At 37.8% G+C, this 144,179-nt stretch overlaps 2 protein-coding genes across 2 annotated transcripts in view; one reads left to right on the plus strand and one right to left on the minus strand.

Annotated features, from left to right (window-relative positions):
* The first annotated feature begins 640 nt into the window (after positions 1 to 640).
* Positions 641 to 85,693, plus strand: LOC129238687 (uncharacterized). The gene is made up of 9 exons (XM_054873804.1): positions 641 to 706; positions 11,973 to 12,063; positions 60,413 to 60,515; positions 71,621 to 71,774; positions 71,842 to 71,969; positions 73,628 to 73,775; positions 73,934 to 74,056; positions 84,134 to 84,470; positions 84,510 to 85,693. Exons 3-9 carry the CDS (start codon positions 60,441 to 60,443, stop codon positions 85,477 to 85,479), a joined length of 1,935 nt encoding a protein of 644 aa, XP_054729779.1. The 5' UTR covers positions 641 to 706; positions 11,973 to 12,063; positions 60,413 to 60,440; the 3' UTR covers positions 85,480 to 85,693.
* An 11,247-nt stretch (positions 85,694 to 96,940) lies between these two features.
* LOC129239537 (uncharacterized) overlaps positions 96,941 to 144,179 on the minus strand; it is a 49,668-nt gene continuing 2,429 nt past the window's right edge. Inside the window, exons 2-4 of the mRNA XM_054875091.1 lie at positions 124,599 to 124,747; positions 99,914 to 100,088; positions 96,941 to 99,842 (exon numbers count right to left, since the gene is read on the minus strand). Of these exons, the coding sequence (XP_054731066.1) occupies positions 98,299 to 99,842; positions 99,914 to 100,088; positions 124,599 to 124,649 (1,770 nt within the window). The 5' untranslated portion in view covers positions 124,650 to 124,747 and the 3' untranslated portion in view covers positions 96,941 to 98,298. The remainder of the gene's footprint in view (positions 99,843 to 99,913; positions 100,089 to 124,598; positions 124,748 to 144,179) is intronic.

Genomic DNA, 144,179 nt, shown 5'->3' on the forward strand with positions numbered 1-144,179 from the left:
TGTCACTCGTTGCGTGCACACGTGTTATCGGCTGCGTTTCGCCTGTTGCCGTTATTGCCACAACTGTGCCACACTGAACTACATGAGTCTGCCAAACCTCAGCAGACCAAAGACTCAAGTGCTAAGTCAGTGTTTTGGAATAATACCAAACATAAAAGAAAGGAAAAAATAAAAAAGTGTTGAAAAGCAAGTAATGTTGAACGAATAGACCGGCTATCCGACCAACCATTCAGACAAACCAAACCAACCGAAACAGTCAAAGAGCCAAGAACAACAAAGGCGCTCCACTTCTCTGGCTAAAACAACTAAAGACTGCTCGTTGGCGCATAACTGTTTTTGGTGTGTGTCTGGTGTTGTTGTGTAGACTGATACAGAAACAGCGCAAAAAAATATTTATAAAGAAGAATTGTGAAAAAGTAAATAAAAGTTGAAAAAAGGAGAAAAACGGTATAGGAGTATCGAGGTGGTAATAAAAGGCGGTGAAAAATAAAAGAAAACGCTTAAAAACAAAACAATAACCACATAAAAAGAAACCAAGCCTAGCAAGTGAGTTTATTACCAAAAAACCCCCCCAAAAAAAAAAATTAAAATAAAAACAAAATAAAGATTTGCTGTCTAAGCTAACGCCATCAGCTACCAAATCGCTATCACCATCGCAGCCAAGCCAGCTTATTTGTTGCTGTACGCCGGCAAGTGTGTTAATAAGGTGCGAATTACTGCCGCTCAGTACACCTGAGTTTTTAATGATTCTGTTTTTTATGGCTAGTAAATTTGGGGATCACGCTAAGTAGACTAAATCAAACATATAAAATATAACAGATTTCATATAAAACTCCATTGGCTATTTCAGTATGCTAAGAAAATATTTTTAGAAATATACTTAGAACGAAAAATTTTCTAAATGTAAAAATGTAAGAGTAACAATAAAACAATAACAATAACATTTTTAGCAATAACTGCTCAACACGAAGTTCATCTTGGCCGCATTGGCAGAGTAGAGGCGATGAATACAAAAAACAGCAAAACAAGAAAAAAAAAAACACAATGAAAAGAAAGCAGCACACTCAGTGCATGTGCATGTACTCGTATGTGTATGAGAGTGTGTGTTTATGGGTCCGAGCTACACGTTGACCGATATTTGGCGGTTATACTTTGTGCACATCAATGGAGAGTTTAATGATCGATAATTGCGAATAAGTTACATTTGGCTAGATAAATATTTAAATGCATACACATACATACATATACATATACACATACATATGTATAAGAATATAACTAGGCACATAATTGTTTTTAGCGCAATGGGGGAGCCCATAGGCATAGTTTTCTAATAGCCGGATAAAATGAAAAAATAAAAATAAAAAAAATTGCTTAAATCGTTTAAAGAAGCACGGCTCATGCAGAGAAATATAATTGGAGTATCAGTAAAATGAGAAAAAATAATCTTTACTCTTAGAAGTAAAACAAAAAAAACTTGAAGACTGTGCTTGGATTGCTGATGGTTGTTTAATTGGATTAAATATTTAGAGAAGTGTACAAATTTGGGCACAACAAGACTGTTTGAAAGGTCGAAATTTCCAATAGGTGCGCATATAACTTTTGCAAAGCCCATTTGGCAAGGTTTTGATGTTTCCTTGGATCAAAAGCCTTCACTTCGTAAATTGATTTGACTTTGAAACGGTAGACGCTAATACGAAACGTGTATCGAAAATGCAGCGAAAGATGCCAATGTTCGTCAATAGCGTGCAGCCGTGTTTTTTTTTTATTTTTTTATTTATTGTTCATTGAAGTAGGTAAGAATTTTTTCAATTTTCTTATAGAACTATCTGGCGTGGGGTTGGGATCAATTCTACGTGTCACAAGAGCCACAAAATGGTTCAACGAAGGAAAGTAAATGGGCTCCCTATGCGACACAGTGATATCACAATGGAGCTGTAAGGTCTAAGTGAGTTGGTCGTGCAGTCCGCCTACCACCATAAACTAACCTTATTTAATTGAAGCATATACGGCTCCGTTATTTTTGATGCTTTTTCTACTGCCATGACAATCTTACAAACACACAAAACTTTATGAGGGACCCTATCAAGGTCCTTCGAAGGTGCCTACTTGAAAACTAGCCTTAAAGCTATGCATAAAGAAACAAATGGCAAGGTTAGACACCATAGACTAGAGTTCCACTAACAAAACCGTGTTGAAATTCGAAATTGTTAATTTCGTAACAAACAAAAAAATAAATAAATAAAAAATATTAATAAATGGGTTGTAAACTTTTGATAGGTGTTTGGCCGACAGTTTTAAACCGACTCCGAACGGCAATTGTTTTTTATGGGAGATTTTTTTTGGCAGAAATACAAAACACTCGTAAGTTTGTCATTGTCTGCTGAGGGGCGACTACTATTAGAAAAAATGTTTTCTCTCATTTTACTGCTTCATGCATGAATGGCATAAATAGTTAATAGATCTATAATTTGTGATGTCACTCTTATTCCCATAGACCATCAGCATCGGTTATGGAGATGGCTTCCGAGCTGCTTTTGGCTAAAGAACAAAGAGGAATCTGAATAGTTTTAATAACTTATATCTGTGTTTGAATCGTCTGGTGGTACCGAAACAAAATTTCGGTAGCAAATTTTCACTATTTTCCAAACATTGCTTATTCGTGAAAAAATATATAAAGAAAACTTTATTGGCCTTTTATTCAACATTGTCAAATATTAAAAACAAAATTATATATAAAATTGTGAGCCAGATTAAGTATACCACGGAGGTGTGAATGCTTTATTAGATTTGTTGACAGATTTTTGATTTTCAGCATAGTTTGAGAAAATGATTTTCATGTCCAAGTTTGAGAAAATGTATGAAACATATTTTTTAATAAATATATGTGGTTTCTTAATTAAATTAAAATTATTTACCAATAATATAAGCGTTTGACGCGATTTTTTGATCTGGCTTCTGGTTAGTACTAACGGGCCATTGTCTCACTCCATATGACGCAGCTAGCGCATTTCTTTTGCTACTGCCCTGCTCTAAGCAGAACTGGTTACAACTGTCTGGGAATGGTATACTTTTGATATCTGAAAAATATTGCTGGCAAAAAACTTGAAAGACATGTATGAAAACTAGCCAAGACATATATCACGAAATATGTTTAACATTACTCCAACAACACGGGTAACACTACGGACCCTTGTGGTGTATGCGAGATCTATTCAGATTAGCCAAATATTCCTAGCCTAACCTTCTGGTCACTTATTGAGAGAAATATATCTTTTCTGGATGAAAGTTTGCTTTTGTTTCTCTCTTAACTTCACAGTCTGTGGTGGACCATAGCTTCATCAACAATCCTCCTCAAATTCAGTCACTCTCTTGCCTCATGTCTCCAATTACGAACGTTCATCGCTTTTAAGTCTGCTCCTACGTCATCAGGACATCTCTTTCTTGGTCGGCCTCTCTTTCTTCCTCCAATTGGACGCAAAGTAAACACCCTTTTTTGGGTTCTTCCAAATGCGATACGTGTCATTTTCAAGCCGAATAGGACCGTATATTTTTCTCATTATGGATATTTCAAATCGCAATAGCTGGTTTATATCATTAGCTTTAAGTGTCCAGATTTCAGCATCATAGAAACGAGATAATTTTTTTTAATTTTGGTGAAAATTTACTATTTTTTTACAATTTTTTTTTTTTTATTATTATAACTTAAAATCTGAAAATATTTTCCTCATCTTTTGAGTCTTTTCAATTTTTCCAATTTAGACAAAAATTACTATTTTTTTATAATGCTATTAATTTTTATTTTATTATTTTTTATTTTTTTATTTATTTCTAACTTAAAATCTGAAAATATTTTGCTGATCCTTTGAGTCTTTTCAATTCGAAAATAATGATTACTAATGGCTTACATAATAAATGAGAAATATATTATAATAATAAAAAATAGCATTCAAAAGTGAACATCCGTAGTGATTTTCTTATTGTACTTTTGTACTCGTACGAACTTTCTCGTATTAAACCCTTTAGCGACGTAAAACAGTTAGAAGAAAACTCTAAAAGCTAAGCATAGATAATTTGGTGCTTTCAATATTTAGCGTCAGAATTTATGCATTAAAAGAGAAAATCCAAAAAAGAATTTTTTTGTCGACCTGCGTATTAATTGCTTCCCTAAATTTCACATAGGTTTTTTAACTAAGTAATATTTAATAATATCTGTATTCATTTCCCCAAATATTACAGTAAAAAAACGTTCACACAGCTGTTACTAGTTGCAATACTCTCTAATAAGTTGCACTGTGAAATGTAGTTTGTTTAAGGTTTCTTAAATTTATTAAAAGGCCTCTAAACGATGTAAAGGGGTTTCCAATAAGAGCTGTTATTTTGATATTCAAAGAAAAATGCTATTTTTGAATATAAGTGATCGGTTGTTTATTTCATTATAAAGAGGAAGGCATGCCGATAATAGAAAAGGTAAATGACCACCACGTCCACGCTTACAGGACAATATCCTTTTCATGAAATTTTCCATAACCGAATTGCAAAGTGGCTGCCTTATGTCCTCGATAGCCTCACGAGTTCCTTCTTTGAGGTCTTGAATCGACCCTGGGCTGTTGGCGTAGACCTTCCCTTTCACGTAGCCCTAAAGAAAAAAGTCCCAAGATGTTAAATCACAAGATCTCGGTGGCCAATTGTGATCACCTCTTGGAGAGATAACACGGTCCGGAAACTTTTCCCGTAAAAGATCAATGGGGTCGTTGCTTGTGTGGCAGGTAGCGCCGTCTTGTCTCATAAAAACTCGTTAATCATCTCTCGATACCGATAGATAACACCTATTATTGTAAAACCCTTTAGTATTTAATATTAGCTAAAAGTCGGCTGACTACTTCGGTTTTCCAAAATGCTTAAAGATGTAATGTAATTTGTTTTAACCAATCCTTAATTGGGGCCTTCCCCTCAACTACTTATTTGCGCATTGAGGAATTACCCGTATGTGGAAAGTAATATTGGCTGTCCCTTACTAAGAGGAATATTTGTATCGAAACGTCGACTCCTTTTAATCTTTCTGGAGTATGTAAAACAAAAAACACAAATTTACTATATCACCTAGAAGGTGGCGCAAAATTAATCATCCAATTGTTTTTGAATAGTTTTTTTACTAAATAATAAAATGGCTTTTATTTTGACCTCTACGTACTTCATTATGGGCGTGTTTGTATAGTGCAAGTGTCAAAAACACATGATTGACGTACGATGCCATTTGCAAAAATTATAAATCTTTCGATAGGGTGATTAATTTTGTGCCAACTTGCACATGATTTAAATTGTTTCAATGGTCTTCAAATATTTAGTTTCGTGTCTTTATTTTTGCGCTCAAGGCCGGTTTTACAATAAATAAAATAAATTAAATTATTTGTATTTTGTATTTACCGATATTTTGACCTCAATTTGAAGTCACATTCGAGTGCTCTTAAGCTTACAAAATAAAAATACTAAAACTAGATTTATGTATATCCGCTATCAATTTTATTATCAATCTCCTTTGCTAGGTACTTCGCTGAGCCTCGGTGAATTTCATAGTACAAGAATTTGTTAATTTTTTTTTTTTTGCTGCGGAGTAATCGAAAGTATGCTCGTATATGTGAAGGAGAAAGTTGATTATTTTTTTGCTGAACGAATTTAGTATACCCTAAATTTTATTTTAAGCCGCGTTCAAAGGTTCAATACAGTTATTATGATACAGTTATTTGTACAGTGCATTAAAAAACCTGCAGAGCTCAGAGCTTTGTTGGCCTCGACTACAGGAAATGCATTACTGCCGCAAAGTCAAATGTCATAGCCTCTATTCTACTCGACTGCTTCTTAAATATTCCGTAAATTTACAAAAGATGAATAAAATAGGAAAAACACTAGTGAAGTGCGCAATTAATTGCAAATAAAAGTTAGTATTGAACTCATTTAGTTGCGGCGTTGCCATGGTAACTTGCAAAAGTCATGATGCCAGTTAATTTGCACTTAATTAAAAATTGGACTCCTGACAAAAAATATGTACAGTGAAGGATTTAAGTCTACATACAGCAGCATGCTTTCTTATTTGCCAGAAAGTATAAAATAAGTCTATTTATGAATAAATATGGATTGCGAAAAAAACTACATCAACAATGTTTTTCAATTATTGTATACCTTCTGCGAAATAAGAAAACATGCTGCTGTATGTAGAGTTAAGACCTGCACTGTATATGATGCTTTTATTAAAGAAATGACTCGAAACATTTTCGTTACTCAATTTATGTTTGTGCAAGTGTGCGTAAAATTAATGATTCAATTTTGTTTTCGAATAACTTTTCTACTACCCCCCATTGTCCGGGTTTGGCAGCTAGATGACTGAGATCACTGGGCCGTGTGACCTGAAAATATCGAAGGAGAGCCGCCCCGAAAATAGGATAAGCCTAGGCAAAAGAAGAAGATGACCATTGAACTGTGGATGGTTTGGAAGCTATGAACCCAAAATGGGTAAAAGGCAGAAAAATGCTATTTTTCCAGTTCTGAGGCACCAGGAAAACTCAATTGGAATTTTGTTTGTTGCGATAAATACCTTCAGAAACTGAAGTCAAAACGGATTTTCAACATTTTATGTGGTGCACAGTACTACTAACGAATTATGAATTCCCAAATTAACAAAGATAAACACTAAACTGTATATGTATGCTCAAATGTGCATTTAAACTTTTAATTTTCTCTAAAGACAAATAAAGGGTGGCCCAATAACCAGTATATTTTTAACACAACACACTTACTAAAAAGCACAAAAACCTAAATCTCAATCGGCAACCTAATCTCAATGGGAATACGATTGACTTCAGTCGATGCCCTTTGCAGGCATAGAAAAAAAATGTTTTCTCCAGGCAGGCAATAGGAATCTTTGATTGAACTGCCAATATGCCACTAAAGGATGTCGAAAGAGATGAAACCGTAGCTGAGTAACTGACATCGCCAAAACGGCTCATAGCTGAACTTTGTGTAGAAAGTATCAAATATTTAGTTAGTTGTACGAAATATGCCCCATCTCTCTGAACCTAAAGATCTTCCTAGCTCATATTTTCATTTTTGGATTTTCTGTCCACATAGAATTGCAGTAGCATGGCTTTGTAGCGCTCACTCTTGATCGAAACGGCTGCATTTTGGTTAATAGAAAAAAAATGATTACCAACGCTGCCAATATTCGAGCATTATCACTCTCTACCAATGCATTGACTGCTCGCTAATCACATACGCGGCTTCTGACCCTCTCGGTGTGGACATTTTAGGTACTACCATAACCGTTGAAATGGAAACGAGCCATATTCAAAAATGCTTCAGAATGAGCGCTAAGTCTAGGCAACACAGCGCAGCAGGCAATTCCGTAATAAATTTGCAATAATTCCCAACGCACAATTCATTTCATTCCCAGATTTTTGATACTAATTGACAGTCACTTTTTAGTGGGAAAAAGCTGCCAATGTCAAAATAACATACGACTCAACAATATACTTGAATTTGGATTACCCTGTTATACTGAAGTAAACTGTTAGCACTTGGTTGGATGACAATTTTATGCTTTCTAATTTCTAGCACCACAATTAGCAGTAAGTAACAACAAAAGCAGAAATAAAATAATGACAAGCCGAGAAGGCGAGAAAATCAAAGAAATTTTGGTGAATGTTTCTGTTTTGTTGTTGTTGTTGTTGTTGTGGTTTATCTGTTATGGTTGCGAGCATTCTAAAAATTTACAAAAATTTGGAAAGAGACGCTGATGAAAAACAAATTTGAAAATAAAAAGGGCTACTTAATGCCTTTAAATATACCCTATGATCAGAAAGTACCACGGATGTTTAAGTAAAACAAATAGAGTTAAATTTCAGGCAAATTTATTTTATCTCCCGCTTGAGATATGACCCGCCTGAAGCAACACACATGTGCCAACGTTTAGCCCAGTTCTCCATGCACTCTTGGTAGGCCGACGAAGGGATGGCCTTCAGCTCCTGCGTCGTCTCTCTTTAATCTATCGACTGAAATCTCCTACCACGAAGTGGTAACTTCAACTTGGGAAGCAAAAAGAAGTCACACGGGGCCGTATCGGGTGAATACGGTGATTGCACGATGGTATTTACTTGGTGTTTGGTCAAATAATCCAGCACAATTTCGGCTCGGTGCGATAGCGCGCTATCATCATGCAAGATCTGAAACGATCTGATGGCGCTAAAAATGACAGATGTGTGTCTTACAGTCTTACCAACATAAGAAAAAAATATGGACCGGTTCCCACTTGCGCGGTTCGTTTAAATTAAACATTCCCGGTACTTTTTGATCATAGATCATGATGTTTTGAAGTATTAAAAATACAGCAGCTTTGGAAATTCCAGAATTACATTTAAAATACCATAAAATTGTTTGACTTTTTTATGCCACACATAAAAATAGGTGGTTAAATAAAAGCTTTGTATTTTTTGAGATAAAATAGTATTATTCCTATTATAAATAGAAAATTTTCCTATTACATATTTTTAACCAAAGTCCTCCAATAAGTTTTCAGTTCGATAAAAGAAAACACAATTTTATAGATTTGAATGTATTTGATGGATTTAAATGAATTTGATGAATGATTTGAAATACGCTTAATTAGTCAGTCTCCCATAGTCTCCCTGAAGATCAATACACTTGTTCCAATAAGATTCCAATTTATAAATTCCATCCCTGAAGTGAGAATCGGGAAGGGCTGTAAAATACGCTTGCATAGCTTCCTTGACCTCATAATTTGCTGAAAAACGCTTTCGATGTATGAATTTTTTTAAGTTTAGAAACAGATGGAAGTCGCTACGGGCCAAATCTGGTTAATGCGGTGGATGCTCCAACAATTTGAATTTTAATTCATGGATTTTAGCCATTGTCAAAATGCTCTTCAGGCACGGTGCAATGTCCTGATGAAAAATAATGTTTTTCTTTTTTTTTTTTTTTTTCTTTTTTCTTTAGCAAAGTGGATTTTGTTTTTGTTTTTCTTTTTCACGAATTTTTTCATCCAGCTGGTCTAAATAATATTTATAATTTATTACGTTACCAGTTTGCAAAATGTTGCTGATGGCTGATAAAGGCGCATTCGAATGTGTTTTTATTCCATTGTTAGTGATTACGGCAGCTTTCTGAAAAACAATATAGGTATATATATATATACCTATATATAATTGGCGCGTACACCCTTTTTGAGTGTTTGGCCGAGCTCCTCCTCCTATTTGTGGTGTGCGTCTTGATGTTGTTCCACAAATGGAGGGCCTACAGTTTCAAGCCGACTTCGAACGGCAGATATTTTTATCAGGAGCTTTTCATGACAGAAATACACTTGGAGGTTGCTCATTGTCTGCCGAGGGGCAACCGCTATTAGAAAAAACGTTTTCGTTCTCTCTGAATACAGAATAGTCGTCACGCACCAACCCATCCGGCTACGGCGCTCTCCAATATCTAATACTTCAGTCAAAATATTGCTCTCGTTGACCAATAAGATGCCTAAGGGCTTTTACTCAAACTCTTTCAGTCACTCGACGATTTTCTACAACCATATCCTGTAGTTTTTCTACGATTTCTGTTGCATTTTTTGGACGTCCTTGACGTGGATCCTCTTCAAGGCTTGTACGGCCACGTTTATTTCAGCAACCCATCTTTCTATTGTTCTAATAGAAGGCGAAAGGTCCTTTACACTTACAACATTCGTTCATAAATTTCCGTTGCTTTTAAACTTCCAGAAATAAAAATTCAATCACTGTACGATACTTGATTTTTCTACTTACTTGAAAATACTGTGACACAACGATATTAAATGGCTTGTAAACAAAGAATCAATAGACAGATTGAAATGAAACTTCGCATACGTTCATATGAAGAGTGCACCAATATAACAAAAACAAAATTTAGGCTAGTAGCAACGTCCTCTCTTATCGAACCGCAAAACTTTTTGAACAACCTAGTATATAGTATCATATATGTATAATATATTAATGCGCTCTGATATAAATATCATAGGGAGGCTTTCACTGTCTATTGAGAAGGGAGTCGAAATTTATGAAAATAAGCGAAGTTGTGCTGAATTATTTTTTCGTTGGTGAATTGGAATTGGAATTAATTTATGGTCACTACTTTTCACTAAACGCTTGTCTTAATTGTTACTTGAGATAATGAATTAAAATAAATATTAATTTTTCACTCTAATCAAAACAATATACAAATAGCCTGTCTTTTCTACAATATAAAGCTTTATATTCACTTCCTCAGCTCCACGCTATCAAAATCATTGTTGCATTTCTGGAAATTATTATTTTTTGCAGTGCTAGCCACCTGCTACAAAGCCAATAAATTTCTCCCATGTTTTACAATACAATTTTTTTCTTTTCCATTTTTCGCTTTTACCGTTCTTTGTGTCTTTCACATTGTCTGTTAGTCTGTTGGTCTGTTGGGTCTGTTGTCGATCGTGTCTGATTGTGTCTTGTGTTGTTCTGGTTTGGCTTTGCGCAAAGCTGCTAAATTACCAACTCATGAGCTGTTATGATTTTTTCCCAACCTTTCTAACTTTGTTATATTTATTAACATTGCTGTTATTTTCGCTGCTTATTGTTGCGAGTATTTGTATTTGTTGTTGTTTATATGAATGTACACACACACGTCCATGGTTATTATATTTTTTACAAATATTGTTTTTATCTTAGCAACATTTAAGTGATGAGACATGTGAGAACAAATTTACGTATGTGTGTGTGTATATGTACATAAATATATTTATAGAAATATCCACGTAGAATGTATGTGTGCATGTGAACACTTGCCATATTTTCTTTACCGCAACGCTGTCATTTTTTTGCTTCTTAACATCGATTTTTTTCTCTCACTTTTTCTCAGTGCGCAAATTTCGAATTTTACCCGCTTGACTTGCTGCGCATGCGCGCACGTTCGCTTGTTGTTTTTTCGTATGTCCGTATGTACGTATGTACGTATGTAAATACACACATCTACACTTATGTACATGTATCCGAAGCATGTGTGTCAATGTGTATTTGTGGCACGTCTCTGTTGTGCATTTTCTTATTACTATTTGAAAATTTTGCTGAAAGAAGCTCAAACGCCACTTGCGCTTCATTTTTTCTCTAGTCTTTTCTAGCTTTTATTCTTATTGTTTCTTCTATGCACATGCATGTATGTGAGTATATGTGCGTGTGTATGTATGCATGTATTTACTGTTGTTGCATTTTCTCCCATCCATCAGTTCGGTAATGCATAGAGGTTTTAGTGCAAAGCCATATTTATATGCTAGATATTGTTTGTGGTGTTTTTGTATCTAAATAGAAGTATGAGCGTCTGTGGTGGTTTTTAACATTCTACTCCAGTCGCAGCGACGTCTACTTGACGGCTTCTCTTGCGGCCGCTATTCATGCCATTGATCCACTGATCCATATTTCTCGGTTGCAGACGCAAGCGCGCAGGCACTAATTAATAATACATATTATGGCCGTATTTGCTATTTGTCTTGTTTTTATCGGTCTGCTAGTTGCATGCTGCCAGCCAAGCCATGGCTAAGCTAAGCCAAGCCAAGCGCAAAGAAATGAGGTAAACACGTAGCCCGTTTGGTGCGCGGATAGTCAAGCTGCGCCGAATTTCCTCTTTATTATACACTCATATAAAAGCACATATACCCATATGTACATAGATACATACAAATATAAATATATGGCATTTAGCAGTTTATTTCTTCCCCCACTTTCTTATTCAATTCTCTTCGTTTGCGTGGGAGTCTTCATTTTTGGGTACATCTCCATTCGGTGGCACAAATCAAAGCGCATTTTGCACAAGTTGATTAAATAATTGAATTATTATTTTTTATTATTTATTTATATGATTCTTATTATTATTTATTTATATTATTTATTTATATGATTTTTTGATTTTTTTTTTTGTAGCAACTCCTAAACTAAAACACTTTGCCTAAAAGGAATACTTGGACAGTTGCTGATAAGCGATTTGGATTAATTTGATTCGCGTGTTTTTGGGGTGAGTGCATTTGTTTCTTGCTATTAACATTTTTTTATTTCCAAAAAATTATTCGATCTGAACAGACTTATTTGTCGTTAAATGGCACTAATTTTTAGAAATTAATTTGAAATGATTTCGAGTGATGGAACTCTTTATTTTGACCTTTACGCGCTCCATTGCTTGTCTGTTTTCTTGTAGTTCACAAGTTTCCCGTTTGCAAAGAGTACAAATTTACCGATAGGGTGATTAATTTTGTGCCATCTCGTTTGGTGGAAAAATAAATACATTATTTCGTAGTGTCCGGTCATGTATGCACCGTTTTGTTCTATAATTTGTTGCCATATTAAAGGATTTTTTCAATCTTCTCTTAATACAAATTTCTTATCACTCAGGAAATTTTGCAATGAGAGAAAAAACTGGTAATCGCTTGGTACCAGGTCCGGACTATATGGAGGTTGCATTAAAACTTCCCTGCCAAGCTCCTGGAGTTTTTTGGTGAGTCTCGACAGACGTGTATGGCCTTGTGTTGTTCTGATGGAACACTACACCTCAATACGGAAGTAGCACATAATGAATGATTCCTTTCAAGCCCCATCAAATAGTCCCATTGAGCTGCTTCATCACGCTTTGACTACGATCGTTTTCGCACAATATTGTCGTATGTGACCCATTTATCATCCCTAGTCACTATCTGTTAAAGAAATGGGTCGATTTCATTTCACTTGGCCAAGGCTTCGCAGATGGAAATTCGGTCGGTGTGGCACCTTTTGCCGGTGTGCGAGCTTTTTTATGAATCCAGCTTTGCGCAAATGGTTTAAAATTGTTTTATCGTCGATCTTTTGCTTCTAGGCGATACTGCGACTACTAACATGCTGGAAAACTTCGATTATTTCTGTGATTTTATCAACATTTTCGACATTATCGTCATTTTCTTTAACATCAAAAGTGCCTGAACGGAATCGACGAAACCAAAATTACACGTAATTGGCTGTTGCAGTATCAGCACCATAAACACGATTTACAATTTCAGCGGCCTGGCTTACATTTTCGCATTTTCGCATTTATCAAAGAAAAACTGTGAAATGTTCTGAAATTTCTCTTTGTGAACTTCCATTGTTAACACCCTGTAACTCACAACTGTAACTTATTAGTGTAAAATGCCACCTTGACAGCGACCATAAATTTTAAATTGTTTAATTAATACTTTACGAGATATCCATCACTACGGCCATCTACCGAGAAAATAATGGATTTCTTTAAAACAAAAAAAAAACATCAAGAAATATCTTTAAAATGTTAAAAAGAACCGGAGCTGTTTCACTTTAAAAGGCTCTATACCAAATTTTTCAAAATTAATTAAATCCCAAAATAATAAAAAAAAGTTTTTTAATTTTTTTAGTTTACTTCTTATTATAGTTGAGCCCACAAATAAATCAACCAATTTTCAGAAACCTTTATGACAATGTCCAAAATACTTAGATCACTTGACATGAAATCACTCAAATGTAAATAAAGTCTCACATTGCTAAATCCAATGTCACTTTTGTGTAAAACTGCAGGTCGCTAAAAATTTTAACAGAAAAATATTACTGTTGCAAGCAGTTAATCCGCGAAGGAAGCATGAGTTCTCATATCCAAAAATGATTGAAAATCTCTTTCTTTAGGCTAAAAATGATTTCCGATGTGAAGAAGAAAAGCCCATACATATAAATTCCAATATACTAATACTAATGCACCAGTGTGCAAGTAAGTCAAGTAAGCCAAGTGAATGCCTTTCAGATAACCATAACTGCGCGCGGTAAATTAACGAACTAAAGCCGACACCATAAAATCGCCATACATCTGGTAGCTTTTATGCTTTAAGTAATGAAAATGTCTTTTACGAGCAATGAAAATCAAACTTAAGAGTTATTAGCGAAAATTGACGCAAGTGAAGTGGTGCTCAAGTTTACGCTTTTGATTAGTTAGAGAGAATAGGAAGCGTAATTTCACAGCCACTAAAGCACAAAGTGGTTGCGAAAAAAATAGGGAACGCAATGAAACGACAACTTTTTTTGTTTCTTTACCGATTAATAAGTGACCACGACACCGACACGTGCAGGTGTAAAATAACGAATAAGAATAGTATGAAATTAAGAAGAAATTCGTTTGGCGGGTGATCGCGACGAAATGCGAAATGTTGTGTATCAATGAATTGTGCGCAGAAATAAAAAGAAAAATTGAAAAAGTGCTAAATTGAATTGAAAACTCGAATGCGAATTGATTGGCACACAATAGTTCTCGAAGAAAGCGTTAAGACGATCTAAAATAAAAAATTAAATACAAAAGAAAAAAATAACAAGCAGCGCAACAAAACAAAACTATGTTCAATATGCGGAAAGAGAAAACGAAAAGGTCGTTTGGGGTTTGATTGATTTGTGGTCTGCAAAAATTTCACACACCTAAATGCGTGCAGGTAGATTTTTACAGCTTAATGCGGCTTTTTGTTTTTTCTGTTCTTTGTTTTTTGTTTCTATTTTTTCCACCTCTTGCTGCTCGAGGAGTCACGCACGCGCATCAACGAAACTCTTGACTTTCAGCCAAAGTAATGTGGTGTTGATGGACAAGTGCTTATGTATGTATGTGTGTACGTATGTGCGCTTATAAACGATAATTTATGGAGATGTTGTATGCATTACTGTGTAGGATTGATTCGATGTGGCTGCTTAAAGAGTTTACTGGGTCACAAAAAACATGTTTTTTTATTATTTTTATAATTTGGTTTTTATTACACCGAGCACTTACTGAAAGAGTTTGTTTGATGACTGATTGAATGATGCTAAAAAAATTGATAAAAAAAATTGAATAAAAAAATTAAAAATAAAACTTATTTGCAGATTTTATCGGTATGAAAAAAGTGCGGAAAGTCATAAATTAAGTAAAAATACCATTAAATGCATTTTGAAATTTAGGGGAAAATAGTCAAGCGTTAAGGGGACAGATACCTGTAAACGGTCACATTTTGCCTGATTTTCATTAAAATTATTTAAAATGAAGAAGTAAATATATTTTTTTCAAAATTGGCATACAGTTTATTCATATTTAAAATAATATATATTAACATTTTTTTTTATTTTAATCATTTAAAATGGCGGATGTACACTCAGTTTTTCCAGGAAGGGGCTTCTTAATCGGCAGCAATTGTAGCATCGGCGTCAGTGACCTGAATACAAAAAACCAAAAATTTGTTTCTTTATTAATGTCATAATTTCTATATGAAATAAAAAAAATGGAAAAAAATTCGCGGAATAAAATGTTTAAAAAAAATGTATTTTGGGGCGAATTTTCCTACTATTTTTGCTTCGGAAAAATTTTCGAAATCTTGTAAATTCACATAGAAAGTAATGTCATAAAATAGATGTGTGCAAAATTTCAGGGAGATCCATCCAATTCAAAAAATATAGTTTTGAGAAAAACGCGTCTACAGTTTGAATACATGAAAATTCCTCTCCCAGTGCTCGAACGCAAAGAATAGAGTCGTCACGGTTGGCGATCTATAATATAAGAAATACTTCAATTTACGTTCTAAAATTTTTTTCACATAAATTTTGTTTTCGAAATTTTACAGGTATCTGCCCCCTTACATTCGACAGCACGTAAGGGAGGTGCCTACATGCCGCGAAGTCTAAATACTGTATATCCCCGCAGAACTAATACGTCTAAGCGAGATGACGTTGCTCAGCGCTGACTGAGAGAATACAGAATTGGGAAGGACGGACCTCCCCTCCCGTTTGATATCAAACAAGGTTTCAGACAGGGTGACTCTCTGTCGTGTGACTTATTTAACATGGGACTGGAAAAGATCGTACGAGCCGTACAACTTAATCACTCAGGCAAATCCGCTGTCATCAAACAAACAGTCAGCGCACTCGCGTATCGGCACCCATATCACTGTTGACAGTTATGATTTCGCGGTTGTTGAGAGGCTTCGTTTATCTAGGAACCAACATTAACCACGATAGCAAAAATCGCTAAGCAATTTTAACGCCAATCAAGAAGAAGAAGAAGTTAAATAGGTCATATTATCTGGGCGTTGTAGGGTGTCTCAGAGCGCAAATGCCAGAAAAGGCATGAAAGAGGCCAGATTTGTTGAAGAAGAAAATCTTGGTGTTACACCTATGATGGGCCGTCTTGAAATTTAAGGCATTCTTCGTGATTAATTGTTCACGGCAGGTCTATGGGTGGCATAACCAGGCTAACCTAACCTAACCTAACCCATATAAAACTTTTTCACATGTCTTATTGATAATTAAATAAAACTATTCCAATCGCAAAACAATTTTTTTTTCAACACTATTAATTTATGCACTAAAGGGTTAAAATTCAAGAGTTATCCACTAGGTACCTATTTTAGTGGCTACGCAAAATTACACTTTACGAAAATAACCGAATATGTGCAACCAATAACGCAACTTAACGTAACGAGTCTATTAAATTCATAACAATTCATTGGTGCCATTTGTAAATACACCGTATTTATTTTATTGACCATATGTGTAGCTTTTGCCGTTCCAATTTCGAGTAATATGCCATCTCAAGTGAATTGTGATGATTTGAAATAAATGTCGTTTTGTTAACTGATTTCTCTTATCAAATTGATAGACTATAAAGCTTTTAGCAATGATTTACGGATGTGAAAAAAAAACATAAAGTTAACTTTTTATGAAATTATGAAACAAAAAAGAGATAGTGAATTTATATGAATTATACTATGTATGATATATTAGGCTTGCATTTTTTCTTTTAACTTTTTTTCCCAAACTTCCACCAAAAAACAAGCATAAAGAAATTTTGCAGCTACATACGATTATATGCATATATTTTCTCAATTCAGACGTTTAGGCAGTTATTTCAATCATAATAGTCATTGCCATTGTCAGATTAAGTTCATATAAATGAATTTCGATTTCTTTACTTCAAATTGAAAAGAAAATCCTATAACGGTGTTGACAAGTAAAAGTAACGCTCTTTCACGCTGCTCATTCAATTTTGGTAGGTATTTCAATAATTTATGGCAGCTTAAGTGCGGCCAAAGGTGAAATTTATATACATATATAAACAAACATTTACACGCACTCTTTGGGTTGAGCTTGTGAATACGTGTGTTTGTATATCAGTCGATAAAATTAATGAATGGAGTTTATATCAGCAAGAAAACAGCAGTGCAGCGAAGCAGCTGAACTGTGAGGGGGAAAAAATTGTTAGTAAACCCAATCAAGTCCATTTAAAAAGCTGCCGCTGCTGCTGAGGAAAATATGAATTCTACTGGCACACTATTATTTGTGTACAGCTTTGTTAGTGTATTTCAAGTATGAGCAAATCAATGCCATGGTGCTAAGAATAAGAAGACGTAAATATTTAATAACTACCATTTAATCTAAATTGAGGCCAAACTAATTTAAAACAGCTTAATTTTGCTCCACTGAAATACGATCTTTATAGAAAAAGTATTAATGAGAGCAAATTACTTAATTTCAACTTAAATACAGTCTTCTTCATTTCCCGATTGCTATTAGTACTCAGGTTATATTTTGATGTAATCTTTGAGCTCTTTTTTGTTTCAAATAACAAACGAAAATGGAATGCAGAAAGCGTGTGAAAAACATCAAAATGAATCTTTAAAATGAAAGCAAAAGTGTTTCAATAAAAGAATTTCAATAAATTTAGTGCCTTTTACATTCAAATGAATGGAGGGAATTCACCAGATGAACTGAGCTTGGTGGGTAACAGGTTTGCCCATTTTGCACTGACACTAAATATCACTATCACTAATTTTTTGGTGAAAATAAGGGTTTCAGTGCCAACAAATATTCAGTTGTTTAGTGTTTTAAATATCCGCTTATTGCATTCATTATAGAGTGCATTATGCCCAACCCTGGCGGGAAATTAATTATGAAGTTATTTACCCTTTTCAATCACTTTTCTTTACAAAGACTTATGCGCTACTCAGATATTTTTTAAAGTTTATTTAAATAGATATATATTCGTGGCGTCTACACTTTTTGTCCTCCTAATTGTGATGTGTGTCTCGATATTTTTCCCCAAACGGACCTACAGTTTTATGCCACCTTCGAACGGCAAATGGTTTTTTTTCTTAAGCAGCTTTTTCATGTCAGAAATACCCTCGTAGGCTTGCCATTGCCCGTAGAGATGTTTTCCTTTTTTTTAACCTATTATGTGGTATTTCGCTTGCTGCCCACGCCCCACGGTTTTTTTGTCTAACATATTTTTTGTGATCAGTTTTATTAACCCAGAGTAATTAATCTTTTAGGAACAATCGTATTATATTTTAAGACATTCGCCAAAATATTTCTAAAAATTTTCGTGAGCTGATCCGATTTACAAAAAAAAAAAAATTCGAACATGAATGGGTTAAGTACTGAAAAGAATGAGAAAATACATACCTTTTCAATGTCTTGTAAGTCTTAAAATATCAATATTTCGTTGCATTATTCAAATTCAAACTAAAAACTCCAAAATTGTATCAAAAATCTGATGAAGTTATTTTTGGGAAAAAATATTTCTAAAATCTAATTTTATTTATGAAAAAACCTAATTTTATTTATGAAAAACCAGTTCACGTAGGTTTTCATTTTTATTTAATTTTTTTACTTTATTTTACATTTTTATTTTTTATTTTTTTATTTTTTTGGATAAATACGATTGCATCTGTACGACTTAATCTTGTATAGCACATTAACATACATTAAACTGCAAAATTAAAAATCTACTTCTTTATGGAAATAGTTAGTTTTAAAATATATGGCGGGAAATTTTTCAAAAACTTAAAATTTTATGAATTAGTTATTTAAATTACGTTAAAGAGGTTGATATGTTTCTAAAAAAAAAATTTTTATCACATGCCAGTTTTGTCATTAAAAAAAAAAAATAAATAATTGGCGCGTACACTTCTGTTAGGTGTTTGGCCGAGCTCCTCCTCCTGTTTGTGGTATACGTCTTGATGTTGTTCCACAAATGGAGGGACCTACAGTTTCAAGCCGACTCCGAATGGCAGATATTTTTATCAGGGGCTTTTCATGACAGAAATACACTCGGCCGCTATTAGAAAAATGTTTTTATTAATTTTGCTTTCACCGAGATTCGAACCAACGACCTCTCTGTGCATTACGAATGGTAATCACGCACCAACCCATTCGGCTACGGCGGCCGCAGTCAGTTTTGTCATTAGGGACCGTAAAAATCCCGAAGTATTAAGTGTCAAGAAAATCGGATAAGCCTTTGTATGTTTTTCTGCACTGACTTATTTAAATTTTTCCTACGACAGTTAAAACTAAAATTTGAAATTTGAAAAAGGCGAGCCAGGAGCACTGACACATCTGGTAACACCTAAAACACTCAGACTAAAAAGCCCATTATATTCAAACCTCTTAAAACTAAAGGGGTAGATGGCCAAGGAGAAAAGGAGAGAAGTGACAGAGAGAAAGAGATGGGATGGAATAGAAACACAATCAGAGATAGCTAGTCCTGTGAGAATTTTCCAGATTCTTTGGCCAATCTGAAAATACTCCTCAGTTTAAGAGAACGAATTTATTTCATTTTAAATTTTACTTTATTTTAAATTTTCATTCTCACGACATCGGAACCCGAAATTCGTAGCCTTGCTCTAGCAAAGGCAGAACACTCACAGAGAAATTGCTCAGTGCTATCCGCCTCCTATAAGCCAGACAGCCAAATCGGGTGCTCAATGACTACAATGACTGCATTGGTTGTGTCCTGTAATAAAGCCGACCATCAACCGAATGTCTTTTCTACCAAGTTTTAGAAAAAAGTTCGACAGTTTTCTGTTTCGGCTTTTCATAATACACTTTGTAGACTAGGCCATCAAGTTCTGCAGACTGCACCATCAATCTTTATACAAATTGCATATTCAATCGCTGATCCAATTCATGATTCCTGTAGAAAAGAAACCGATTATTAGTTGTGTTTCCTGTGGGGTAACCGCTGATCTACAGTTGGCCAATTCATGGGCAATGTCGTTCCATTGAACACCGCGGTGTCCTGCAACCCATATAAGTAGAAGCGTATTCCACTTTGCAACAGAATTTCGCTTCTTGTAACGTCTTTAAACAATCTTTTAAGTTTGCTTTGCGCTCTCCATAGTCTTTAGTGCAGGCTGGCTGTCTTTAAAGACTCCCAGCCAGTTGCTTTTCCTCCCATAGCGTAATGATACTCATTACTATCACCCTTTATAAAGTTACAAAAACTTTGAAAGTGAATTATGGAAAACTAAGGAAGGTAGCACTCTGCGATTTTATTCTGCTATTTATTTCATTATCAGTTTTCCATCCGAATTGCTAAGCAAATCTATACCATCTGAGTGTATTTCTGCCATAAAAATGCTCATATTAAAAAACCACCTTACATACGAATATTCTTTAAAAAAAAATTCAAATATATTTATTTATTTTACACACTAAATATCGGCTTATTGTTTTCGAAACTTTCGTGTGAAAAATTTCTTATTATATACCTTCACAAACACTAACGAAGAGTCTCTACCGCCAAACCAGGCAAATGTCGCGAAAAAGTAACTCTAAAGAATTTCAAATATTTGCAAGCAAATGGCAGAAAAACGTACACATAAAACAACAACAGGAGGAATATTGAAAAAACAAATGCAAAACAAGCTTTTACTTAAAACTGACCGGTTCGTGCTAGCGCAGCAGGAGCGCAACAAATATTTGACTAAAATGCAAATAAAAACAAAAGACTTTAGCAGCGAACTTGCGACGGAAGTTATGCATAGAAACATGTATACATGCCTACATAAGTAGATATATATTTACAGTGAAATAACTGTATACGTTGCAGTGCTGCAATACGAGCGATGTTGGGTAGTAAACGGAGACGAAAAAAATTAAATAACAGCGAAATAGTGAAAGAACCAAAAATAAAAATTCGTATATAATAACGGGGAGGCGGAAAGAAACTGTTGAAATCCATGCACTTAAATGTATATATATGTGTATGTATATATGTATTTTAACCAGTCGCTGCATTGACCATGACCACTCGCATATATACGTACGTACTTATAAATAGGTATGCGTACGTGTGTGCCTACCTTGAGCAGTCTGTGCAGTTCGGCCAGTTCCAAGCTGGCCACTCGCACGCATCTCAAGTGTTAGTTTTTCGCGACATTCCACGCTTCCTGCAACATAGCTATGTACATACGTCTGCCACTTTGTTATCTGCGTCGCCGTTGTCGTACATTTTTTGCACAATATTTATTTTTTAATTGTTTTTCTGCGTTTCATTTCCTTTTTTTTTGGCTACATATTTTATTGCACTTTGTTTCATTCTTGTCTGCCTCCATGCTAGTAGTTTTATTTTGTCTTTTTCGTATACTATTTTGTTTGTGAGTGAGTGTGCGTGTGTGTATGTTTTGTGCTGCGGCTTGTCTGACAACTTGTCAGAACGCGCCACACAGCAGCCAGCAAGCAAACAGGATGCTTTCATTGCTTTTCATGGCTGGCGCGCGCGGATTTGTACTTTGTTATCCGCAAAGCGCAACGGCTAGCAATTCGGCATCGAATAGCGCGAAATAGTATTTGTTCGCTTTGTTGTTTTCTGTTACCTTATTTGCTGTCTTGACAACATGAAAATCCTGCTGCCGCGTCGTAAATATTTAACGCATTTAATGGCTCATTTAGCCAAAGCAACGCCATGCCATACCAAGTTAGTTGGTGCTTAAGTCCAGCCCAACTAAGTGCGGTTGTGTTGTCTGCTGGCCAGTTGACGCATTTTGGTCTCAATTCATTTAGCTTGGCCTCCTATTTGCGTTAATCATTTTATAATTCCAGAAATTCAGCAAATTAACTGTTCACTAATACCATAACTAATTTATGGAGCGACTTGCAAACGGTCAACTACTCAGACACACAGTCACATAGCCACACCAGTACTCTAGCAAGTGCAATTGCATTTGCTGCTATGCCATTGCTGCTTACTTGGCTGTTATTGCAGCTTAAATCTGGTTCAGGTGCCATTTAATCGTTTTGAGCGTATTTAGTGCGCAACACGCCACGTACGGCTGTCTACGTCTGCGTCTGTGTCTACGTCGTTTTCTGTGTTCTTAATTCAGCAGCGCTCGTGTCGTTCAAAGCGCATAATTTCTGTGTGTTCATATATGCGTGTGTGTGTGTGTATGTATGTATGGGTATATAAACAGTTCGAATGCCAATTTATGCTGGTAATTATAAGCGCGTTGCGCGTATCTCATTGGAGTTGATGAGTTGCGGAAAATGCAGCACGCCGCAACAAATACTCTGTAAATGGACACTGTAGATGGTGATTCGAAGAATGCCGTTTGTTGCATGTCGCCGCCATCAGAACTAGTCCGCTCTTCGGGATTTTCATCCTAATTACATTTATGGCAGCTGCACCACTTCCTATTGGCTTTTTCTGCCTATTTTCACGCGCTTGTTAATATTCGGTTCTTCATAACGTTTATTAGTTGCACTTGTACTGTATTCGTAGACTTTTTTTCTTTTTTCATAAAATTGATATTCTGAACTTGCAGCTGCAATGGCCACCAATTATTTCGATGGTGCCTTGCTTCGTTAGATCAATCTAGTTTAGGCCGATTTCAAAATAGGAGGCCCATTGAGCCCCGAATAGGCCCATTCAAAATTCATTTATATTCCCAGATCAATTTTCTTTTTTTTTGGTTTTTTTTTTTGTTAAACACGCAACACTGATTCCACTCACTTTTTTTTCTAAATCACAGGGTGGGGCATATTAGAAAAAAATATAAATTTCCTACAAGAGTGAATAAATTTTCATTACAATTATCATTATAGGAATACTAACGTTTAATGGTAAAGTTTGTCCGTATGCTCGGTATGGAGAATCTATAATTCAATAAAATATTTACATAGGCAAAAACGTAAGATTGAAAAATCCTCGCGTATGTGCCAACTTATCTAATGAAGCGCCGCACCGTGGCGCAATTGAACGATTTTGCCGGACCACATTCAATGCCTAAGTTTGTGATAGTTCAACATGGTTTAAGTGAAGAGACCTAAAAAATGCCAACATTTTATCTTTCATCTTTCGTTTTGAAAATTTATTTACGTGCAGAAGTGGGTAAAATGAAATTTTGTATTCGAAATAGCCACCAGGTTAAAAAACGCGTTACTGGAAATCCTTTTTCAACTTTGTGGAGGTATATTTGAATACAACGAAGACGCAATTGTGATAAATTTTGATACTACTCCATCAACGTATGCGTTTAAGGTTAAATCTTTATTGCGCAAGCAATAAAAGAAGGTTTTTCTAAAAACGGTCACCGCTCGGCAAGTAATAGCAAGCCTTCGAGTGTATTTCTGCCATGGAAAAGTTCCTCACAAAAACCATCTGCCATTTGGAGCCAAAATAAAACTGTAGGTTCATCCAATTGTTGAACAACTTTAAGACGCACACCATGAATAGGAGGAGCAGCTCGGCCAAATACTCAACAAAGAGTGTAAGTGAAAATTATATACGCATCAGGAGAGACCAACCTGATGCTCTTAGAAGGATTTTTTTTGGCTCTCGTTAAATGTACCCGAGTTCACTTTTAATTTGTGTGCTATTATAAAGTTACGAATTCGTTACGTTTTCATCAAAATATAATGTCTGCTAACCAAAAAACCACAAATTCAGAAATTTTCTTGAAGACATGAAGAAGGAAGAACTTCCACTTGACTTTAATTGCTTCTGAATTTTGTTTGATTTGATAGCTGCATTTCTAAAAGAAAAGGAAATAACCTTTGCAGAATTGGACGATGATATGAAACAAGACTTTTTTGACTGAAGTCATGGATCATTTGCAAACACTGAATTTATAATTGCAGAGGAAAGACAAAATAACAGCTGACCTCTCACAGTGCAGGTATAGTTTTCATAAAATGAAATAAAAAATAAATCATATTGCCATTCTCCGCAAAAAAAAAAAAATTTCAATATTAAACAAGAAAAACAAAATTGATTTCCAGGCTTGAAATATCTTGAATCGTCTCTTGACGTTTTTCTGAATCTTTTTGAAATCAACATTATTGAAGATGAGTTTTGCATTTGCAATATAATTGTAACCCAAAAAGCGTCTGAAGAATTACAATTAATAGAGATGCAAGAAGACCCAGCTTTAAAAAAAAAAATAAATAAATAATTGGCGCGCACACTTCTGTTAGGTGTTTGGCCGAGCTTCTCCTCCTATTTGTGGTGTGCGTCTTGATGTTGTTCCACAAATGGAGGGACCTACAGTTTCAAGCCGACTCCGAACGGCAGATATTTTTATGAGGAGCTTTTTCATGGCAGAAATACACTCGGAGGTTTGCCATTGTCTGCCGAGGGGCGACCGTTATTAGAAAAATGTTTTTTTTTTTTATTAATTTTGCTTTCACCGAGATTCGAACCAACGATTTCTCTGTGAGTCCCGAATGGTAATCACGCACCAACCCATTCGGCTACGGCGGCCGCCCAGAGGACACCCAGCTTTAGAATTAAAAAATAAGTTGACGTTGATTATCCCGAATTGAAAAAGGCTGCTTATTTCAATATCCAGAACAACGTACGTACCTATGTGGATCATTTTATTCTACTTTAAAATTTGTGAATTCCAAACATCACTCAATAACAACTAATCAGCATCTCAAAGAGTTACTGAGAAGTGCTGTCACCAAATTTTAAAAAATTATTAAGAGAACTAAATGTGTTTAATTTTTAATATTTAAATTCAATACAAATGTGTGCCTTTATTTATAGCTTTCAATAAATACTATATAATTTCTATAATTTGGTTTGGCCTACGTTTTAAATGCGGCTCGCGAAGATTTCAAATTTTGAAAAATAGCTCAGATTATCAAGGAGTCAGCCCTAATATATATAAAGTAACAATCAAAAAGGTCATAGCGCGTGACACTGCTTTGTATTTTTGGTGTTGTTTGCCTCAAATATCTCACTTTACGCCACTGAAGAGCGTAGACTTCGCACGAGTTCGCATCAATGACTTTTAAGTAAAAGGTCATTCTACTAATTAAGTTCGTTGCCTAAGTCTTCTTTAGGGAGCGCAAAATACCCCATTTGCTTCAACACATAAAATTGTCTAGTTCAGCTATCTTATGTGGATCGCTCCATTGTGCGACCTGCACAGCCACGAAATACAAAGAAGCGATTCCGTGCCAAGTGATCTTAGTATTTTGGTATAAAAAGAAGTAAACTGAAAGAATTTCATAAAAACATTATAATTTTAGGATTTATTAATATGTAGAACTTGACTTTTTAAAGTCAAATATCTTAGGTTCTTTTTAAAACTTGTATATATATATTTTTTAATTTAAGTAATATATAAAATATATTTTTTAACAAAAATTTTTTTGGAAAAAAATCAAATTTTTTGTACAAAATTTGTGAGAGAAATTTGGTTTCATATCTTAAAACCAATTTTAAGATGTTTTTCTTAGTTTTTTGATTAATGGTATGCTGTGCTTCGTAATCCTATGCTGATGGCCTTAAGATCTTCTCAGCGATCAAGACACAAGAGGGTGCCATTAACTTTCAAACCGATACTGATAGGCTGTACGCGTGGTGCCAGAAATAACGTCTCTCGCTGAGCTTATCAAAGTGCTTTTAAGGGGGGGGGGGGGGGGGGGGGGGGGGTAAGGCATAAACGCTAAAAAAAACACTTTTTTCATGAATTTATTGTAGCGAAACGGTTCAAGTCAGTTTATTAAAAGTTGTTGCATATTATAAAGTAGCATTTCAAAAATATTTGATAAAATTTTCATGTAAAAATAGTGCAAAATGAGCGAATGAGAGCACATTTACGTAGACGTCTTTTCAAAAATACATTTTGCAGTAGTCAGCATATCTCAGCGTAGAATCATCTGAAATCAAAAAAATGATTTAGTTAAAGTATGAGTTAAACTTCCCCCCAACGTTTATTTTGACGATTTATTTTCATTTTCAGCCATTTGGTAGTCGTTTGAAGTAAAAAGTGATTTTTGACGAAAAAATGCCGCCATTTTGTAGGTGTAAAACCACCTTAATATAAAAAAAAAATGGCGAAAAAAAAACGTTGGGAGGAGGTTTTTTATATGTAAAATATGTGTGCAAAATTTCAAAAGGATCGGTTGAGTAGTTTTCAAATGCCAATGACTAAGCACTTTAAAAAAAAAAGGTTCGAGAAAACCGCGTTTAAAGTTTGTAACGGACTACGCGCGCAACTGCTGCGTCTCGGCAGATGTTTGAGGCGGCTCGGCTTTATGCTCTATAACTTAAAAAGTTTGCTCGGATTGACTTAAAATTTTAACACGGTATTTTTGAAATGTTTTACTACAATAACATGCAAAAAAAAAAAATCGATTTTTATCCCTTACCCCCCCTTTAAATGAGTTACTCGAAAACAACTAATATTGCGTGTACTACGTACAATATCTCGACTTTTGTCCTTCCTAGTGAGATTAATAACCTTGCCTAACAAATTTTCTTTTAATAGCCGTATAAAATATCAACATCTTTCTCGGAATGCCTCTCAGTTTTCTAAATGTATACCATCAAAATACTCTATACATCATTTGTTGGATCTCATTTATTTTGTTTGGAGATCAGCAAACTATCAATAGAATCGAACGTGTACCAACATTTTTTCTCAAATATGCCGTTCAGTCTGTGAACTATATTGATCCCATACCCTCATATTTCGATCGTCTTATGCTTATAAGTCTCAAATTTTTAGAAACTCATAGCTTTATACTATGTCTATCATTTACTTATTGTATAATATCATTATTCGAGTCGTTGATTGCCTTTTTTTGCCGGAAAGGATTCCATTTAAGGCTCCCCATTGATTTCTTAGAAACTTCTACTTTTTTTTGAGGAAAACTCTAAAACCAATAATGCCAGTAATGCTCCTATTGCTCGCGCTATACGTGACTTGAATTCTAGAATTGGAATTGAAATTCATAGACTTAAATACATAAATAAATAAAAATCTCTGGAAATTTCAGTGTGGCTTTCGCATAAATTCCTCTTCTGCGATCGATTTGCAGATGAACGTAATGTACGAGCACGTATTTTGGCGCTAAGCTCAAAAAGCTAATGCAATCGTGCTATGAAACTTTGAAAGATTACTGAGCATAGTTCCAGCTACTCATAAAGTATTCAGAACCAACATTTAGTGGTTGTTTTTTACAAATGCCAAAAAAATGTCTCCTCTTTTTCTCAAAAAATTAAAAACTAAAAAAACTATAAAAAAATGAAAAAAGAAAAAAGAAAAAAAATTAATTTCGTTTTTCACAAAGGACAAAAAAAAAACATTTTCTAAAAATTAAAACAAGAAATATTAAAACAAAATTAATTAAAACAAAATTTTTTAAGGCACATTTTAACCTAAACAAAAGATAAATACTATTAATAAAAAAATTGATTGGTCTTTTTTTACAAATGACAGAAACCACAAAACAATTTCCTAAGAATTTGGAACAAAAAAATTTATTTAAAAACATTTTTTTTTGGAAAGCATATTTTAGCGTAAAACAAAATGATAGAAAGAGTAACGACGATATTTGATTTTGACAAAAAAATGTTCCCAAAACTCTGAAACAAAAAAAACTGAAGTTTTCTAAAAAATTTTTTTTTTAATTATATTAAAGCTTAAAGCAACTATAAAAATAAGGAAAAAATAATAATTGTCACTTCTAACAAAGTACAAAAAAACCATTTTCAAAAAATTAAAAAAAAAATATTAAAAAAAAATTAATTAAAAATTTTCTTTTTATAAAGCACATTTTAACCTAAACAAAAGATAAATATTATTAAACAAAAAATAAAAAACATTGATTGGTCGTTTTTCACAAATGACAGAAAATTAAAAAAAATATTTAACTAAAAACATTTTTTTTTTTTCAAAGTATATTTTAGCTTAGAAAAATAATGAAAATAATAACGACTTTATTTGATTTTGACAAGAAAAATGTTTTCCAAATAACTTAAACAAAACAAATTGAATGTTTCGAAAAATATTTTTTTTATTATATTATAGCCTAACACAATAATAGAAATAATGAAAAAACAACAACAAAAATTCTCATCTCTCTCAAATGACAAAAAACCCATTTTCCAAAAATTAAAAAAAAAATATAATATTAAAAAAAATTAATTATAATTGTACTGGGATATAAAAAAAATAATGTATATTAATATTTAATTTTTTTTTTTCAAATTACTTTTTAGCGCAAAAATTTTGAACAAAAAATTTAATTGAAAACTATTTTTTTTTGGAAAGTATATTTTAGCTTACAAAAATGATATAAATAAAAACGACTATATTTAATTTTGACAAAAATGTGTTCTGAAAAATCTTGAAGAAAAAAAAATTATATTTTTCCAAAAAAAATTTTTTAGAAAGTATATTTACACCTAAGAAATAATACAAAAACTTATGAGCGTTTTGTACAATTCACAAAAGAAAACTTTCCCAACAATTTTGGAAAGAAATTAATTTTTCTGATACATCTTTTTGTGTAGCCCTCTTTTGTGTAGCGCCTTCTTTTATGCGTAGCCCCAGGTAGCCTCTAGAGTGCATACCGGTTAATATTATTTAGCTTTTGATTACCAGCTCTGACTTAATTTTAATGCAATCTGTCTGGTTCAAGGTACCTACAGCAGTACCCACTGACGTACTAACCAGTTTGACTTGCTTCTAATAGTACAAACCAAAGCAATCACTTCAGCTGCACCTTTGCAAACAAGAGAAATTCTAATATCAATTCGAGTAATTTAAATTATCAACGGCATTTCCGCTACTAAGCTCAAATGCCTCATTATTTCTAAAATATAATGGGAATGTAGCCAAGTGTATCAATAAATTATCGACGATTTTATGGCTTAACAACATAATTTCAGACGTCGCATACTTGCCAAAGAAGTCGCACAACCGGAAGGAAATAGCAACGAGCAGATGCCACAAATGCCTTGGCGGAAAAATGTTAATATGCCAACAAGAATAAATGAAAACGACGTTAGCGCGTGAAAAAAGAAAATAAAGTTATATATATTGTATATTTGTATACATATATATGTATGTATCAGTCTATGCAATACAAACAAATACCTGGCATGCTACTGTAACTGCAGCAGTCAGTCAACCTGCAAGGCAGTCAGGCAGCCAGACAAGCAACTATTCATTATTCTTTACTCATCTGGCAGCCAAACGCAACAGTGGAGAAATGAGTAGTATGAAGCGCTCGATATGTAGCACGCTTTGCTGTGCCACTGCTGGCACACAACTACACCATCACATAGCCAGAACATACCAAATAAATTCCAACGTGTCAATTCGTGGCGGTGAAATTTAGCAAAACTCAAATGGCAGAGAGGCGACGCTGTGGCGCAGCGCTGACGTGCAACAGTCGACGGCGGCAGTGAGCGACGAAAATTGCATGTCTGCCTCAGCTGCCACGCTGGTCGGTTAGGATTTTCGCATGCCAATGTAACGCCAAAGGTTACTCATACGCCCAGTGGATCAAGCTGGGTTTCCTGCCTCTCTGCTTATTGTTAAAATGGTTACTACTGGCTGCTTATTTTTACAATTTTTTTTTATTTTTACTTTACTAAGATTACCTGCTAACTCGCAAAATTATTCTTTCTGCTTATATTTTACAAAGTGCGCAGCTCTCACCCCTCACGCATTCCTCATTCGTGGTGTGCCTTCGTTTTTTGTTTTGTTTCTTTCATTCACTGCTAAATCAGCAAAGAATGTTGAGAATCTTCTGAGATGTCTGCTAAACGCAACAGCTACCTCAACGTTTTATGTTGTGCAAATAAAATGCAACGAAAATCATTGCAACTGTCTGAGCGCCAGCCAAACCCAGTAAAGAGAAGCGACTGTCGTAGTGTCCATTCAATTCGGTCAACGGCCGTCTGTTCTGGCAGTTATTGCTTAACTATTAACTATATGCTAGCCACATACACACACACAAGTACAGACAATGTTCGAATATCTTTTGTATGCCAATTCCCTGCAATATTTACTGCCTTCTGTTGGCATTTTGAATGTCCCCACACTCGTACATGAAAATTCCCAAATAGATGCCCCTATTCATCTTTATTGCAATTTCGTACTCACTGGCATGTCTGGTATGCCACCACTATGTGTGTGTATCTGCCCTCTTTTGCCCTCCTGTCCATCACTCACTGGCTCACGCTGGCTGCGCGCCCGCATGAATGATTTGTATGCGCATGCGTTTCGTTGCGTCTTCGCTTTGCTCAGCCAGCCAGCATATTTTTTTCTAGTCTTTATTTTGTTGCTGTTGTTATTGTGTCGTTGTGGTTCTTTTGCATTTGTGCTTGCGTTTTGCAGTTTGCTGCCCATCGTAAGTGGCCTCAAATGGAACTTGGTTGGTTTTGCGGTAGGTTTTGTCAGTTACGCTGCTTATTGAATTTACTGATTAAGATGGATTGCTAACGTCAACATATTTTAAGCTGCACATTTTTAACCATTATTATATTTATGTGCATACCTAGTAGGTACATATGTGTGCGTAAGTTAAGTGGAGAAAATCGTAAATCATTAGATGCTTGGGTGGCAGCAGTTTTGTGGTCAGGTCTAAGGTTAAATAAATCTTAGTATAAATTATTTTCCATCGATGAGGGCCAATAAATAACGCATTTTCACCTATCAACCAATTGACTCCCAATTGACACTGGCAATGCTGGAGTGCAGAAGAATTTGAAGAATTAGGAAAAATGTAGACAAGCCCAGAGTTCATCTTAGTATTTCATCTATCTGTGTCTTCTTGCTATGGTGATATAAGCCGACCCTCCCAAGAAGAATATTTAGAGGCATAAACAAGTATTTGAAAAGTTCGAACTCATAATAAGCTCTTTAAAGAATCCGCAATGAAGGTGTTTCCGGTATTGTGAAGGGTAATTTATGTGAGCTTCAACTCCAAGTGAGTCTGACTACGAGTCGTATACTAATAACTGGTATTGGTTTGATATAGGACGATTTCCACTTAAGTATGCTCTCTACATTATGCTCATATTCATAATAAGTATCATGAATAAACAATCATCAATCTACACCAACTATCGTTGGATTAGTCTTCCGAAAATCGCATACAAGATTCCATTGAACGCACTAAGAGAAAGGCTGCATCCTACCATCAACCAATTCACTGGACTTTATTGGCCTTGTCAGTGTTCAAGGTTGTGACCCAGAAAATTACCTAATGACCAGATATTCACAATACCTTAAGGAGAAAAATAGACGGGCACCATATCTTTGTCAATTTCAAAGGCACTTTTGACAGTACGAGAAGGAGTCGCTCATATGCAGCCATGTCTGAATTCGGCAACTCCCACAATAGAAGCAGCTCCATCAGAAAAAAGCATGACCTCTCAGAACCGTTTGATACGAAACAAGTTTTACTTTGAACTAAGTAGGCAATTGAATAGTAAAGTCTTCTCTCGCCGAGTAAAAACCACACTTCATAAATCTCTCATCATGTCCATCCTACTGTCTGGCGCAGAAGCTCGGACAATGACAGCATCCGATGAAGTGGGTCTTGGAGTATTTTAAAGAAAGATGCTACGGAAAAGTTTTGGAATTTTACGCATTGGTGACATTGAATATCGCGAATAAAGATGCGGGGGATAGGTCATGTCATTCGAATCTGAAATTATTCGCTGCATTACCTACTGATGGTAGCACAAGATTGCTGATTGCAGAGCAGGTGATTCTGGTAGGAATTGGCTTGATTTGGTGGGCTTAGCCTCCAACGATTAATACGAAAACTAAATGTCTGGCACGCCTTGTTAAACTTGAACAAAGTCTCTTAAGCAGTTATTGGGTCCATATTGTATAATAGCTTTTTAGTTACATGCATTTTTATGCGTAAACTGAATTTAAATATACCACAATTATTTTCTTAAGAATAATATAACAAAGTTTAGCTGTCTGTTTTTTTTCCGATACCTATAGCCAATTGTAAACTACTTATAGATAGGGAAACCATCAACAAGGTAAATGCAAGTTGGCAAAACCTCACAACATGCGAACTAAGCAGACAGACATGACCGAAATGGAACAGCTATAAGAAAAATGATAGGGGTATTAACGTGTCATTGCTTAATAGGCAGCCACGCTAGAAGGTTAGGACTCCCATACTTCAATTTCTGTAGAAGCTGTCTTAATACAGAAGAAGAGGAAACAGTCAGACACCTTTTAAGTGAGTGTGAAAGCTTAGCTACAAGGAGGCTCCCCACTCTTGATACGGTATTTTTAGTTGATGTAGTGAACATAGTGCTTCTAAAATTAAATATTAAAGCTACCGGATGGTTTGTAAAGAAATCCATAGGATAAGGATAAATTCCAGTGATATCACAATGGACCTATGAAAGGTCTAAGTGTGTCATTGCGGCAGGCACCCCACCTACCTACCTTAGCTGTCACTAAAGAACAATTTAACCCCCTTCCAATGATATTTTTTGACTCGTCTTTAAAAAAAAAGTATAACAATTTATTAAAACGGTAGCTGGAGGGTTAATATATTAATATGTATTTATATAGAGTAGAGGCAATAATTTTTTATGGAAGAAAATAGTTATTAAAGCGACCGTATTTCAACTAGTAGCACAAGAATTTCTGATAATTCAAGTGAAAGCTGTACTTTGCTCGAAAATAAACATATATCAAAATATTATTCCATCTAACGATATTTCGCAGCAGTACGAGTAAAACTTCTGCCTGTAACACTTTGCTTGATTTAATGGTTCACTTGAATAGAGGCGCCAACCAAGCAAGAAAAATAATAACAAATATAGGAAATTTTTTTTTTTTTTATGTTTTACATTTATTATTTAAAACTTAATAGTTTGTGCTGCCAACTTGTTTATAAATTACTTAGTAAATACAATGATGAATCGATTTGTACGAATTCTGCAGATAGCCTAATGAAATTTCCGGCCATGCGGTTCGAATCAAAGCATTTTTGTCTTATTGTTACCCATTCACATAAATCCTGGAAGCAAGCCTTCCCCATAGATTTTCAATAATGTTCAGATCTGGCCGTGATAAAGTGTCAACGTTTTGGGACGCAATCCAAGTGTTGACCATACTTGAAGTGCGACCAGGTGCATTATCCTGTTAAAAAATCCAATTAGTGGTTCAAAGTTTTCACGAATAGTGGTAAAAGATGATTCCAATAGAGTTTTATAGCTGTTTCTCGTCATTGTGTACCCTACAATTTTCAAATCAAATGCGCCATGGGACGATATTGCTGCTCATTCCATGACACCACCGATTTCAACTACCTTTTCTGATTTCTTAAGTCGTGGAAATAGTACTTGTAGTTGTATCCATCTTATCCATCCAGATGGTACTTCTTTTCGTCACTTAATACTACTTTTTCCCATTCACCGGGATCGTTAGTTGTAACAGAACTCCAACCATGTGGCTTCTTGCAAAATCAAAGCGGCGTTCTTTGTAAAATTTGTTCAAAATTGTTTTTCTTTTTTGCTATGTCTTTTAGAATAGTCCTGCGTATAGTAGATTTGCTAGCTACAACATTTGTCAATTTTATTGTTAAAAACGCATAGTTTGATGCAATCCTAAAGGTTTAGCGGGCTTCCTTTGGTGTTACAGCCATCGCAGTTTTGCCAGATCCACAACGTTTGGACTTCAACTAATCTTTTTTGGAGATTTGACATTTTGAAAGTCCCTCTGAGGTCAAAATATGGATTTATTCTTTTTCACGATCTATTAAACCTTTCTGCTTTCACATTTTATTAGAATTAAGAAGTTTCCAACCAAACACAATGACTACTTAAAAACGATCCCTTTTCACAACTTTAATGCGCAAATAATGTAGGTTTACTGAGCGCCTCCATTCAAGTGAGCCAACAACTCAAACAAACACAGTATTACAGCTGCTGATTTTTTACTGCTGCGAAATACCGTTAGATAGAGTAATGTTTTGATGCATGTTTGTTTTCGAGAAACATACAGTTTTCACTTGAATTATCAAAAGCCCTTGTGTAACTAATTAGTTGAAATACTATTACTATAATAACCATTTTCTTCCATAAAAATTATGACTTCACTAAACTGCTTCACCACGCCTTCTAAGGCTTCCTCCTAGTAAACTTTTACCCGGGTCTTAATCACTTTTTCTCAGAAATGAAGAGATGTAGCGCCTTTACAAAACACTCCCCAAGAAACCAATACAGAGGCTGGATGGTGAACCTTGGAACAACATTTTTTGCGTCTTTAGAAGTTTCAACATAGATTTTGTCAATTTACTTATTAAAAACTTGTTGAACAGTGAAAATTTCCTCATTTGTGAAAAAAATATTTTCAAGCCCGTTGGCCACCGACGAAGCTGCGATAGACATCTATCGAGTCTAATTTTCTTCAAGCGCGTTGTCAAAATATGACCAGTTGAGCGACGGAGGGCTTTCATGTGGAAACCATCTTTAATTAGTTTAAAAATGGGTCTGTCGATACATTCATTTCCTTGAACATGATTTTCCGCTTTCCAAGGGGATCGCTGCGCATTTTTTCTCGAACGAATTTTATGGGGGCACTGGTTCGAGCCACGCGGCCACTTCTTTTTCTGTCTGTCACTTCAGACGGTTGGGAAAAACGATTCTTCGTGCGGTAAGCAAACATTCTCGAAATATTAAGTTTTTTCAGCTATTCATAAATCTTGCTTGCACTTTTGCCGCTCTTTTGTAATACGAGGTTGTAAAAGTATCGCGATTTTTTTGTTTTTTTTTTTAAATTATTTATTCATTCATTAATGTTCATTAATTAAAGTAATCCCCATGAGATATTATGCGCTTGTGCTAACGAATTTTCCATTCTTCGAAGCACTTCAAAAAATCATTTTTTTTATCTTATTCAGCTCCTCCTTCGATGCCGACTTGATCTCGTCAATCGGAGCGTAGCGTCGTCCTTTCATGGGCCTCTTCAATTTCGGGAACAAGAAAAAGTCATAAAGGGCCAGATCTGGGGAATATGGTGGCTGTGGCATCATTATTGTGTTGTTTTGGCCAAAGTCGCCTTTTTCGGTCTTGGTTCGGACGGCAGATTCCATTGAGATGATTGAGCTTTGGTTTCCACGTCATAACCATAAACCCACGATTCGTCACTCGTTATGATCCTCTGGAGCAAATTTGGGTCGTCGCGGACAGAGTCCAACATCTCATTAGCAATGTTCATGCGATGCTGCTTTTGGTCGAAATTGAGCAGTTTTGGTACGAATTTTGCGTCGATCTGTCTCATGCCCAAATCATTGAAAAAAATCGACTGGCACGAGCCAATCGATATGTCTAGGTCCTCAGCAACTTCTCTAACGTTGATTCGACGATTGGCCAATACCATTTTCTTCACTTCATCCATTTTTTCGTCTGAAATTCGTTGTTGAAGTGCTCGGGCGTCCGGCACGCCGGCAAGTTTTTCGTCGTTCACATCTTCTCGGCCTTCTGAGAACATTTTGTACCACCGATAAACGTTGCTTTGGTCCAAAGTAGCTTCTCCATATGACACAGTCAACATTCGGAATGCATCCGCGCACTTAATTTCGTTTTCCACGCAAAATTTGATACAGGTTCTTCGATCCATCTTTTTGAATAGGTAAAAATCAAAGACGAGCCGAAACACGTGCAAGCAAAGGAGCTGTCAACAATTAACTGAACATTCCAAATGGCCGAACTCGTACGCAATGCATGCGAACAAAAGCAAAAATAACGAAACTTTTTTCTGTACGCGTTGCAAAATTTGTCACAGAATTTATAGTAGGAAAATATTAATTTTTCTCTAACAAAACAGTTCATTGAAATAAATCTCAGCAGCTCCGCTGGTCACATGTGCATCAAAAGGGAGAACTCTTCCGAGTTAGAAATGGTAAACATAAAGAAGCATAGCTTCACGTTAGGGATCTACGACTGCTTGACACGAGTTCGGTCGTAAGGAAAACGAAGAGTTATTCGGAATTGTATTTCGGGGGTTAATGAAACATTTTTTAAAAAAAGGAGGTTAAAAAACTGCTAGCTGTCTCCCGAGAATGTCAAAACAAAAAAACAAAAACTATACTAATCCTATTCACAAGCAATAAAAATCCAGTTAATGCCAGTTGAATGAAAAATAAATGAAAATAAAAAGATGTTCGCAATTATCGAATTACTTGGATTTGTATCTCGAAATTTACACTTTTACTTTCACGACACATTTTCTCACATACCTTACCGGCTGGCGAATGCCAATTTAAATGCTATCATTTCAATGCGCACATACACACGCAAACGCGATCATATGCGTACGGGCAAGCCTGTGCACCAGAGATACGGCGACTTTTATCGCTCATTCATCAGCTGGACAATCACAATCTCGTTTTATGGGTATTTGTAAAAATGTTAAAGTTTTTTTATGATGCAAATTGAATGTATCGCTTTGTTGTGCGTGACAAATTCGTTCACATGCACATTTTTATTGTATATGCCATCTATATACCTGTACATCCGCAATAAACGTTTCAAACTGCATTGAAATACTTGAGTCTATAGTAAATTTTGATTTAATTTAAATTTGATTTTCTTTTTACCGTTTTGGTTGGCATTGTGCATTGTATTGTGCATGCAAGCATTTAGCGGCATTTGCTGATACTTTTTTAATCTATGTGATCTAGTTTTGAATTAAAAAGATAACTGCCAATTTTCAATTTCCCAATCGTTGTTGTTACTGAAATTGTGTAAACTACAATAAAAATCTGCTTACCTTCACTTTTTCGCCACAATAACAACAAGAGTGAAAATAACTCATACTAAAATAGCGTACGTACGCTAAACAACAACACAGCACTCAGCGTATTCTTCACACCTGTCCGGACACTCTACTACTTCCATATACTGTCATTCCGTCAACAGCTGGTTGTGCCTACCACTGAAAGCCAGTGTACTATTGCTATGTATTTTTATTTAAATTTTATCACTTTTTTGAATGTTGTTAATTGCGGTCATTGATTTTGTGGTTCAGTATCGCCGTTCCAACACGAATATGATTGAAGCATCTGCTATTCACTTTCTTTTACAGCAATATCAATGAAATTTGTTGTAATTTTTTTGCCATCTCTCAAGTCAGTGGTAGGCAATAGCATTGAAAATATACTGGCATGCAATAAATAGCGGAACAAAATAAAATGAGTTCTATTTCGGCTTTCGCTCTCAGGATATGTTAAGCAAATGTTAATGTTCAAAGTGCATGTTAATGTTCAAAGCTCATGTTAATGTTAAAATATATGTTAATATTAACCTTAAATGTTAATAGAATATTAAGCCTATTGAAGTCGCACTGATCATATTTGTAGCTCTCATTCACAAGGAAATAAAAGATGTCTGACAGGAAAAGTTTGAACTCATTGCGAGGGGGCATCATACAGCATCTTCAGATCCAGCAATGAGCAAATTTTAAACGAATGGCCAGCAATGCGCAATATCTCCAAGACTTTTACTTAACCGAGTTAATTGTAGTTAAGGGGTAATATGCAGTTAGAAGGCCGAAAAAAGCGAAGTTTCCAGAATTTTTTCTGGGAAAACTTTAAAATTTATTGATCTAAAAATTTGGGCACATATTATGTTATGTTTTAGCTGTATTTTAAGACTAAGTATTTGTAAAAATATTTATTTAGAAAAGAGCTACAGCTGATCTCCTGGAGCTCCTCTCAAAAAAGTCGTTTTGCGGTGACCACTATATCTCTGAACTGGATCCTCTGAAATTAAAAAAACAAACATATTTCCTTAAAGTAATGCTAAATCCAGTAATTCAGAAGCTCGCGTTAAAATTTGAGACTAACCGGTTTAGGCGTTTCGAGTAATGTTCGTCGCCGACTTTGAGAACAGCATTTTGAGAAAAACGCATTTAAAGTTTGAAAAGCACTATTAAGCACCCTGAAACGTCTTTTCAAATTTGCGTGTAACTTCGAGAATATTCACTAGAACGATATTAAATTTTCTGTGTGTATTCTTAAATATATGTACATTAAGAAAAAAATCGATTTTTGAAAATTCTAACTGTATATAACCCCTTACAGGAAAAATGCACACTCATATTTACCATGAATTTGAAGAGGCTAAAGACAGTATGAAGCACTTTTTAATTTAGCTAAATAAACAAATTTCGTGAATACTCAAATAGAAAAAAAGACATAGATGATTTGAACAGTGTTGAAGGTGTGTAAGGAGATGGGCTGCACGTGGGCCAACCGCATATGCTATGTCATTGAATATTCACGGTAAAGCCAAAATCTGATGTAGACGGCTTATCCTCGTATCTTTTGAAAAACTGCTCTGCAATTGCCCATCCACTTTTATTAACATTCAACAAATCCCTTGAACGGGGAAAGTTCACAAATGACTGGAAAATAACAACCATTAATGCGGTATTTAAAAGTAGATAGCAATAAGAAAATTTCCAACTATAGCCAAATCGTCAAATTATTTACGGTTTCAAAATTTTTGAGCATATAGTGAAAGATAACATTTATTTTGCAGTTAATCGTTTAATCTCTGTAGACCAACACAGTTTCATTAAAGTTGGATCTACTGCTTCTAATTTTGCAGTCTTCTCTGAATATTGTTAGCAGCTTTCCAAAAAAAAAGTTCAAGTTTCAAAAGCATTTGATAAAGTTAACCACATATGTAGTTAAAATTTCCTAATTGAACGCTTTAGGATTTCATTCCACTCTTTTAAAATGGATTAAATCCCACCTCTCCTCTCGGAAATGTGTTTTTAATGTTGATGGTTCGTCGTATATTTCTTTTATTATGTCCTCTGGTGTACCACAGGGAAGTATACTGAGTCCCGCAATTTTTATAATTTTTGCTAATGACATTTGTAATTGTTTTAATAAAGCAGATTTCCTTTTGCACACTGTTGATTTAAAGATATATCCGGAAGTACAGCGGACTCTATAAAACTTCAATCTGATCTATTATATATAACGTCGTTGCTTGGCGTAAAAGAAATAAGTTAAATTTAAAAGTCAAAAAATTGTATACCCATTTTTACCACATTGGTGGTTCTAGTTTATTCAATCGAAGTGAAATTATTGATTCTGGTGACATTTCATTCTAAATTCTGTTTTGCAAAGTCATATTCTGTACTTGCTTTTATTCGACGTTTTAGTTCAGACTTTGTTGATCCATATACGCTAAAGTTGCGTTCTTGTGCGTTCGAAGCTGGAATACGCCGTGTTGTCACATTAGTAGGCCTGAACGTGTCCAGCAAGCTTTTATGTGTTATGCTTTGCGTTCCTTCAATTTCACTGATGCAATTCCAACCTAAAAAAGTCAGTGCTTGTTTATTAATCTAAAACACTAGATATTAGAAGGACTATTCTCTCCCTCTCCAACACTTTCGTCTTGGATTTGATAAGGGGGCCATCATAAATTTGATGCAACTTAAAAAAAACATTTGAGGTCTTTCAATAATTTCCCATTAAATCGTTTCCCATTGATTCTATGGAATTTCACCACAAACAATGGCAATCTACAGTAATATTTAAGTGTGTAAATGGGCGGTGAAATAATTGGATATGAGCATTATTAAATGCAGCTCAAAACCACCAAGCCGCCAATGGGAATCAACGGAAATAATGTTAAGCAAATACTGCTGCTACTGTAAATATTGGAGCTGCATGTAAGCTGCGCTGCCGGCAGAGATGAATGAAAATAATAAGAATTAGGAAGAAAAGACTTCGTGTATGCCTACATATGTATGTAAATATTTAAATATTGCTGAGCAGTTGTAATGGGATTGGGTAGTAGTCGCATGAATGAATAAATACAGAAAATAATATAATAATAAAAACCAAATGGAGACGAAAAGAAGTGACTCAGAAGAAGTGAAGTAAAAAATGAAAGTGAACACACAAAAGCGCCGATACCACCGCAGACGAATTACACGAGTACTTATGTACGTATGCGTGTGTAGGTATTAACAGGTGCGTATGTATAATAGCAGATGATACGATGGAGAGACAGCAGAGCCGGCATTCAATTTGCTACTCACTAACGGTGCTTGCTAATGGCTCAACGGTCAGATAATTAATGGAATCTAAACTAAGGAATTTGTAGTTCATTTAGCGAACAGTTTGCTTGCGTTTAAAATATATTAAATAGCAAATATTTGATAACTTTCTTTTTTGTAAGTAAATAAATGCTTTTTTCTAAAGCAGCGCAGCTCAAAAAACTACGAAGCGAAAGAGCGCGAACCACAGTAATGTATGTACCATATGTATTAAGAACTAAATTTTTATTAACCATGCACGAAGAAACTATTTAGAACTATTTTCCCCCTACACCACTAATGTCGAATCGAATCGACTAACACAGTTTATAATTCCGTTGTACAGCTTTCCTCTCACTTTGACGAACGCTTTCAAATTTCGTGTAATCTCAGTTGCCGATGTTATCGTGTTGTAAGCAGTCATATCATTACGGAAAGTGTTATTCTTTTGCTGTTACGAAGGTTATGTTAGACGATTCAACTAATAATTAACATTTACGTAACATTCAGTCTTCCTTTTAACAGCACTTTGTTCTCGAGTTGGAGGTAAAGAGCTGTTTTTTTGTGCTTTTAGTATTTAAGGTCGGAAAATGAGTTTCGAAAAAACTTAACAGACGAGCAATAAAAACATGTGTGGAGAGCACAAAATTGAAGTCTGCAACAATTGTTTTTAATACTAAATTTACGAAATTAACCAATTTAACTAATTTAAAATTGATCTTCTCTATATTTATAAAACTGAAATATCATTTGTTAAATACAAATGTTGGCATTTAGTTACAATACATAATGAAATATAAGTAAATTTAGGTTAATAACCTCTGTCTGCGACCCCTGACTGACAAAACTATCCAATAAACAAATCGGCTGTTCACTAATCCGCTCAAGAACCGTTTGTCACACTACGATTTAATCTCAATTAACTGCGCCGTCTGTCTAGGCTATAAGTGACACATCAGTAGAGAATTTAAAAACTATTCTTTCTGATGATGAGGTGATTTTGAAGACATTCACGCTTTGCAACGAGCTTGCATTTAACAAAGAGCCAAAAAACGGATAAGAAAACTGCGATTGACGGCACATGTTTCCAATGAGCCTATCTTTACATTGATGGATGAAGTGTCCAGAGGCGTCTTAACCAAGCCCAGCACCAGTTTTTTGAGTACTTGTATTCAAAAGTTTTAACTGTATAACTATTCGGCACTGTGACAGCTATTTGGAAAATACATTTCGATTAATTTCTTATATATGTGTGCAGAAAATACACAAGACCACCAACAACCAAACAAAAAATTCAAAATTCAACGCAATTTTCCAGCCGTGTGAAACTTTTATTTATTATACCAAAATTCAATGATGCCCTATGCTCTAATAGGATCTAAAGGGGTTAAAAATTAAAATCAACTTCAATGAGCTTTACAACTTCATGCACAAAAATGTTCTAAAGATTATGATTAAAACGTGTGAAATTTTGATGAAGATTTGTAGAATTTTTTTTTTTGGGTAATCGTAGAAATTTAAAAAAGGCGAGATAGAGATAGGTTAGAATAAAAACAAAGATAGCTAGTTCTGAGCTAGTAGGTTAGGTTAGGTTAGGTTGAAACGGTTGTCCTGTGGGACACACTCAGGCTCATAGCTCATTGTGATGCCGCGTGGGGAGCTTGTCCCTATTTCTCCTAAAACCAGTGTGTGTTTTTCAAAAATTTTAAAATATCTCTGATTTCTATAGAACTGAGGTCTTCTAACTCATTAAAAAATTGTCTACCCAGAATAGTAAACCTGCGTCTGGATAGAGCAGGGCAGTGGCACAGTAGGTGCGAGATTGTCTCTTCCTCGTCTTCATCTAGACAACTTCTACAGAAATCATGTGTTTGCACACCCATCCTTTGGGCGTGTCTACCTATTAGGCAGTACCCCGTTATGACTGAGATCAATGTGCTAAGGCTGTGTTTATTTTGGCTAAGCAGAGATTCTGTGTGTTTAGCATTTAGAGTCGGCCACAGTTGACGGGCGACTTTGCAGGTGGCTTCATTACGCCATCTTTAGTTTGCTTTCTTTACAATTTCTTCAAGGATGAGTAGCTTACATGTTTGTAAGGGTATCCCTATGTCATTATCTATGTGCTCGTCAGACAATTTAGTGCCAAGTCTTGCTAGTTCATCGGCTCTACAGTTACCCTCAATGTCGCGATGGCCAGGAACCCATGTTACCTTTAGGTGAAATGACTCAGCCATCTCGTTAAGAGATGTGCGGCATTTCATGGCTACCTTGGAGGTTGTCGACTGTTTTGTGAGGGATTTTATCGCCGCTTGGCTATCAGTGAAAATGTAGATATCATTTCCGGATATCGCATCACACTGTATCAGTGTCGCGGCTTTTATTATTGCCATCAGTTCAGCCTGAAAGACACTACAGTAGTCGGGGAGCCGAAAACTGAAGGAGATCCCCAGATGCTCGGAATATACACCTCCGCCCACCCTGCCCTCGAGCTTTGAGCCATCTGTGTATACATGGATGGACTCGCCCTGTCTCACGACGTCCCGTTTCCACTCTTCCCTTGAGGGTAGGAGGGTCGTAAACGATGTAATGGCAAGTATAGGCGGGAATGCATAGTCCACCAGTCCGGGAAGCCCCAAAGTGTTAGCCAGGATTTTACCGTGACCATAATCCGTGTTTGACCACTTGTTTAGAGTGTTCAGCCTTATTGCCGCACTGCGTGCGTTATATATTGCCTAGATCTAGATCTGAGCTAGTAAGAAATCTGAAAATATCCTCCAATTTGAGAGAATGAGTATTACAAATTTTCATGGCATCCGAACCCAATTCATAGCAAAAAATTCATAGCTTACTCTAGCAAAGGCAGGACACTCACAGAGAAAATGCTCAGTACTATTTGCCGGCTCCTCTAAGCATGACAGTCAAATCGAGTGCTCAGTGACTTCAACAACTGCATTGGTTGTGTCCTGTAGTAAAGCCGACCATCAACCGAACGTCTTTTCTACCAAGCTTTAAAAGAAAGTTCTACAGTTTTATGTTCGCGCTTGCCACAAAACACTATGCAGTTCTGCAGCGTTCTGGACGGAACCATAGCCCTTTTTGTAAAGTGCATACATAAACGCTGATCCACTTCATGATTCCTATCCAAATGATACCAATTAATGGCTCTTGCTCCTGTAGGGTGCGCGCTGATCCAGAGTTGGTCAATTCATCAGCAATTTCATTCCCTTGAACTCCGCAGTGTCTGGAACTCAACTCCGTCTTGCAACAGAATTACGCTTTTTCCTACATCCTTTGCTTTGCGTTCTCCAGAGGGTTCGGTGCAGTCTGATTGTCGCTAAAGACTCCAATCAAACTGTGGGCATTAGTGGATGACCGTTGCTCCTACTCTTGTATGAGTTGTGCGTTTTGATGTTTTTCAAAAATGGAGGAACCAACAGTTTTATGCCGCTCCCGATGATATACATACAGATGGTTTTTAATGAGGATCTTTTTCATGACAGAAATACACCCGGAAGTTTGCCATTGTCTGCCGCAGAGCGACCGCCATTAGAAAAAAATTGTTCTATAAATTGGTATTTCATGCACAGAGATTCGACCCTGTGCATTTCTGAATGGTAGTCACGCACCAGCTAATTCAGCTATGGCGGCCGCATTATTTTTATCAGACGCAACCATTTTGCTGCCGGTTTCATTTTTTGGTGCTATATTTTCCGGCATATAAAATGTTTAGCTTTACATATATACCCGCTTGTACATATGTATGTAGTATTCATTATGTAACAATTTTGTTGCCGTTTGTCCACTTACAGCCTATTTCAAAGTACCTCACACATATCTTTTATATTAATTTACAAAATTTAATTGCATGTAATTATTGTCTCAAATGCTGGTAATGCCTGTAATGTGAGTTTGAAAAACAAACCAACACGCGCACTTAAAAGAAAAGTTGGAAAACTAGTTCGTTTTTAAATAGCAACGGCAAAGAAAGTAAACCATCAGCTCCATCGCTAACGGCAGCGCAACGGTAACAGCTTTGTAATTTTCTATATTATTTACAAGCACTAAAGTACCTGCCGCCGCCAGCCACACCACACCACACCATCCATCCACCTTCCACGTTCCACCTTCCCCATTGATACGCTTGTTCGCTCACACGCCTCGCTCACGTTGCCTGACACGCGGAATCAATGAGTGATTTTGATTTCTTCGCTGATGATGACGCATGCGCATGTGCAGCGTTGGAAAATGAAATGCCTGTCTTGATTAACCGTTACTAATAACACGATGTAATGCGATTCGATTCGCATCGGCGCCGCGGCCGGCGAGTAGCCGCATTTACGTTGCGTTTGAAATGCATTTGTAAATTGCATTCAAAGCGATAATTTTAATTTTTGTGTTACTGTGCCAGAGTCGGGCAGGCGCAAGCGCTGAGTATGCGGACAGACAGTCTTAAGCAGGGGAAGTGGTTGGCGGAGCGGACATGCAGCTTGTAGTGACGTTTCGGATGTGTTCGATTCGAAAGTGGTTTCGATTTTATATACAAACATCTTTCTTTTCTTCTTTCTTCTGTCGCCTTTCTTCTTCCATCCACCAATCAATTGCACAGCAGTACTTGTTGTGGTCTGATAATAATTGCTTTCGTAGTTGTTACATATATTGTAAATTTTAGTTAATTTGCGATTGCGGTATATGATTGAAAGCGCGGGCAGTTATTTTTGCAATTCCTTTTTTTGGTTTTTTTTTTGTACGCCTGGTGATTTCTTCGCATCTTTTAGTAGAGTTTTACTTTGCTTTTGTTTTCATGTTGATTTGTTTTTGTTTTTTTTTTTTGACACCAGCCAGTCTATCGAAATTGGTATGTTGCATGTCTACTTATTTTTATTAGTTTTTTTTTTCAATTGTACGTACAGCTACTTTGCGGTCAACAAAAATGTCTTGTTTTTTATAGTTTTTAAAAGAAAAAGTGAAAAGTGAAAACGCATATTTACCACTTTGGAAGTAGTGGATTTGACGCTGACCGGCTCTACTTGCCACACAGCAGAAGCACATAAAATTGCCACAAAAACAGTTATTTTCAATGACGGTTAAGTAGTGCATTTCTACGCGAATTTCGTATAAATCAAAACCGCAAATTTGTTTACAAGAAAAAGGAGATTGGCGCAGGTAAGGATTTTCAATGAGAAAATACTTCGTGAAAACGATAAAAATAGTCGATGCAAAACGAAAAAGTCATAATTAGCGCTGTTTTTTATAACACATGGGCTGAAAAGTCCCGGGCCTAATAAAGAAAACACATTTTTTAGCTCTATTCATTTAGCGTAGTGTTCATCCAGAATAACGCAATCATTCCAGCGCCGCTCTAACATTTCAATACCACTTTTGTAGAACGATTTATCTTTTGCCTCAAAATAGGCCTCAGTGTCAGCAATAACCTTTTCATTCAAGCGAAATTTCTTACCGGCGAGCAAATTTTTGAGGTCTGCGAACCTGCTAGTAGTCGCGGGGAGCAATAGTGGTTGTGGGAGCAATTCGAAGCTCAATTCTTGTTGTCTTACCACTGCTCAGAATCATCAACACGTTCTTGTTTTTGGTCAACAGTTAGCAAACGCGCCATCCACTTTGAACAGAGCTTTCTCATAGTCAAATGCTCAAGCTATATAAAGCCCGCACGTTCTTTTGATGTTTTTGCGGTGTCAGCTAACTCACGTAACTTCACTTTTCGATCATTCAAAACGATTTTGTGGATTTTTGTGATGTTTTCTGGTGTTGCCGCCTCGTTTGAACGCCCACTGCGTTGTGCTTCCTTTCGGCTGATAAAATGTGTTCCTTGTGGTGTTTCTTTAACTCGATCAGTCGAAAAAAAATCACAGGGAGCCACATCCGGTGATTTCGATGACTGTTGGATTTGCATTGGCATTCGTTTCGTTGTTAGTCAAAAATGCACGGATGATGATGGTACTCTACGACGGAGCGTTATCATGGCGCGAAATAGGATTTTGCCATAATCCTATCTTTTTGGCGAATTGCTTCACGTAAACGTCTCATAACGCCCAACTACTTCTATATTAACTAAGCTGATCTGACCTTCTGGTAAAAATGCATGGTGTGCCATACAGTTTTAATCCATAAAAACTATAAGCATCGCTTTCTTTTTTAACTGAAAACGTTGTAGTGTTTTTTGTCTTGGTTCGTTCGGAGTTCCCCACTCAGTCGCCTGGCTTGCGTGTCGTATACATAAACCTACGTCTCGTTTTGACTAATTATGCGTTTAATTAATGTTGGGACATATTCAGCCTGAGAAACCATGTCTGTGGCGATATCAACAGTGTCCCATTTTTGCACGAAATTCAGGTCATTTGTGATCAACTTTATCAGTTTTCGATGTTGACGGCCCGTCACTACGTCCATCATCCCCGATGAGGAGTGTATTTCTGCCATGAAAAAGCTCCACTTAGAAACTAGTTGCTATTCGAAGTCGGCTTAAAACGGTCGGTCCCTCCATTTGTGAAACAAAAACCTAGTGGAAGTGCACGTGGAAATTATTTATTTTTCATCATAGCCGAAGCAGTTTCCCAAAATTTCAAAGGTTTTCGCACCATTGAATCTATTTTTAATGCAAAATTTAATACAAACTCGTTGTTGCATATTCAAAACCGTTTTTCCAAACTGTAAAAAATAAAATTAAAAATCGAAAACATGTGCAGGGGTAGATTTACTCAAGGCAACGTAACTTTTAAAAATGTCAAGTAATGACAATAAACGACGATTTTGGTACAATTGTTAAAAAGAAATCTGGCAACCTAACAAAGAAAAATAGAACTTAAACCAGTGTCTAGAGCGGCACCTGATGATTGTTGCGTGAAATTGTTGATCAAGGAAGTATTTCATTTGAATAAGTAATCAAAATAAATATGTCCTTGACTGCTCCTCTATACGGAGGCTCCAAGCTGTATGTCGCCTACACGCAAATATCCATAAATCTTTCGTAGAAACTCGCTCTTACACAGTCTAAGGGCCGTCTCATCGGATGTCGCCCTTGTGCAAGTTTTGGGTCAATGGATAGGACGGAAGTGATAAGGAACTTATGATAGATGGAGTTTTTTTTTTTCAAGCGATGACTTTGCAACTCAATTATCTACTTCATACAAAATAGCACTGCTGGCGAGAAAAATTCTTCATTGGATTTCGAAGCTAATTTTATTATTGGTATTAATGCCGGTTCACTCCAAGTAAACCGAGTGACAGTGACGAAGGTAACGAGTTCGTGGATGGATTGAATATTTGTTGTGAAGTCCAGATACTAACCTGCCTTGTGGAGCTATGCATGCCTATTATATAATACATAGTAGGTGAGCTGCTAAGTTCGCGCTGTTTGTCAATAGATGCCGCTAGCAGTGTGTGCTAGTCGATTCTAGCGTAACCTAAACATCATAAACCAAGCTTAGACATATGGTAAACAAACTGCTTTGACACATTAGTGATTTTGTTTTGGTATCATATACTTTTGGTTTTGTGAAAATGTCTGATTTTGTGCCGAATAATCGTCACTTGCGGGAAGTGTTGATTTTCCTCTTTCATCCGAAAAAAACGGCGGCTGAAGCGCATCGAGAGCTACAAAAAGTTTATGGAGATGCTGCTTTAAGTGAAACAATGTGCCGAGATTGGTTCCGTCGCTTCAAAGACGGTGATTTTAATGTTGACGACCGTCCGAATGAAGGAAGGCCAAAAACATCCCTCAATGAGGATCCGTGTCAAACGCAAGAAGAGCTTGTCTCACTATTAGGGGTTACCCGCCAATCCATTTCCAAGTGATTGCATGTTTTGGGAATGATTCAGAAACAGGGGGCTTGGGTTCCTTATGCGTTAAAACCAAGGGATGTTGAAGGTCGTTTTTTCGCCTGTGAACCACTTCAAGCGGCAAAAAAGGAAGGGGTTTCTTCATCGCATCGTGACGGGTGATGAAAAATGGATTCATTACAGCAATCCAAAGAAAAGAAAGTCATGGGGATGCCCGGTTATGCTTCTATGTCGTCGCCTCGGCCGAATATTCACGCTGCGAAGGTGATATTTATTATGAACTGTTAAAACCAAGCGAAACCATTACTGGGGATCGGTATCGACTTCAATTGATGCGATTGAGCCGAGCACTGCGCGAGAAGCGGCGGCAATACGCGGAGAGGCATGGAAAAGTGATTATACAGCATGACAACGCTCGGCCTCACGTTGCCAAACCCGTTAAAACCTACCTGGAAACACTGAAATGGGAAATTCTACCCCACCCTCTATATTCTCCGGGTGTTGCGCCATCCGATTATCACCTGTTCCGATCGATGGTACATGGTCTAGCTGACCAGCAGTTCCATTCATACGAAGACATCAAATAATGGCCTGATCCGTGGATAGCCTCAAAAGATGAACAGTTTTACCGCGACGGTACACGAGATCTACCAGAAAGATGGGAAAAAGTAGTAGCCAGCGATGGGCAATACTTTCATTGATTCACTTGTAACCATTTTTTCAGAATAAAGTTGTATTTTCAAAAAAAACACCGAGAACTTAGTTGCACACCTAATATAATTATTTTTAAATAGTATTAAATAGTTTTTTCTATAGTCAGCAAGAATTTTCTTCATTTGGCTAAATAAATACCATAAATAAATGTAAATACAAAATACCATACAAAGAAAAATCCTTAAAACACTTACATGTTTTGATAAAATTTGTTGCTTTGAAAACATGGTCATATTTCATTGCACGTCACTGTTTCAGCCATATTTATAGTACATGTTTGGGAATCCGAAATACCACCTCAAACAATGAAATCAATGCTCTTGTCGGTTACCGTTATCAGTTACTGCTCACCTCAAGGGCAACTCATTAAATGTATGCCAGCAATCAGTAATCGGACAAACAACAGATCGATACACACCTGAACGTACACAAACACAAAGACATACACGTACACAAATTCACATGTATGTGTGCAACCGATCAACAGATCAACTGAGGTTGAAAACTGTTCTTCAGTGAATTGCGGCACGTAAACTAAAACGATAAATGTGGCTGCAATAAGCAAATAAAGAACAACAACAACGGCAAAAACAAAAAAACACCAAAATGCCCAAACTAAAGTAAAAGTACAAAAACGCGAAAAAATGTGTATTGCTGGAAGGTAGCCAAAGATCAGTGAAGATCAAGTTTGAATTACGCCAATAACCCAAAAACAAATGCCTGTGCAAACAAAGCGTGCATGCGAATGCGACTGCAACAGGAAGACAAGCAAATGCAAAAAATATTACACACATACACAAAGCTAATAAACACATACATACGTACGTACTTGTAAATAAAAACAAAACGAAAAGTTTGAAAGCCTACTCAAAGGTAGACTGTTGGTAGGGGCTGAAAAAAAACAAAAAAAAATGCGCCAACGATATTCGCACTGTTGGAAAACCGAGCATAAAAGTGATGCAAAGGAAAGAAGAAAACTTAAACGAAAAATAATTCGTGACCCATAACCGAAACAATTTGTAAAGTTACAAATGCGCCGCACAAACGCAAGATCGCATAATGGCCCGTTGCGCGAACAGCTAATAAAAGGCCATAGAATGTCAAGAGTGGTGAATGCAAAGTAAAGTCGGTGCTGTTGAATAAGTATTTATGCACTGCAACGCTTACAAGTATTAAAGTACGCAATCGGCACGATCGTCATAACAATTCTTAAATGATGATGATGATCGTGTTGCTGAAAAATAAACAAATGTGAGCGTTCCAGCGGAAAAGGAGAAAGGATTCCACTACAAAATGCCACTAAACTTGGATGGTCTTCAAAATTGAAAAAAACCAAAAAACAAAAACCGTACAAAGCAAAGGCGGCGAGTAAAAAGCGACCGCAACAAGTGAGTTCCTGTTTGTTATTGTTGCTGTACTCGTGCTTTTTACAACAAATTGAGGGTTTAAATTTCAATCAGCGCATACAAAAACTACCTGTACAGCGGCCGACTGGCACAGTCATGATACTTCTTCATATACATAACATACAGTACAAACTTACATTGTTTTTGTTTTTGTTTATGTACTTAGCGCAAATTTTTTGGAAAATAGTAGCTTAACCGCAAGGCTGTGCAGAAATAAAGATGTCTCGTCGGTTGTACGCTTTAGGGCAACACGTAAATTCAAATTTTCGAATTGTTATGCAGACACACATGTATATGTATGTGTGTATATATGCAGTGAAGGACTTAAGTCTGCATACAGCAGCGTATTTTCCTATTTCCCAGGAGGAATACAATAATTAAAAAACAAAAATTATGATGTAGATTTTTTTAGAATTTATAATTATTCATGAATTAATAAAAATTAAATTATTTAACTTCCTTTACAACAAAAAAAAATTAACAAAACAACAAAAAGAAACGGTGTGACAAAAGTTTACATGCAGTTCAATTAGCTTAAGAAAGCACATGAATTCATTTTAAAACTATTTCTTTCTTTTTTTTAGTCGGGACAACTAGCAAGTGCAGCATTCAGACATGAATTAAGTCCGTTGAACTACACTTGGATTCCCTTTGAATTTTTTTTAAATCTACCCGATCTCCGAAGAAATCTTGTGCTGCCAAGAAGCCAAGATGGTCGTTTCTTGCCAAAGACCTCAAGCCTGATTCAAGCTAAGGCGGTGCTGACGCACAGAAAGTGGTTCGCCGTCTCATCCTCTTCTCCACATGCTGGGCAGAGTGCACTGTCTGAGATGCCCACCTTTTCCATGTGCTTCGCCCATAGAAAGTGGCCCGTCATCAGTCCAACTAGCTGCCTACAGTTCTTTGTGCTTAATAACAGTAGGATCTGCGACAGTCGGTCGGACATAACAGGTTACATCAGTTTTGTCCAACTGTCTCTGTCTCTCAACCTACCAAGCTTGCTTGTGGGTTGAAGTAACCCATTTGCTAACCGTGGCTTTGATGGCTGCAGAAGGCAGTGACAGAACGGGCTCCGGGCCAAAGAAGTTGGCCTCAGTTAGAGTCTCGTTACCCGCGAGACCCACGTTACTCGGACACATATATAGGTATATGCCTCTCCATCTGTTTTCCACAACAAAGTTCATCGCTTCTTGAACAGCATACACCTCCGCTTGAAACATAGATGGCCTTCAAGGTCTTCCTTGGACGAAAACATCAAGCGGTGGTAAACTAACCAGAGCATCTAATGCCGGGCCTGAAGTAGTCGGAAAAACTCCTGTGCAACAGATGGCCACAGTGCGTTGTAGTCTCGATAAAGCCCTCATGACTCCCACGATAGAGGCCATCCAGACTCATCCAGACCACTGATGTATAGGTGATAATAGGTCTTATCATAGCCGTGTAGATCTATAGATTCTTGCTAGGAGAAAGACCCCACGTTTTCTCAAAGACAGCCTTGCACTACCAGTAGGCTGCTAGAGCTTTGGATGTCTCATCAAGCTTCATCAGTTACTATACTTTGCCGATTTTTTCTCTCTAAAAGTTCCCAATTTGCTCTATCGGATTTAAATTAGTGCAGTATGCTTGGGGTAATTATCTAACACCCAACCTTGCCTAACACCCAAGCATTCTACTCAAAGCCTCAACTGTTATTCCCATGAGTTTTTATATTTATATTGGTCCATAGTACCTTTCATAAAGGTCATCTTTCCAACGCCAGATGCAGCTATAGCTGCCCAAACCCTTACGCTACCTCCGCCGTACTTGATAGTAGATATCAAACTTTTCATTTTCATATCCGTATTTCTTCTTCTCCATATTTTAGTCCGACCATCATTTCGAATTATATTGAACTTTGATAACTTTAGACCAGAAATTCGTTCCCTTGCCAATATGTGCTCGTGCAAACTCAAGCCGAAGGCGACGCGACGCGAATCAGAGGCCTTTTACGTGGTGTCCTGCTGAAATACCGCTATTATTAAGATATCTTTTAAAAGTTCTTGAACACTTTTTCCGGATATCTTGGCGATATGTTGGACAAATTTCGGAACACTAATTCCCGGATTCCCTTTAATATGGAGCTTACATCTTTTGTGGACAGCTTCTTTGAGCGGCCGGTTCGCTTTTATTTTCATACGAATTATCACATGTATGTATGTATGTAATACCAACGACGATTTATCAAATGAAATTCTCGAATAACAGTACTTTACAGCTACTTTTTCAACACTTGCTTTGCTTGAGTGAACCAAATCAGATGGATGTATGTGGACTTTTGGCATACCAATTTTTTTATTTTTTTTTTTTATTTTATAAAGCAAGTGAAATAATTTAATTTTTGTATATTTATGAATAAATATGAATTCTGAAAAACTCCATTAACAGGGTTTTTCAATTATTGTATACCTTCTGGGAAATAATAAAATATTGTAGACTTAAGTCCTCTGTTTTCCGCACACCTTATCCATTTTCTTAAGCCAATAGAAGGCAGGTGCTATTCAATTTGGTCCTTCCACCGGATACGACCGCCAATTACAGTTTCAAACCCCTTCTTCGTCGGAGCAGTCCTTCAATACGGAGGACATGACCCAGCCACCTTAATCGCTGCAGGGTAACTCGTTTGACTATGCCAATATCTCCGTAAATACAGCGCGTGGTTCTGTCGAATGCAGTAACCGTCATCTACGCGAGTAGGGCCAAAAATCTTGCGAAGTACTTTCCCCTCGAAAACTCCAAGTGTGGGTGCATTTGATAGTTTGACTGTCCAGGAGGCTTCAGCGCCATAGGGAAGCACCGGTATGACGAGCGTCTTGTAGAGTGTTGGTTTCGTTCGTCAAGAGAGGACTTTACTACTCAATTGCTCACTAGCCCAAAGTAGCACCTGTTGGCAAGAGATATCCTTCGCTAGATTTCAAGGCTAACATCGTTGTTGCTGGTAATAGCGGAGCCAAGATAAATTAAGTCCTTGATCACATAGGATTTATAGTTGCTAACTTGGATCTTTGGTTCAAGGCGCCGCAACTCTCTGCAGGACGCCCACATATTCTTGGTTTTGCCCTCGTTTATCGTCAGACCCAATCGTATGAACTCCTTTTCAATAGCCGTAAAAGCGGCGCCGACATCCCACTTGGTATGAGCGATGATGTCGATGCCATCAGCAAGAGCAGCAAGAAGCTGGACACTTTTATAGAAAAAGGTTCCATTTCATTCTACCACCGCTCTGCAAACCACACTCTTCATAATAAAGTTGACAATGGGTCACGTTGTCTGAAGCCTCGCACGGTATCAAACGGTTCGGAGAGGTCCTTTCCTACCTCGACAGAGCTTTGTGTGTTACTTAACTTCACTCTGCTATGCTATATAGTTGGTCCCGAATCGGGCTATTAAAGGGTGCCTTGTAGTTGTCGAATAGATGGTGTGTCTTAACTTGGTCCTCATGGTTCTTCTCCAGGACCTGCCACAGGGTGAATATTTGGTCGACGGTGGAGTGACAAGATCTGAAACCGCGATGGTATGGCCCAATTAGGGATGGGGGTAGGGTGTCAGTTAAAAAGGTAGGTGCCTCCGATATAAACTAAAATGTCCAAACCGTTTTTCTACGAAACCACAAAAGATAATATAATGAAATTTTATACGGGATCCCTACAAAATACTGTATATCAAAATTCTTTTCGTACGAAATACTGTAAATTAACGTAACAAAATTCTGCAGTGACAAAATTCTGTATTTACAGAATTCTGTATTTACAAAATTCTGTACTGTCTTAAAAAAATTCTGTACTGACGAAATTCTGTATTAACAAAATTCTGCATTGAAAAAATTTTGTATTGACAAAAGTCAACAAAAAAAGGAGTTCTACGCAAAAATACGGTGGATTGCGTAGCCGGAGTTGGACTGATGAGGGTTATTTTTTTGAAGCGCGGCCGAAGGCCGCCCACGTCAAAAGGTGTTCTACGCAAAAATACGGTGGATTCTATCGAAACTGAAGAAAAAAAGTGCGCACTTTTTTTATAAAATTTGTTGAACTTCTTATCATTTACTTACAGCATTTCGTCAATACAGAATTTTGTCAATACAGCATTTCGGCAATACAGAATTTTGAAATACAGAATTTTGTATACAGCATTTTGTAAACAGAATATTGTATCATACAGCATTACGTACCCAACCAATTTTTTACAGTTACACAAATTGCCAATACATATCTTATGTCCTCCTATGCAAACTTAAACCTTCACATAGCTTTTCTTTGGATAAAGCCCAACGCTTACGCTACTTCCTTTCTTCCGAGCCTTCTTCTTATTTCCTTTACAATGGTATCACACAGGACGAATTTTTGATTTTCGATCAAGTGTGCCCTCTCTATGGGAAACCATTTCAACCTTACCTAACCTGCAGTGAGACCTGTTATTGATCGAATTTTCCCCCGCGGGCACAAGTTAGTATAGATATTTTTTTAAACTTATTCAAGTATTACAAATACAAGAAATACCAAATCTTGTGCTTCAAATTCTATATTAGAAGATTTAATAAAAAATCAAGATGATTTCCTATTATTGGGGGCAAAAAAAAAAATGCTACAGTAATTTTTAAACTCAACCCCAACTTGTAGAGGTGAATGATAATAATAATTAATTCCTAATTTTTTGATCTAATTTTATGTAACTACACTGGGCATTACTCACAACTGCCAGCCATGCAGCTCCATTTCAATGCCCAAAAGCACTAAACCTAATTCCCGCCAGCAGAAACCTAATTTATTGAAATTTCACGGAACACCTCAATTATTTGTAACTCAAATCGCACCACAAGTCCACCCACTAATTAGCAACAAATTTTCCAAAAATGCAGCCTGCCTGACTGCTAATGGGCCAATGGATGGCTGGTTGACCACCGGCGCTTATATGCCGTCCCAAAAGACTCACACACATGCACAAGTACTTCCTAACAGTAAATTGAATTTATTTACAAATTTTAGCAGCTGACAGTATTTTAATTGCGCTCATCCATTTGGAGTCACTGCGATGTGAACTACAACAGCTACTTACTGCACCTGCTTCCCCACTTTCGCTATCTTTCCTCGGTGGCAGCCGCACTGCGTGCAGCCTTGATTACTTAATTAAATGCCAACAATCACGGTGCATTAAGTGCAGTCGGCGAGTCAGTCGTCAGTCGCAGTGGAGTAAGGCACCTCTAACAGCAGGCGCAACAACAAATAACGCCTACAACTACTTACATATTGGTGTTGTTGCTGGAGATGAGTGAGCGTTTGAACCGTTTGCCAACTAATACAAATACAAACAGCGACGCTGTGCCATTGTTGGTGGTGATGCGCTGTGAGGTGGTGCATGGTTTTGTGGTCTGGAGTTGTGTGGCGAACCCATGTATGTGCTTTCAAATACATACATACATACATACATACATACATACATGCACAACAAACCGTATCAACTTTAATCAATCAGTAACAAAACACCACGCGCCGCACGCTGCCAACAACAATGCAGTGCACCTACAAAGAGTCAAATAACAATTGCTGCCACGAGGCATTATTGCAACTATAGGCGGTGCATAACAGAGCAGAACGAAGTGTATGAATGTTTGTGTGCACACACATCTACACATAGGTTTGCTCGAGTTGCGTGGGTAACTGGATATCGCCTGGCAGCCGCAACGATCACCATTGTTGCCAACAATAAATTATGCCACAACAAGCAAGCAATTGCAACGATTTCACAGCACTTAAAGCGGCAGCCAGCTGAAACAACAACAACAATGTGAATATGTGTGGCAACATGCAACCAAAATGCCGCCAACTGCAACTAGTTGCCGTGTGGCGTTTGGCGTGTGGTGTGTGGTGTGTGGCATGCGGCATGCGGTATGCGGCAAACGATTGTGAAATGCGAGCAACGCGCCGCGGCCATAAAAAGTTCAACGCAGTCAAAATGTAACGCCAACATCGGCACTTATGTTAGCACAGCAACGGCGACCGAGACCCTCGCCTTGGGTGTGCGTGTGTGTGTGCTTTTTTTGCCGCATGACGATAGTAATATTTATAAGCTTGCCATAAAACTACACAGTATTATTGGTATGGTTGTTATAGTAGTTGTGCCCATGCCTTGCATTTGTTGCATACGCTGTTGGCAGTGGGTGCATGCAGCAAAAATCATTATTCTGCGGCACTCAGCTACTTAAAGTACACAGAGTGCGCTTGACTCGCCACATATGCGCACATGTGGGTGTGTGTGTGTGTGTGTGTATGGGCGTCTGTGGAAAATTGAAATGAATCGTTTTAAATTCTATACCAAATTAAACGTATTCATTTGCCTAGTGAATGTGGCATGCAACGTGCGCGCACTGTAACCATACACACAGGCACACCTACACGAACCCATACACGCGCTCTGCGCACTCTACTTTTTCGTCACACTGCACACGTCTGCTCGCATTCACATAATCAGCACTTCGGGTGCTGGCAACCCCAACTGCTTAGTTGCTACTCCGTCTAAGTAACTTCTCATTCACTTCACTGCAGTTTCCTTCAAAGTGGGTTAAGATCATTAAAATTCGTTGCAATTTCAAGTATTCAGCTTGGTTGCTATTATTTTTGCTGTTGTGCTTTGTTGTTGCTATAAATAGTTGCTGGTTAGTAGGTGAATGTTGCAACAATGAAATGCCAGAGCTAAGGGATGGGCAGTGATGAGGGGTAAGGGTGAGTACACTTAAGTATGCACTCATTAAACTCAATGGGAATTCACTGCTAACTGTCTGCTTGGCAAATTAGCTACATAATAGTCGCTTCTGACAGCCACTTGTAGGCACATAAATACACACATACACAAATATATAAATACGCATCAGTGCATCAGTGCATATTTTACGTAATTTCATGGGAAATATGTACGTACTAAGGTAAATACACTATTCAGGTTGTCCAAGTGGCAGCTACGCCTCCGTCCAGCAACATAAGACCACACCAGTGCCCTGTTCTCGAAATTTTTCTTTAAATGAACTAAATAGCATACATCCTAGAGATGCCGTGCGGCAGTCACGAGATTTCGGTATTTTTTAAATCCCGAAAATTGCGGGATTGTTTCTCGGGATTTGTAGTTTCTTGCGAAGCATATGAATTGGAGGCAGAAAAATACCTTTTTATAGTAAAAACAGCAACATTGACATTGACTTTTTAGCAAACATGGATATGTTTCAACGATTTTGTTTTCGTTTCTGTTTTAATACAAAAAACAATGCATACGAGTACATATTGGGTTGGGGAATAAATTCGTATCCTTTTTACCGAAGACTTTTATTTCAACAAAAGCAATAATTATATCAATAAGTTAATCAATTATATTTTCGCCGTTGCTGTTTACAACCTCTTCCCACCTCTCGACCAATTTGTTGATGCCGTTCCGTCAAAAATCGCCTGGTCTGGTGTGAAGGAAGTTGTTAAGCCAGTTTTTAAGTTCTTTGTTATCGAAGAATACACCCTTCAAATGGCTTGGTAGGTAGCGAAAAAAACAGTAATCGGTCGGTGCGAAGTCCGGAGAATACGGCGGATGCTGAAGGACCTCCCATTGGAACTCTTGGAGTGCGGCTTTGACGACTTTAATGACTTATGCAACATGGGGCCTGGCGTTGCCGTGAAGGAGTATGGTTTGGCCATTCGATCAGGTTTTTTCAGTCGAATAGCCTCATTCACGCGGTGTAGCTGGGCAATGCAGAGCTGCTTGTTGACCGAGGCATTCTTTTCGAGCATTTCCCAATGCACCATGCCCTCCCAGTCCCACCAAATACATGCCATGATCTTCTTTGGGAGAAGATCCGGCTTGGTGTATCTTTGGAGTATTTTGGTGTATCTTCTGGAGCCCCCCACTCCTTTATCTACTTCAAATTGAGGTATAGCCACCATTTCTCATCTCACGTGACGATTCGGTACAAAAAGTACTGTTTGCTGTTCTGCGTGTTGCTCGATGGCGAGAGAGATGCTGAGAAGCATTTTGAAGGCAACTTTCTTTGTTTTTTTTTGTTGAGCTCGTGAGGCAACCAGCCTCCCAATTTTTCGGTAACTCCTATTGAATGGAGATGATTGAGAATCGTTTTATGATCGCAGTTCATTTTTTCCACCAATTCCTGACTGTTTTGTCGATCGTTCTCCTTCACTCGAATTTAGAAGGTATTCCGCTGCGGGACGTGTCATCGACATTAGAGTCGCCTTTTTTTAATCTTTGCAAACCATTTACGTGCTGTAGACTCGCCTATGATTTGTGGATACGCCACAAATGTCCCGGACTGCTTCGGCGGCTTTTTGATCTCGATGAAGAGCAGATGTCGAAAATGTTGTTTTCTGTCTCCTGGATATTTCATTTCTAAGCCTCAAAACTAATAAAAAATTAAATAACTCAAAAATATAACAAACATGGTTTTGTAGAGCACAAAGAGTTCTATCGAATAAATACTAACCCTTTGCCAAACAGCAAACAAATAATTGTAAAATTTAAGAAAATATAAAAATGCTATGCACTTATTCCCAAACCCAATATTTTCACATAAATTTGTTTGAACCTTTGTTGAATATTTTCGGTTTCTAGTTCTCATGACTCGTTTGCATTTATTGTGCCATAAGTTCTTTTTCTGAGGAAAAGAAGATAAGCCAGGACTTAAAATATTTATTGACTACATAAATGATTTAATTTCACAGTTGAGGGTGCATTACATTTGGACTACCAATAAACAGTACATATTTTACTCATAAGGCAAAGCAAAAAAATATTTTTCCTGCATTTTTTTCCAGTAATCAGTAAAAGTTTACTTGCATTGCAAAATAAAAATCAATATCAGTAAAAAATTATATTTACTGCATTTTTATTGCTATAGCAAAGTGCCCATCTATGGAATAAATCAAAGCCCGTTGCACATAAATTGAGAAAACATACCTTGAACGAGAAAACATACTTTTTTTCTAAAACTTCTAAAAATTGTGAAAGAAAATTTGATGACTTGAAAACTTAGATTTTTATGGTTTCTATGGTTTTGCGAAAAAGCTCTTGGAACGATTCAACAGTCCGCTAGAAACCTAAGTGGCTCAGTAATAAAGGGTGGTTAAATTTCAAGGGCCGATGTTGAATGTAAACGACACCTAAACGTTAAGTTCATTCTGCATTTTATTTGACATTTTTTTAATCTTAGACTAACTCAATTCGAACTATGGAAAGATACACAATTGAGCAACGCGTTAAAGTTATTCAGGCTTATTATGAAAACGGGCGTTCAAATCAAAATGCATATCGCGCACTTCGTGATTTTTTCCGTCAACTTAATCGTCCTCAGTGGATTCGTCAATAAGCAGAATTGCCTGATTTGGGCGAATGATAATCCAAGAGTGATTGCCGAAAAACCAATGCACCCACAAAGAGTGACTGTTTGGTGCGGTTTATGGGCCGGCGGCATCATTGGCCCGTATTTTTTCCAAAATGAGGCCGATCAGGCAGTTAATGTGAATAGTGTTCGCTATCGTGAGATGATAACGAATTTTTATGGCCCGAATTGGAAGATATGGATATGGACGATATGTGCTTTCAACAGGACGGTGCCACTTGTCACACAGCTAACGAAACAATGGCTCTTTTGCACGAAAAATTTGATGGCCGAATAATCTCACGTCGCGGCGATGTCAATTGGCCACCAAGATCATGTGATTTGGCACCGTTGGACTTCTTTCTTTGGGGTTATTTGAAAGAAAAGGTGTACGTGATAAGCCAGCATTAATTCAAGACCTAAAGGATGAGATAATTCGGCACATTATCAGCATAGAACCTCAATTATGCCTCAGCGTCATCGAAAATTTGGAAAATTGGATGGAGGTGTGCCGCCGAGGCCTTGGCGGCTATTTGGCCAATACTTTGTTTCATACATAATTGAGCCATACTAATATTTTCATAATAAAGAGAAATAACAATAATTTTCTAAAAAGGTTGAGTTTTATTCAAAATCAACACCGGCCCTTGAAACTTAACCACTCCTTACTATTGTAATTAATTTGAAATTTTGTATCTGGGCACTTTTTACTCTTCACTGTTGGGCTTAAGCAAATTTTCAATGCATTCTGCCCAAACTGACTTATTTCGTGTATTATCATCTCTATAGATTTGTATGAAAAGTTCTTTTTAACAACATAGATATTTTTACGTAGATACTTTTAAATCTTCCTGATATTTCTATACCAACGAATTTATGTAAACGCACATTTTCACCTTTCCCAGATTATTATTTTTAATTATTATTATTTTTGTTTATTTTCAGATTCAACAACATAGCGCACAGCTCCAAAATGTGGAGCCCACAAAAAGGTCCTACACGATTGTGGGACCTTAGGCTTAGTCATATATTTATTTTACCTTTAATGGTGAGTCCGATATTTATACGCAAATATATTTTTGTAAGTCTGGAAAATTTGATTGTCAATAATAAAAAAATGGTAAAAGTAAAAAGTTAAAGAAAAACTGGCTACAAGGAACAGCACAAAGATTCTCATTAAAAGGTTAGGGGTAGTCAGAGGCACGAAAAAATGATGATTTTAACATTAATACATAATGTTTCGACTTTAGCAAAATTTCAAAAAAAATATTAATAACTGTAAAAGTTATCGCTGCTTGTGTGGAGCACGTTTCTCACGAAGTCTCTTGCGGTGATCATCACAAGTCCTTGGAGATGCATCTAAAATCAATCGGACAAGAGAAATTAGTTTTGTTGATCGAAGATTTTTTTTACAAAATTAACAATATGGCGGCCTCAGGAAATATTTTTCAGACATTCGAGAAAAAACCGACAGTTAATTGTTTAAAAAAATTGATATTTTTGAAATAAAATCCTTCGATCAGGCACGAGTTGTTCATGTTTTTCAAAAGCAGTATAAATTTTATTGAAATCTACCAAACGGTTTTTAAGTTACAGTGATCACCAGTTCAAAGCATTTAAAGTTTTGCTATCGATTTACGTATAGTTATACGAATTATTTAATTACTTACTCTGTATCATCTATTCTTAGGCCATATAATAGTTCTTAAGCCGTCACAGCAGCTTCCAAATTATCGATTTGCTGTTGCCTACGTAGCATTCCCCCTTCTCGAGTGTTATCGTTAATGCGCTTATCTGCCACTTTCAAACGTGCAGCATCCAGCTACTTGCACTCGAACGCTCCGGAGCACCTAAACGCCCTTTGTTAGTAGTTGAATAACTCGAAAAGTATTTTTCGGATTTACTTCAAATTTTCACACAAATTTTTAAGATACTTTAAGAAAATGCCAAAAAAAAAATTCAATTTGTTGAAAATTCTGACTACCCCTAGCACGTTAAAGCCACGTAGCAGAGTATTACGGTTTAGTCAAATAACTGCCAATTATTTTCCGCATATGTCGAGCAATGCACTAGAACCAGTGCACTAGACCTAAGTTTTTACTTAAATAAATGGTAGTGAGCTATATGAGTCTTCACTTATCACTACAATTCTCACCAAGCGTATGAAACGTTTGCTCTCACAAGCTTTAATATACTTGTATACTAAGGCTCCTTTCCGATCTCTATCTGGTGTTCTGCATGACTTGAGCGTAGCTATAACCAAGATGTACACAATGCAAAAGTAGGGCCCAAATCAGACCATTAACCGGTTGTCAGCCATTTTGAAGGACTCGGGTGATTTGGTGGCGTCCCCTTAAAAAATTATTGAAAAGTCTCAGCAGCAGCAAAGTGCTTCGAAGCAAACCGGTATAAATTAATTCTTTTCAAAGACTAATTAATTCACAGTCTCTATATGTAAAACATTAGCAGTTAAATAAAAAAAAACTTGATAACTCGAAATTTTATTTATTTTCTCTCAAAAATTTCAAACCATTTAATATTTCAAGCACTCGATAAATCGTAATAGTTTAAGTCCCTCGAATTTCGAACCAACGACAGTCGACTGTATATATATATATATCCTCTCCCTCACTTTCGTTTTCGATTTCATAGGTTGGGTGATTGATCCCCCGAAAATTAACTCGAATATTCCTCAGAGAAGCTTACGAAATCATGATTTTTTCTGATTAGGGGAGATTAGAATCAATTTTGTTTCCAATGCACCAATTTTTAGAACTTTTTCTTCAAAAAAGTACCACTTCAAATTGCTACTAAATGATTTGTTGAACTAAATTCTTAATATTATATAATATTCTCTCCCTGTAAATTATAAGAAATGTTATAAGTTGGTCAGCTAGACCATGGGCCATTGACCGGAACAGGTGATAATCGGGCGGCGCAACATCTGGAAAATATGGCGGGTGGGGTAGGATTTCCCATTTCAGTGTTTCCAGGTAGGTTTAACGGGTTTGGCAACGTGAGGCCGAGCGTTGACATACTGTAGAATCACTTTTTCATGCCTCTCCGCGTATTGCGACCGCTTCTTGCGCAGTGCTCGGCTCAACCGCATCAATTGAATTCGTTACCGATCCCCAGTGATGGTTTCGCTTGGTTAAAACAGTTCATAAAAAATAACACCAACTTGGTCTCACCAAATATGATGCATAGCATAACCTTCGCAGCGTGAATATTCGGTCGAGGCGACGATGTAGAAGCATAGTCGCACAGTCTCCATGACTCTCTTTTCTTTGGATTGCTGTATTGAATCCATTTTTCATCACCCGTCATGATGCAATGCAGAAACCCCTTCCTTTTTTTTGCCGCTGAAGCAGTTGTTCACGTTCACAGGCGAAAAATCGACGTTCAAAATCTCTTGGTTTTAACTCATAAGGAACCCAAGTCCCCTGTTTTTGAATCATTCCCAAAGCATGCAGTCCCTTGGAAATGGATTGGCGGGTAACTCCTAATACTGAAGCAAGCTCTTCTTGCGTTTGACATGGATCCTCATTGAGCAATGCCTCCAATTCAACGTCTTCGAAGGTTTTTGGCCTTCCTTCACGCGAACGGTCGCCAACATTAAAATCACCGTCTTTGAAGCGATGGAACTAATCTCGGCACGTTGTTTCGTTTAAGAGAGCATCTCCATAAACTTTTTGTAGCTCTCGATGCACTTCAGGCACAAAATCAGACATTTTCACAAAACCAAAAGTATATGATACCAAAACAAAATCACTAATGTGTCGAAGCAGTTTGTTTACCATGTGTCTAAGCTTGGTTTATGACGTTTAGGTTATGTTAGAATCGACTAGCACACACTGCTGGTGGCATCTTTTGACAAACAGCGGGAACTTAGTTGCGCACCTAATACCTTTTCTTTCATTCATCAAAAGGAAACTAGTAAACAAAGTTTAATTTATTTTTGATGGAATTATTTGACTTTATTTATTTGATTGACTGAAATTAATCTGTTTTTCATAGTCTGCAAGAAATACTGCATTTTTAGACTATTAAATGAATGAATGAATCAATAATTGAAAAAAATCATGAATTTTGCGATGAACTGTTCTTAAAGATCAGCCATTCTCAAAATAAATTTCAATAATTCAAATGCGTAAGTGGTACCCTTTAGGAAAAATTCACTAGTGACATCTAGGCGTCACTGTTGAAAACTCCTTTATTTTATTTCTACCACATTTTATTGCATACCAAATTTGAGCGAACTAAAACGCTACTAAGTGCTGAATTTTTCTAAGTAACTCTTTTTGGGAAGGCTTGGTAATTTTGTTCTTATCAAATCCGTTATTGAGCAATTTAAGAATAACGTTATAATAAGCTTCCACAATTTTGTGCGAGTGTGTATGTATTTTCCGACTGGTATGTGTGAAAATATGTAAATAAGAGCAAGAACTATCGCCTGAGAGGCGCAGGAATAGGCGAAAAGTGCAGCTCAACTAATTGGTAGACATGCTGGCTCCACTTAGTCTTCTCGCAACAATTTTATGGTAATAAGTTTTGGTGGAATTTCGCAAACACACAGACGCTGCATGACAGCACGAACACACACACGAATGCATTTCCATGCCTTAATATACTAGAAGTGTTATTAGTGCATATATTATATATGTAGATATGTAAAAGCAAAATATATGGCAGCCACAAAACATAATCACAAAATATTGCTACTTTTACTACTAAACACAAATACATACACACACGCACAGACTCACACATACTAGCTTTCGAATGCGACATTCGCAAACGAACAGTAGATGAAAAAATCTCTACAGCCAGCCAGTCAGCCAAACAACCAACCAACCAACCAGTCAGTTGCACGAGGTACACTCCAGTCACTCTTCAGGTTCAATTAAGCTAACGCAGTTGAAAATACAGCAAATGATTGGCTTAATTCAGCCACCGCTCACTGGCACTGATTTCTGCTACTGCCGGCGACAATATTGTGTGTTTGTTCTATTCGTTGTGCATGCCGTTGTTGTTGCTGTTTTAGTTACTGTTGCTATTGCTGTTGCTGTTGCTGTTGGCTATGCAGTTCTCCATGAATTGTGTGACAAGAATGAAGTGTGGAGCAGCAGCAGTGGCTTTGAAATGGCTAAAGCCTAACTGACTGACTAGGTGGCTGGCTGACTGACTGACTGACTTCTTGGTGCATTGGCTAGTGTTCCATTCATTGCCAACACATTGGCTGCCTGGATGCCTGTTGCCTGAATACGGGAATGCCTATGAGTCTTCTCTCTGCACAACCATGTGTACGAGTGTGGCTTATGTGTGTCCATGTGTTTACATATCCAGTATTTCCAGCTGCCAACATTTAAGTTGACATCAAATTGGCCAACATGCAAAGTGGCCAAGGCAAGTGTGTCGGGTATGTTAATTTGGCAATTTCATTATTTAGTTGCTCGTTCGCGCTCTCTCACTCGACAACTTTGCGTCAACTATGCATCTTTTGCTGTTTTTATTGTTGTTGTTGCTATTATTATTGCACATATAGTATGCATGTTGCAGCAGCTGTTGCTGCATGCCATTTGCCATATGTGGATTTATTGCCGCTGCGTGTGCCCGAGTATGTGACAGCGGCAGGAAGGCAGAGGTGTAGTGAAATGAGGAGCCCAACACTAGTCAGATATGCATGTATGCGTTTTATTTCTTTATTTAGTATTATTCTAAATTATACGCACACATATACCTCGGAGAGAAGTTTTTTAACTCGAGCGAGAGTTAGTGTTATGTGAGATTTAAAAAAAATTACTGCCCTAATAAAAAAACAAGAGATACAATTAACAGTAGCGATCCACTGTATAATATTAATTTGAAAGGCTCTTTTCGAATCCGCCAATATTCTAGCAGAAATAAACAGCTTTGTGCCCAGGTATTTCAATTTCTGCAAAGCCAATTGTGGTCTTCCAAAAAAGGTTTGTTAAAGGCATTGATAAATCGAGTACAGGTTCACAAGCCTCTCTGATTTTCTGGTTTTCATAAGCCGAAGGAAACGTGAAAGCAATCACTAACATCAGGTCGACTAATCTGGACACCTGCAGAGCAGCACTTGAACTAATACTGATTGAACAAAGAACACTGAATTTGCTGGCCGCTCTGGTTGCAGACCATAATAAAGTTGCCGTAGGAACTAAGGAAGTGAAAAGTATCAATTATAGAAGGTCAATTGATTCAACACTTCTTGACTGAATGTTTCACTTTTCGCAGAAAGCGTGGTTACTGAAAAGCCAGGATACTTTTGGAAAAGTTTCGCTAGAAGTGCTGATTAGACATATCTGAAGAATGTAGGAATAAAACTGAAGTAATTTTCCAATTTAAGTAACCTTAGCATTAGAGCGCTACAGAGCCGTCAGAATTGGGAAGGACGTCTCTGATACACTATTTACATTTATGATCTCGAGGTTATAAGAGATCTCGAGGTTATAAGAGACTTCGTTTAACTAGGAACCAGCATTTACACCGACAACAATGGCAGCCATGAAATCCAACATAGGATCTATCTTGCCGTCAAGTACTACTTTGGACTAAGTTAGTAAAATCCTCTCTCGTCGAGCAAAACTAACACTCCATAAGGCTCTCATCCAGTCAGTCCTAACAAATGGCGCAAAAGATCCGATGATGACAACATCCGATGAAGCGTTCCTTGCCGTGTTTGAGAGAAATATTCTGTGGAATATTTTTGGACCTTTGTAAGTTAGCGACGGTGAGTATCGTAATCGATGGATCAATGAGCTGTATGAGCCTTACAGCGACAGAGACATAGCGCAGCGAATAAAGATCCAGCGGCGAGGGCTGAGCCATGTCGTCCGAATGGAAACAAACGCTCCCGCTCTGAAAGTATTCGATGCGATACCAGCTGGTGGTAGCAGAGGAAGAAGAAGGCCTCCTCTATGTTAGAAAAATCAGATGGAGCTGAACTTGGCTTCATTTGGTGCATCCAACTGGTGCCGGTTAGCACGAGTAAGAAACAACTGGCGTGCTTTGTTGAGTTCGGCCAAAATCCCATAAGCGGTTATCGCGCCAATCAAGAAGAAAAAAGATAATTTGAACTTTAGTATACGTACTTGAAACCAGATATGCGGATATTGCAAAGATTCTATTCCTCAATTTCTGGCCATTTTGTATTAATGCTGATGAAATATTTGCAAACTTTTGAAATTAGCGGATTCACTAGTTCAAAATTGTTAAATTTGATTATTATTAATTCGAAGCATGAAGCACTTCGCGACATTATGGGCGCTAATATTTCCCCTATTTATCTGGTAGGTGAATTTCACCTGCATGCTTGCGTGCGCAGCAAATTGTGGGTGATTCGCCTTAAAAAGAAAGCCGGCCACAGTCTTTTATTGGTATTTCCTTTGACTTTCGTGTACTGAAAACTTATACACTCTTTGAGGTTGGGGCTTGATCACTCAAGTAATGCCGCAGATCATTTCTTCGCACCTTCGTCTACTTCTTTTTTCACGTGACACCTCAATGCCCCACTGGAAGCCAGTATGGATTAACCTTTCAGCTGTTGAAGAAGTTGCATCCGTCTGTAATATTTTTCAAAAAATTTCGAATTAGTTGCAAAGGACTTTGACCTCGGTTTAACGGTCCACAAAAAAATCAAGCTTTGAAGCGGGAAGATGCATTATGAAGCAAGCATTTGTAGCAAGTCCATTATATAGGGTTTTTCAATTGGCGCGGGTCGATTTTGGCGCCCTGTGGCAGCCATTTTGTTTTGGTGACATCTGTCAAATCTTTTGTTTATTATTCAGTTGTTTATGCCAAATCATCATGGCAAGTTACACGATTAAACAGCACGTTCAAATGATAAAACTTTATTATCAAAATGAGTGTTCATTAACGCAAACGTTGCGCGCATTGCGCCCATTTTTCGGTAGACGTGGTGGCCCTTTCAATTTCTTATGGCCCATATTGAACCATATGGACCTAGACGACATGTGGTTCCAGCAGGATGGCGCTACGTGCCACACAGCAAACGCCATTTTATTTCATTTCAACATCTACCCGCCCTTATTGAAAAACCCCATATAATATGTATTGGAGTTTTTGAAAGCAGATATCAACTTCTGCAGCAATAAGGTAGGGATAGTGAACAAATATTGAAGTCACAACTTGAAAACTTACACTAAGAAACCAAAGTGAATATGTGCAATGTATGTATTCGTCGTAATTTTCATCGGTGGTCCCGACCGCTGTCCTACGTTAACGGAGCGACCTAGTTTTTTATCCGGGCAAGAACTGTGTGCCCAGCAGCATTCTCCGTACATATACTGAGAATGTTTATGCGGCTACAGCACCAACAACTTTTGTTCGTTTTTATTGGATAATTTTTTTTTAATTTCCTTTGAGGTAATCCATGAACTACTTTTTGAGGTAATCCTTGAAGTGATACAATTTTGATTCGAGAAACCGGAAGCGAAGTCCAACCAAATTCTTCTGCCGCAATCGAAACTTACAATGTCTGAAAAATACGGCAGATGGAGTAGAATCTTCCATAGGAATATCTTCAATTGGCAACTCCTTGAGAAAACAAGGAAAACCATCTTTTTGGGCTGGGTACCAGAGCATGAAGATTATAATGCGTACTGAAATTCTCCCCTACATCGAAATTTGATGGACCAGATGACTGGAAAGATAAGGAACTCATGCAACACTGGGTTGAAGGCCAGGGCAGAGGCAGACTAAACAGTTTATCCTTTTCTTCTGAAGAGCTTGAAATAGGTTCCTATACCTGGATAGAGAGAGCTTAAGAACACTCACCAGATATAATACGAGACATTATAATCTTCTTTATTAGTTCAGGAAATTGGGATTAACCGAAACAAATTTCTGACGTTGTTGCGAGTTGGGTGATGCAACACCAGATCACACCCTCTGCGAATGTTTAGTTTTCGCAAGAGAAAGACTCGTACACTAAGTAGTGTGGCTCCATTGGTGACATAAAAGAAAGTCTTGGGAGCGCTCAAATTCATTAGAGGCCCTCAATTGTAGTCTCGGTGCCAAGCACAAATGTCTAGCAGATTAACATTTCGTGGCTTGGGTATTTTCATTTGACCAAATTCTTAACAAACCATCCGGTTTTTTCGTTTTTAGCAGGATTTTTTCCTAAAATAAGTGGTCCGTTATTGTGATAAACTCAGCTCACCTCGGGGAGGACTTCATAAATCATTCCAATGGTGACATTCAATAGAAATTTTGCCACTGTCTTTCCATCTCGGCAGAAATGAAGTGACTTTTACTAAACAACTTCCGCACGAATGGTTCAAAAATGGATTGTGGTGCTGGAACTGGTAAATAGTCTCATAGACTTAGAATTGAAGAATCTGTGCGTCTTCTCAACACTTGGAGTGTCTTACAACCGGAAGCACTGGCACTAGGGGAAGCTTATAGGCTGCTGAACGCAGACTTTTCCTTTAAGGACAATTTCGCTATTCTTTCGGATAGCCAAGCTGCAAACCATGCACGAAATTCAGTTACAACAAACTCTAAACTGCTAGAACAAAGCAGAAACCATACAGTTACCTTAATCTTGGTCCTGAGGCATTGGAATATTGAAGAAAATGAAAAAGCAGACGAACTGGCAAGCGGGAGATCTGTCATGAATAACATTCTTGCAGAATCGGTATTCACACCACTGGGTGCAATCAAGAATGCTATTTCCTTAAAATATCTACAAGCCGCAGAATGTAGATGGAGAGACCACACAACACCCAAAGTTAGCAGAACGTTATGGCCCACCTACAACCATAAGCAAATGCCAATACTGACAAATATGGAAATTTCACGCGGTGAAAATTGGCTTCTGGTCTAACTGTGAACAAGCCACCAATTTGTAATCTATCACAGATGTAAAAAACCAGAAAAAAATGGAAAATGATTTTCCTTGAATACTTTGCCCTATCGAAGGGGAGAATGTCAACCCTGGACGAACCACTGTTCGAGAGTCTCAAAAAACTGTCTGGCTAAGACGTCAAAAACCTAATAAAGTTCTTAAAGCGCACAGACTGGATATATTCATGCAGTAAATAGCCGTTAAACAAGTTGGTTTCTGAATGGTTTTGGTTTTGGATTCTGTATGACTCACCACTTCAACCAACAAACCAACGGGGTTGAATGTAGTGGAAAAATTTAATATTTCTTTAATTTTTTCTAAATTTAAATTTAAATTTTTCCATAAAACAATAAAACTGAAATTATTAATAAATTCCTCAGAAACTGTTAAGCCTATATAGAAGTGAGGTTTATACGGTTTATGAGGAATTTTATTATCTTTCATTTCATATACCCCGTTTTAAGAGATCTCAACTTGTTCGTAAGATATCCTCGATTAAGTGGAACCACTTTTTTGACTGATCAACTTTAAATTGCAAATATCTCAAAAGCTTGTCGTTAAACAAAAATTTACTCGATTTTCGGAATTAGCGAGTGATTATCAGGCACCACAAGATCTACTCAGATTTCTTCGGAGGTCCGGATGCAGTACAATGGATTTAATTGTGTCTGCGTGCTGCACTTGCTAGTCTGTCCCGACAAAACGAAAAAGAGTATGCATTGGAATAGATAATGGATCATGGATAAGGGATGAGGTTTCTATTTTCGCTGTTTTTTGTTTTGTTTTTTTCCCCCTTGTTCACTCGACAAGACTTGTCTTGCATTGGTTTCGTTAATCTATTTTTCTGTAAGCCAGCGCTATTCGAAAAATCTAGGGGTAATACCCATAATTCCGTTAGTTTGCACACCACACACCTCTTTAGCATCCTTGTCGCAAGATCAAACATCCACTGCCCAGCGTGCGCTGCTATTCAACCAACAGCTCTGGCTAGTTCTGATGTAGAAGATTAAAATACCGACTGCTGCATGTTTTCTTCACGGCCAGGACCACAGCATTTCTGTAATGCATAAATACTTTTTATACAAATAGGTTTCTGGGTTATGTTTTTCGCTTGCAGCCCTCCCCAAACAATATTTTTAATTGCAAAAGTAAAAGTATGCTTCCTAGCTGCACTGGCTGCAATGCAAACCAACTTTTTTTTGCTTTATGCCACTTTAAATTAATAGCAAAAACATAAGACTCTAAAATATTTATAATCAGCGTGCGGCATAACAAAGCACAAAGTCAGCATTGCCAAGATTATCTGCAATCTTTTTGACTATCTGACATGAAAATTGCATTTGCAATTAGAAATGAATTAAACAAACACATACGCAAGCAAAGGCTTAGATGCTGCCCGCAGCAATAGCGCATTGAGGAGTAATGGAGTGGTAGTAGACGAGTAGTGAGTTGTTGTTGGTAAACAAAAATGAAAAAAAAACGACAAAAACACAGCAAGAAGTGCAGAAGTAAGTCAAGAAGCTGCTAACTGCCGACTGCACACAAATATAACAAATATACATACAAACATACATACAAACATACGTGCATATATACGACAGCAACTTTTTTCCAAACCATTTTCCCCATTTTCCTGACAGGCCAAATGTTTCTCTCTGTTTTTGTTTTTTCTTTTTTCCTTGGCTATTTTTGCTGTTGGTTTTATTGCTGCAGTACACTTTACACGCGCATAATATTCTTTTAATTTATAATCAGGCAGCAAAAATGTTGCGAAAAAAATGTTGCAGCGAGTGCATTGCAAGCGGTAGGTAGCATGCGAAATTGGGTCAAGACACAGTTGCCACATTCACCAAGAATCGTACTCACTCATTCACTCGCACACCACTACTCACTCACTTAACACTCACTCACGCGGCGCAATCAGACTGACTGCCTGTCGCTGCTGCTGCTGCGCCGGCCTGGCAACTGCAGCTCAATTTAAGCTGACACAAAGACAATGCGGGCGCGCCTAAATGCCTGAATGTCTGTATGCGAGAATGCCAATGGGTTGAGTATTCCCGGGGCATCTTCGCGGCGTACTTTCCGCAACGGCAGTCAGTCGTGTGAATAATATTAATTAAAATTATACACATTTTTTTCCGCCACTAACATACATTTAAATGATGTTACCCCCTTATTAACCTCCTTTTAATGTTTTTGCTGATTTTTGTTGTTGTTGTTTGTTGCTTGTTTAATTTTCCTTTTATGCCATCTCTTTGCAGTTTAGTTTAGTCTTAGCTGGTAATGAATTGTGGCCCATGGAACGGCCGGAGGGAATGCCAAACATAGTTTCTTTAGAAGTGATGTGCGGTAAGGATCACATGGATGTACATTTGACATTTTCACATCCATTCGAGGGTATCGTCAGTTCAAAAGGTAATTGTTGTTGTTACATTTGTATACTTCATCTAAAAGCTAACATAAATTATTTATCTCCTCATAGGGCAGCACAGTGATCCGCGCTGTGTTTATGTGCCGCCATCGACGGGCAAAACATTCTTCTCATTTCGGATATCGTACTCACGTTGCGGCACGAAGCCCGACTTACATGGCCAGTTCTATGAGAATACGGTAAGTATAAAGTTGAAGCAAGAACAAAAGAAATAATAATAATGAAGTAACGGACACGCTTCGCTAGAGTTGAGTTCATCGGAATTCTAATTTCACATATTTAGGTCAGGTGTTTTAAAAGTTATGAAAGGATATACACTTAGAAAATGACATATTTTGCAAACAAGGCACACAATTTCTGTTTGTCCTCATTAAAATACACTTCAATTTTGTTTCAAAGAAATTTGATAACCTTTTTCTTACATTAGGCCTCTTACCAGTGTTGCCAAGTCTTCGGCATGAGAAAACGGGGAAGAAAACTTCATTTCTTACCAAAAAAACGTCATTTATCGAATCCATACAAAGAGGATTGTTTTTGTTAAACCTTTAATGTGTATAAAGGTGCATACAGGGGCAGAATTAGCCATTGAAAGCTTCATTGAAAAATAATTACTAATGATAAAAGTTCATTTCAATAACTATGACAAATGAGACAAGTGCGGACTTTATTTTGTAAATTTATTTTCGCTAAATGTTAAATTTATTTCTAACATCAAGACGCACACCATAAATTGGAGGATGAGCCCGAAAAGGGTGCAAGCGCCAATTATATATCAATACTTATATATATATAAATGTTGGCCGTTATATAAATAGGTTCCTTCGAGGTTTGTACTTCGACCTGATGGTCTTTTGCGCCCTCGCTTCATCACAGTACCTCATCCAGACCCAGTTCCCTTATGGAACTCAGAATACAGCTGGGTTGGATAGAGCGCATGTGCCTTTCTCCTGGCTACAGTTGGCCGAGATACCTCAACCTTCTGCGCGCTATAGCGCTACATTCGGGGAGAAGGTGCTTTAGAGTCTGCTGGGATTGGTTTCAGGAACGACAAGAGTCTACGCAGTCTGCAGTGGCCTGTGAAAATGCCTGTGGCCTGTGAGCATTCTCAGTTTAACATTGAGGAGGGTTTTGAGGATTTTAAACCTCTTTTGGTTATACCCTCCCTATAAGGAATTCGCCGGGTATAGCCTCATAGTCTGGTGCCAGTAAACCTCCCCTAGCCTTAGCTCTTTACTCCTAAGCTTATCCTTGATGGTATGTCGGGTGCTATTAATGGCAAGGCCGCAGCGTCTCTCGCCAATGCGTCCGCTACTTCCAGCCCTTTGTCCTGCATCCCAAATAAGTCGGGTGCACTTGTGCGTTCCTAGTAGACTCACTAGCAAAACTCCAGGAATTTCCCTTCTAATCCAGATCTACTCAGGTTTAATTTATCGTCCAGTTCAATTCTGACCTTCTTTTCGAATTTGATGACTTTCGTGATATCATCTCTGGGTCGCTGGGTGAGTGGGAACTGCAGCCTCAGCAATTCTATATTTTTAGATGACCCCGTACTCCGTGCCACGGGCTGCAAAATTATGGCCTCACACTACAATTTTTAGTGCGTCGAGCGTATGATTTGTTGTGTTTCCGTTTGAAATTCTAACAATTACACTATGCCAACATAAAACTTACCTAGGGTTTGAACGGTCATTCTAGACACTCAAAGTTTTATTCAGTCGGATTCTACTAAGACCGAATACCAACTCGCAATGCAAACTCTGCAATGTCAGCACTCTATGATAAGAAAAATAAGTACTATAATGGTAACAATAAAGTTTTTTTTTTTATTTATTGCTAGGTGGTTGTGCAATACGACAAAGATTTGCTGGAAGTCTGGGATGAGGCGAAACGTTTGCGCTGCGAATGGTTTAACGACTACGAAAAGACCGCATCGAAACCGCCAATGGTTATTGCCGATTTGGATGTAATACAGTTGGACTTTCGCGGTGAGTTCAAAATTAATTTTAAATTAATTCAAAATACTATACTAAATGGCTAATAATAATTGAATTTGAATGTATGGCAGTAATTAGAAATCAACAAATAAAATTTTGAATTTTTTTCTTTTTTTATTCAATAAAATGTATTCCGTTCTCTCTTAAAGGTGATAATGTTGACTGCTGGATGGAGATACAGCATGGCAAAGGCCCATGGGCACCGCCAGTTAGCGGTATTGTGCCACTAGGCTCTACACTTACACTTGTGGTTGCTATCAACGATTATCGCGGTAAGTTGCCATCAAATATACGATCGGATAAACAGTTAAGTAATAAGAGAGGCCGTAAATGAGCAATAAAGTGGCTTACACGAGAAAGGCTACCCACACACATATACACCTACATGCATACACAGATGTGTTTGAATGTTAAAATAGTTACGGTTTTTATTATCATCGGCACCACCCCGCTATTATGAGCGCCACAATCATAATTTAATTCCCCGTTATAACCTTCATATGTACATACAGTCCACGTCAAAAATATAACACATATCCGCTTATTTGAAAATGGAGACATGCGCTATGATCAAAGCAACTAACATGCAGACGTTTTTCCTTGATCGATTGAGTAGCGCCTGACATCCCATTTCGGTCAAATTCTTTTTGTAACAACACAGGACAGACTATCAGCATATCCGGTGTTGGCTGAAGTGACTATCAAACTATCAACCTATCCCGTTTTCAGGTTGAGAGAGGTATACCTAAAATCTCCATACCAAGAACGAGGTGATTTGTGCGCCTTACAATTCCCTGGTATCTCACTATGCCCTTGCACCCATATCAAGTAGATAGGGAAATATTCCGCTATCTCCCTATGATTTCTTCCACATTTGGAGCAATGATGGAATTAGTAGCAACCCCAAAAAGAGATTCAGTCGTTGCTTGGCTATCAGAATGAATATATATCTATATCTAAAGTTAGTCACATTTTTGCCTAAGCAGACAGCTACCTCATTAATGGCGAGACTTTCTGCTTGAAATACACTCAGTGGTTAGGAAGACGAGCCTATATGCTCATACAGTAGACACCCAAATCAACTTTATCGTCAAGTTTTGAGCCATCAGTAAATAACCATAAGCAGTAGTTCCGATCGGGCATATTGACAGCTCAATAACGTCTAGCTGGCATTCTAGTACAAAATAACCTATTAAAATAAGGATCTTACAAACAATAGTCAATAGGATTTTTTGCATCCAGACGGAGTGTTTTGGCTGGGTGATCGATGCCTAAATGCGCCATTGATTAGTTGCGGCAAGCAGAGTAGCAGAATTACTTGCATTCTGTTTACCAATAAACTTTAGGCGAGGTAAGAAAAAAATAGCCTTCAATGCATCAAAGTGTGTCGTTCTTAGAACGCCACTGATACATATAAGCACCATACTTTGTTCTTTTCTAAGGCCTGTTTCTAATCGTGGTCTTATTGAGAGTCCACCCGTAATCCGTCCACCCGTTTAATCCCGTAAAGGAGGATAGATTTGATAACGGTCTAATGCAGCCAGTGAGTGTTCTTCAGAAAAAGATGTCACCTGCGTCATATGGCCTTTTTGCATGGAAAAGTAGCTTTCCTGACTCTTCCAATTTCTTTCAATACATTGTCGAGAGTTACACCCAAATAAGTATTGGCGATATCTCCTAATTCTAGCCTTACAAATAGAGAGGGAGGAAAAGAGATAATCGGAGTATACTTAGTTGTTTGGCAAAAATGGTTTACAATGCAAATTGGCAGCATGAAAGTGTAGAAGATATTCAAACTGAGCTCAAATTCGCAAAATTAAATAACAACATAGCCACAAAGCTTTTTTTCGTAAGCTCTACACAAGTAAATAAATTATGCGTTCCTACTTCTGGGTCTTATACTTGTAGTTCAGACTGTATACTTCTGGTTTAGAAGGTAGAACCCCCTTGTCAATTGAATTAAAACGTCTTAGGATGCATCCTTAAGACTTACGTTTTCACAACAAATAACATATTCAAGTGTATGGGAAATTAGAAACCTATAGAGAACATATATATATATAATTGGCGCGAACACCCTTTTTGGGTGTTTGGGCGAGCTCCTCCTCTTATTTGTGGTGTGTGTCTTGATGTTGTTCCACAAATGGAGGGAATACAGTTTCAAGCCGACTCCGAAGGCAGATATTTTTTATGAGGAGCTTTTTCATGGCAGAAATACACTCGGAGGCTTGCTATTGCCTGCCAAGAGGCGACCGCTATTAGAAAAACCTTGCTGTTATTTTGGTGTTTCATGCACGGAGATTTGAACCTGCACACTTCCTAATGGTAGTCACGCACAAACCCATTCGACTACGAGGATCGAAGTACTAAATTCGCACTTCGCGAAACATATTTTTGTTAAATTTAATTTCAGCTCTGTTTCTTTTTGGAATCAGGGAAACACAATAGCTTGTAACATCAAACAGACGGATGGAAAATTAGCAAATTTTTATTTAGTTAAAGTCAAAATAAGATTCCATGGAAACGTTCTCTTGGCAAGATACATGCGAGATTTTAATATTTTATTCAAAAGTATCGTCATTGATTTCTTTATTACAAAACAAGCTATTTTAAGTCTTCTCTACTTGTATGTAAAAGCTATTGTTTACAGACTAAAATATATGTGATATATATATAATAAATATAAATATATGTATAAAATACTTTTTTTTCGGGATATCTCGACCACTGCGCCACTTATCGGATGCTTCTACTTAACTCAAAAACCTCCTCAGCCATGGCCCCAATAACTCGCCAATATCAACGCAATGACAACTTACAAACTACAACAAACTTTCACATTTATCTAAAAGAAAATAATAATTCATTATTTAACCGCGAGATGTGCTTTTTAAGTGCCTTTGCAATCATAAGGAGTTTAGCAGTTTTTTATTTAAAACCTTTAATTTTTCACACACAAGTGAAGAACGAATCGAATTAGAAACTCTGGCACTGAGTAAACTGTTTGTTTTTACACAAAACCTTTAATTACAGCAAACAAGTTGTGTGTGCTATACTTTTGTAGCAGACTGTATACTTATAGATGGTCTCATGTTTTACCACATCAATGCTGGTGGCGCCGAACTGTCTACAATTAATGAGTAGATTTTACGGCGCTTTTATGTGGTTTTTTTTCTTTTTGTTTTTGTTGTAAAATCATATTCCAAGTGATTGTTAGTGAGTGCGAAGGAAACTTATGGCTTCAAAGGAAGTGTAATCAAGTTTCAAGCTAACAGTGCAACCAATAATTGGCGTTTGCCTAAAAAAGGGAAAAGTAATGAATGATGTACTTTTACACATAAACCGTTGACGATGTGTATAAGGAGTTTTTTATGCGAAATTATGTTGTTTACTAAATAGGTATCAAATTTCACAACGTACTAGGTTGAGGAATGAGTTTTGCGGTTCGATAAGAAAAACAAAATTTTCTGGCTTGAAATAAACTTTATTATTCAGACTGGAGACTCCCTGAACATCAATACACTTGCTACAACGAGATTCCAATTTATGAAGTCCATCCCTGAAGTGAGAATCTGGAAGGGCTGCAAAATACGCTTGCATAGCTGTTATGACCTCATCATTTAATGAAAAATGCTTTCTATGCATGCATTTTTTTAGGTCTGGAAACAGATCGAAGTCACTAGGGCCAAAATCTGGAGAATGCGGAGCATGCTCCAACAATTCGAACTTTTAATCATGGATTTTACCACTGTCAAAATATTCTGTGACACGGTGCATTGTCCTGATGATAAAGAGTTGCCTTCTTTTACAAACTGGGTATACAGGGTCCGCCATATAACTTTACGGAATTAAAAATGCTATAAAAAAGAAACTACTCAATAGTTTTCCAAACTGTTTTTTTTTATTTTCAAGTACAATCCTTCCGGTTAATGATGGAGCACAACTTCATTCATATGGCTGCCTCGGCTAGCCATGCACCATCCCATACCAAGGACTTTACGCAAAATTCGTCTCAATGATGTCTCCGAAATGTCCAATTGTTGAGAACGACGGTCAACTGATGTTCCTGTTGATTCACGAACACTCTCGGCCACAGCAGCAATATTTTCGGGTGTACGAACGGGTTTTGGTCGGTCACACGTTGGTTTGTCAATAAACAACCCACTTTCTCTTACTTTTTTTGCAAAGTAACGCACATACGCTTCATTCGGTGTTTTTCTTCTTCCCATGGCCATACGTAATTTTCGTACACATTCTGCAACATTACCATGATTTTCAAAGTAATGTCGCAATATTTCCCAGCGTTCTTTGGGCGTATACACAACCATTTTCGTTCAGCGGAAGAATAAAACTAATTTTCTGTCAAATCAGATGACAGCTAAGTGTTACCATTCTTCAAATAATACCTAGTTCAAATCCGTAACGATAGATGGCGGGCCCTTTATTTTCACGAAATTTTTTTTTCAGCTCAATTTCTTCAGAATTTACTGTTTTACCAGTTTGCAAGTAATCCACAAATAAAATAACTTTCGCATCTCAAAAAACTGATGCTGACACCTTCTTGGCCGATTTCTAGATTTCTGGACACGAACTCGTTTCGAAGCCGAAGAACCAGGCTTAAGCCACTTCTTAGCCTCTTGTTTTGATTTAGGATCATTATTATAGTCCCAAGACTCATCCCAAGACTCATCTCTAAATATTACTGAGAAAGTCGCATTCGAATGTGTTTTCGTACCTTTGCTTACGAATGGGGCACCCATTGTACGAACAGCTTTCTGGAACCCAATGCTGCAGTCAAAATGTTACCCAATGAGAAGCACTCAAAAACTCTTTCAGTCACTCGACGATTTTCCAATAAGATATCCTGTATTTTTTGTACGATTTCCGGTGTTGTTGCAATTTTTGACGTCCATGACCCGGGTCATCTTCAATGCTTGTATTTTATGATCACGTTTAAATTCAGTAACCCATCTTTTTATTGTACTAATTGATGGCGACTTCCGCCGTAGCCGGGTTGGTGCGTGACTACCATTGGAATTCAATATCATTTCAAATCTCAGTCAAACACCAATTGAAGAAAACGTTTTTTTCGAATAGCGGTAGCCCCTCGGCAGGCAACAGCAAACCTCCGAGTGTATTTCTGTCGTGAAAAAGCTCCACATAAAAAATATCTACCGTTCGGAGTTGGCTTGAAACTGCAGGTCGCTCAATTTCCACTTTCAACATTCGTTCATGGATTTCCTTTGCTTTTACACCTTCCAAAAATAATCAGTCAATTCAATCACTGCACGAAACTTGATTTTTTCTATTGTAGAAAATACTGTGAAGAGTGTACCAACATAACAAAAACATATAGGCTAGTAGCAAAGTCCTCTCTTATCGATTCTCAAATCTTATTGAACAAAGTAGTATTTAACTAAAATTTATCAGAAAAGCTCCTCCTTTCATCGTTACGGGAACGTCGAAAGCTTGAGCTTGAAAGTTTATTCTGTTAAAGCTAATTTACTCCTCCGCAAAAGTAACTCATTTGGAACCACGGATGTAGCATTCCATATAAGACGGATTTGACAATTTGCTCTACTCATTTAAATGTGTAAGACGGAAGGCCTAAGACTCAAGATACTCTGTGTATTGTAATTAGCTGATAATTAGAGCTGAAAGTCCCAGACAGCTTCCCATTTATACCTTAAATCACAGGTGAAGGTGTTCAAAATTGAATGAAAGGCTAAATATGTTGTTCTTGTTTCGAACCCATAGCAATCGACTTAAACAAAATGACGCATCATATCACACAGTTCTTCAATTAACCAAACTTTTGTGCACTACGTTCGGCAATCGTTGCGTTGGCCATGTAAATTGAACCCCTTGGAGATGTTATTATGCTCTTTAGTGGAATACATATTCTGTATTAAACCATTAACATGTAACTAAAAAAATGTGTTGAGAGAATGGACTGCTTCAGGAGCCAACTGCTACAGTCTTTTGAATGAAGTTGCATCTGAAGTTTACCCCTTAAAATAACGTTTGACCAGTAGAATTGTACCCGTTCATTTCAACGTATTCTCACGCTCTCCCAGTCAGTCGTTGTTTAGACAGCAACGAAATAAGATTAGTAGTGGTTACGTTGATTTTTCTTCAATCTTGTCGTAAATAAACAAACCGCTATCCCATCAGCAAACCAGCTGATTCCTTCAAAATCGCTAGGAGCAGGTTAACGGTCTGATGTTGGACACACCTTCTGATTTCTCTCCACAGTGTATAAGAGTGCAGTAATGCATTATTACCCTTTAATAGAAATGATTTTATTAATTTATTAAACTCAGGATCTTCAGAGTGTATTTAGTTTATTTAAGTTTGAAATATAAGGTTGGCAAAAAAGTCTTGCGGTATTTCCGCAAGCTTGTCTTTGCAAACGCGTAGTTCTAGTTGTATTCGTCGCATCGGTTCACGCTAGAGCTTTTTGGAAAGCTCTTTTCTCGTGCTAACACGTATTTGATTAATTGTTATTTGCTTTTAGTCGTTCGTGAGTTATAGCGTCGCAAACATGGAGCAAAATAAAGAGAAAATACGGCATATTTTGCAGTACTACTACGATAAAGGCAAAAATGCATCTCATGCTGCCAATAAAATTTGTGCAGTTTATGGACCCGATACAGTTTCCATTTCCACCGCACAACGATGGTTTCAAGGTTTTCGTTCTGGTGCAGAGGTGATCGAAGATGCGCCACAGTCCGGAAGGCCTGTCGTCAAAAATTGCGATAAAATCGCTGAATTGATCGAAAGAGACCGGCATAGTAACAGCCGTAGCATCGGCCAAGAGCTGGGCATGAGTCATCAAACCGTTATAAACCATTTGAAGAAGCTTGGATTCAAAAAGAAGCTCGATGTATGGGTGCCACACGACTTGACGCAAAAAAACATTTTTGCCCGTATGGATGCATGCGAATCGCTTCTGAATCGCAACAAAATCGACCCGTTTTTGAAGCGGATGGTGACTGGCGATGAAAAGTGGGTCACTTACAACAACGTGAAGCGCAAACGGTCGTGGTCGAAAAGCGGTGAAGCTGCCCAGACGGTGGCCAAGCCTGGATTGATGGCCAGGAAGGTTCTTCTGTGTGTTTGGTGAGATTGGCAGGAAATCATCCACTATGAGCTGCTCCCCTATGGCCAAACGCCCAATTCGGACCTGTACTGCCAACAACTGGACCGCTTGAATGCAGCACTCACGCAGAAGAGGCCATCTTTGATCAACAGAGGCCGAATTGTCTTCCATCAGGAGAACGCCAGGCCACACACATCTTTGGTGACGCGCCAGAAGCTCCGGGAGCTCAGATGGGAGGTTCTTTTGCATCCACCGTATAGTCCCGATCTCGCACCAAGTGATCGGTCGGAAGTCGGAAGTTGTCCACAAGAGAGTCCTGTGAAAATTGGCTCTGCGAGTTTTTTGACAATAGGGAAGCGAGCTTCTATAAGACTTGCATTATGAAGTTGGCATCTCGTTGGGAACTCGTCATCGAACAAAACGGCGCATATTTGACTTAAATCGCATTATTATAACCAATTTTATGAACAATTGAAAATTCAATAAAAATACCGCAAGACTTTTTTGACAACCTTATATTTGCGAAAGCTAGGGTCCGGGTTAGTATACCGCTGTGGGCATGAAACTCAGTAGACAATAGTTAGTAAACTACCATGAAAAGCCTGCATACGCTGTTTGGCTGCGGCATAAAAATGTAGGCTTTTCTATTTGTGGAGCAACATCCAGATTTCATCACAAATAGCTGCTCCTCCTCCTTCGGCCAAATACTCAATAAAGGAGCTCCTTCACTTGAGTTCGCTTAAAAAAGTATACAGTAATACAAACATAGACTTTTTTAATGCTAAACTTTTAGAAAAATAAAAAGCTACAGCAAAAACATGATTATCGCGTCCAGGCCAATGTTGTAAGGCAATGACGTATGCTGGAAATATCTATCGATCTTATTGTATTACTGATGGTTTAGAAGTTGGGATTGCAACAATTTCCATACAAGTTAGCAAATGAAATAAAATCCGAAGGTTTTATCAGAGCTCCATTAAAGTACATATATAGAGTTCACCGACACAGGTTACATTCAAACATTTTCTTAGAAGAGATTAGTCTCAGAATTTACTCACGAAATATCCGAAGATTTAAAGACACACCATCACATTTTGCACTTTTCATATTTTCTATTTTTTAATGGTAGCAAGCCACAATAATTTATTTCAAAAACCCTCTCCTTAAGTAAACTAGAACAAAACCAATCAATCCATGCCCATGCACTCGTACTATGTATTACCTATTCACATTTTTTCTATAACCTAATAACTTAAACCAGCCAATTTCGCACTTTTGACTCCGAGGTATGATGATTAGAAGTTCATAGCATAGACAGCAACTGGCGGTACCGGGCGATTTAGGGTGGAAGTCGATGGTGGAGTGGGGCGGTGCTTTGTGACGCTCATCGACTGTGGTGGAACCGGACGATTTGCGGAAGAACTCGATGGTTGCGGTGGCAGCGGAAAGTTCGAGCTCGTCGCAGAAATCGAATTCGTTTGGCTCTGGGTATTTACGGTGAGCACTACGGACTGAGCAGGCACATTGTATGTTGAGGCGGGTGGTTTTGGTCGATTTGCATTTGTAGGTAATAACGGTAATATTGGTACTGTTGAATTTTGATTAGCTGAGCTCGAAAATTGTGGTGGAACTGGAAGATTTGCTGATAAAACTTGAGATAGTGGTGGCTGCGGGAACTTTGAGTTTGTCGCGTTAGTTGAGTTTAATTCGATCTGGTTATTTGCAGTGAGCAGCGTGGACTGAACTGAAGCATTGTTGGTTGAGGCGGGTGGTGTTGGTCGGTTATGATTCAGATTTATGGAAAATAATGTCGTCATCGGTGCTGCTGAATTCTGATTAGCTGAGCTCGAAAATTGTGGTGGAACTGGAAGATTTGTAGATGAACCCTGGAATTGTGGTGGCTGTGGCAATTTTGAGTTCGTTATTGAAGAAGTCGAATTTTGTGGACTTAGGCCATTTTCGATGAACAGTTCGGATTGAACTGGTCCATTGTTTGGTGGAACCAGTAGTTTTACATGATTTTGGTTTGTAGTCAGCAGCGGCATCGATATCGACGAATCTGGATTAGCTGAGCTCCACGGCAGCGGAAGATCTGGAAGATTGTTAGATGTACTCGAAGAATGTATTGGCTGTGGCAATTTCGAGTTCGCTTCATAACTAGAAATAAGTTCGCTCTGGCTGTTTACGGTGGACAAATCGGAATGAACTGACGACATATTAGTAAATATCGATGTTGATAAATTTTGGTTTTTATGTTCGAGCAAAGCTGAAAGCAAATCTGTTTGATTTTGTGGCTCGTTTAGCAAGTGCGCATTTTTGTTAATATCACTGCCTTCATTTTGATTTTCTTCCTTCTCGGCTGCCGAAGTAAATGCAGAATGCAACAGACTACTTTGTTTTGGTGGTTGCTGGAGTTCTGGGATTTGTGACAACGAGAATACAGGAGACTTGGCATCTTCCGAATTATTCACGATGTTCGATTGGTACCCACTTTCAATGTTGAGGATAGGATTTTCTTCAAAGTTGGCTGATGGTAGTGAGTTTGCTTCATTTTTGGGCTTTAGAAGACTTTCGGCTACAACTAATTTGCTGTTATTGAGAGAAAGCTTTGAAATGTGTTCCTTGATAGCGACATTTGAAGACAAATCCGATTCACTTATGTCTGCCAAGGCATTGCTATTGCGAGGCGTCACACTGATTCTGTAGCACTCTGCCAAGTAGATGGTGCTCAATATAAACAAAGCCGAAACTTGCATGTTACACTACGCCAACTAACCTTTGCGAGGCACAGAAATATACTGGCGAACCAGACATGCGCCGATCTTATAAATATCTGCATGTGGTTGATATGTTACCCTTGTTTCAGCAGGCAATCACAAATAATCAGCGGCACAGTACAATTCATTCGAATTTACATACACATTAAGATTGTTCGATGAACTTAACCGTTGAGACACCAATTTCCGGTGATAAGATAAAAAGTTTTAGCAGTTGTGCCATACTAACTTTTTGTTTATGTTTGGTGGGACGCGTAGGCTTAGTCATACCACAGAATGAAGATAAATGAGAAATAAAATTAAAAAAAAAAAAATTTGTTTTTTAATTTATTTCTTTGTTTATTAAATCGCAATAAATTTTTAAATCTCAATCTAAACTAAATTTAAAAATTAATTCTTCCACTAGAAAGCCCATCAAGATTTTTCAACAGATTTTCTAATCCATTTATCTGCCTCTCTCATTCTTCTAGGTGAATTCGATATGCGCGTCAAGTCGTGCGTCGCTTCCGATGGTTCTGGTCATGTTATCAATCTATCTGATGAATTCGGTTGCGTCTTGCGTCCCAAGATGATCTCACGCTTCCTGAAGGCGCGAGCTCCCGACGAGCGTGCCACTGTCATAACGTATGCCTTCTTCCATGCCTTCAAATTTCCCGATGCGCTCAGCGTACACATCAAATGCAAAGTTGAAATCTGCCGTCATGGCTGTCTCGACCATTGTCAGCTCACCGGCAGTGTTAACGAACGCAAAGATGTACTGATGAACGATGCTTTGGGCAATCAAAACGAACTAAGCCAGGAAATGGGGCATGGCATACATAGCGCACAGCAACCGGCGGTTGGCAGCATACCAATGGGCGGCGCAGGTGGCGGTGCTGGTATGGGCGGTGATGGTGCAGTCGATCACGATATCTTCTACGATGACATAATACACAATCGCAAGCAACTCTCATCGATCAATAGTGGTATTGCCAACATACTCGATCAGTTTAATATGCATGAAAAGAATGCCAATCTATCACCGCGACCGGTGCATGAAGAACCCGAAGACTCGGATCTGGATTCATTATTCGGCGAGGAGGAGTTGGCCGATCTGGATGAAGCACAGTATATGGAATTGAAGAAGAGTGGCAAATTCCCACATGGACCACGTCAATTTGAAGCGCAAAAACGCATTGGTGTGCCAATGGCCGGCCCACGATCGCTGGAGCCCAAAACGAACGACGACACAGCGCACCCGATTTACCGTCCCCAAGCTGAAGCACTGAAACGCACACGCGAAGATCACATTGATCTCGATGCAAGCGAAGAGTTGTTGAAACAAAAGTCCAATCAATCTGCTGGTGGTGATGACAAAAAAACAGAGCGACGTCGACGACGATCGATTGTAATTGCCGATCGTAAGGTGCGCAGCGCAGATGTCGGCGTTAGCGGTCTGTACGATGTCATCTCCGAAGCTGATCTGGCTTTCTCGCCCGACTCCAAACAGGAAGCGGTCACCGTGTTTCAGGGTAAAATAACCGAAGAGGTGGTCTATGGCATTTGTATGCCGGTGCCTGGATTCAGCATACTTTTCATTGTCGTTATTTCGGCAACAATTGTATCCGCGCTGATCGCCGGTTCACTGCTCTATCGCTATCAGCTGCAGAAGGAGGCGCTTGAGAAACACACACCAATGCCGGCGCCAGGCACATTCGCATCCTGGATGACTCTGCGACTTTTTCGCATGCGGCATATGCAAGAACAACAGCAACGACAGCAAATTAGTGTGCCCGTTGCGACAGCGAGTGCGGTGGCGCACGAAACAGTGCAGTAGAGTGAGAGCGAGAGCGAGAGAAAGGGCAAGAGAGCGGGGGCGAAATAAATGCAGTAGAGAAAATTAAGTTGACTAAATGAATGATGCATTTGAAGTTAAATTTTAGTAATGAAACTATGTACTTTGAAGAAAAATTTGAAAGCGGGCGTGTGCTGATGATCCTAACTGGTATCAATGTGTCAATGATTGAAAGCACACACAGGCAAGAAATTGTAGAGACACTCAAAGGGGATTGCCTATTTTGGGTTATATATTTGTATTTTTTCTGTTTTTTTTATTTTTATTTTTATTTTGTTTCTTTTTTTTCTTTTTGTTTTTTGCCTTTTCCTACGTGGTTGAAGACGAAGTTAATGTTGTTACAAAAAATTTTCGGGCAGCACTGCAATAGCAAATCACTGAACTACACCACATACACACACACACAAACACACACACATCAGTAAACGCAATTAAACACATTTCACGTTGGATTTTGAGTAGCTCTTCTTCTATTAGTGTACTTTCACTCAGCAGAAGACAAAGAACCTACTCGCACTGAGCTTTTTCCGCAAAATACATTTAATTGCATACTTCGGTGCTCTTAGGTGCATTTAGTTACTAGTAAAATTATCTACAAATATCATTTAATATAAAACTCAATATAACTCCTAGTTATTTATTTATTTATCTATTATTTCGTAGCTAAAGTAATTTCCTTCTACAAAATACAACTTTTTTAAATGAATTCTTACAAAATTCATTAGTAATTGTAAGTTCATTATTCTGCATAGTTGGCAAGTTAAGAAACTTGCATGCAATATTTCTTTTGTTTTTCATTAAATTCAAAATCTTAATTTAGTTTAGCATCTACATACATACATATAATGAAGAGTGTGAATTGAAAAGTCAAAATTGAGTTTGTTTTATTTAATCGACACTAATGAAAGTTCAACACAAACGAAAATTCAAATTTACTCTTAAGTCAGTTTATATTATTTATTTAAAATTATTTTAGTTGTAATTGAACACTACGATTATGATGAGAATGGACAAATTAATTAAATTAAGTTACAAATAAAATAAAAATAATAAAAAAAAATATTTCCTTTTTATTGCTTAAATATGGAAAACGATAATTTACGAGGGGAGGATGAAACGGGCCCCATGAAGTGGTTGGAGAAATTAGAGGTGATTTTTTTACTTAGCACAACTAGCATACTCAAATCCATGGATGAGGAGTCTCTCTAAGTTCGAAAACTGTCGACGAAGGCTGAAACGTAAAACTTCAACTAACCTTGAAATTAAAATTGGAAAAAGGCGAGCCAAGAAGCACCAAGAGAATGATAACTCCTAAAACTCTCAGACTAAAACGCCTATTGTACTCAAAGCTCTTGAAAAAAAAGAACAGAAGTGACAGAGAGAAAAAGATAGGAAAGAATAGAGACAGAGACAGAGATAGCTAGCCCTGTGAGAATTTTCCTAATTCTTTGGCAAATTTGAAAATATCCTCCAGTTTAAGAGAAGGAATATTACGCATTCTCATGACCTCCGGCCCCCCTTAGCAAGACAAGAAAATCAGGGGAAGCATCAAAAGCCTATAGCCGACGCCGCGGTGTGAGATTTTAACTCAACTAAAACACTCTACATGTCAGTTTCCAGTTTTCCTCGTTTTCGCACATATGCGGGATAAGATTTGTCTCACTTATGTTTTCACCAAACGCTCTCTCAAGCATATTTCGCTCATTAATGAACCGCGGGCATTGGAACAAGATATGCCTCGCCGTTTCTTGCTCTTCGGGGCACTGCGGGCAGTACGGGTCGTTCTCAAGATGGAACCTGTGTAGGTATGCTTTGAAGCAACCGTCTCCGTGTTTTTGTTTCAATCCTCCTCGCAACGCTTGGAATCAATTTAAAGGTCCACCTACCTTTCTCGGATGGCTCCTACCGTTTCTGTCATTCTTCAATTGTTTGAAGCCTTTCTTCTTTCTTAGCCGCGCTCGAGGGTTCTGCCCAATGGTGTTATGTAGCCTACACATCTCAACTGCGAGAAGGTCGATAGGAATCAATCCCATTATTATATGGATTGAGTCATCTGAGGCAGTGCAATAGACACTGGCTACTCTCAAGGGGCCAAATCTGTATGTGGCTCGTATGTGTTGGAGGTACGATGGCTTTGTGTTTACCCAGATTGGTGCTGTGTACATAATCACTGAGCTTGTCACTGTTAACAGAAGTTTCCGTATGCTTGCGCGAGGGCTGCCAATATTAGGCATTAGTCTATTCTTACGACTTTTTCACTAACTGACTGTAAATGATGCTTAAAAGCAATTTTCGAGTCATTAAGTACTCCCAGATATTTGATATATGGCTACGACCATGATCAGCTACCATAATCACTAACTCTTCACGAACCCGCCGCGTTGTAAGTAATACGACTCCAATTTTCTGAGCTGCAAGCTCTAACTTCACATTTCCAAGCCATCTTCTGAGTCTTACATAAGAAGTCTGATTTGTATAACGCTTTTCTACCAAGTTTCAGAAGAAAGTTCAACATATTTAGGTTCAGGGTTGTCACAAAACACTTTGCAGTTCTGCAGACTGGACCATCAATTTTTATGTAAATTGCAAACATAAATGCTGATTCAGATCAAGATTCCTGTAGAACCGATTCCGATTCTTGGCTCTGGTTCCGATCTACAGTTGGCCAATTCATCGGCAATTTCATTGCCTTGAACACCGCGGTGTCTGGGAACCCATTTAAGTGCAAGCGTATTCCGTCTTGCAGCGGAATTAATCTTCTTCTTACATCCATGAACAATCTTTAAGATTTGCTTTGCGTTCTTCAGAGGGTTCAGTGCAGTCATGCCTGTCACTATAGACTTCAACCTGGTGCCTACTCCATCTCCTCTCAATTATCCATTCTGCTCCCTTCAGAATGGCAAAAATTTCCGTTTGGAAAACATTTGCCGTTCCTCCCTTATTGTAGTGGTACTTATTTCTGTCGCTTAAGTACTATCCGGCTTCAGAACCTATTTCATTCTTGGGCCCATCGGTGAAGAAAATATGCGTAAAATTTCTTTAAATGTACAATGGATTACGTCATTGCTCACCCAAATGAAATTATGGGTATAAGGTCGTCCTTAGGTGCCAAAAACAGTAGATACTGCTCAGATAGCATCTTAAAGATTTTTTTGTGTCCTGAAGTTCCTTTTTCGTGGCAGAAACCATTTTTAGGGAGCCTACAGATTGCTTTTATTGCTTCCTATTTTATCTGAAGAACCAACTATAACATTTAGGGCATCATCCGACGATGGCACCTCATGGCATGATCATACACTTCTTTACAGTCTGTGGTGTAAGTGATGATTAGTCTGAGAAGTGCTGTGTATATCTACAGGACTACAGTAGGTTTCCGGCCACAGGTTTCACCAAAGGCTCTGCGGCATTGTTGAAAAATCTTTAATGCACGATCTACCTTTAGCGAATCATATGTCTTCCAAGTCAGTTTCTTATCCAAGATTACTCCTAGATATTTAACTTCATCAGCAAGACTGAATGTCACACCTTTTACTACTGGAAGACTAAGTCAACCCAATTTCTATTTTCTCGTGAACAAGGCTAAGATAGTTTGGTTCGGATTGACGGAAAGACCTTGTCTCGTGCACCAGTCATTCATACAAAACCTTCTTAGGTTAGCGCAGAGCCATCGTCCGCATATGCTTGGACGTGAAATCCGAGCTCCTGCATCTCTGTTAGGAGAGAATTTGCGACGAAACACCACAACAGCGGAGAAGGAACACCCTCTTGAGGGCATCCTTGCTTGGCCCTGATGGCAATTAGTTAGTCACTGTTCTCACTAGGGGTTAGCAGCCTCTCATAGAGCATAGAATAACATATTTGTAGCCATTAAAAAATAATGCGCGCATACATTTTTCAGTAAGTAACAATAGTAAGTAACAATAAAAAATACATAATAAAGCCAGAAAGTGAAGATTTTGATATTGTTAATGGTTTTTTGACAGATGTGAGTAATTCGGACGACTTTGGCACAAAAACAATTCTGCATCATATCAACGCAAACATCGGGTCTCTATTTTGTTGCCAACTGTTCAATATAATTGGCATGCAGAAAGTGCTGAATTACTTAAAGCAATATTCGAAGGTTTTATCGATGACTTGGGCGACCAGCAAATTGTCTACAAAATCCAATGGACTCAAGAATACAAGAATTTGACGATGCCAACCAAATATGCAAATGGATAAAGCTAAGTGTATTTTGAAAAAGCTGCATTTTAAGCACAACACAGGCTTTGGGTGTTTATATGAGCAATTCAAGACCAAATGTTTTCGTTATAAAACTTTTCACGACTCCAGTCCCGCCGCTCAAAATTGCACCAACTGTTGTGGAGCTCAAAGTTTACTGGCTTCACAATAACAAAAAATTGCATTTCTTTGAATTTATGTCTTGATTTCTTAGGCTAAGTTCCGCTGTACGACATTGAGATTGAAAACTCAAAATCTATATATCTGACATCTGAGTACTTACAGGATCCGGCACTCGAAGTGTAACCAACTTTAGATGCACGGGCATCAACTGTCTGTTAGTTGGCTAAATGACAGTCCAGAGTAGTGTTTACAAGCGCGGGGAAGCATTCTGCCGAGATTAAACGCGAAATGAGAAAACCAGCAATGGATTTCTATCGTAATAGTGTGATTGCATTATATTTGGCTATAAAATCACAACCAGCGATCGTTCGTGAGCTCGAGCCCCTTAAAGTAAAATTTTGGACTATCGCACCATTATTTGGTACAATGATACTGGTAGCATCGCGAAACGTCATGGAGGTGGTCATCAAAAACTGCAACGTCACGTCAAATGGTTCAGAAAGTGAAGAAGCGACTTGAGCGAAATCCCCGACAAAGTGCCACCCAACTCGTGAATGAACTGAAAATATCTGACCATAGCATCCGCCGCATACTGAAATCTCAAAATAAAGCCTTACAAGATGCAAAGGTGCATGACCTCACACCAAAGCAGCAACAAATCATAATTGAGAGTGCGAAGGAGTTGCTTCACTTGGCCGAAAGCGGTCAATTTCCGAACATTGTGTTTTCTGACGAGAAAATTTTTCAAATTGAGCAATTCGTAAGCTCCCAAAACGATAGGGTTTATTTGACCAATCGTTCATACGAGAATTTGAGTCATTGATTGTCCACCAGGAGGCAGCTCCCACCACAGGTAATGGTTTGCGCCGCTGTAACCGAGCCAGGCGTCAGGTGAATGTGAAATATTATCGGGAAAGTATTCGGGAGATTGCTTTGAAGTCGTGGGCAAACAAACATTTCGATGGCACACGATGGACTCGCACCGTCTCACAAAGCTCGAGTGAACCAAGAATGACGAAAAAAGAACGCTCCGAACGTCATAACGTCCTCACAATGGGTCTCATATTCTCCAGACGCTAATCCGATGAATTATTCTCTGTGAACCATTTTGGAGTTCAAGGTCCGTATTAAAAGATTCACTAGGCTCGAGGCGCTGAAAAACGCCATTGTCCGCGAGTGGGCCAAAATACATGCAATTCACATTCAGGCAGCTTGCGATTCGTTTCTGGGCCGTCTCAAGGCCATAGTCAGCGCAAAAGGTGGTCATATCGAGCAAAAGTAAGTTGATTCTTAATTTAGTATTATTTTCACTAATTTTTTACTTTGAATTGAATAAAAGTAAGTTTCCAAACTAAATGTATGGCCTTTTTAATTCGTTACACTTTGAGCGCCGGAGCCTGTATGTTCAACTATCCAAAAAAATGAAAACTTCTACTGAAGATGAAGGCGATAGCGAAACTGTAAACTGTGCTCTTGACATTTTTTTTATAAACTTTATTTTGTTTTTTGAATAACAAACCTTTTTAAACTCTTTCCATTCCCTTCACAATTGCCAATTTTGAACATTTTGCTTTGGACGTGCAATATATGTATGTAAAAATATGTGTAAAGGTGACGAAAATATTTTTTGTTTTTTACTTTACACTGTTTTGAAAGGAAAGTAAAATTGACAACTTTATTATAAAAATACTTTATATGCATATTCACATGTATTTTATTTGAATAGACTAGTTTAGATTGAAAAAAATTAGCAACTCATCCAACGCGCGCCTAAAACCTTGCTACGTTTTACTTGCCTTATTATTTGCATACTGCCTCTCTTATTCACACACTTTTGCTTGCCGTTAAAGCAGTGCGACGACTGTTCGTTTTCATCAGTTTTCACCTCAGTGCATTTAAAAACACAGTAGGCAATTTTCGTTTTCTACTTTCACTTTTTGATAACGTCTTATAATTTAGCCGGCTGCACGCACGAAAAAATGTGTCGTTATCTTGCTCATTCGTCGTTACCTAGCTTGAACTGCAAGTACTTGAGTGAGCATATATATGAAACTTCTGCTCAAATATGAACGAGATGTTATCAATAAAACGGTCCGCGGATGACATATGGCAAAAATAAATTTTTTGTTGGATGGTAGGACTGTTATAAGCTTACATGGCAAATTTCAGCGTGATATGTCACATAGTTTGTTTTCTGTGCTACTGTAAACAAGTCAAGCTCGAGTGTGTTCTTCGAATTTAACGATGGAAATTCAAGTTGAACAAAGAATTTGTTTGAAATTTTGTTATTCCAACAAAATTTCGGCTTCAGACGTCTTAAAAATGTTGCAGACAACCTATGGGGACTCTGCTCTATCGCGTGCACGTGTTTTCCAGTGGTACAAATCGTTCAAAGAGGGCCGTATATCAACCCAAAAAACCACGCCAAAGTCGCTCAAAAATTAAGGTTATGCCTTCTGCCCGTGTGCATAGTAATGAACCACTTCTCTGTTGAGAATAGGACGATGATAGAAAAAGTAGGAAATGAAAGGGAGTGTAAAGTGTCTTGAAAAAGGCAAATCGATGATGGGTGCCTCTTAGTGTTGTTGACTTATTAACGTCTGATGCAGAATCGAAATTGAAGATATCTTTCATGAATTTGATAAATGTTTCGTAATTTTTCATACAAAATATCTATTAAACAAATAAAATTAAAATTTTGTTTTGAAAATTGCAACCATTCCATCAGTATTTTCTTATGACGTTGTCACGTTAAACTATCGTCAGTAAACCGACTTTACAGACAACCTCTTTTTTCTGTTTCGCCTGAGGATAATACAGTAAGGAAATTTTTTTTGTTTTTATTTTAGTTTTACTACTAAAATAACTTATTTTTGAAGTATGGCGACCTATGGTGAACTACGAGATTCAAGCCTAACATTAGATATTCTGCAAAGTTCGCAGCTCTTCAGATTCAATTGGGAAAATTCTGAAAAATGCCAAAAAATGTAATTTTGCGTTATTTTTTACGAATATGTCCAAATTTTGTTAATTTCTATAAATCGTGATAAGTATCAGGTGTATCTGTTTATAAACTGTAAGTCTACGAATAATTGTGTGACCACTGTTCCTAAATAGTAGTGCAATTATTTTAAAAGTGAAAAATTCGCTGTAAACGGCATAAAAAATTTATTCCTTGCTTTCAAATGAAAATAAACTGCTTTAACGACAACTGAAAAGTACGTCGATAGGACTGCGCTCACATACATAAAATATAGCATGGTTTTAGGAGCTTTATTTTCCCAGACCAGTTAAATCGCCTTTTAAAATGTTCACAAATAATTATTTGTAGTTTAAGCATAAATTGCCTTATCACTTGAGTGTCCGAGTTCTCTATTGAGCCACTGTATATAGGTAGTTATTTCATTTTTATTTTCAATAGTGCCGTTATCCCAATCTTCTTTTTAAGGAAACATTGTGATAAAGGATTCATTTATTATTTGCTAGACAACAAACAAATCGTTTTAGAATAAAAAAAATATAGCAACGCTGTGAACTTATTCCCCAACCCAATAGCTTTAAGCCATTTGCGCAAAATAAAAAATAAAAGTAATAGCCTTCTTTTTCCCGAAACTATTGGGTACGGGAATAAGTTTTCGCCCTTTCATAGCCAAAGTTACGAACTATTTAAGCAATTAATTAATAAATTATGTTATGTGAAGTATGTGCCACTGGAAGCTAAAACTTTACTCCATCTTTCAGGCAGCATACGGATTCCTCTGGCGAAAAATTCGAGATCCTTTGACTTGACCCACTCATTGAGCCAGTTTGCGATGCTCTCGCAAGAAGTGAACCGCCCTCCAATAAAAGCTGACTGCATTGATCGGAACAGATCCGAACAGGTAATCCGAAGGTGCAATGTCTGAGAAATACGGCGGGTGGGCTAAAATTTCCCAATTCAGTCCCTCTAAATATTTCTGGACCGATTTAGCAACCTGTAGCCTGGCGTTGTCATGCAGCAAAATCAGTTTGTCATATCTACCGTCCCATTCCGGCCGCTTTTCTTTGAGAGCTCGATTCAAATGCATTAGCTCCAGTCGGTAACGATCGCCTGTGATGGTTTCAGATGGTTTAAGGAGTTCATAATAGATGACACTCTTCTGATCCCACCAGATGCACAACATAACCATTAATAAAAATGGAACGATACACGCCTAAACAGCGCATTGAAATTATTAAAATTCACTATAAAAATGGTGAAAATTTGGCAGAGACGGTTCGTAAAACTCGAACACTTTTGGGTCATCGTAAATCACCTTGGAAATTGGTGAAAAAATTCGAGCTGTTGGGACAAGTTAGTGATGTGAAGAATAAAACCCGGCACGTCACTCAAGAACAGCCGAAAATATTCCTGTTGTAGCCGAAAGTGTTGAAAAACCCCCAGGTTTGCCCATTCGTCGTCGTTCTTTGCATAAAGATTTGGGTCTTAAGGCTTATAAAGTCCAGTTAGTACAAGAACTCAAGCCGGCCGAACATCAACAAAGTCGTGTCTTTGCTGATTGGGTCGTTGAAATGCATGCAAATTATCCGGAATTCCATCGAAATATCATATTGAGTGATGAGGCCCATTTTCACCTCGATGGCTTCATCAACAAGCAAAATTGTCGGATCTGGGGCTCAGAAAATCCAAGAGTTATTGTTGAAAAGCCTCTCTATCCAAATCGTGTGACTGTTTGGTGCGGTTTATGGTTCGGCGGAGTCATTGGACCTTACTTTTTTGAAAATGAAGCTGGAGCGATAGTTACGGTGAATGGATTGCACTATCGAGAGATTATTAATGATTTTTTATAGCCGGAATTGGATGGTATTAATCTGAACAACGTTTATTTTCAACAAGACGGCGCTACGTGCCACACAAGCAACGAAGCCATTAATCTTTTACGGGAATAATACCTCTTATTGGAAAACCCTTTATATGTAATTGGCGCGTACACCATTTTTGGATGTTTGGCCGAGCTCCTCCTCCTATTTGTGGTGTGCGTCTTGATGTTATTCCACAAAATGGAGGGACCTACAGTTTCAAGCCGACTCCGAACGGCAGATATTTTTTATGAGGCAGAAATACACTCGGAGGTTTGCCATTGCCTGCCGATCGCTATTGGAAAAAAAATACCAGTCTAACGGTTAGACGCGATAGAAGTGAAACCTTCCGTAAAACAAACTGAGAGAGAATGAGACGAAAACAGCATTAGGAGCGGGATAATTATAGGTTCATTATAATATTGCTATAAAGTTCAAATTTTATTTTCTTCATTTTATTATTATTCATCCTCAATGTTTTCAATTTCAACAAATGATACGAGTGGCTTATAATAGCTAAAATATGTCACAAATGCTTTGGTTTCGATGTTGTGAACATATCTTTGAAATACCGCGTCAATTGTTGTTTTTGATCGTGTTGTCGATTCAGTGCGATTGTTACAAATTTTTAAATTGAATGTTGTATTGAGAACGTCAATTAAAGGAACCGGAAATTTACGTTAAAATCGCCACTTAAAATCATTGGAACTTTATTGTAATCTTTTCTAAGTATCCGCGATACTTCTGGTGTATACTTTATTAAATTTTCGTGAATGAATTCCGTGATGCTATTTATTGATTTTTTTCTGTCGATATTCACGACACTTTTCTGCATTATTTTTCGGCATAATTGCGGTAAATATTTAAAAATGAAAATATTTACGAATATAAAAATACACACGCGGTTGCTATTATGAGCGTCCCCAGCGAAACCTGCGTGACCGAAACTCTAACACAATTACATTTTTTTGAATGTTACAAACACATATGCACGCAGGTTTTGCTGGGGCGTGACCGAAACTCTAACACAATTACACATATGCACTCGTATTTGTTTGAAAATCGACTTTTTTTTTGGTTCTCCGTCACCTTTGGAAAATGTGTAAACAGTAAGCAAACTTTATTCATATATTTTTCCTCATTTTTGCATCAGTAAAATTAAACAAACGCCGTAGCCGAATGGGTTGGTGCGTGACTACTATTCAGAATTCATAGTTCTCTCTCAGTTCGAATCTCGGTGAAAACACCAAAATTAAGGAAAACTATTTTTCTAAAAGCGCTCACCCCTCAGCAGGCAATGGCAAAACACCGATTGTATTTCTGCCATGAAAAAAAGCTCCTCATAAACATATCATAAAATAAAATAAAATAACTGTATAAAAAAAAATTTTTTCTTGTGATTCGAACCAAGGATTTTGGGTCGGAAGCTCACATCTCTAGCCGCTCGGCTATCGCGCCATGCTGTCGGCGCTGGCCGAAAAGTTATTTAGTTCGTCGCTACGTTTATATCAACATATAATATAACGCTTCGTAGCCAAGAGTGTCGCTTTTTTCGTTTCACTTTTTCTCAAATCACTCCCAACGATTCTAAAGAAGTTTTCACTTCAAACACTTTTCTTCTTCATTTTTGGTGTAGGGCATCAAGCAGCAAGAGATTAACAAAAACAAAAAGAGATTAGATACTCGCGCATTTTTATAGGGAATATATTTATTGAATTTCTTTTAAGAATACAAATAAATAAGTAAATAAAAATTTCGTTTATGGTAAACATTGTACATTCAAGATTTCATACGCATGAACTTGCGTTAATAAATAAATAAATAAATTATGCAATTAAATAAGTTATTAAATATTTATAAAATAAATTAACTAAGTTGTTGTGGATAAATAACGTTTGCAAAAGGTTTTTCAGTCAAAGAAACTACAGCGAAACAAAAAATAGAAAACTTTATTTTAGTTAATTGATAAATACAAATACAAATATATATATTTTTTTTATTTGTAGTCTATTTTCTTTATGACATAATATTTTTATTTGTTTGTGTTTTCTTTTTTAATTAATTTTAACATTTCTACTTCTAATGAACGCACTTAAAATATTTAGTGACTAATTCAAGCTTTTAAGTGTAGTTATGTATAGCAATATTTCATAGCTTTGTATTTGTCTTTTGTGTGCTATTTATTTTTTATTGTTTCTATTTGTTTCTTGTTTCTTGTTTAACAATTTTTTGATTTATTTTGTAGAGTCTACAAAAATCTTAATACATTTAAGCTTTGTAAAAAAATGTAGGCAAAGTAAAGCATTATTTAAAAGAGGTAAATGGCGTTGTACGAGTACCGAGTACAAAACAGAATCGAGCTGAATGAAAAAGTGCCTTTCCTAGATTTTAATAAATGTTCATTTAAATTGAGTCAATAAAAGCGTGCTGAATAAACTCAAATTGAATTGGATCTATTTAATTATCAATCAAGTAAGTAAAAAATTAAATTTGCATTAAACTCGTGCTGAATAACGTAGAGCTCTAGCTGAATTAAAGCAAACTGGCTGAATTTAAAAAAAGCAGCTGAATGAACAGCTGAAGAAATATGGTTTAAATTAAATGGTTAATGGTTGAATTTCGGCTACGCTTTATTGGAATTCTATCAAACACAGATTTTTTACTTGATTGCACAAGAGCTGAATACACTTTCAAGGCGTCGTAAAGAATTAGATTGAGCTGAATGCGCATTTGCATGCGTCAAAATTGCGCTGAATTCTCATTTGCACCAGCTGAATTCGCGCTGAATTGAACTTATCTAAAAAAACGTATGCATCGAAGTGAAAATCCACTGAAAATTAACTCAACCCAGATAAATTTTTCCAAATTCAATATCACTCATTTAATTGTTGCTTACAATTTTTCATTTAGCAATAATAGATTTTTACTGAACTCACTCAACTGTTTCCAATAGACACATCTAAATACCTCATTGAACTAAATCGAACCGTAGGCTATACCGAGTCAATGTAGACTTTGTACAAAGGTCGCTTGGATGCATTTGAACTTTGAATATGGCTTAGCACCGGGTTTAACTGTGTACACCTTTAGATTGTTCATCTATTTAAATATTATAAACTTAGCAACTAAACTTCCTTTGTATATTTTCGTTTAACTATAACTAATATTGTAAGCGCTAAACTGCCACCAATACAGAAGGCCCAAACAGACTCGAAAGGCTCGTCCAAAAAATTCTCAATTTTAACAACATACAAATATTCTGATTCCTTACTTTTGAACCGTCGAATAAATACGAGTACATTATTTCGTAAAAGTGATGAAATACAGTAATTACAAGCTAAAATTACACTACTCTACATGCAGTCCTCAGACCCCATGCTCATACCTTAACTAGCCACATGCCCTAAGGGCGTTTCCAAACAACAGAGAAGACTAATGTGAATGTGTGTTGTAGCGACAATTCCAGTACCCGTCCAATGCGGCACGCATTCATTTCGCATCGGAACGGCGTATTCGCTATATGCGGTTGGCGTTCATTGCATTTATATGAAAGTAACCTCGTCATACCGAGTCCAATTTGTATCCGTAGTAGGGTTTCTATGCACCACTTGTTGTTCATGTGTGCGTTCGTGATTTGGTGAGCGTACCCTGGGCAATGGCTGACGAGGGTCCCGGTATTTGAATGACAGGCATAGCACCGGCTAGTTGTGGATTCGTATAGGCTACGGCACGTTCCTTCTCCGAGTGAGCGAATGTGGAGAACGGCCGCAAACGTACATAGAGCACGGCTGATATTAGGCAGGAAGTTATTAGGATGCCGAGTAGAATAATCAATGTAATCGCAAAGCCGGGCGTCGTCATGCAGATGAGTCCGTCTTCGCGCGCAGGAAAGACCATTGTTTGTGGTGCAGCCGATACTGTGCCATTCGCCTGATCGTCAATGGCAAAAGTGAGATCCCCGGAAGAGACTACCTTGATAATACGATTGAGGCCCACTTCCTGTTCGGGATCAACGGCACGTGTACGACGCTGTACGCGTCGCTCATCACGCCGCTTGCCAATGCCGCTGCTCACATGGTAGGTGTCGACGTGCAATTGCGGTGGTGGTGGTCCATACTGTGACTCCGGGCCGACTTGTAAGTGATGCACCTCTTGCAGGTTGGGCTCAGAACACTGATCGGGGCATTGATAGCGACAGATTTGTATTGTACATTGGAAGTGTACTTCCATCGAGTCGGGAAACTTGAATGCTTGGAAGTGCGCATATGAGAGCACAGAGGCCGATGCTCCAAAGTTCTTGATTTTCGTGAAACGTGACATTAATTTCGGTCGTGTGACGCAACCGCGTTGATCCACCAATTGTATGGGTGCGCGCTTGCCATCATGTGCCACACAATTCCGTACCAGCATATCGAACTTAGAGTCATCATCCTTGATAGCTAACACCATGGTCATCGTTTGTCCGATCTTCACCAGCCCAGACACCTCAGAGGCCCATGGTCCTTTGCCAACTTGTATTTGCATCCAACAACCAACATTGTCACCAGCGAAGTCTGCACGCACCACATCCAACATATCGACGGGGAATGGACGGAATGTCACACTCTTCTCGTATTGATCGTGCCAAGTGCAACGCAGCTTACGCGCTTGATCCCACACCTCTTGCACTTGTGGGTCATATTGTATGACAATGATATTCTCGAAATAAGTGCCCGAACCAGACTCATGTCCATAGCCATACAATCCATTCTCGGTATTTCCCGAAGTGCCACACTCATGCAAACCAATATCGAAAGTGGCCGATGTACGTCCCAGCCCTGAAGGTAAATGCACACAATTCATGTTACTGTAGTGCCCCTTTGAGAAGACAATACCGTAGAAGGGTTTATCGAATTTCACAAACACTTTCATGCCATTCTTCTCGCATTTCACGTCCAATGAGATAATCTTGGGCATATCCTGCACGGGTGAAGACCAAATTTCATTGTTGCTTGAGGCACCAACCGTCAAATCGGGCAGCACTTGAGGCGCATGCACTTGCGGTGGTGGCGGTCGTTGTGGTGGCAATGGTGGTGGTGGGCCTTGATAAGCCAGCTGTGCAGGTGGCGGTGGTGGGCCAAAAGGCTGTCCAAGGCTCAACGGTATGCTCTGATGGTTGCCTAAAGAGGAAGATAAGCGCACGAGGAACAAATTATTTACTCACTTTTTCATGTGATTAGCGTCAACTTACTTCGTGCTGGTCCCGGCTGTTGCTGTTGTATATTGTGCTGATATAGCACCTTTGGAGGTTGTTGAGGCTCAGCTTCTGATTCCAGCGCCACTTGATCTACTTCGTTGTCATGCTCGGAAATTTCTTCTGTGCCAGTGATGGCTTTGACGACGTCAACGTCATCTGCAAGCGCAATCTGTAGAAGATGAGATGCAGTTGTTTCAGTTGTTCGTTATCATTGAATTGAGTTGTACTTAGAATTCACTAAATATTGCATACATATTTACATTATTAAAGAACGAAAAATGTATAACGAGTCGAAATAGGTTTCGAAAATTCTCCTAATAACTCCTCAACATCAGACAGACCAGGCTTGACTGCTCAGTTGAAGGCGGATATGAATTATGATTTTTATTAAAGTTATGTGCCTTCTAAACACTGCCTGTGGTCAGCTGGTTTAATTTGTAAACTAAACAAGATGGGCATGACAAAATCTATCAAATATCCACTAAATCCCTTTTCGTTTTCTTCGTCGGTCTTGCCAAGAAATGCCTAATCTGTGTTGAGATGGCAGCAACTTTGACGTTCTCTGTATTCAACTGGACACGATCTCAATAAATGCAGCTACTTGGTGACTCCCATCATGGAGTCAGAAGGTGAAAAGCTCTAGTCATTTCGGTATGCCTCGAAGGACCCGCCAAATACTTATGTATTGTAACAGGTTTTTTTAAGTTAACGTTTTTTTAAGTTTTTCTTAAATATTTATAAAACATTAATTTTTTCCTAAAAAATAAAAAAAAATTATAAAAACGTTAAAACGAACCGAAGATTTTTTACTTAAAAAACCCTACAACAATATTTTCCACATTGAATAAATTTAAAAATGAAGTATTTACTCAAGCCTACAAATAAACTACCTATAATAAATTAAAGACCATATCGAAAATACTTGGATCACACAACGAAAAATCGCTATACTAGAAAAGAAACGTCTGCATACACTGGAGACATACCTGAAGGTCTGGTTATACATATATGCATATATACCCCATTAAAAACTTTCTAGAAGACGCTACAACCAACTAATTTCAGAGTGCGTAAACTTAGGTTTATTGAGAATGATCTCCAATCGACTCAGAACGCGAGCGTGGAAAATACAAGTAAGACAGAAAGATGGATTTTTTAAAAGAAAAAACGCCAGATTTGTCCTGGCCGATAATTATTAGGATTTCACTTAGATGGGATTGGCGCTCCACTACCTGAATAAGACGAAACTCGTAAATCAATCAAGCCGCTGATGAACAAAAATACTGCCAAGCCAACGAACTGATGGCGCGGCTATGAGCACATGAGCACGCGCATGCCTGCAGATAAGAACTGAAATGCGATCCACTCACTCAATCCCGAAAAAAAATCTTTCAGGCTGAAAAAATTAGTATGGACTTGATTTTCTGAATACTGGATTTAAGGTTTCACCAGCGTATTTTTTGAAAGATCGCATTGGTTGAGAGTGAGCATTTTGGCTTCAAATCTGATAATTTATATATTTATATGAGACTAGCGAAAACCCGCCCGTTCCGCTGGTCGTCTTTAAAAATATCTAGATTAATTAATTAAATTAAGCCGAAAAATACTGTGTGCATTTTATAAAAATTCTCGCTCATGAATAGTAATGAAAGAAGTTTTAAATAGTAGTAGCAATTAAAAAACGTTCGATGTGATTTACTTTATTACTTTTTTTATTGTAATGCTCTTTGGTATACAATATTCTTCGTTTTTCCATGCGTTGTTGAATAAATGAACAATACCGATGGCTTACCAACTCTTGAGTATGAAACATAAAAAGAGAAAAACATGGGTATTCTAAATCAATACCACAAATTGATAAAGTTTGGCCTTGTGACTTATTAATAGAAATCGCGAATGCAAGGCGAACAGGAAATTGAAGACGTTTGGTATCATTGGTATTCGCGGTTTTAAAACGTCTTCACCAGAGTATTTTCCATTCAAAATTGTTGCTTCAATGACGTTATTCATCAATCTCTTAACTGTTAATCGAGTGCCATTACATTGTCGTGGTTGACTTATGTTTCTCAACGTAATAATCGGTGCTCCTATTTTCAAGTTTAGCATGTGTGGCGGTAATCCAGGTAAATCAAAGGAATTCAAAAATTCAGTGGGATAATTTACAATATCATCTTGATTTGTAACAGTGTCAACGGATCGATATGTTTGTTCTGGACTTGGTATGTTAGCCAAAATAGCCGCATTCATTTCATTCACATCTTTATTTTTGCCAGCCATGATGGCTCGTTCACTAAGCCAATCATGATTTTTGTAATTTTGAGGCAAATTTGGGAAAATACTTTGAATTAACTGTTCTTTCGTTTGACTTGTTTGACAAAAGTTTGGTTGTAAAGTTATTAAGCCAGTTAAATTATCGACAGGAACTTTGCCATTTCCAATATCCAATAATTGCTGTGAAAATTCAGCAGCTGATGGATCATTTTGCATAAGAACACGTACATTTGTAGTTAGTTTGAGTGTTTGAACATGTCTCCACAAATATGATGATTTCAAACATGCAACCAATTCATCTGCTACAGTTGCTCGAGGAATAACAGGCAGTGTTTGTCTAAAATCACTTGCCAGCAGCACAGAGGCACGACCAAACATTTCATTTTTACTACGTAAATCTCGTAATGTCCTATCAAGCGCTTCCAGTGACGTTTTATGTGCCATCGTGCACTCATCCCATACAATTACGTGTGCGAAAAAGCGGAGAAGGAGAAGAGAACTGTTCTATTACACCCCCCCGCAATATGCCAAGCCTTAGAAAGAACCTAGGTTGGGTTTGGTTTAAATGGTTGCCCAAGGAGTAGGCATACTTGGACGAAGAAAACGAATTCGCACTTTGTGATAAGGTGGAGGAAGACCGATGGGACGAAAGGAGGTGGGTGGCGAGAAGTGGAGGTGAAGTGGTATGGATTATGAGCGATGACTTTGCTGCAGTTGCGTCAACCGCTTTATGCTGCTGATCGAGCTTATCAGATTTTTAATTTCAAGGTCTACTATATCAGCAGGCGTAGCAAAGAAGTAAGAGCCAAAATGCCTTACCCTTAGCCTTGCGAGAGCAGGTTTTCTAAGGAGAAGGTGCTGAGATGGTTGAGCCTCAACCTCCATACATCCGACGCATTAAGGACTCCAGGTAATTCCTTGCACATCTCGCGGATGTTGTCCTGTGACAAAACCCAAGAAGCTCGACAGCTGAGATTTTGTCAACTTCAGAAGCTCGTTCGAGCGCTCCCGATCCACGTGACCAGATGGATTTCGCGACTTTACAAGTTTGCGTACTTGCCCAATGCTCGCTGAGTTGGCGCGAAGCCCATCTTTCCAGGAGCAGACTGCGGGGATCCAAATTCTCTCCCTTCGCGGGGAAGTCACCTCACATGTCCCTTGTCTGGTCAGCTTATTCGTTTCACAGCTTCCCGCAATGTTGCTGTGACCAGGAACACAAATGAACCTTATGTCAAAGAATTCGGATGCAATCGAAAGTGAAGACATGCATTCCCTGACAAGTTTCGAATGTACCATCATTGACCCGAGGGCCCTAATTGCCGCTTGGCTGTTGTAGTAAATATTTACTTTCTTGACTGTAAATTCTTACTTTCTTGACTGTTAGTATGCATGTAAATAATCAATCAGCTGCTTCTTCGTTTGCGGCTACGTCTGATTAGAGTGGTCCGGTGGTAGGAAGATCCTAAGCAAACAGAACCCATCAAGCTTCTTTGTCGATTGCCAACACGAAAGTTTGCATATACGTTTGTAACCATGTCTGAATTTGGCATCCCCGCAAAACTGAGACGTAAACTTAAGTACAACCAGACTAAATGCCTTTCGAAATTGGAAAGGATCTCTGAAAGCCATTTGTTAGCAAGCAAGATTTCAAATTGCGAGGATCTTTAGAGTGTCACTTCTTCACTCTGTAATTGCGAAAGATTGTGACTTCATAACTAAATCCTTCAGAGACTCGCTTTGCATCACGAATTAGATCTAAAGCCTCCATACAAAATCTTGCCAAACCTAACTCAAATTTTGGTGTATGTGAGGTAAGAGATGATTGCTGAAGTTAACCTTACCAATTCTCTCGTTTTTGTCATTTGCTTGCAACAGAAGCTTGCATGAATAGCAACATTCAATAAAGTGACCCTTAGTGTCTGTCTGCGAAAGAAAGATTCTGAGAAGAAAGAAGAAAGCCTTTGCGCATTGTAGCACCTGGAGACTGGAATCAAATTCACTGAAGGGTTTTATGGATACATTTCAGACGTCCCATGAGGAGAGTTGGTTGAGCATCTTAAATAACACGAATCGCTGCTTACGTTGAAGACCACTGGCCAACTCAGGTCGTACGGATACATAGATGAAAACGCTGTATCCCTGAAAATTTCAAAGCGGTACCTCCTAATGGGAGCACAATGAAGTGAAGAGCCTCTTCTGCGGCAGGAAGATCAAGTGCTTACGTTGAAGACCACTGGCCAGCTCAGGTCGTACGGATAAATGCGAACTCTGTATCCCTGAAAATTTCAAAGCGGAGAGATGGACTTCACCGCACTTAGGGTTTGCTTACGCACGAGATGGAATAAAAAACTGACGCGTTCTCTTGAATTAGGCTCAATCGCTTAGGCGATCATACCGTCAATTAAGCGAAGGAAAATTAAGATTCTCTAATTAGCTAAATAGAAGCGCATGGCGCATGGCGCATGCAATATCATTTTTAACTGTTGTTTGGCCTTGGTGGACGAATACAAAAGCATTTTTTTATGTAATGAAGTCAGTGAAGTTCAGCAATTATCAATAACACATTAAGAATCGGCAGAACCGCAAGCTTCCAACGGTTCTTCATTGTCCCAGTTACTAAGAGCTCCACTACTGAACAGACCAACCGACCGAATTGCATAAGTCCATTATGGGCCACTGCAGTAAACTAAGCGCATACCAATAAATGCATCATCAATGAACGGGATGTGCTGTGCTGTTGCTTGATTTGTAGAACGCTTGGAAAAAGTGTACCAATTTCCCTTTTTCACTATAATCACCGCATGTACGTATCAGCGACGATGATGACACCTGTTCTTGCTGGCCACTCCATAGATGACTGTGCCGACAGTTCCATGCCGGGCAAAGCGCAAATTGAGTTCAAGGCTAGAAAACTTGTCTTCGGTTGGTGATATGCAGAAAAACGTTCAGCCAAGCGGTTCAAGGGGAATGAGGCAGTCGTGCAAAAGGTGTCAGCAACTCGTTGGCATATATTTCTATACATTTTTTTGTGCAAATCTATTTCTGGGTTTGTTGACCACTTGGTTTTTGCTTTTGTTATTTTTTGTTTTGCGTTGCAAAATAATTTTCTTTCATTGCTATGTATTTGGTTGCTTCCCGGCAATGATTGTTGACAGATTTTCTTTTACTTTAATGGTGACAATAAAGCTACGGGTCAAACTTGTTGCTGGCATAGCATGGCATTGTTGGTTATTGCTGATGTATACCAATCCATCATCATCATCAACAGCAGCAGTTCGTTTTTGTGAATCTGGAGATGCTTACATAGAGATGTGTGTAAATTGTATATGTATGTGTGTGTACATATGTGCACAGTAACATAAATATCACCAACCATATAAGGTACCAGCTTCTGCACTTGGATAAAAAACAAACACTCTACAAATATGCTTGAATGGAAATCACAGAAGATGTCTGAAGTTGCTCGCGCAGAATTATTGCCCATGCGTAGTGTATGCACTGCCGGAGCTACAATTTAATGGTTATGTCGGCCGCAACATTCGAGTGTAAGTGCATACACACACACTTACTTACGTATATACAAATTCAATAATAGCGATCGACACTTTTCTCCATTGCCCATGGGGAAAATTTCCGTCTGCTCTGAGCGACTGTGGCTGAAGGTAACAATTATGCTGTTTGTGGCTCGTTTACTGCGAAAGACAGTCACTCACATGCACGTAGTCACACATTTGTGCATGCGCACTTGCACGACATCAATGCATCACTTGCTCATCAACACATCGAGTGTGTTGCAGAACACACACACACATATATATATATATATGCGATCAGTTGCTGGCGGAAGGTGACGGCTTGAAGCGCATTGGATTTGGATTGGCGCGAGTGTTTAATGGAGAATTATATGGCTGGCATTTGTATTGAGTTGTTGTTGTGCAGTGCTTTCTATTAACAGCAAATGGCAATATTGTGAATGACAACTATAAACTCCTGTCAATACCACAAATCTAGAAACTATATAATATAATTATCTTATCGCCCTGATCAAAAACAGAACCTCTATTCCTGCCTTTTTCCAAGGTGGGTTATTAAAAAATTTATTTCTTTCTGAACTCTTCTATAAGCAACTTTTTATTCATTTTTTAATTCAGTAAAGCGACAAGTTTTATGCTAAGTAGAGAAAAAACCTGACGGATACTTTTTGGCGCCGGTACAAGGAAATCCGAAATGAAACCACTACAATAAAACGAGAAGCAAAACGTTGGTACTGTTACTCAAAGTTTTATCCGTCACTTCCAACAAGAGAACTGTTGCGCAACCTAAAAAAATTTTAAATTCATGGCAAGGAAAGTCCCGAATGGGAGATTGACCTTGATGAACTTAATTACTTCTTTATTAGTGTTGGTAAGAAAATAAATTGTACTCCTAAAAGATTCCTCATCTTATGCTTCTCTAAAAGAACAGTTCCAATTTATGACAGTTAGTGAGATAGATGTCTTGAAAGCTCTATCCAAAATAAAATCTAATGCTGTTGGTGATGATGACATCTCGCTAAAATTCGTCCATATAGTCATCCAATATATAATAGGACCCCTTACCCATATAATAAAAGTTTTATTATAAAACATTGCTTAACTAGTTCATGTTTCCCAGCAATATGAGAAAAGGCTATAGTTTTCCCAGTCGCAAAAAAGGCAAATGCTATTTATGCTGGTGACTATAGACCTATCAGCACACTGCCCACATTTTCCAAAGTTTGCGAAAACTTGATTGCTACGCAAATTTCATCACCAGGACAATCGCCTACTCTCTCCACCGTAATCTGGCTTCAAACAAAGTCACGGTTGCGCGACAGCAATGGTTAAAATGCTAGACGATATTAGAATTAGTTTTGACAACGGAGACTTGACTTTGATTACTTGGTTTTTCTAAAACATTTGACACAGTGGATCACAAATTGCTATATTTGAAGCTTAAACACTATTTCGGCTTCAAAGAAAAGTAACATCTCAGCCTAGATATGTACACACTGGTATCTCGCAATGGTCTATCCTTGGTCCACTTCTTTCAGCCTTTTGGTCAATGATGTTTTTACCGTTTGTCAGTTTGTGAATGTCCATGCGTACACTGATGATATATAGGGTGGGCCATGTACAGGGTTCGCCATCTCGAGCTTCGGTATGGAAATATTGAATAACTTTGCTATCCATTGTCAGAAGGACTTGAGAAAAAATAATTTGGAAACGTCAATTCAGTACAATTTTAACGATGAATAACTTTACACCTAAAGAACGCGCGGAAATTGTGACCATGTATTTGGAAAATGGTCGTTCAATTGTCATGGCGACGATTTTTTGTGATGCGAACGACGTCATCCTCATGGATTTTCTAGAAAAAGGAAGAACGATATACAGTGAGCTATTGGACCGCTTTCACAAAAAATTGAAGTAGTCACGGCCCCATTTGGCAAAAAAAGGTGCTGTTCCACCACGACAACGCACCAGCACATTCATCCGGTGTTGTCGTCGCAAACTGCATGAATTGCTGCCGCAGCCCCCGTATTAACCCGATCTGGCTCCCTTGGACTTTTTCTTGTTCCCTAACATAAAGAAATGGCTCGCGGAAAAAAAATTTAGTTGAAACGTGGAAGTCATCGCCAAGACAGAGACGTGTTTTAGAGAGTTCGACAAATCCTATTTTTTGGAGAGGTTCAAAAAATGGCCGGAGTGTTGGGAGAAGTGTATCTTTCTAAAAGGAGCTATATTGAAAAAAAGAAATTTTGAAAAAATAGTGACTTCATTTGTAACGCGGGTACTTATTGAACCCTCCCTCGTATGCCATCGTTTCCCAAATCCAAGTTGTGTGCATTTACACTGACTTCCTTAAGGCATTTGACATAGTGTCGCCCGAGATTCTAATACAGTAGGTTCTGTTTTTATGCGGTAGATACGTTCCGCAAGAAACAGCATAAAAAAAAAACAGCATAAAAAAAGCTACTAGTTCTATAGTAAAACTATAGATAAGTTTCAAATGCTAAAACCGCATAAATTTGAAATAATGTAATAAAATCGCATAAAAAAGGGCACTAGTCCCATATTATAACTATAGATACGTTCCATAGACCGCATGAATCTGAAATAATTAAATAAAATCGCACAAACAAAATATTGTATTTTTGAAAATTATATCTTTATTTAAGAAACGTCAGAATCGAAAAATAAATTTACGTCAGAAATAGAATCAGACAATACCCACATGTTGCGCATTCGTTTAGGATTTGGCGTAAAATCACTTTCGTCACTTTAGGAAATGTACACGTCTGATCTAGATAGTTATGCAGTCGGTTCCATACTTGTAGGGTTAGCATTTCTGATGTAATCTGTGATGAGTTTTTGCTTAGCTGGTTTAGAATCTTGTTTATATGTACAATTCCCGATAGGTCGACATGCATTTTGTAATTTAAAAAAAAACCGCACTATTTCAAAACCGCATAAAAAAAAGCCGCATAAAAACAGAACCTACTGTAATCAGGTTAGCTAGCTTAGGCTTTCACTCCAACTTTCTGCAATGGCTTAAGTCATATTTGACGAACAGACGGTGTTTTTCCCTTTGCCAATTTTTGCTCTTCGCGGAAAATATAAACATCTGATATGTTAAGCACTCAGTGGATGCTCGGAAGCTTCAACTCGACTTGAACAATCTTCATCAACGGTGCATGACGTCGCGTCTGTGTTTGAATATTAAAAAAATGTTATCATTTAACATTTTTGAGACATCAGTACATTTTTAACACATCCTACACCATTTCTCATAATGTATATTACTAAAAAATGTATAGGGGGTTTAAAGATCTTGGAGTTTTATTCGATATGAAATTTTCCTTCAGTGGTCACATTAATTCTATTATTAGAAAATCATAATCGGTTTGAGACCCAACGGCATATATACGCAGAGATACAAATGTTATCTCTAAATTTTCTTTATATGTATTTATATATTTTTATTTACTAAATCGATGAATATAATAAATTCATATAGGCTAAATAGACATATTTTAAGGTTAACAATAAAAAAAAGTACAAGTAAGCATGAAACAGCATGAATTTAAATGTTTTATTAAATAGATCTAGTAATAGAAGCGTTCGAGCAGAGATTTCGAGAGATCAACATAGAAGAACTCCGAACTACGCAGAACTCGAAACGGAATATTAAATAAAATCCTCTCACGAAGCACCGGGCAGTCAACAGCAACTCTGATAAAATCAAAAATGAAAGACAAAGGTAGGATTATTCTTCTGTTCTGCAATGACTTTAAATAAATACCTATAGTAGTTATTAGAAGAAATTTTAAATTTAAAACAAAAAATATGAATTATATATGTATATATATTTTTTCCGCCGTAGCCGAATGACACCAACCATTGATTACCAATCGGAATTCACAGAGAGGTCGTTGGTTCGAATCTCGGTGAAAGCAAAATTAATAAAAACATTTTTCTAATAGCGGTCGCCATGAAAAAGCTCCTCATAAAAATATCTGCCGTTCGGGGTCCGCTTGAAACTGTAGGTCCCTCCATTTGTGGAACAACATCAAGACGCACACCACAAATAGGAGGAGGAGCTCGGCCAAACACCTAACAGAAGTGTACGCGCCAATTATTATTTTACTTTTATATTTTTTTTTCCTTGTTCACTCCTCTCGGGAGCATAGGGCCTCGACAAGACTGGTCTTGCGTTGGTTTCGTTAATCTATTTGATTTCTGACAGGGTAGATAATTAGCCTACCGCTATCAGTCCTAAGTAGTAGGAATACCCACCTGTCGTTGCTTAGAAACAACGCCATCTGTGTGTCATATTTTTCTGGCAGAAGGATCGCACAGATGGTTGAGGACTTCACTAAAGTGGTATGTCCGCGCTATTACCGCAGCTGCCCGCTTCCTATTGCTGGCGTCACTTGATGCAATATTTAACTGTGGGCTTTCCTTTGTTTTTGCTTGTTTTAGCAATCACAATGCAAATAATGCGTAATGTAAAGAATAACTTTTTTGGGTTTGAGGAATGAGATTTTTTTTTGTTTTTTTAGAGACAGGGAAAGTAGGTAAATTTGGAAATGTGCGCGGACCGTGCTTTACGTGGGATTCGAACCCATAATCTCTGAGACGGCAGGCCAGTGCACTTACGCTAGACTACCGAGGCAGTAATGAATTATATTATATTTGGTGAATTCATTTCTTTTTAGGCTCTTTTCCATTACACCCGTCTTTAAAATTGGCAAAAAAATGGCATTGGAAGTTATAGTTATTTCTTAAATTTTTTTGCGTGTGGTCAATACAAAACTGAGCTGTGCGATTAAATCTTTAATTTGCCCAAATCAGCATTTGACCAAGTCTTATTTCATCAAGTCTCAAGAGGAAGCCATTAATCTTGAAACCGGTATTATTAGGCTGTACTTGTGAAGTTATCTAATAGAGGAAGTTATTACAACTAATGGAAATTTTATTGATTGATTTTATAGTTAGATAAGTTAATATTGTTTAACAATTCGTGAAATTTCATTGAATTTGGTCCAAATGAAAGCTGATTATGTCTTTATTTGGAGACCATGCGGTCATTGAAAGAATCGAACGCGCGCCAAAACATTTTTCGAGGAGACTGTCCAACTCTTCTCTCTGTTGGAGATCGTTGCATATCGTGAATTTCTTTAAAATCACCTCATCATAGAAAATAAAGTTTTTTTTAAACTCTCCACTGATGTGTCACTTAGACGAAGGCCACTCAGTTTCATCAGTTTGCACGTTACCAAAGGTTTGCACGTTGCCATGCCAAGCAATATTTGGCCCAAAGAAATACTCTATGATATCCTGAGTGAAACTGGTGCTGGGCATACCGCACCCCTGAGCAAGTTCGTGCTTGTAAGTGCATCCGAAGTTAGGAATCCGAATTTACGTATCTTGGAGTTATACTTGACTCCAAACTCCATTGGAAGCTACACATTGAAAATCGGGTAACGAAGGCCAGTTTAGCTTTCTACTCCTGCAAATCTTGATTTGGTGGGAAGCTCTTCGAAAGGGTTATAATATCACTCAACTGGGGAGGGTACAAAGTACTGAATGCATTAGCATCACCGAAGTATGTAGAACTTTTCGCAGTGCTGCCCTGAATGTCATTTTGCACTTAGTTACTTCCAATCAACTTATACGTTTCTTTCCATAGCTGCTCAAAGTGTAAGCAGGTTAAAGGCGGTTGTCCTCTGGGGGCAGTCTCTCAAGGTACATGGTAGCTTTTTTAGGCAGTTAACACCGTATTCCTCTGAACTTCGGACAGATCTCTCCATCAACAAACTATAGTTCGAGGTCCTTCTGTCTTCACTGACAGCTCTAAGAATCGGGAGTCGGAGCAGGAGTGTTCTCTAAATCAGCCATTTTATCTGTTTCCTTAAAATACCGAATACTGCTAGTATTTTTAGGCAGAAATCTTAACGATCCTTCAAGCATGCAAAATGCTTAGGGAATGTGGGAACGAGGGAGATATTAATATTTTTATTTATTAAGATTTTATTTTTCCGCCACAATCACAACCAAACTGGTCAACTTCTGTAAGGTTGAGATCAAATCTCTTGAGTGTGCAGCTAACATTTATCTCATCTGTGTTCCAGAACTTAGGAACACAGAGAGAAATGAAGTTTCTGATGAGCATGCCAAGAAGGGGTCAACGGAATTGGTCTCAAAGGTCTCCCATCTAGTCATCGGCATCCAGGATACTATTATTAGAAGGGAATTGCTCAATTTATTTCTCAGGAAAGCGCAGAAAAGATGAAGCTCCATTTCTTCATGTGCTACTTCGAAAACCTTTTGTCCCAACACAATAGACGGAGGACTCAGAAAGTACAGGGGACGCCCTGCAAATGTCCGGATTTGGCAGCTAGATGATTAAGTTTATTGGGTGATCCTTTCTTCAACACACTGGGGCAGTGGGCCAACCGAAATCCCTTCAATCTTCTTCATTACATCAACAGCTCTGGTTGGCTGTAGATATCGGCCCATTGGAAGTCTCATAATGGCATCAAAACGGCGCTTTAGTGCTACTTGAGGAGTGCCAGTGTCTCACTAAAGGAGCCAAATTGTCAAGATGGAGGAACAAAATTGTTTACTAAGCCAACCTTTTAATATTGAATTATGATGCTAATTGAGTTATATAACTCAATGACGTACGCGAGTGGACGCGAAAGCCGTCGGTAGCTCAATTAAAAACTGAATTTCTTCCAGTCAGGCGCATATCTGAACGTAGCATTAAGTGAATATGTATATAAAATTTTATATTTGGCAAGTGCTATTTCAATACTTGGACTTTTTCTATGAAGAATTAAAAAAATATGATTTGCACCAAAACCAATTTTAAATCTCATTTCGAAATAAACATCTGACCACTTTGAAATATATCTCAACCACAACTGATAGATATCCATGTCGCATTATTATCCTCCGTAACTGGATCAGAGATTTTCTTTTTCGTACAAACGCAATCACGCATACACTGCACACACACACATAGAATGTGGCGCGATAGCAATCATTTCCCTGAAATCAGCCAACTAACTAACAAAAGTAAACAACTTTCACCCCAACAATATAATCAATGATGGACAAAACCGAAAATGTGTATGCGCGTGTGCGTGTACATGTGTGTGAACCTGTAAGGCAGATAGAAAACGAAACTACTCGTACATCAGCAACATTTTGGGAAACGGAAAATGGCAACAACGCTGCCTGCCACCAGTACCCGCACGAACAGCGACAGCCACAGCCACAGCAGACATCTTCAATGCTTCGAATTCCTCAATTCTCATTGATTGCGATCCTGAATGTTAATGTGTCCAGTGCATATGTACGTAGAAACAAAAACAAAAACAGCAAAAAAGCGCGAAAAAGTAGTTGTGCATGTGTTGAGTAGGTGAAAAGCGGCCACGGCGAACAGGTTCGCCCAAAGCGATTCTAAAATGCCAAATTTATATGTTAAATTCCGTTTGCCGCTTCGCGCCGATCATTCATTTGCGATTTTTACTACTGTTTTGCTTTCCTGACGCGTTTTTTTTCAAATTTTTTCCTTTTTCGCATGCGCCTCTGTACTTATACGAGTATATGCGCGCTACGCATCCGCGTTCGCTGCCACCGACTGCGACACCAATGCATAATATTACGCGCCGCACGCAATGCCGCATAGTATTAGCTGTGCTTTTTGTGTACTAAGTTGCTCGACAGCGGCAATACACAACCAAAAAAAGTAATTGCCCCATTTCGGCATTCCACTAACAAACAGCACTAATGTTGTGAACCCAAAGGCAATAACGGCAGACGCATCGGTCCGCGGTGGCCTATCGAAAGTCATTCAAAAATCCAATCAACAACAGCCAGTCTGCGTGGCGCAGCCACTTTAGACCGTCAATCGCGTTTCGCCTCGTCTCATCGCACCTTATCACTCCGCGCCCCTGCCGCTTCCCGAACTTTCCTCAACGAATGTGTATCTTTTTGGCTGTCTATCTCTTTTATCTGCTGAATTTGTGTGTGGCGAACAGGTTGCAAATAGGCCGTTTCCTTGTCGGCTGCAGCGCACACTGTCGCCGCGGGCAAACGCGTGTGGCATTTCGTTTTCGTTTAAATTCGAGTATACTTTTTTTAGATTTATTTATTTTTTTCTTTTCGCTGTTATTCTCATGATTCAGTTTGGCTGCGGCCACTTTACATGCAAGTACTTTTCTTTTGTTTTTCGTGTTTTTGTTTTTACTCTTTTCGCATTGAATTAAATTTGATTTGCCGCGTGATTTCGCCAAAATCATCATTGAATAGCAGTTAATTAAAATTTTTGTTAAGTCGTTAAAAGTGATAAAAGCCTACTAAGTTGCGCTTCTGCTGCTTACACATACACATGTGCGTATGTATGTGTGCATTTGTGCATATGTAAAATTGTGTTTGTACGTACAGAGCAACTTGTAAGCAAGCAGTTGGGTTGTTTTTAATGCCAAGGTGCTCAACTGAACTGGAAACGAAATTTTAGCTCATTCAATTAAAAATGTGAGACCATTTTTCTCTTCTCTCTGCCTAACTTTTCTTGACTTGACTTTCATTTGCTAAACTGGGTCAAGTTTTGCTCTGCGATTATTCCATGTGACTCGTCTGTAATTAAGGTTCATTTTTACATTGTCGAAAACAAAAGCAAAACAGACATTCAGACTAGTTGCCGTGCACTTCTACTGAAATGGAAAATTATGATTCCTGTCGAACTCTAATTTGCATTCTTTACTTGGTTTCTCAAAGGTTAATAACTTTTTGTTGTTGTGCATTAACTTGATTTATGATTGTGGCAAGTTAAAAGATATCATTGAGCGAACTAAACTCACTGTATGTATGTATGTGACATAGCTAAAAGCAATTAAGCAATCGTTTATATGAGCAGTGTTTAGGATCGAACTCTAAAAATATCAAATATGATTTCTGATAAATAAATGAAGTGATGATTAAGTTCAAATAAAAGGGCAACGCTACAAGTAGAGTAGAGTAGTGTAAGGGTGCAGATTTGAGACCTGCAATTATGAATAATGGTGGCCGCCGTGGCCGTATGGGTTGGTGCATGACTACCATTTGGAAATCAGAGGGAGAACGTAGGTTCGAAACTCGGTGAAAGACCAAAATTAAGAAAAACATTTTTCTAATAGCGGTGGCCCCTCAGCAGGAAATAGCAAACCTCCGAGTGTATTTCTGCCATGAAAAAGCTCCTCCTAAAAAAAAAATATCCGCCGTTCGGAGTCGGCTTGAAACTGTAGGTCCCTCCATTTGTGTAACAACATCAAACGCACACCACAAATAGTAGGAGGAGCTCGGCCAAACACCACAACAGGGTATACGCGCCAATTCTATACATATATATATATATAAGCGGAATTTGAATCAACCTGCAGGGAAAAAGGGCATTACGCCTAGATTTAAACTGCACCAAGATAATGACCTTAAGCATAAAGTCCATATTGTGCGAGCATAGCTGCTCCGTTATTTAACAAGTCATTCTACCCCTCCCTAACCACCCGATCTAAGCCCTATAGAAAACTTGTAAGACGTGTGTTGGAGCGGGGCGTGCGACAGAGACCAGTTTCTTCTCCCAAGGAACAAAAAAGTTACAGGAAGAATGGGCGAAAATCGGGAGAGATTATTCGCAAAAAGTAACTAAAAACATGCCAAACGTTTATCCGATGTCATTAGAAACAATGGATTTAGTACTAAACATTAGTTTTGTTAATTTTAGACATATTTGTATATTATTTTGTTACCGTATTGAAAAACAGAATATTAATGTTCCATACATTTTTGACTAATTTGTGTTTTCTAGTCTTTTTTTAGTTGTGGTTATTAGATTCTTTAAACTATTGGCGGCCGCCGTAGCCGAATGGGTTGGTGCGTGATTACCATTCGGAATTCACAGAGAGGTCGTTGGTTCGAATCTCGGTGAAAGCAAAATTAATAAAAACATTTTTCTAATAGCGGTCGCCCCTCGGCAGGCAATGGCAAACCTCCGAGTGTATTTCTGCCATGAAAAAGCTTCTCATAAAAATATCTGCCGTTCGGAGTCGGCTTGAAACTGTAGGTCCCTCCATTTGTGGAACAACATCAAGACGCACACCACAAATAGGAGGAGGAGCTCGGCCAAAACACCTAACAGAAGTGTACGCGCCAATTATATATATATATAAACTATAGCCAATACTTAAATTGAAATAAATATGTTAAACTCTTATCTAATGAAAAAATTATATTTTTTTCAAAATTTATTTAAAAATAAATTCAAATTAAGGGCCACACAGGGTCCGGCACTCGAAGTTCAATCAACTTCAGGCCGCTCGCGCAGCTGATGTTCGGGCATCAGCTGCCTGTTAGTTGGCTAAATGGAAGTCCTGTGTATTTTTTACAAGCGCGGGGAAGCCAAATGCCAAGAGTAAACACGAAAAAAGAAAATCGGTATTGAATTTCAAACGTAAAAGTGTGACTGCATTATATTGGGCTGGAAAAACACAACCAGCGATTGTTCGTGAGCTCGAGCACCTAACAGTAAATAAACTTTTTGTTTATCGCACCATTACCCCTTGAGGTGATACTGGTAGCTTTGCGAAACTTTATGGAGGTGGTCAACAAAAGACTGCAACGTCACGTGAAATGGTTCAGAAACTAAAGAAGCGACTTTAGCGAAATCCCCGACAAAGTGCCACCCAACTGGCAAAAAAACTGAAAATATGTGACCGTAGCATCCGCCTCATAGTGAAAAATGATCTTAAAATTAAGCCGTTTATACGAGAATTCGAGTCATCGATTGGCCACCAGGAGGCAGCACCCGCCACAGGTAATGATTTGGGCCGCTTTAACTGCACATGGGCGCTCTCCAATCTCTTTTATCGAGCCTGCCGTCAAGGTAAATGCGAAATATAATATTATCGGAAAAGTATTCTGGAGGTTGCTTTGAAGTCGTGGGCAGACAAACATTGCGGTGGCAGACCATGGACGTTTCAACAGGACTCGGCACCATCGCACAAAGCTCGAGTTAACCAAGAATGAAGAAAAAACCCCCCGAAATTCATAACGTCCTCACAATGGGTATCATATTCACCAGACACGAATTCGAAGGATTATTCTCTTTGGGCCCTTTTGGGGTGCAAGATCCGAACTAAAAGATTCACCAGTCTCAAGGCGCTGAAAAAAGCCATTGCCCGCGAGTGGGCCAAAATACCAGAAAGCCACATTCGGGCAGCTTGCGATTTTTTTCTGGACCGTCTCAAGGCCATAGTCAAGTCAAAAGGTGGTCATATCGAGCAAAAGTAAATTGATTCTTAATTTTGTATTATTTTCACAAATTTTTTACTTTCAATTGAATTAAAGTAATTTTCCAAACTAAATTTATTGCCTTTTTAATTGGTTACACTTCGAGTGGCGGACGCTGTATAATTTAGTTCACATAACGGTTATATCCGGTTGTGTCTGGGTTTACGATAACTCAAAGAAAAATTAATAAATTGCAAATACTCTTTATCCAAGGTAGGTTGGTAGTAGGACGAAACCGGTGAATAACGATAAAAAAAATAAATAATTGGCGCTTTAACCTTTTGGGGTGTTTGGCCGAACTCCTCCTCCTATTTGTGGGGTGCGTCTTGATGTTGTTTCACTAATAGAGGGACCTACAGTTTTAAGCCGACTCTGAATGGCTAATGTTTTTTATGAGGAGTTTTTTCATGGCAAAAATACACTCGGAGGTTTACCATATACTGGCGAGGTGCGGTCTCCATTAGGGAAAACTTTCCATCACTTTGGTGTTTCATGCCCTGAGATTCGAACCTACGAATGGTCGTCACACAACAAAAGAAATACGGCCAAGTAAAATTTTAGTACTGGCTAATGCTACGCTCTCTTTTTCACGCGTGTTAAGACTACATCTCCGTCCATTCGTCTATTACAAAGCTATAACCTTCTTTTCAAAGAATTTGTGTGATTTGAAATATTAAGTTCAGTGCGTCGTGATTTGTGCGTCTGTGTTTGTCTATATGAAGTTTTTTTTCTTTTTTTATATTGGAATAAACAATTTTCGCAAAGAAATTCACGTATTTCATATTTTAGATTAAAAAATGTAATTATTTTTAAGAACATGGAGAAATTTGTAAATTTTGTAATATATTTTTAAACTTATTTGAATTAAATTTTTAATAAAAAATGTTGCAAATTGTTGTTTGAGGCTTAGTTTTAACTAAACGCCCGAAAACCCTTAAGCTAACTATTTTCTTTTTTTTTACTTTATTCCCAAAATAAGGAATTAAGAAAGTGTTCATTTTAATTTTAGTACTGGCTAATGCTACGCTCTCTTTTTCACGCGTGTTAAGACTACATCTCCGTCCATTCGTCTATTACAAAGCTATAACCTTCTTTTCAAAGAATTTGTGTGATTTGAAATATTAAGTTCAGTGCGTCGTGATTTGTGCGTCTGTGTTTGTCTATATGAAGTTTTTTTTCTTTTTTTATATTGGAATAAACAATTTTCGCAAAGAAATTCACGTATTTCATATTTTAGATTAAAAAATGTAATTATTTTTAAGAACATGGAGAAATTTGTAAATTTTGTAATATATTTTTAAACTTATTTGAATTAAATTTTTAATAAAAAATGTTGCAAATTGTTGTTTGAGGCTTAGTTTTAACTAAACGCCCGAAAACCCTTAAGCTAACTATTTTCTTTTTTTTTACTTTATGACTTTATTCCCAAAATAAGGAATTAAGAAAGTGTTCATTTTAATTTAACACACACCAACGCACATATTGCGCAAGTATGATACACAACGCAGGGCAACTTTCCTCCTTACCGCTAATGTCACTCATACGCCAGCGTAGTCATGCATGCAGGCAGGCAGCTCTTATCAAGCGTAACATCGCATTAAAATGTGAAATGCGCTCATTTCACTTGAACTACAGCGACTTCGAAAAAGCAGCGGCAGCAGTGGTGAGTTGATGCATGCAGAATTCGTGATGTATTTAACCGTTAAATCAGACATTTTGACATCTGCAGTGGATTTTTTTGTGTCTCTTAGTTATTGCTGTCGCTTGCGAAAAGCCCTTAGACAGGAATAAGGCGCATTTTGTTATAGGTGTATGTTGCATAGGTTGCATTATTGTTGTTGCGACTGCTGTCGATTCATAGCAATTAAGGGAGATTTCACTTTCCATATGCAACTTGTAAGTAGAAGTCAGCAGGCAGTAAGTTGAAAGTGAAAATCATGCGACTGATGCGCCAAGGTACACAGCCAACAATCAATAAACACTCTTCCTTTCCATTGCCACGGCAGTTGGTGGTGATTCGATGCGCTTCTCAGCAGTCGCCAGTCTGCATATTTTCCGGCGTTGACTGGCTTTTGACCTCGCCACTCAACTCAAGCAACTCGCGAATCCCTCGACGCGTTGCGGAATTCTCTGGCCAGTGTCATTATTATTTTCCATTTTTTATTCGCATGCATTGTTGGCGTTGCTGATGCTGCTGATGTTGCAGGTCTCAAGTGCTACACATATATATGTATTGTACATACGTAAAACTTCGCAAGCTGCCAAGCAGACAAGCCGCCAAGTTGTCAGACTTAAGCAACGTCTCCGCGCTCCTCTGCATCATTGTATCACGTTCTTGGCGCAATTTTATACACTTTCTCCCGATTCTGGATGTTGGCAGTGCAAAGTCTTTGTAGATTCAGCAACCACTGCAACCGCAACTGTTGCCGCACACCACCTTCGATATGCCTTTCAGCTTTTCTCGGTTGTCTGCTGCGCTGGTTTGCTAACCTGCCTGGAATTTACTTACTCACTCACATTAAATATATATTTTACCTCGTTTTGCATTTTTGAGCTTTGTTTTTTTTTTATTTTTTTTTTTTTGTTTTCTTGTTCATCCATTCCATTTATTCGCCATTTTTATCTTTTTCGGCGGTGCGCATTGGAGGTCAGTAGCGCGACGCGTTTTTGTGGCTAGCTGGTTTTCGGCGCTATCATCAGCGAAGTCATCATCGTCAGCGTCATCTACATAGCTGCCTCTGGGCTGACAGAACAAAAAAAAGCAACAAAAAATCTTGTTAGTTTTCGCATTCACGTTGCCGCTGGCAGTGGCGGCCAGCAGGAAGAAACCAAACCAAGTCGAGCTACCAACATCAACTGACGTCGTCTTGTCTGTGGTTAGGTTGCTGCTGTTTCTGCTGCCGCTGCCTCACTTTTTCTAACATTTGAATATGCAAATTACTGTAGCTGTGTTTAGCGTTTTTTTAGTGTTGTTGGGCTGTTGTGCTGTTATTTTTCGCCTAAAACCACCAACATTTCTCATCAATTTTTATTGACATCACTTTTTCTGCATTCTTCACTCTTGCTCTTCGAGTTGAATTTTCGACAACAATTTGTTCGGCTACTTTCATTGCGCCAATTCCATGCAAATAGCCTGAGCATCGGGAAATAACTGCAAGCGATTTTTCTTCTTTAAAATAATTTGCATACAAAATTACTTGCCATTTCAACCACAATATGACCATCATTTTATACAATATAATATGACCTTTTTATGTTTACAGCGACGTTCTGAACGCAGGTATCAAAATTTATCAGCGAATACGAGCACCCTTTTTGGTGTCTCGTATATTGGTAGCACCTAAAGAGAGATGTAGTGGGCTGGTTGGAATGAAATCATTACCTAGTAACCAGCTTGCAACCAGTGGCGGTGTCCTACAACAGGAATAAGGCGCTCTTCAGTTTGTAGCCTTTGAATTTCAAGTCTGAAATTACTATAAGTGTTAATGCTGTTTACTAAATAAATGAAATCTCCTACAGCCTCGAAATCAGAACTGTCAACAGGGGCGTGGGTGCCGATACGCGAGTGCGCCGACTGTTTATTTGATAACAGCGTTTTACAAGACTTGGCGAATTGAGAATATCTGGTTGATAGTGGATTTTCGAAGCATAAAACCACACTGATCAGGCCCAATCAGTTAGTTGACTCTGGGCTTCAGCTTTTCACACAATACGCTCGCTAGGATCTCATACGCAATATTTATAAGGCTAATCCCGCGTTAATTGGAACAGATTGCGGTATCGCCCTTCTTATGGATTTGGCAAAGCACACTTGAATTCGAATGGGCAGGCATGCTCTCATTTCATTCGACCATGTTTTGCATAGGAGCTGATGTATGGACTCGCTGCCATGTTTGAATAGCTCAGCCGGCAATCCGTCGGTTACCGCGGCTTTGTTGTGCTTTAGCCGCGTTGTCACTATTCTCATCTCGTCATGGTAGGGTAGTGGAACAACAGTTCCGTTGTTAACGATTGGGGTATCGGTATCTTCACATTCTCTGTGACATGCTTAACATCATTGCCACTATTTTGCAGGTTTGAGAAGTGTTGCTCTACTAATCTGGATGTCAGTCCGCAGATAACCGTCTTTTTTCTTATAGGAAATCGCACCGGTCTTGAGACCTTCTAAAAACTGCAGAGCTTTCTGGTAAAACTTTTGGGCCGTTTTTCCTCCTACGTTTCACTCCTTTTTGAGCTCACGATAGCGATCCCACATGGCTCGCGTTACGCCCGATCGTAGCGTGGCTCTATAGGCAGCATCTTTTCTTTTTGCGGCAGCATGACATTCCTCGTCATACCAAATGCTTTTGCAGGCACTTTCTTTTGTCTTATGTCTCATAAATTAGTTATTTGGATAATGTTGTTTAGCTAAAATTAGGTTATTGTACCGTATAATCACGCTTTAAATTTATTAACCTTGCTTATTTAGATAAAAAAAATATGTACGAAATCTTAATCAATAAATAATTTCAAAAGCGGGTTCTAGATGAATGAAGTACTATATTCTAGAGTCTAACTCGCTTAATCTCTTGCGTTGTTAAGTCAACTTGTTATCTGCTCTGGACTGGCAATGACGTGAAAGGGACACCCGCTAAATTAACTGTAAAAAAGCATGTTGTTTATTTCAAAAAGCAAAACAAATTCAAAATTCAAAGAAATTTTCATTTTAAAATTTTGGCTAGACATTGCAGAAGAAATTTTACAAAATGTTTATATTCCTGAAAACCCAGTACGCGGAAGAATTTTCAGATAACACCCCATTGCGTTTGCAGGCAAAACAGTGGAGATATTTCCCAAGTGGAGACATTCACAAGTAAATAAAAGCCTCAACGAAGAGGGCAGGTTTGCGCGAAACAGGATAAACGCAGTGAAATTGTATGGGAATGTAAGAAATGGCATGTTGTGCTGCAAGCTCCTGATTGCTTTGATATATATCACACTGCATAATTTTTTTATAAAATTCTTTAAAATACTATTAATTTTATACATATTCATTTAAATATTGTAACTATAATTTTTGTTAAACGCACTTTGCTAAAAGCAGTAAGATAAATTATTCGAAGCAAGAGCTCATGATAAATTGATTTATATGACGCAGTCACCGGCTTTTGAAAACTAATTCCCAGTGCAGTAGGATAAATACCGTGAGGTTTGAAGAGGGTCGAAAATCCCGTAGACGTTTACAATTTTCGACATTTTTATATAATCTTCAACAAAAGAAATTGCAACTGCATATTCTTAATTGTTGTAAGAGTGCTAATTAAATTTTTTTAAGTTTTGATGAAAATTAAATTTTTAAATTTTTTTTTGTAAATTAGCCCAAAATCGGAAACTGAGATTTATATGGTGTTTATACCATAACACTATGAACTATGAACAAATTTAACTAAGAATCCAATAAATTGTCAAATTGTCATCATAAAAACTATTAAAATTTAATAAGAATCAAATAAATTGGCAAAACTTGTTAATCAGCTTCTGTGCTATAGTTAGTAGTATAAGCGCACTGTATATAACTAAAAATATAATCACATCTGTTAGAATAATGCAATGGCACTTATTTTCCCTCTGCTCTCTTTTTTCTCCCCAAATTGTATTTATACTCATTAGATATGGCGATGTCAAACAATCGTGGGACCATCTGCGCTTAGTTGTCAGATAATACAATGAAATTCGTCGGACATGAAATATCAAATGATATAAAAAGTCAACAGCGGTCGACCCTTGGCAGGCAATGGTAAACCTCCGAATGTATTTCTGTCATTTCATGAAAAGTTCGGAGGAAAAGAAATCAGCGGGTGTGGCTAATATCAAACCGTTAATCGGATTTCAGCGAATTTGAAGGAATCAGCTGATTGGCTGACGTAACCGGGGTTATGATAGCGGCTTGTTTACGAAAACACTGAGACTGTGTTGGTGGTACACGAAAAAAATCAGCACAGACTTCGCTCGTGACACTTCGTTGCCGTCTGAGCAACGACTAATTGAACGAGAGTAGTTTACACGTTTCAGAAATAGTTGTGAGGACATAAACATTAACAATGAACACACGGGCCGCCCAAAATCAGCAATCACCGAAAGCTCCATCGAAATTGTTCGTAAATGAATCGAAATCATCGAAATCAACTAATCGAAATCCTCGTTGAAATTCATGGAATCGGAGTTGAATATCTGAAAAATATCGATTTATTGTATTTTAATTGATCATTTGGACTTACGTAAGGTCTGTGAACGTTTCATTCCGCACAAGTTAACTGAGGACCAAAAATTGCTCAGAATTCATCACTCGAAAGAACTCACTAAAGACGAGAACTTCCTTTACAGCACTGTAACTGGTGGAAAAACAGTTGTTTCCAACATGAACCTGAAACTAAGCGTCAAAGTGCCGAATGGAAGGCCCCAGACGAGCAACCACCCAAAAAATCGCGTTGGAAGAAATTGAAAATCAAGTTGATGCTCTTTTATTTTTACGATTCCAAATGAATTGTCCACAAGGAGTACGTGCCAACGGATCAAACCATCAATGCAATTTTCCATCTTGGCGTTTTGAAGCGTTTGTTGCGTTGCATTCGTCGAATTCGCCCTGAATACCGCGAGAGAGGAAGTAGGCGCTTATTGCAGGATTATGCACAATCTCATGGATCGAAGGCAGAGGGGACTATTTGGAATAAATAAACTCGAAGTTATCAGAACAAAGCTCCTGTAATTTCTATTTTTGCTCAGACTTGTTTATTTTGGACTTCACCTTGTATATGTTTGTTGCAATTTAATTGTCATTCAGCAGCTACTCACTTCTAATATTATTTTCTTATCAACCGCGAAATTCATTCCGGGTTAAAATTAAGAAAAACTGATTGCAGTAAAATACAATTATTTCAAAAGTAGTCTCTAATTATTCATTATAAAAATTAATCTGGCAAAGCGCGCTAACAACAAATAACCGAAAATCTCTTTTCTCGTTTTGCAACCTTTCATATCCATCTATCTTTTTTTTCATAAAAGGCGTTTTAGTTTCCCACGCTAACCTCAAAATATCAAGCGAAAACTACTTTTATTAAATATCTTTATAAAATTTACAACACTCTTTTTTTTTGTTTATTTTAATATTTATGCATTTGACAGTTATCTCAGATATGCCCACCTTCCTTAGCAGCAATTTTTGCTATAAAATATTTTCACATCAACAAACATTTTCTCACATTCACTTCCAATTCGAGATCGCATGCCCACTGACTGATGCTTTGTCATACACCGCAAAGGCGTTGTAAAATGACAAATGCACAAACAAAAAATAAACCATTTGACAATCAAAGCAATAACTTGGAAATAAAATTTCTTTACATTCGCTAATATTATTCACACTGGCGACATACATGGATTTATGGGCTGATAGACGTAAAGCTCAGTTGACAGTTAGATTGATTGAATGTCAATCTGTTTGACTGACTGAACGCCTGGGCAAATGTTGCATTGATTTTTTTTATTTTTTTTTTTATTGGGTAGACACTCACCTGCAGTGAAAGGAAAAACGTAACAGTCAACCAAATCTTTTTGATCCGCATGGTTAGTATTTATTTGGCTGTTGTTGTTGTTGTAATTAGCGTAGCTTTTTACTACCGATAGCTATTATTGACTGCTGATATTTTCTGCACTTTTGAAACTGAAAAGAAAAAGAATATTGAAAGTAAAAGTAAAATAATACCATTGAGTTGTATTCAAATATTAATTTTTCTATGTTTGTATATGGATGTGTCCCACTATGCTGGGAGAAAAACCATTAGCTGCGTAGTATTCAGATACTAGCGCGCAAATTGACACTAAATATAGCCACGATTAATGGCAGCATTTCCGCGATTTTATGCTACTTAGAAAGTAATGCTTAACATTTATTTATTTTTTATGGCGGCCACCGTAGTTAAGTGTGCATTTGCTTGATCGCAGTTGGGATAGCCATAATAGGTGTAAAAATTGCGTTCCATACTAATCAGTCTGCCCTAATGCTTTGTGAACATTTAACAGAATCAGCTATAACAAAAGAGGAAATTAAAAATATCATCAAAACATCCAAGGATAATAAAGCAACTTCATTCTGAAATTTTGAAATTAGCAAATGATGAAAACATTGAAATCCTCGAAATAATTTTTAACTATCATCATTACGAGAGGGGAAAGTATCCTCAAGGCTGGCTCAAATCTACTTTTATTGCATTATCAAAGAAGAAATGTGCAAAAAAAATACCAGTCTAACGGTTAGACGCGATAGAAGTGAAACCTTCCGTAAAACAAACTGAGAGAGAATGAGACGAAAGCAGCATTAGGAGCGGGATAATTATAGGTTCATTATAATATTGCTATAAAGTTCATATTTTATTTTCTTCATTTTATTATTATTCATCCTCAATGTTTTCAATTTCAACAAATGATACGAGTGGCTTATGATAGCTAAAATTTGATACAAATGCTTTGGTTTCGATGTTGTCAACATATCTTTGAAATACCGCGTCAATGGTTGTTTTTGATCGTGTTGTCGATTCAGTGCGATTGTTACACATTTTTAAATTGAATGTTGTATTGAGAAAGTCAATTGAAGGAACCGCTGTGTCCAATGCAAAATTTACGTTAAAATCGCCACTTAAAATCATTGGAACTTTATTGTAATCTTTTCTAAGTATCCGCGATACTTCTGGTGTATACTTTATTAAATTTTCGTGAATGAATTCCGTGATGCTATTTATTGATTTTTTTTCTGTCGATATTCACGACACTTTTCTGCATTATTTTTCGGCATAATTGCGGTAAATATTTAAAAATGAAAATATTTACGAATATAAAAATACACACGCGGTTGCTATTATGAGCGTCCCCAGCAAAACCTGCGTGACCGAAACTCTAACACAATTACATTTTTTTGAATGTTACAAACACATATGCACGCCGGTTTTGCTGGGGCGTGACCGAAACTCTAACACAATTACACATATGCACTCGCATTTGTTTGAAAATCGACTTTTTTTTTTTGGTTCTCCGTCACCTTTGGAAAATGTGTAAACAGTAAGCAAACTTTATTCATATATTTTTCCTCATTTTTGCATCAGTAAAATTAAACAAACGCCGTAGCCGAATGGGTTGGTGCGTGACTACTATTCAGAATTCACAGAGAGAACGTCAGTTCGAATCTCGGTGAAAACACCAAAATTAAGGAAAACTATTTTTCTAATAGCGCTCACCCCTCAGCAGGCAATGGCAAAACACCGAGTGTATTTCTGCCATGAAAAAAAGCTCCTCATAAACATATCATAAAATAAAATAAAATAACTGTATAAAAAAAATTTTTTTCTTGTGATTCGAACCAAGGATTTTAGGTCGGAAGCTCACATCTCTAGCCGCTCGGCTATCACGCCATGCTGTCGGCGCTGGCCGAAAAGTTATTTAGTTCGTCGCTACGTTTATATCAACATATAATATAACGCTTCGTAGCCAAGAGTGTCGCTTTTTTCGTTTCACTTTTTCTCAAATCACTCCCAACGATTCTAAAGAAGTTTTCACTTCAAAAATGCTGCGGTTACAGACGTATAAGCTTGATGAGTCATTCATTCAAAGTATTTTTGAAAATTATACACAAAAGGATTTACAAGAAGTGTGTCTCGGCAATGGAAGAAACTCAATTCGGATTTAAAAAAGGCATGGGAACACTTGAAACGCATTTGGCATGCTGTACTGGTTGAAAATTGCAGAGAACTGTGTGTTTGTGTGTTTCATAGATTATAAAAATGTATTTGACACTGTTTAGCACGATAAGCTCATTGAGATTCTATAGAACATGAATATCAGTACGAAAGAAATTATATGCATAAAGAATCACAATACCTATACGAAGAGGGGCTAGACAAGGATATTCTATTTAACATCTTCTCTTAAAGAACAATCCAAAAAGCACTACAAAGTTTAGAAGCAGGGATGGTAATTGGGATACATATTAACAACCTCATATACGCTGACTATGCAATCCTCTTAGCAGACAGTCTAAGTTCTCCACAAGAACTAGTAAATGCTGTTACGCTGTTCTATGCACTCATAGAAAGAGTGCTAAATTTCTGTTGGATTACTCAAAGTTGGAATCCTTCAAAAGCAAAATCCCCAATTGAAACTCCTTGGGCAGCATTCATTAAATTCAAAAAAGCCCTCAATAATCATGACTTCAGTGTGAAACTAAAAATTCGATTGAGTAAATGTCAAGTGTTGCCTATTTTACTGTGGGCTATGAAGACATGAACTATAAAAACGACTGACATACATAAAATAGCAGTATTTGAGTTGTGGATATATGAAAAACTTCTAAAAATACTCTGGAGCGATAGAGTAGAAAATGCTGAAATACTGCCTAAAATTCAAGATGATGATGAATTACTTACTACGATCAAAAGAAGTAAACTGCGTATTTGGGTCATTTTATGGAGCAACAAGAAATATTATGTATAAGTACGTCAACTACAGTCTGTGTGGTATAAAAGATATTACCCATATTCGACGGACCCATCTGGCAACCCTGTATTTTTTGACAGAGACGTCAGATCGTTTAATGGCATACCGTGCTGGAAGCGTCAGTCTCAGCAAATTTTATCTATGGAGCAGTACATGCCACGCGTCGCCAAGGACATTCCTCGGACCTCTTTACAACGAATTATCCGCATTGATTTGCAATTATTCCCGTATAAGATTCAACTGACGCAAAGATTGTTGCCTACGGACAAGCTTCGTCGATTGGAATGAGCCCAAAGAGTCATCGAAATGGCTGAAGATGACGAGCAATTTTGGAACAAAATCATCATGTCCGATGAGCCTCATTTCTTATTGAATTGGACGGTAAACAAGCAAAATTGCCATATTTACACCACTGAAAATCCTCACGAAATTCAAGAGGTACCTCTTTATGATGAAAAAGTGACTGTTTGGTGCGGCGTTAGTGCGAAAACGATTATTGGGCCGTTTTTCTTCGAATATGAAGATGGTCAAGTTGTTACCGTCAATCAAGAGCGTTATCGCGATATGATAACCACTTTTGGGACTGTGGAAAATGCTGCAAAACAGGCACAATACGCCATACAGGCTCAAGGCGGCCATTTCAGAGATATCATATTCAAAAAGTGATGTCAACAAATCTACTTAAACCAAATATAATGATTATTATCGTCAACATCAAAAAATTGTGTTTTTCTTTGATTAATTCTTTGATTCTCCGTCGAATATGGGCAGCCCAGTATTTACAGTATAAAACTACGAGTCGCAATTACTCAATAAACCGTATAGTCTTCGTCGTTGTCGAGTATAACTTGGCATCTTCTTCATGCTTTGAACCAGCTTTTCTGCGGAGCTCGTCAACAAACAGGACTAGATTTTGCGAAGTTGACGCACGAGTTGCTTTAAATAATAGACTGGCTTTCCAGAAAGAAACATTTTTATAATTCAACACACATTTTCAATGGAGTTGGCGTCTGGGAACTGGGAAGGCCAGTCCAATACTCTGACTTAATTTTCTTATTTTGTTGTTTCTCAATGTGTTTTACTGAGAGCAGTGGTTTGGATGATGTGGGATGTTCGCCTCCTTCAGTCGACGTTCGATGGTATTGATATTCACATCTATTCCCGTGTCAGCAAGAACTGATTGTGCTTGGCGTAGTCACAAAGAAGACTTTGCTTTTTTGTTGTCACTCGCTTCAAGCCGCGCTCGAAAAAGTCATCAACATTTTTGTACACCTTATACCGCTGATTCCACATCACAACAAACTTTTTTGATTTGCTAATAAGTTTTGCCCCCCGCGGCGTAAGATAATTTCGGCCCTTTCGAATGCGTGCATAAAAAAATACCGCCTCAAAACGCTTCGCGTACTTCTCAATCATTTTTGTTTGATTGCGTTTATGGGAAAGTTTTGAACGACACTAACCTGAGTTAGCACTGTCGTCGTAGCCCTTGAGTGGGTCTATTATGTAGCAAAACGCAGAATGAAATACATATATCTTGAAGTTACAAGAAAAAAAACTTTTTTTTTCTTCTGACACAGACTGTAATTCTGTAGGGGAAACAGAAGTAAAACAACTATCCTGTCTAAGAAATATAAGGCACTGGACCGGAATTGGCAACATAGGAACTTTATTGGAGACTGCGAGAAATCGAAATATATGAAATTGTGACCAATATAAATTAAAAGTAACATATGTATGTATATAATGCAATATTTAAATGTTACTCTGGTAAGTAGATCAATGTAATGTGTTGTATGAACGCCAACATTCGAAATCGAATTGGCAGATAAAGACGAAAGAAGAAGAATACTTTGTGAGATGTTATGTTTCGTCAGTTTCGTTGTATGACTTGGAAACTTGGACTATGAAAGTTTCTGTTATGAATCTCATAAAACCATTCGAAGTTTGGATACTAAGAGGGCACATGAAAATTCGGTGGACCGACCGTATCTCTCTCCAACTCTGAAGTACTTCGAAGAGTTAATAGCGAAGAGAGCAGAAAAATAGGCTACCTCGGCCATATATAATATGCCAAAATAATAAGTATAATCTCTTTCTACTTATGCCATAAAGAAATATTGAAGGAAGACGAGGCATTTGAAGAAAGACTTTATAATGGCTGCCGACTCTACGTCAATGGATTGGAGTTCAAAATATTGGTCATCTTTTGAAGTTAGCCAGAAATATACTTTCACAAATATAGATTTATATTTAAATTTTTTATTGTAAGCATTCTTTCTCAGCCATTTTTTATAATATATTTTTATACAATGGGTTGTGAACTCTTTATTTTATCCTCATAAGTGCAAATATTCGCAATGCCCAATATATAAGCATTAACTGGAACTAACTTTCTTACGCACTTATCGTAACCCGTACACGTTTTTCGTCCTCGACAACCACCTAGTTTTTAGTAAAAAAAATATTCATAACTTAATAAAGTGGTGCCCAAATTTCTTTGAAAGAATATTTTCAGTGTATTTTTTGGAAAAACTGTTAATACGTAGTAAATAATTCTTATTTTCATTTTTATTTTTTTAAAACTTGTCTTTACATATAAGAAACGTTTTAACGCAATAGCAGCTATTTTGTAACGAAATACAAGAAAAAAAAACATAATTAAGTTTAAATAAGTAGGAAAGCTTAAATTCGTTTAGAGCCGAACTTTATACCCTATGCTTAGAAAGTACCGGGAAGATGATGTTGACTGTTTTCTTCGATTGCCAAGACGTGTACCTTCCATCGGGCCAGACAGTCAATAAAGAATATTATTTATCCGTTTTGAAGCGTTTGGGAGATGCTGTACGTTGCAAACGGCCGGAAATGTGGGCAAACAATTCTTGGATTTTACATTATAATAACTTTCCATCGCACCGAGCCCAAATTGTGCTGGATTATTTAACCATACACCAAGTAAATGCCATCACGCAAGCACCGTATTCACCTGATATGGCCCCGTGCGACTTCTTTTTGTTTCCCAAGTTGAAATTACCACTTCGTGGAAGGAGATTTCAGTCGATAGAGGAGATCAAAGAAAATGCGACGAAGGAGCTGAAGGATCATAGGGTATGTGCCATTGGAAGCTACAACTTTACTCCATCTTTCAGACTGCATACGGATACCTCTGACGAAAAATTCGAGTTCTTTTGACTTGACCCATTCATTTGTGTTGCTCTTATAAGAAGTGAACCGCTCTCCAATAAAGGCTGGCGGCATTGCTCCGAACAAATGGTAATCCGAAGGGGCAATGTCTGGGGAATACGGCAAGTGGGGTAAGATTTTCCAATTCAGTCCCACTAAATATTTTTGGACCGATTTAGCAACGTGTGGCCTGGCGTTGTCATGCGGCAAAATCGGTTTGTCATGATGTCTACCGTCCCATTCCGGTCGATTTTCTTTGAGAGCTCGCCAGTGATGGTTTCAGATGGTTTCAGGAGTTCATAATTGATGACACTCTTCTGATACCACCATATGCACAACATAACCTTTGAAGCACGAATATTTTTTTTACTGTCGCTGAACCAGGTTCACATGGCAGGCTCCAAAATTTTCGACGCTTTAGGCCATTTTTCATCGTCAATGACGATGCGATGCAGAAAACCTTTTCTTTTCTGCCGTTCAAGAAGCATCTCACACGTCACCAAACGTCTCATGTTATCTCAATGGATTTTCGAATATCGAAAAATTCACAAACATGAAAACTTCAAAATGCGATATCTCAGTGAAAAATTAAGATATTTGAGCAAACTCAACGGCATTTAAAAGAGGAAGACTTATAATTTAAAATAACACGTCTACTTTTTATGAAGAGCAAAATCTTCGTAGCTACATAACCTCAAAAATGGGCAAAAACAGCGTTTTTTGCACTTTTAGGTTAGGATATCTCAAAATCCTGACGTGATAGAGCAATTTAAGCCCCGGATTCGGATTCTACGTAAAAAATTACTTCGGAAATGACACTACACTTTTATAGAACATTCCGAACCCATTTTTTTGCAGACCTGTGTTATTGTCGATGAGTATCTTCGAATTTTTTCGGTGCCCCCTCGCGATCTTCATCACTCACGTCGAAATTGCAGCTTTGGAAGCGTCGAAACCACTCTTTACAAGTCGTATTTGATGGAGCGTAATTACCGTAAATATTGATTAATATACGACACGTTTCAGCTGAACTTTTCCTTAAAAGATAATAATGAAGCATACCTTCCCGCAAATGCTGTTTTTTCCGGGACGAACGTAGACATTTTTGACGTCAGATGAAAAAGGATCTTTACGCTTCAAACGAACGCCAATTATTAAAATCGAGACCTCATATATACACCTTCAAATCACCAGTATATTACTAGAATGAACACAAAAATAGTATCAGTAGCGGCATCTCTTTTACGAGGGGGAAACTTATTCCCATACCCAATATTTTCCTGGGTTTATATAAGAAACATTTGTGTCAAACTTTGTCAAAAGCTTTTGCGATGTCCAAAAATACAGCAACGCAGTGCCGTTTATTTTCCATATCTGAAGTTATTTTCTGTCTAGTTCGATGTATTTATTGGATAGTTAAATGTTTTTTTTTTCGAAAACCGACTTGATGATCTGGAATGATATTTTTCGAGTCAAGAATTTGAGAAATTCTGTCATGTAAAAGTTTTCCTACAATTTTTGATGCATTCGGAAGTAGGCTTATAGGTCGGTATGGAGTTAAAGCTGTTTGATTTGTGCCCGGTGTCAGTAGCGCAATTATTTCCACATTTATTTCCACATTTTTGGGAAGTGTTGTAAGCGAAAAGTACTGTTGCACATATTTCTAACATTTCTAAGGAATATTTAAGCCTCAGTTGGTAGCTCCGTAAGTGCTTTGCCCGTCAGCATATCATATTCGGGAGTTTTTTTATGTTTAATTCTAGTTTTCATGCGTGATATCACTTCTTGTGTGCTTGCCTTTATTACTCTTCTGATGGTATCAGTATTAACATTATTATTCGAGGCGATTTGTTTACCTTCGTCATTCGACAAGACTTCTTCAAAGTAGTTTCCCAATGTCGCTGCTTTGATCATTTGTAGAAGTCCATGTGCTGTCATCTTTTCTTGTTGGTGGTTGATGTTTTATCTGGTTTGTAAGTTTTTTCATACATTTCCACAAGGAAGAATTTGTGTTATGTGTAGGGGTTAGGTTTTAAAAAATTTCATTTTCTTTTTTTTTATGTCAGCAAAACAAATCTTAATTTTTTTTTACAAAATGAACAAAGAAAATTAATTTTTGAAAGGTTTTTGCAATTTCTTATTTACTTGTTTTATGCGCTGACATGTACATTTAAAGATTTTTAACGAAAAAAAACAACCTTTTTCGGCTCCGTATGGCATGGGAATCGGAGTGTTAAGTGCCTTTGATTTTTTTTTTAATTTCCTTATGTGAAAATTATTAGTTTACAAAACCTTATTTTCTTATGCATAGATATTCATTGCTGTTATGGCTACACGTGCATTGGGAAAAAATTTTATAAGCCCCTTAGGGAGTTTGCAAATCACACAAAATTCGATACCCTCTTATTATAACTATGAAAATTTACCAAAATGCGGAAACAACAAAGCAATTAAATTGCAAATATCCAAAGGCTATTTTAAGCTCATTTAATAAAAGTGTAAGTACAAATCTCACTTTCCTCAATGCCAGCAAAGCAACAACACATCATTGAGCTATTATTCACATTTGCGCCCACTTTACACACTTGACTCGATCGCTTCGCTTCAACATCAATCAGCAACATAATATTGAAGTTGAATAGCAAAAGCAAAAAAAAAAAAAACACAAAACAAAAAAACACAACATAAATGCTATTGGCTGCTTTCAATATGATAGCTATGATAAATAGTACAGTAATTTCATGAAAGCGATCAGCTGCTGCGCGCTGCTGGAGGAAGAAAACACATAAAAGTAGAGAAGTGCGCGCTAACAATGGCATCGAAAGCGAAAACGTGAGTGCGAATAAAATAGAAAAGTGAGATCGTTTTCAACTGTGTTCGTCAATGAAATGTACAATACGAGCGAAAAGCAATTCACAAACGTGCTGCTGCTTACCGACTCTACGTAGCTGGCTGTCTGGCCGTCTGGCTGACCACCGCGAGGCGAGAACTCTTGTGCGGACCATTGTGTGTGCTGTCTATTGTGGGAAAAGCTGTGGGGTAATTAACGAGCTTATGTGAATATGATTTCTACATTATTTATGCATAAAAGCGAATGAAACGCATAGCGAGCGCGCACAGCATAAGTGCAACAACAATAATGAAAAGTAGGCAGTGGCGGCTGTAGTGGGCGCAGCAGAAATCATGCGCCATCAGGTGTGTAAAGCTGTGAAATAAGAAATTTTTGTTGTATTTTTGTATTTGATCATAATTAACAAAACTTTACGGGCGTGTGTAGTCAACAGGGAATGCAGCAACAACTTCAGTGATTGAATGTTTTGTGTATATGAAACATAATTTGAAAGAATAATAAAAATAAAAATGAAAATAGTTACACTCCAGCTTCCATTAGAAATTCAACTATACAGCCACATCAGCAATCAGCAATCAACAAACAGCATCGACAAGTGAAATGTGTTAATAGGCTTTTGATGGATGCAAAAGTTAATAAATACGTACTTAGAAACGCGTGTTCATAAATATGTGTGTAAATACGTATGTACATGCAAAAGTGGGGCAAAGATGTACACACTTTTGTGCATAAATACAAAAAACTTAGAATGATGCACGGCTTTCTAACAAACCATAAACTATAAATTAAACTTCCATTGAATTCATAGAAAAGAAAAGTGTTTGCCACTAATGATTTTCTCTTATATATTTCTTGTTTTTTTTTTTTTTTTTTTTTTTTTTGCCACCAGATACCAACGTCTCAGCATTGCAGTTAGTTAATGGTGAAAGATTTTGTAATAAAAATTATCGGAAGACTGAAGCAACGAACTTGCGGATTCGAGCAGTTTGTGAGAGTTATGGCGTGTGATAGTATTCACATAAGAACATAATAAACTTACTCACATGGAAGATTCAATGGGAAGCAGCTGTTAAAAGCTTTAAGACACATTTCACCAAGGAGTGTAAGTAAACATATAAGTTCACATACGGGAAGTTCATAACTCACTTTTTACAAATTGATGCGGTGCTCAACCAAAGGACATGAGAGAAGTCTCAGAATCGCATGAACAGGTGTACGTAACTCCCCTGCAAGTGAAGAACATTGCATATGCTCACCTTAACTCGCCCTCGAACGGATGTTTGGAAGCTATCCAGAGGGTACTTGGGCGAAGCTCGGAAATTGTGAGCTGCTTCGGCCATATGCAGAAGAATCATCCTGACCACTCCCAAGTGAATGGCAATCAGTGACTTTTCCCACTTGCGTGTGCTTCTACATATGGAACCACGGTTTGGTGGTGAACGAAGACAAAACGGAGTACCTCCTGCCAACAAACAAACAGTCGGAGCACACGCATAGCGGCAGCCACGTCACTATTGACAGTTATGATATCTAGGTTGTAAGAGACTTCGTTTATCTAGGAACCAGCACTTATGCCAGTAATAATGGCAGCCTTGAAATCCAACGAGGAATCTCTCTTGCTGCTTTGGATTAAGTAGGCAATTGAGTAGTAAAGTTCTCTCTCGACGAACAAAACTAACACTTTATAAGGCTCTCATCCAGCCGGTCCTAACAAATGGCGCAGAAGCTTGGACGACGACAACGTCCAATGAGGCGTGCCTTGGAGAGTTTGAGAGAAATTTTCTGCGAAAAATTTCATGTTTGTGAGGGCGAATATCGCAGGCGATGGAACGATGAGCTGTATGAGCTTTACGACGACATAGACTGCAGCAGCGCAGCGAATAAAGATCTAGGGGCTACGTTGGCTGGGTCATGTCGTCCGAATGGATACAAACGCTCTGGCTCTGAAAGTATTCTATGCGACAGCAGCTGGTGGTAGCATAGGAAGCGGAAGACCTGCTCTGCGTTGAAAAGATCAGGTGGACTTGATTTCACTTGGTGTGTCCAACTAGCGCAGATTAGCACGAGAAAGAAAAAACTAGCGCACTTTCTTAAACCCGATCAAAATCGCAAAACGTTTTTCGCGCCAATTAAAAAAAAGAAGAGGTAAAACGCTTCTAAGAAACTTTTTCATTTAACGGCCAAAATATGAAATAATCTTTCTTCTACACGGTGGCACATCCTTAATTGATTTTCTCCATCTTTTTCCAAAATAAGTAGCGCAAAGATTTCATCAGAAACTTTGAAATAAATACCAATAAAAGTAGTTGAGTTAACTTTCGGATAAATGGTGACGTTTTCACTTCTTTTACGAGGTGCTAATGGAATGAAAACAAATGTAAACCAATCAAAGCTATCAAAGCTATCACTTTACACAGCGCACATGAAATGCAGACGTACTTCATTCACACTTAGACAAATATTTGTGTGAACACATCGGTGGGCATAGACACGTATATAACAGGATAAATAAATAGAAAATATAATGAAAATATCGAAAAGCCAGTAACAACACAAAGCAGTGAAGAAATGAAACTTAAACTGCCCGCTGCACTTAAGCGCATTTCGATTATTAATAAAATTAAATACCTAAACGTGCGTAGATGTCGAAATTTTCACACACAAATTGGATGTTGATGTTATTTTTATTGTTGTTGGTGCATTATCATATTTGTGATGGTTTAATGAGTTGTAGAAATTTCAGAGACATGTTGCATTTGCTGTCAGCCGCCAAGCTTGAGTGTCACTTTACAATTACGAGCATACAAATGTACACGAAAAATACCTATAGATACTTAATTATATGGGTAAACACATATTTATGTGTAAATGTATCTCTGCATTTAAGTATAGACTATTTATTTTAACTGCTGGCTGTGGTTCAATGTCACGCTTCAACGCAAGGCAGCATTTATTGCTCACTCATTGCAGCGGTTAAGTGCACATTGAGCTCTAATCATTTAAACATAACGAATTCCTATCAAATTATTAAATTCAACGCAACCGCAACGCAACGTAGATATATAGTACAGTTGCGGACAAAAAAATTGCGACACAAAAAAAAATTTCAATTCATTATTTGCCATTTTTTTGGTAAGTAAGTGTGGATGATAATAATAGTACCTAATATTTATAGGCCCCGGTAGTCTAGCGTAAGTGCACTAGCCTGCCATCCCATTAGTTGTGAGTTCGAGTCCCACGTAAGGCGCGGTCCTCGCACTTTTCAGGGAAAGTACTGTTTCTAAATAAAAAAAAATAAAAAATCTCATTCCTCAAACCCAAAACCTTATCCATTACATCCCGTACATTTGCATTGCAGTTGCTAAAACAAGCAAAAACAAATAGTTGCACATTGCATCAGTGGCGCCAGCAAGAGGAAGCGGGCGATTGCGGTAATAGCGCAGGCCACACAAAATTTAGCGTAGTCCTCAACCATCTGTGCGATCCTTCTGCAGAAAAATGTGAAACACAGATGGCGCTCGAAGCAGTAAAGAAGGCGTTGTTCCTAATCAATGATAGGTGGACATTCCCACTACTTGGGACCGGTAGCTGCAGGCTAATCATCTGCCCTGTCAGAAATCAAAACAGATTAACGAAACCAACACAAGATAAGTCTTGTCGAGGTCCTATGCTCCCGAGAGGAGTGAACAAGGAAACAAAAAATTAATCAATATACATCTAGGCTGCGGTACATACTTTTGTTATTGTTGTTGAAGTGGTTGAGTATTTCTATTGAAATAAGCCTAATTAGCGACTAGCACCATTTTACTACCACTGTTCTCGTGCGGCGTCTTGTGTTTTTTTTTTTATTTTTGAGTCACATCCATTTCGTAAGATCCAAGTTGAACAGCAAACTTTCTATCTCTATCAGACATAGAGAGCATTAATTCACTGTAGGAAACTTACCGAAAGGGTGTGGGATTGCAAAGAAGGTTTAATATGACCGCATGATTCCAGTGACTTGTAAGGATTGCAGTGACAGGGGAATGTTTGAGCGACAGCATCTTAATACTGAATACGGTAACAATTTTCACCGCTTCTGCTTTGTCTGTCTAGTGCCGAACCTCTTCTTGCTAGCTAATCCGCTATCACATCACCTTCTATATTCCTATGACCGGGAACCCAAATCACAATCCAAATTGAAGTCAGTGACCAGGCAATTCTAGTCCCTCTCTACATTGTAAAACTAGTTTGAATAAAATGGAATTGAAATCTAATGCATTGATAGCTGGTTGACTGTCTGAAAAGATTGCTTCACTTACACAAATTCCTTTGTAGTGTTTTAGTGATTCGCATGCGTCTCCGATTGCTAACAATTCTGGCTGGAACATGCTGGCATAGGCCAGCTCCCACACCACAGTTGATCTTAGAGCCGTCATTTCAATATGGAAACTACCCATCACGTTCCCTTTCCCCAAATTCTCGGTGAAAAAAAATACTTTAAAATATTTCTTGAAATTAAGATCGGCGATTGTGAAGCCTGATTATTTTTAAACATTGAGTATCCCAATGGAATGATATTGCTGCATACTTTAAATTGGCTCTGAAAATCTGAACTTTTGGTCGAAAAACGAATTGGTCATGGGTTGAAGCACATTCTTACCCATAACTTTACTTTTATTTAGTCGGTTCCCTCTAGACAATAGCCGGCTGCACGCACGAAAAAATGTGTCGTTATCTTGCTCACGCGTCGTTACCTTGCTTGAACTGCAAGCGAGAGCGCGGAACGAACGACAAAGAGCACAATCGGCCCCCACATTCGACAACGTTCGACATCTGGCTCTCTCCTACTTGAGTGAGCATATATATATGTATGTACAGGGCCCGCCATCTATCGTTACGGATTTGAATTAGGTATTATTTGAAGAATGGCAACACTTAGCTGTCATCTGATTTGACAGAAAATTAATTTTATTCTTCCGCTGAACGAAAATGGTTGTGTATACGCTCAGAGAACGCTGGGAAATATAGCGACATTACTTTGAAAATCATGGTAATGTTGCAGAATGTGTACGAGAATGTGCACTGTCTTCGAAGATCGCATTATCAGCCGAAATTCTGATATCGTTTGGCCGCCTCGGAGCTGCGATTTGACGCCGTTAGATTATTATCTTTGGGGTGCCGTCAAAGACCAGTGTTATGCCAACAAACCAGCAACAATTGATGCACTGAAGACCAACATACGCGATGTCATAGCTGAAATACAGCCGCATACAATCGAAAATGTGTTGAAAAATTGGACCGATCGTATGGGATGGTGCATGGCTAGCCGAGGCAGCCATATGAATGAAGTTGTATTCCATCATTTCTTTTTATAGCATTTTTAATTCCGTAAAGTTATATGGCGGACCCTATGTATACGCATTTGTTTATAAATTCACATATTTGTATTTGCATATGCCTTCTTCCTGTGTGCATGGTAATGAACCACTTCTCTGTTGAGGATAGGACGATGATAGGAAAAATAGGGAATGAAAGGGGGTGTTTCGAGTGTAAAGTGTCTTGAAAAAGGCAAATCGATGATGGTGCCTCTTAGTGTTTTTGACTTTCTAACGTCTGATGCACAATCGAAATTGAACATATCTTTCATGAATTTGATAAATGTTTCGTCATTTTTCACGTTTGTGTAAATGTAACTTGACCTATTCTATTGCGATTCCATTTACCTCTTTCTCTATATCCATACAAAATATCTATCAAACAAATAAACCTAAAATTATGTTTTGAAAATTGCAACCATTACATCAGTATTTTCTTATGACGTTGTCACGTTAAACTATAGTCAATAAACCGACTTTACAGACAATCCCTTTTTTTGTTTTGTTTTGTGCTTGAAAATTAATTTAGGATATTAAAAACGATGTCCATTTGGTGTTGTATTAAAAAGTTTCCAAAAAATTTAATGCCATAGGCAACGCCAATTTGGCGTGCAAACAACAAACATTAATGGGAAATCCTTTTTAAAATCATTTAGTAATGCTTTCAACAATTTTCATTCGATTTTGCAGACCTGTGTAACCCAGACAGTGTTTTCCTCTAAAACTGATTTTTTTTACATATTCTCTCTCTTCCGAGCCAATCCATCTGATGCATCTTTCCCCAACGTTCCCGATTCTCAGCTTGGAGAAAATGAGAATGCTTTATGATGCGTATAGTTCCCCTTCCCCTATGCGGAGAGCAGATCTTGACCCAAGCTAATTTTTCAGACGCATTATAAACTAGGTTTCCTCTGCTTTCCTTCCGTGCAGCTATCTTCCCTTGAGTTTGTTCTCATGGTGCCTCTATATTTCCTTTCCTCGATATTATCTTTCTGACGTGTTATGACTTAGTTTTCCTCTGGCTTCTTTCCATGCAGCTTTCTTTCTTCAAGCTGGTTTTGCCTCGTTGCAATCTTTCTAGTTAATTTCCCTCTACTCTCCTTCCATACAGATAGCTTTTCTTGATCAGATCTTTCTGACGCGTCTCGGTCTGCTTTTCGTCTACCAAAGTGCGATCTTACCTCGATCCAATCTTGAGCTATTTTTTTCTATTTTCTCTTCCTATTTCCTCTTCTTCCTTTTCCCCTCTCCTCTTCCAGACTGAAATCCTTCTTCGAGCTGGCTTTCGCTCCTTATCCTTTTTTCCTCTTCCAGCCTTCCGATAGCACCAAAATTTGATCTGTTGTCACTCTCGATCATTTTTTGTATTCTTAAAATTGGACTTACGTTAACTTTCACTGCAGTTACGCAACCACTTTGTACAAAACACAAATTTATGCTTTAAAGGGCACATCGTTCATCTACGTTTTTATATCAAGCAAAGAATCCCGGCCGCTAAGTCTTATACCTGCTGGCCCTGTAACCTTTCAAATGCATGCTACCATATTTTTGATACCGCAACTGTACATACGTATACTAGTACACACACAGATATATGTACTTATACATACATATAGATGTACATACTCACTGATGGTGAACAGGCACTGCAGCAGACGCACCGGCCACAGCATTAATTTCTCTTTTTCTAACGGTCTTTTTATGATTTTCATTTATTTACTTTTCATTTAATGTAGAAAATAAATATACTTGCACATACACTTAAGTGCTTAAACTTAGAATACCGCCACCTTGCCACTTAGTTGAGGTTATGAGTCAGCTGCGCCAGCGCAAAAGGTGTTTCAAAGAATTGGTTCAGTGCAGCTTTAATTTTTGTTAATTGCCCGCATTTACTTACGCCCTCTTTTCTTTCTCATCGCTTTTATGTCAACAAAAATATTAAATATTTGTTTGTGTTTTTGCATTTTTTTTCGTTTTTTTTTTTCTTTTTCTCTTGCTCTCTACAGTTACCACTTAGAAAGGGAACCTGCATTATTTGATTTGAATTTGTGTTGGCAATTAAGTGCTGCACTTAATTGAAATGCCACAAATTTCACAATTAACTGACTCGCGGCAATTTCATTGGCATTCTTTAAAATAAAACTTATCTTTAATTATAATTGTCTGTATGTCTACACATACGTACAAACAAATGTACTTAGGAACAGGTGAGAAAGTGTTAAAGGGTAAAAGGTGCCTGAAGTAAATGGGTGAATGAACATTAAAGAATGCGTAAACATCTTATGAGGTGAATGAAATTGAAAGCCATAATTTGTAGAGAGAAATTTTAAGCATTGATAAGTTTCTTTTTGAAGACGTTGACTCAGGTTCCAATTATGTATGTGAATGACTCTATTCTCGAAGGAAATATGCCCTATTATTGGTTAACTTTCTTGAATAGCGCACGTCCTTTTAAGAGGCGGATAAGCATTTACTCCCCAAGGTCTTAAAGTTGCTGAGCTCATCGGTGTACCAGATCGCAGTCATAGGACCTTAAATTTTGTAGCTGGCACATTCCAGGTGGCTTTAACCAACATATGGAGCAGTTTTTTTTTATTGGCTACGGAATGTCCAAAGGGTGCTAAACTTTAAGTCAGAGCGAAGACCGCAATATATATATTGTTTATTGTAAAAGCCCACATAAAATAATTGATCAAAGACTGGAAGGACAGAGAACATACGCGACACTGGATGAAAAGTATAAGACAGAAAAAAGGTACAAATTTATCCTTCCCTCCAGCAAAAGAACCAAATAGGTGCAAAAAGGAAGAAGGGGCTTTGGATTCGAGGAGGACGACTACCAGTGGCTAATTATTGTACATTCGTATTAACTCACGAATTCCACCCAACCTTCTTCTTAATTAGCGCGATAGTCGCTTACGCCGGATTTAACAAAATGCGCCAATCGTTTCTTTCTCATGCTAACCAAGATTTTTCCAAGGCAGAGGGGGCCTTCGTCTTCCTCAGTTACCACCAGCTGGTACCGAATCGAATACTTTCAGAACTGAAGCGTTTGTATCCATTCGGATGGCATGACCCAGCCAACGTTGCTGCTGGATCTTCATTCGCTGCGCTATGTCTATGATGTCTATGCTCATCGTTCCATCGCCTGTGATATGCGCCGTCGCCCACGTGCAAAGGTCCAAAAATCTTCCGAAAAATCTTTCTCTCAAACACTCCAAGGGATCTCTCATCGCATATGATCAACGTCCAAGCTTCTGCGCCATGCTTTAAGAAGAGCGTGATGACTTTGTAGAGTATAAGTTTTCTACGACGAGGACAACTGTACTACTCAATTGTCTACTTAGTCCAAAGTAGCAAAAGAGATTATTCGTTGAATTACAAGGTTGATATTGCTATCGGTGTGTGATATTTGAACCAAGTGTGTGATATTTGAACCCGCAATATCCACAGGTATAGCAAAAAAGTGAGAGCTCTAATGTCCTACGTCTTTGCCCGACGGGAGCGGGGCAGCTGAGAAAGTTCAAATTCGAGAGCTGGGGCTTTGTTAACCTCAAAAGTTCCTTTGAGTGCCTCCGATCTACCTGTGACCAGAAGGATATCGCAACTTTTCACGTGTACGCACTAGCCCAGCGTTCGCTGAGTTGACGCGAGGCCCATCTTTCCAGGAATATACCACAGGTTTTCAAGGGAACCCCAATCCTCTCGTATTGAGATAAAACCGTCCTTATCTAGCCGTCCCTGTCTAGCCAGCTCATCAGCCCAGCATTTTCTTTCTACGCCGCTGTGACCTTAGGTTCCCTGTGCATAATATCTACATAAGTATTCGCATACAAAGTGAGAGAGAAGTCAGGCATTCCCCGACTAATTTCAAATGTACAAACAAGGAACCCATGGCCCTTATTGACGCTTAGCTGTTGGAGTAGATATTTACGTCCTTTACAGTAATTGCAGCAGTAAGCAACTAACCAACTGTTCTTTAATTGTGGTTACCTCCGCTCGGAAAACACTAAATTGGTCCGGAAGCCTAAATTTGAGCCTGATGGGGAGCTCCTCGCAGAATACTCCCCCACCAACTCTTCCGTCCAACTTCGAGCCAATCGTAAGCATGAGAAATTTAAGAAATTTGATTTGAAAAATTTATAAATCCCTACGAAATTGTATTATAAACCATTGAGATGTGTAACTCTCAAGTTGGTATCTGATCAATTAGTGAATCAATATCTAGTATTGAATATAATAATAATAACTCGAAAACTCTTCGGACTACCAGCATCGCTTCTATATCCAAAAAATACACAAATAACAAGATTTTCAAATCTTGTGTGTTTCAGCAGAGATTGTCACATTTAAAAAAATGTAGTGGCGGGCTTAGAAGGGAAATACAGTGCGAATTATTTTTCTCTCAGAAAATAAAATAGTATATGAATGGAAAATGTTTGATGTCTACATAAAAATTACAATGTAATGATACGTTCTTAGTAGGCGAACTTGGCAGTTAAAAATAATAGTAATCATTTTTTCATTCTACGTTGAATGTGCCTCATTTTTCAAAAATGAGATTAAACATCAAACAGGCTGGCACACTTTGTATTAAGTATTAATAGAAAAAAGTAAAAGCATTTACATATATTAAAAATATAAAGCATCGGAATTGTTGTGCGATGTTTTATTACAATTTTCAATGTAGGATTATCGAGATAGGAGTGCTTTGATCAACTTACTTCGACTTTTGGCACTGAAGCACCACAACGTTGCAACTGTGCAACGCTGGTGCTCCAATATGGAAGTCAATACTAGTAGGATTTTTGTGAAGGGCGCCCAAAAACGGTTATTGTGCCAGAAAAAATCGATGATTTGCGTCAAGTGGTAACGCAAGATCGTCGTGTAATATATAGCAAGATGGAGACATTTTTGTCATTAGTGGAACCAGCATACATTCAATGTTACATCAGCGTTTGGTGATCAGGAAGATGAGTTTTCGTTGTATACCGCATAATTTAACACTTGCCAGAAAACAAGTGTCGTGTGGTGTCGATTGGTGTAGAGAAATGTTAAAGAAACTCAGTCGCGTTGGTTCAAAACACCTCCATGATCGAGATTTGTAGATCTATGTATGGGTATGAGCCAAAAAAAAAAACAGAAATCGAGAATATGGGTGCTCTAAGGCGAGCTTAATCCAATGAAAGTTGTGCGCGAAAAAAGCACCTCAAACCGGATAG

Source organism: Anastrepha obliqua, chromosome 2 (assembly GCF_027943255.1).
Source record: "Anastrepha obliqua isolate idAnaObli1 chromosome 2, idAnaObli1_1.0, whole genome shotgun sequence".
Taxonomy (NCBI): domain Eukaryota; kingdom Metazoa; phylum Arthropoda; class Insecta; order Diptera; family Tephritidae; genus Anastrepha; species Anastrepha obliqua.

What these genes read in the sequence shown, in the direction of transcription:
- LOC129238687 (XM_054873804.1), top strand. Translation starts at nt 60,441, where the DNA reads ATGTGGAGCCCACAAAAAGGTCCTACACGATTGTGGGACCTTAGGCTT. An exon ending in TGCTATCAACGATTATCGCG is followed by an intron (nt 74,057 to 84,133) that starts GTAAGTTGCCAT and finishes TCATTCTTCTAG; the next exon opens with GTGAATTCGATATGCGCGTC. An exon ending in GAACTAAGCCAGGAAATGGG is followed by an intron (nt 84,471 to 84,509) that starts GCATGGCATACA and finishes GGCGGTTGGCAG; the next exon opens with CATACCAATGGGCGGCGCAG.